General features: G+C 38.8%; 2 protein-coding genes, 1 long non-coding RNA gene and 1 pseudogene across 6 annotated transcripts; 2 read left to right on the top strand and 2 right to left on the bottom strand.

The window, feature by feature from the left end:
* Positions 1-18,413: 18,413 nt before the first annotated feature.
* LOC118992688 (uncharacterized) lies at positions 18,414-18,571 on the top strand (annotated as a pseudogene).
* A 6,275-nt stretch (positions 18,572-24,846) lies between these two features.
* Positions 24,847-45,787, bottom strand: LOC118992406 (uncharacterized). Of its 3 annotated transcripts, XR_005067628.1 has the most exons (5): positions 45,682-45,787; positions 45,319-45,380; positions 39,555-39,695; positions 29,351-29,452; positions 24,847-26,099 (listed from the first exon to the last, which is right to left on the bottom strand). It is a non-coding gene; the product is annotated as an uncharacterized LOC118992406 (long non-coding RNA). The 3 variants fall into 3 exon arrangements; XR_005067626.1 differs by having other exon boundaries at positions 45,319-45,787; XR_005067627.1 differs by lacking the exon at positions 45,319-45,380.
* Positions 45,788-45,929: 142 nt separating this feature from the next.
* GNPNAT1 (glucosamine-phosphate N-acetyltransferase 1) lies at positions 45,930-63,958 on the top strand. Its single transcript, XM_037054319.1, has 6 exons — positions 45,930-46,095; positions 52,006-52,173; positions 53,217-53,279; positions 60,261-60,388; positions 61,090-61,151; positions 62,773-63,958. The coding sequence occupies exons 2-6, from the start codon at positions 52,020-52,022 to the stop codon at positions 62,918-62,920; spliced, it is 555 nt and encodes a 184-aa protein (XP_036910214.1). The 5' UTR covers positions 45,930-46,095; positions 52,006-52,019; the 3' UTR covers positions 62,921-63,958.
* A 1,252-nt stretch (positions 63,959-65,210) lies between these two features.
* Positions 65,211-107,709, bottom strand: STYX (serine/threonine/tyrosine interacting protein). 2 transcript variants are annotated; one of them, XM_037054317.1, is made up of 11 exons: positions 107,316-107,709; positions 89,781-89,813; positions 88,256-88,309; positions 83,956-84,053; positions 80,386-80,446; positions 79,967-80,003; positions 79,511-79,550; positions 79,372-79,422; positions 77,127-77,199; positions 71,044-71,137; positions 65,211-68,637 (listed from the first exon to the last, which is right to left on the bottom strand). In XM_037054317.1, the coding sequence occupies exons 1-11, from the start codon at positions 107,370-107,372 to the stop codon at positions 68,564-68,566; spliced, it is 672 nt and encodes a 223-aa protein (XP_036910212.1). In that variant the 5' UTR covers positions 107,373-107,709; the 3' UTR covers positions 65,211-68,563. The 2 variants fall into 2 exon arrangements, with proteins under 2 accessions (XP_036910212.1, XP_036910213.1); XM_037054318.1 differs by lacking the exon at positions 79,372-79,422.
* Positions 107,710-107,920: the final 211 nt, after the last annotated feature.

The raw sequence follows: 107,920 nt of genomic DNA, 5'->3' as shown, positions 1-107,920 counted from the left end.
CTGTGCCCCGATCTCCTCTCTGCAGGACAATCAGACGCAGCAGACAGCACAAAGCACGTGTTATTAAACTTCAGTCGGACTCCTCTTCGCCCTCTTCGCGACGAGGCATTCCTCTTCGAGACTAGGCATTGACCTTGTCCCTCATCCTTGCTGGGATCAAGTTCTTTGCCCCCCAACTTTGATGTATATGTTTTTGACCTGCCTGTTGCATGAATCGTCCCCCACCCCTGATACCTCCTCCTGGAAATTTTCTTTCCATGGGACCCCTCATTCCACTTGTCAATTACTAACCCCCCGATGTCTCCACCATATTTGTGGTTGAGACCCGTCTCTCTCCTCCGCTGCAACGCTCTTGCTACAATAGTCCCAAAGTCTTCCTCACCATCGTAACCAGTCAGGACATCTTTTTCTTTAACATAGATTGGCAGGAACCTTAGAAGTTTAAAATGTTTAGCCTTTCAAAAAGCAATAATTCCTCAAGGGTTATAGTTACTGGCAAAGTGACCAACAATTTATCCAATCATCTAATTGTGCTCTGGTAAATAAAATCCAACAGTGATTGAACCCCAGGTTCATAACCTTTTAAAACCTACAAAATTTAATGATTACATCTGAACTCTCTTGGGAGAATGGAAAAAACTATTTATGGTGACTTAAAAAGCAATGCCTAATTCTAGAAATACTGTGGTGGGCAACCCAGACGCTAGACCCATTTGCTCTCTCCACCAGTCCACCCCACCTCAACCCAACACGCTTCTCCCCGCCCGCCCACCCTGCACGCTCTGCGCAATGGGCACCAGCTGCTTTTCCCTCCCACTCTATGGGGCACTTAGACACAAGCCCTGGCCGCTCAGGGACAGTCGCCCTGGGCAACCGTGGCAGCCCCCTCGGAGAAACTGGAGGCGGCTGCTGATGCTGCAGGCAACATGACGCCCTGTCTGTGCTGAGAAGGGAAACACCCTGGACCCTGGTGTGTATTCGTCTGTGTGACTCACTGGAGGAGCCGTCTCTCTGGGAGGAAGTGGGTGCAGCCTCTCCAGATTGCATTTAGGTACATTACGGGATGGAAAACCACTCCAAGAAGAAGGAACGCAAAGGCCAGAATCTATCCCCTGGCACATGACTGCTTTCTGCATTCAGCCTGTACCTACTCATTCAAGAGGAAACAGTCTGTTCCCTTTACACATGGAGAAAGAAGTGTGTCTCTGTCCTTTGTCACGAGAAGGCCTCTCACTGACAGAAAACAACTGCCTTTCATTCGCATCACATCTAACCTCCTGTGTGGTAAATAAAGGAAAATGTTTTAGAAATATGTCTGGAAATCTTTGTTTTATCAAAGATGCTTTACACGTAGTATTAGCAGAAGTTCCTTTGGCCCAAGGCCATTTAGGTTTCCAGAGCAAGAGATGTCGAATGCATTAGGTGAGTCCATTTTTCTTAGTAAGTGTTATTACTAGTTTCCTGATCTGGGTTATAGGCCCACAGTTACTTGATTTCTAAATGAGAATAGTAGTCAGTTTTAAGAAATAGTAATCATTTCATTCATCAAGTTTTCTAAGTTTAACATAGAAAAGGTTTTCTTTTTCACAAAAGCAGTATCTACCACTGGGGGATTTCTGATTGGTAATCAGCTAATCGTTAATCACGTATATATGAACTCAGACGACCCTCCCCATCCCGCTGCATCAAATTCTAATTTAATATTTTTCCCCCAAATGTTCACATTTATTCAATTTCTACATTACATGACTTATCTAATTATCACTGAAAAGTTAACCATGGTACAGGGCCTGATGAAAACTTTCCTCACGTATGAGTTCTCTGATGTCGTGTAAGGTTTGTACTCCGACTGAAAGCTCTAATTTAATATTTTTCCTGTTAAAAAAGAAAAACTAAGTCACCTTCATTAGTCATAAGAATATGGCCCTAAATAAGTTCGGTATTTGAAAAAAATCAAATAATTCAGACATCTCCTTAACTGTGTTCTTTTGCTTTATTATCGAAGACGTTTTTCTAAACTATGACATGAACCATTTCTATTCTCATCGAAGCCAAAACCAAGCCAAGAGAGTGAGTGTAGCAGTCAAAGTGAAAATGTTACATGACCAGATGGCTTCTGTTTTCGGACCAAACAGGCACCATGACAATAATTTTAAATAGACTATATGATATTGCATAAAAATGTATTTAAAAACAAATAACTTTTTCTTCGTTATCTGCATTACATGATTGAGCCTTTGTTCTCAATTAACCATTTAATGTTATCTGTCTTTATGCATCTAATGGTTTCCCCCCATCAAATAATATTTTCAGATGAATAATTTAATCGAATATTCCCTTATATTAAAAAAAAGCCAGGGCTTGTTATGCACCAAAACCAGCTAAATTATATTCATTTTTTATAAAATATATTCAATAAAGCTGAAGGGAACATATTTGGAAAAGCCTGTTCCCAATGACTTCAATGTCTTCTCATTAATTTTTTTTAACTCAAGCTCCTGCTTTTTTTTCTTATGTTATAAATTAATTAACTGAAAAACAGATCTGGTTCTCATTTGCAAGCCAGCCCTAATTCAGAATAAGCCCTTGGCCACAGAACTTCGGACGCAGGTCTGTCTGGGCATCGACTGTGCCCAGGGCAAGGAGGGAGCCCCGAGGGGGAAGCCTGTTAGAGGACGGCAGGCCCCTCGGGCGGTGACGTCAGGCACCATTAGGGTACGTGTTCCATGTCCGGGATCTGTGTGATCCTAATGAAGTCCTAGGAGGAAAATTACATCTTATATTGATTTATCTCTGACTCAAGGTTTTATTAAAACTAGCATTAGGCTGTGGAAATGTTCCAGATTAAGAGAGACATGGTAACTGACCCTACACTACAGAAAGAGTGCTTTAAAGTACCATATTAGATGGATGACTACAACTGGAATCCAGATTCTGGAATAGATGTGTTACAGCAATATTAAATTTTCTTTACTTGTTAACTGTACTGGATTAGTAAGACAATATCCCCATTCTTAGGAAATACACACTGAAGCATTTAGAAGTAAAGAGTTATAGTAAGTTACTCTCAATTGGTTCACAAAAAGAAACCGTGTGTGTGTGCATGTGTGTTCAGGGAGAGAGGCAGTGTGTGCACAATGATAAAGTAAATGGGTGAACTAGATGAAGCTGGACAGGGGGTATATGGGTTTTCTTTGTACTATTCTTTTTCTGGAAACACTTCTGTAGGTTTGAAATTATAGATGTCCCTTAGTTTATGATGGGGTCATGTCTGAATAAACCCATTACAAACTGAAAGTACTGCAATGCGAAAACACATTTAACACTACGCTGTAGAGTACGGGTGGTTCACCCTCATGATGGGGTGGTGGCCGGGAGCTGCGGAACACCGTGAGTGGCGTTTGACCAGAGTGGGCGCCAGAGCCCAGTGAGCTGACACATAAAATTAAACATCACAGCATGGAAACAGGGTGTTCAGCGATCAGCACTGTTTAAGCCACCGTGTGGGAATGGAGGTAAAGCTCCGAGTGTTCCCTGCACTGAAGAAAAGTAAACTCTAGACACAAACCTGCACTAAGTACCCACGAGAGAACTATAGAATCATTTAAAATGACAGAACGAAAGCCCCCTGCCAAGGTCCAGTGCACAGGGAGTGGAAGCAGGTGAGAAGGGCCCGGAAAGGGGCTGGACTCAGAGGCAAAGGAGCAGGTGGGACTTCCAGGCCAGGTTTCCCTGGGGAGCTACGGCCGAGGTTGTTTCCCCGTGAGCTCAGTTAACTCTCCTCTCTCCAGTCTTTTCACTTGTGGGGAGTTTTAAAGCAAACTAAGAAACAAAAGAAGCCCCGTAAGTACCATTACGTTACAGGGTTTTATGCCCCATTAAACAAGCATCCTCAGTTAATACGCCTAGATTTACAGATGAGCCTTTGTACCATAAAGGGCGACAGAATCGAAAGCTTGGTTTATAGTTTCTAATTGTCTTAATCATTTAAGTATGTGGCAGACTTCTGTTTGCTTTTACTATGAAAGCCACAGAATTCAGTATTTTAAATTCAGTATTTTTCAGTCTGTAAAAGTTTTCGGACTTTTGAAACTTTATTACGGACCTATTATTTTATGACTTTGCCATGGTTTTCTTAATTGAAAACCCAAACATAGTTTAAAAAGAGAGTCTAATCACTATATCTAATTACCAAAAAATGTTTAAGTACTGACATTACTGCATTTAACTTAAATACAACTTTTAAAAATAATGACTCCCAGACGGACAGGAAGTTGCTATGAGAACAGCTGGTGCTGAAAGAACCTTAGAAATTCAGCTTCATCCACGTTAACTGTCCAAATTGCATTTGTAAACTCAATCTTAAAATACCAGGAAAACTTGTGGAGTTCTAGGCCTTTGATTCATTTTGTTGTTGTTGTTTTTTAAAGATTTTATTTATTCATCTTTAGAGGAGAAGGGAAGGAGAGAGGGAGAGAAACATCAGTGTATGGTTGCCTCTCATGAGTCCCCTGCTGGGAACTGGCCTGCAACCCAGGCATGTGCCCTGACTGGGAATCGAACTGCAATCCTTTGGTTCGCAGGCCCGAGCTCAATCCACTGAGCTACACCAGCCAGGGCCTTTTGTTGTTGTTAATACTCACAGCTCTTCCACAAGAGAAACAGAATTTTGTGTCTCTGTGGGAGACATCGAACTCTCACTGAAATCTGCAGCTACTTAATAGGAGTTAGTGGGACTCACTGAGAAGTCCTCGTCTATTATTTTTGCACATGCCAATAAGGTAAAGCCTTGCACGTATTAGTTAATAAGTATTTATTCATCTGGCAATCATTTATCACCTGCCTATCAGGTATAAACTTTACTAAACGTTTGTGGAACTGAAATGAGTTGGTAAGCAGATTGCTGAGACCAGATGAACGCAGGCACCCTCTCGGGGAGCCTTTGGAGACCCCTGGGGGGGGGCGGGTCAGGACCTCACAGGCCGCTCTTCCCAGTGCCAGGCCTGGGGCTCACGGAGGCCACATTCCACTGACCGAGGGAGGGCAGCTGGCAGATATTCATCCTGCATTTGGCAACCTAGTAATACTCTTTCTCAAAACAATCTCCCCTCAGTTTTTCTGATGCCATTTCCCCCAGGTTCTCCTTTCTCTGGCTTCCTTGTTTCTTCCCACACTGTGTCAAGGTTAGACCAGGCCTCCTCGGAGAGACGGCCCCTTCCTCTCAGCCCACACACTGTCCCAGGACTCAGTTATCCACGCTGCCACCTCAGCACGGATGATGACCCCGGGTGCGTGGCGCTCAAGCCCTCACTTGGGCTGCGACCTCTCCCCTGCAAGCACCCCACCTTTCAGGCATCTCAAATGTCTCAGAGAAATCTCAACTGCACCACAGCCAAGGCAGGACTCATCCTGACCCTCCCCTACTCCCCCACGTCAAACCAATGTGATCTACCCAGTCCTTAACGTCCCTCCACTGACTCCTCCTGCCCAGCACCACAGACATCTAGTCAACCACTGGGGAGTCCTTCAGCCCCTCCCACTAAATAATTCTTGAACCTGTGTAGGCCTTTCTATCCCACACCTCAGTTTAGGACCTCACCATTCACTGTCTGGATTACTTCCATTATCTGACACTGTTCTTCCTAATTCCAGCTGTAGCCCGCATGTTCAGGCCTCTATGCCAAAGTATCTTTCTAAAATGCCGTTGTTGCAGGACTTCCCTATCGCTGTCAGGATTAAGGGGGGAGAGGGACAGGGAGAGAAAGTGTGTGGAATAGAAGTGCGGGATCTCCACAGACAGGCCCCCATCTACTGTTCAAGGCAGAAAAGTATATAATTTAGGCGCACAGACTCAGGAGTTAAATGCCACCAGTTATCATCCCAGAGGCTTTGGGGGTCAGGAATTTGGGAGCAGCTTAGCTAGGCAGTTTTGGCTGATGATGTCTCATGAGGTTACAGTCAAGGCCAAGGCTGCAGTCATAGAAAGCAGCTAGCCGATCTTTTCAGAATGGCTCCCTCACCTGGCCAATGGCAGGAGGCTTCAGGTCCTTGACGGCTTTTGGCAGGAGGGCTCAATTTCCTGCCACGTGGGCCACTCCACAGGGTGGCTTGAGTGTCCTCATCATATGGTAGCTGACTTCCTCCGGAGTGAATGATCAGAGAGAACAAGGAGGCCATAAGGCCTTTTATGACCTGGCCTCAGAAGTCACAAATCATCACTTCTGCCATAATTACTAGGTAGAAGCAAGTCATTAACCAGCCCACACTCACAGGGAGAGGCTAGAGGGTCTACTTCTTAAACGGAAGAGCATCAAAGAATCTGTGGATATATCTTAATGCCCCCACAATATCCTCTTCTGTGAAATGGAGATTAAGTGACAGTAACTACTTTATAGAGTTATATGAGGATTAAATGAACTGCTGCACGCTACGGGAGAATGGCGCACGGCACACGGTGAGAACTCAGTAAGCACTGGCTACCGCCATCCTTCAAGTCCATATCCCACCACTCCCTCCCTCAGCGACTCCCCTCACAAATCCAGTCTCCCTGCCTTTCTCAACTACTGGTAGTTCCCTGAATTAATTTTTCGAACGCTTTTGTGCCCTGGCCCTGTGGGCTGCCTTCCTGGAAGACCCTCCTGTCCCATATTTTCCTTCAGCCCTTATTGGGTCCTTCTCCAAGCACCTTCCCAGAACCACTCGGGCTGGGCCAGGTGCCCTGCAGCAAGAAGCCCAGGCTCCTTCAGCCGGGTGCTAACACACACTTCCGGTTTCTTCCTCAGCAGATCCAGGGCAGGTCTATCTTTCTCTGATAAGTGTTCCTTCCCTGAGCAGATCTTCCCTGACATTCCAAAAAGTTCCCATGAGATTTCTTGAAACCTGAAGCATACTCTGTTTGTGTATTATTATGCTATGACTGTCTCCCACCAACGCTGAGAGGGACTTTGTCTTATTCACCTCTGTGGCTTCAGGAACAAGTGCAGTGCCCAGAACACAGTGGATATCCAACAGCTAATTTGTTAATGGATAAGTATCTAAAACTTCAAAGAATACTTTTCTAACTCCTCACCCAAAGACATGTTTTTACAGATTTTAGAGAGGAAGCTAGTGGGAGGAGAAAGAAACATGGGTCAGTTACCTCCTGCATGACCAGGGATTGAACCCACAATTTAGGCATGTGCCCTGACCCAGAATCGAACCTGCAACCTTCTTGTGTACAGGAGGCTGCTCCAACCAACGGAGCCACCCGGCTCAGAGAATACTTTTAATGACAGGCGGGAGAGGAGTCACAGAAAAATCAGCAAACGAGCCAAGTGCATTGTAAGTCTCTCTAGGACGGCTCTGGCCAAAGTCACACTATACTATCTATTTGGCATGCTCAGAATTCTGTTATCTCAGAATTTACTTTTGTCTTCATCACTAATTAATATAAATGGAATGTTATAAATTTGTTATAAGCTTATCATATCACTATGTTTACAAATTACAAATGGTTTTAAGAACTTTGAGAGAAAATAAAGTGTTCACTGTGTATAGTTGACAATGCTAAAGCATAGATATTTCCCCCCTATTAAACAAATTTTCATAATCTGTTTAAAAATTCAATAATTTCATTATTAATGCCTGCAGTAGCTGTTAAAACAAAGCACCCAAGGATACATGTAAGAAGTTTGCCTATAAACACACTGATGGCCAAAAGTAAAATACGACTCATGTCAAAGAAATAATTTTAAAGACAAGCATAAGTCTTAACCTGAAATCTATGTTCCAAGAGCAATTCAAACACAAACGGGCAAACTGAGAGATGGCTTGGTGACCTGCCACTGAAGCACGGTGCCCTGGTAACGCAGGAATGAATAAGGGGAAGTGTGAAAGGTGAAGATGCTAATGTGGTTCCCCCGGTGTCACAGGGGAGGAAACATACGCTGCAGTCCTTCAAATCTCACTCCAGCCTCTCCAAAGCTTTTGTTTGATCTTGACTTACTGTCTTCTATGAGTGTTCCTGTTCCTCTAAGCACATTTCTTTCCACTTTTTGAAAGATGTGTTTTAAAGCCATTGTGATAGCTTTCAAGAGACAAAGTTAAGCTCAATAATGTTGGACTTAACAGCCAGCTGCGTGGGTATTTTTGGATGGAGCACGTCATCTGGTGTCTCCTCAATCACGCCCTGCAGGTAGCCAGCGATGTGTTCTATCTACTTGAACACATAGTAGAATCCTGCATGGGGATGATCAGGGAATCGTTACACATAGTTTCTGCTACCATTTCCTCATGCACAACAGAGGAACGTTCGCGCACACGGCTGTTGGGCCCTTCCAGATGTGTTCATGGCTCCAACTGACACGTTTTAGGAATTCAGTAGCAGCTTTTATGGCCCCAGCTCCAACACTTAAGCCCTGCCTACTCTGTGGAACTCAGAATATAGAAGCAAACAGTGGCTTCCAAACTATGAAAACTGGGAGCAAATTTGAGAGACAAGTTTCCTCCTGTAGACACTGTAATGAAGGGATTCTGTGAGCAGAAAAGCATTTCAAAATCAGAAGAGATCTTAAATGTCTGGGAGCCCTGTGACCCAGATTTTCCAATGCAAGCACAATTTCAGATATTCTACTCCTATAAGATCATGAGTCATGGGTCCTCTGGGCCACCACCTTAATTTTATAGGCAAAGAAACTGAGGATGAATAATTTGCCAAAGATCACACAGTAATTAATCCCAGATGGAAATGCTAAACTGTTCATTCCTCACTGTCCTTCTAACCAATATTGAGGACAAAAGTCAAGCTCTCTTGCAGTTTGATTCTGGACTTTTCTTCACTACATAACACTGACTATGCTTTTTACAAGTTGTACCATCACAAGACAATCTGCATTAAAAAAAGGAAGTTTCTGATGAGCCAACATTTCCTCCTACAACAAGAATGAATGAATGGTTTAAGGTTGGGAACTGCAAGCTACCAAGAGGCTATTTCAATGACACTGAGAACCTTTTAGTGACCAGTTCAAGAATGAACTAACAGCTAGCAAAACATCTAACCATGTGAACTTTATATCTGTTAGAAAACAATATGAATTATAAAGCACAAAAATAGACCTTAAAACCTGAGTCAATATGAACCATACAATAAAATGAAGAAAGTAGGGGAAAAAAATCTTAAAGAGGAAAAGTAGAGAACATACAGGGTGAGGCAAAATAGGTTTATCGTTTATTCTTGTATTATTATTTTTTTTAAAGATTTTATTTATTTATCTTTAGAGGGGAAGGGAAGGAAAGGAGAGAAGGAAAGAAATACCAATGTATGGTTGCCTCACGTGAGTCCCCTGCTGGGAACTGGCCCACAACCCAGGCATGTGCCCTGACTGGGAATCGAACCGCGATCGTGTGGTTCGCAGGCCTGCGCTCAATCCACCGAGCTACACCAGCCAGGGCTTCTTGTATTATTATTTATTCATTATTGTATTATTTCCCCATATGACAACTGTAAACCTACTTTTGCCCTCCCTTGTATATTGAGTGATGTTTGTTTAGATGGCATGATTATTCACTACTACCTAAAATGACCCTTAGACATCGGGGTTTAGGAATGTTCTCAGTCTCAAGCAAAGGGTTAAAAAGAAAAGCAAGTCAGACATGTGCAGTCTGCCTCTGGGAACTGGTGGGGCTGAGGGACCCCTCACTCCGACCACCACTGGACACGGGAGGGAGCTGGGAAGGCAGGAAGGCCCCGGGGTCTGAGATGATCGACAGAGTCACAGGTTCCAAAATTATTTAAAATGCTATTTGTTTCTTTAAAAAGATAACTGTTTCTGACTACAAATACACTTATACTTTTGTAGAAATCTTGAAATATTGGGGGAGAAAACAGATAGAAGAAAAGCACTCATTCTTTGTATATCCAGACAATCTCTTTCACTCTTTTTCTCCAAATACAGTGATATTTTTATAAAACTGAGATAATATCATGCTTATAGGTTTTAATTTCCTCTTTAATTAAAATACTATGAACATTTTTTATGTTACTTAAAATTACTTGCAAGTTCATAAATGGCTGCCTGGTACTGTAATCATACCCTAATGTACGTAGTGATCTTCTCACTTAGAAGTACTATGAATAATGCTGTGGTCAATATCTTCGTATATAAATCGTTGTCCACATCTCTGATTATTCCTGTAGAGAGGAGCCCAGAAGTTGGGCTACGAGGCAAGAGTCTGAACAACTTAAGGTTCTCAATAACATCTGTGAATGAACTCACAGAACAGTCGTGCCAGGTGCACAGTGGGGCGTGCCTGCGCAGGCGTGGTGCCTTGCCAGGTGCACAGTGGGGCGTGCCTGCGCAGGCGTGGTGCCTTGCCACGGCCTCAGTCTCTCTGAGGGCAGTCATGACAGACTCGGCCCTGTGCTGGAAGAAAAACAGAGCACCACACTGCTATTTGAGTTTGGGTTTGATTATTAGTGAGTTTTCACATGATTATTAGTAGTTTGTATTGCCTTTTCAGTGAATTACCCCTCGTGTGTTCTTTAACCATTGGAAGTTACTCTCTGACAAAGTGCTTTAGATATACAAAACATAAATGATATCCCTTTATCTTTCCTCAGCAAATTATTTTCTTCTAGAATTTTCTAAAGAAAACTTCATCAACTCAATAAAGTAAAATAAATTCTTAAATCTGTCACAATAGTATAACATTGAAATAATTATGAAATGACTAGTTTTTTAAAATAAATCATATGTTAAACATTTTACAAAGAAAGGCATTGGTCCTGGCTCTGTCTCAAACCAGAAATTTTATCTTAAGCAATACAAAATTTCAATGACTCTAAGTTTGTTTAGCTGTAAAATAACACACAGAATCTTTTACGAGCACAACTTCCAAACTAGGCAGTCTTGTGCTTACATAAAACAATACACAGCACCACCTAGAGTTAAAAGGAAGTAATTTTATACATTTTTCCTTTAGTTAAAAATAAATCTTTAGTCTTCAGCAAAGTATCAAATTGATATATTTTATATTAGCATGTGAGTAAATGTATAAGAATTTTAATAGCCTCTGTAAAACAGAATAAAACTTTTCTAATGAATATGTCATAGCACCTATTAGAATTCTTAGCTCCTATATAAATCTAGCCCATTTCCCCCCCACCATCACTTTTTGTCTTCGGCTTTGCTTGCAAAATCAAGAGCATTATCTTAAGTCTGACTCTAAAGACCATAAATGTCATGATTACATAATAATGTGATATACTGCAATACACAATATATATTGGGTACCATAGACGTGTTCTTTTTACACTTTGGGGCTTTGTGGACTTGATGAAAACCATGGTCAAAAACCAATTTCTCTATTATTAGACACACAGTGTCGCTTCCTAGCTTCAACTTCAGGGAAAAGAATGCCCAAGTTGGAAATGTGGGTAGCTTTAGAAAATTCCAGTGGTGTTCTGAATCCACTTGGACTTGAAGACAAATGTATGGGAATCTATGGAAAGGGTTTGAAGTCTGTGGCTGTCTTATCCTGTCAACACCTAGATTATTACACTGAGGCTTTGTTTCAATGCTGATGTTAGTTAGCAACGACATTCTCTTTGTAACCCACTTTGGAACAGAACTATTTTAATTTGTACTTTCTAAATTATTCTGGGTGTTTTCCAGCGTCATCACATTTAACTTTCTAATTAAACTCCAAGCTCACCAAGTGACACTGCACCTTGTCAGTGTCTTGGATTCACTCCCCTGCCCAGGTGTGCTGCACTGTGAGTGTTTGCGTGGACACAGTGACACTGCCTTCCTGGTGACGGGGCAGGCAATTCCTCTGGTAAAGGTGAGTGCACAAAGTAAAATGCAGTTCGGGCAAAGAAATGTTAAAAAAACACACTGGGACAAAGTTCAGGAAGAGTGTTGCCTAAAATCTGAGTTGACCCTTGACTGATGTAACTTAGATTTAGAAAAAAGAAAACAAAATCCTTTCAGAAACTGCCTTAAATCTGTATGGGATCCAATTTCTAACTCATATTTTGGGGAAGAGATTCCCTCTGGAGAATTGCATAATTGCAAATTGTTCTGATCAGGGAAGAGAAAAAAAACAAAACAAAACAAGAGACTTTCCCAACCATATATCTTGGAAGTTTTCAAACACCCAGACGAGCTGAAAGAACAGTACTATGTGCACCAATAAACCCACCTCTGTTAACATTCTTCAACTACATTTATTTCTGAAACATTGACACTAAATTGTAGATACCACTTCACCCTGAAATACTTCCTCCTCAAACCTCATTTAAGAACCAAGATATTGCCCCCACTGGTGTAGCTCAGTGGATTGAGTGTGGGCCTGGGTTGCTGGTTTGATTCCCATTCAGGGCACGTGCCTGGGTTGCGGGCCAGGTCCCCAGTTGGGGGCATGTGAGGGGCAATTGATGTTTCTCTCCCTCTTTCTCCTTCCCTTCTTCTCTCCCTAAAAATAAATAAATTTAAAAACCTCAAGATCTAATCAAGATTCCCAAATTGCATATAGTTTATTTCATCTTTGAAGTGCTCATTAATTGAGCACTTATTGTCTGCCAAGTTACACAAGCTTGTGTAGTTAATTTTCACAAGAAAATGTGAGATAATAGTTGTTATGTAAAATGGTAATACCTTAACATCTGAGCACTCGGATGTATCTTAGTTTTTCATCATTATATTCACAGAATCTAGCAAAGAGCCTTGAACATACATATGTAGCCGTGGAATAAATAAAACCTGGTGTGCTTGTCCCTCTGATGGAAACACTACAATAAGAATGTCATGATAACCCGTCCAAGTTGTTGTGCTAGTACACGGAGGCAGAGGCAGCCTCTCGCCCACACTCTCTGCTTTCCTGAGCACTTCGGTGGAACCCTTTCGAGGTCCCGCCCCTCCCCCCACCTTGGCTGCCTCAAGCAACCTGTTCCAGGATTACAATGGCAACTCATGCCAATTTTGCATCTACTCAGCATATTAATTTTTGCTTTAATATTAAAAATGGTTTTAAATTTAACAACAAGGAGGAAAAGAGTATTCATTTGCTTTGCCAGGCAACAGGGCACACTAAATTTGAACACAAATAAATGAAAGGGAGCCAAGAGCAAATATGGGGTTTAGCATCCAGGCAATTTCTTTTTTCCTTTTGTGGTTCCAATATTTTGAGGCCTCAGATTCATATAAAGATATGGATATTAATAGCATTAATATTTTAATGTCTGTGAGTCATGGCAGGCTAATCCCTGACAAAATATACACAGAATCTTGCTAAAGAGGTAATTAGAGTGTAATGATTCCAGCCTAATTTTGGTAAACATTTTGATAAATATTATCTGGCAGGAAGCTAAGTCATCCGTGTCATTTATCGGACTAAGATATTCATTCTCTGACGCTCTGTGAGTCTCTTTTAGAATCCAAGAGAAGCATTTGTCAAAGAACGGTTTTAGAAAAGGAAGATGACTGATGATTTTTACTATGAAAACTATAATTTCTATGACATGTATGCCAAGAATCTGAAATAACTCAGTTTCCATGATAAATATTAATTACAGCAATCTGGTACAGAAATGTCTAGTCCTGCCTTCCAGTTGTTAGTGGAATCTACTAAATCAGCCAATTTTGTAAGTCACCCACCAGCACTTAAGGTGAACAATGGAGTCCTTCATCTCATTTAGATTTTGACAGTCTGCTGTGATGTCTGTTTGGTTTGAAGGAGAATTATTCAAACCTGAATTCAAAGAGAGTCCTGCCAGTATACATCTTTCCTTCCCCTGAACCAGTATACGTCTTTCAAAAAGAACGATTTTCAGTCATTTCTTTTTGTGGTAAGTTTGTACAAAAAGGCTAGTATTAATATGACTGTTTCCCTGCCCTGGCTGGTGTAGCTCAGTGGATTGAGCATGGGACTGCGAACCACACGATCGATCGCGGTTCGATTCTCAGTCAGGGCACATGCCTGGTTGTAGGCTAGTTCCCAGCAGGGTACTCATGAGAGGCAACCATACATTGATATTTCCTTTTCTCCTTCCCTTCCTCTCTAAAGAAATAAAATCTTTAAGAAAATAAAGATTTAAGAAATATATTACTGTTTCCAAAATTTACTTTTTTTAATTACCATCCCACTTCACAAACTGAGAAAGTAAAGAGATGTCTTCTCTGGGGTATGGTGTCTTCAGGAAGGGTGCAGAGTGGCAGGTGTGCTCAGAGTGTATTCAGAGTGCGTCCAAGTTTTGGGGGCAGCCTGGTCCACTCCTGCAGGGTTTTTCCCCTGTCTGAAATTTGGCCTCAACTGTGCGGATATCAGCAAATTGTTTTCCAGTGAATGCTGTGCTCATAGAGACACTGACCTTTGTTGAAGATTGCATCACTAGGCAGCAAGCATTTTCAAATTAAAATGTCTTCAGAAACATTTGAAACGTAGAGCACAAAGTCCAAAAGAACGATTTCGATTAATAATCATGTAGAAAGCCCTTAGTATTTTTTTTAATATTTTATTTATTTATCTTTAGAGGGGAAAGGAAGGAGAGAGGGACAGAAATATCAATGTATGGTTGCCTCTGCCAAGGACACACAGTGTATCATGTGTCCCCTGCCGGGAACTGGCTTGCAACCCAGGCATGTGCCCTGACTGGGAATCGAACCGCAATCCTCTGGTTCGCAGGCCCGTGCTCAATCCACTGAGCTACACCAGCCAAGGCTCGAAAGCCCTTAGTATTTTTCAGGAAAGAACTACATACAACCAAAAAAATATAACTATTTCCTTTTAGTAAACTAGAATAAAAATGTTGTGAAGAGAAATTTTGTCTCTTTGGCTCATTACTGCATCACAATGCTAGCTTAGAGAAGGCATTCAGTACATGTTCGCTCAATGGATACACTGCATGCGTCAACTCCTGAGGCACCTGCTCGGCTCTGGGAAGACATTTCAGTGCCACAAAATGAATGCTTCTGCTCTACACGCTGTAACCTGGGGCAGCTCCGGAAACCAGGTGGAAACAACACATTTGAACTGAACCCAACAGGACCTGAAGGCACAAGCAAAGGGAAAAAGCAGGTGGCTTTCCTTCTCAGGTGTGGACTCTGCCACACCACTGCCCCCTTCACCTCCAACCCCTGGACGGGGGAGTGAGTGCCCTGGGACCAGGCTAAGGCCGGGGAAATCAACTGGGAGAAGAGATTTGGATGCCTGGCCAGGTATTAGGAACCATTTTCAAGACTTAATAACTAATACAGTTTTTTGGCATAATATAGATAAACAGGCCAACTGACAGCTTAGAAACAAGTTACATGTGGATTTTTGATATATGACAGCAGTAACATTATAAATCAATGTAAAAAGGATGGAATAACCAACAAATGGTATTGGGACAACAGGATGTCCATATTGGAATACATTTCAAGCTGCACTTCACACCTAAATGCAGAGTTAGGACCTAACTATGATTAAAAAAACACACACACAACACTTTAACTCTTAGAAGGACACGTGCCACAACAGGAATTACAATTCAAGGTACTATACTAAGCATAACAAGCCAGTCCCCGGGGACGGGCAGTGTGCCATTCCACTCAGGTGAGGGGCTGAGGGGACTTGAACTCCTAGAGGCAGGAAGCAGAATGGTAACTGTCAGGGTCTGGAAAGAGGGAATGGAGAATTACTTTTTAATGAGTCTCAGTTTTGCAAGATGGAAAACTTTTGGAAATGGACATTGGTGAGAGTTGCACAGCAACGTGAATGTATTTAAGGCCACTGAACTGTGCACTTAAAATGGTGAAAATGGTAAATTTTATATTATGTATATTTTACTGCAATCAAAAAAATCTAAGAAAAATATAGCCTTGGCTATGGTGTGGCTCAGTGGATTGAGCACCAGACTGTGAACCAAAGGGTTGTTGGTTCAATTCCCAACTGGGGCACATGCCTGGATTGCAGGCCAGGCCCAGTAGGGGGCACATGAGAGGCAACCACACATGGGTGTTTCCCTCTCTTTCTCCCTTCCTTCCCCTCTGTCTAAAAATAAATAAGTAAAATCTTTAAAAAATACATATATAGACAATATCTGCCACTTCAGTAATATGACAGAGTTATGCAGACAGCCCCTGCCATCAATAATTGAAAATGTGCAATAGACATTTAAAACAGTCTTTAAAACACCATCTGGCGATTCCCAACACCCCAAAATGCAGTTTTAAAGTGGTCCTAAACTGGGAGAATCTAAGTACGTGCAATATTCTTTGAAGGAATTCCCCGTCATCTAACGCCTCACAGGATTGCCACAAACAGTTCTGGGGGGAAATGAGCAGCTTACAGTAAAGAAATAACCAAGCACATGTGAAACAAAGCACCATGGGTAAGAACCAGTAGAGACATAGCAGAAAAGGACTCACAAAAATTATTAACCTCAGGAATAGTCTGTATGGTCTGAGATGCAAAAGAAAAATGTGGCAAATTTATTGGTATATATAGGTATAGAACATAAATAATGACGTATGCAGTAAAATTTGAAAAGACAAAATTAAAATTCAAACCAACTGTAACACAGATCAGGAGGAAGATAAATGGAGTTAAGACCTTCCATTACACCACAGGTAAAAGTACTGCTTAGATTATGAGGACTCTGATAAGTTAATATGCATGTTGAAACTTCTGGTAACCACCAAAGAACAGAAGCAGTGAATGACAACTTCCAAACAATGGGAAAACATGTAACGATTATTCAAAAGCCCTGAATCAATCAAAAAAACTTAATAGATGAGAGAAAAATTGCAGAAGTCAAAAAATAAAAGGATAGGTTTCAACCTAAATACTTGAGAAATGATATTAAATGATAATGAACTAAAGTAAAGGCTCCAGTTAAAAGATAATGACACTGGACTAGATAAAACTAAAAATCTAATGATAATCTCTGTAAAAGAAAAACACCCAAAGCACAAGGTAGACAGAAGAGTTTAAATAAAAAGGATGGTAAAAATACATGATTATTTTTCCCATGGAAAACTGTCTGGCTGTGAAGGTGGAAGCTTTTTTTGAATGGGTGGCAATCTTTTACTTGTATCGAGATTTCCACCTGCTAGAATAATGGGGTGTTCGAGGAAAGGCCCTTACACAGCACCTCTCTGAACAGCCTTGCTCTCAAGATGAAGAACCTGAGGCAGTAAAAGGTGAACTCACCAACGTACGAGCACACACAAAGCTGGAAGTTAAACTGCCCTACCGTGATAACACAATTGTTACTATCAAGATATTGTTACTTTATTATAGAAGATTTTGATATGCAGAAAGAATAAACTCTCCTTAATTGCTCCATTAAAAGATACATTTAAAAATGATTGTAAATTGCCCTGGCTGGTGTAGCTCAGTGGATTGAGCGCCAGCCTGTGAACCAGACAACCGTGGTTCGATTCCCAGTCAGGGCACATTCCTGGGTTGCAGGCCAGTTCCTGCCAGGGGCCAGTTCCCAGCAGGGGATGCACAAGAAGCAACCATACATTGATGTTTCTCTTCCTCTCTCCTTCCCTTCCCCTCTAAAGATAAATAAATAAAATATTTGCAAGTACTAACCAAACGATAGCTAGTATGGTATATTAATATGAGGCAAAATAAACTTGAAGGCAAAAGCACTACTATAAAGAGGTTCAAGTCCAGTCCTCAATGGCTTACTAGAAAAGTCCTATAAAATATTCAAGAAGTAAACAGTTCCAAAATGTTTCAGGTCTACTATGGTAACAGGTAAGTGAGAACCTTAACAGTCAGAGGGAGAGAAAGAATATAATTACAGGGCAATCTTATTCACAAATATAAATGCAAAAATACGTAGCAAAACAATAGCAAATAAAATCAAGCAGTGTACAAAAAGGAAAATATAACATGACCAAGCTGTTCACATTTTTAAAGTACAAAGTTGGTTTTCACCTACGAGAAAAAAAAATCAAACCATGTAATTTACTACATTAATAGTTTAAAGTAAGTGTACACATTTCTTAATAGATGCAAAAAAGCATTTGATAAAATTTAACATCTATTTATAACTAAAAATTGTTAGTTGACTAGAAATAGAAAGAAACATCTATTTAACATTGCATTAGAGCTCTTAAACAGTGAAGTAGAAGAAAAAAATGCATAAGAAATTAAAGAAACAAAACTGTAACTATTCATTATTTGAAAATGATAAATAATTCAAAGCAATTAACACTTTCATTACTGGGTAGAAAAATCTACATATAAAGTTACTAGATAGAAAAACTAATAAAATTCATTTTTTACTTTACACTAGCAATTGGTATGTAGAAAATAAAAAATTTTAAAGGATACCATTTGCAATGCATAACAACAAAAAAGGGTGGGATAAATCCAACACTAAATGCTAGAGTCTACAGAGAGAACTTCTCAAGTTTATTTGTAATCTGAAGGAGAGCTTTGCACAGTGGCAGTATTGTGGCCAATAAGGTTTATCCGAGGCATGATTATTGCTAATTGAAAATATCAAAGAAGACCTAAATAAAAGTACAGGGATTGGAAGATTCAACGTTGTATTGATAAATACTGGGCTCTACCCTTCATCACAAAGAAGCTAAATACACATTCTTTTCAAATGCACATGGAACATTTTCCAAGATAGACCACATGATAAGACACAAAATGAGACTCAACAAATTTAGGAAAATAGAAATCATACCAAGCATTTTCTCTGATCACAAGGGACTGAAATTGGAAACTAACCTCACAGGAAAAAAACCAAAACACCCAAAATCATGGAGACTGAATGGTATGCTATTAAACAACGAGTGGGTCAAGATTGAAATTAGGGAAGAAATCAAAAAGCTTCTAAAACAAATGAAAATGAACTCACAACAACCCAAAACTTATGGGACACAGTGAAGGCAGTCCTGAGAGGGAAGTTCACAGCAATACAGGGCTTACCTAAAGAAAACAGAAACATTTCAAACAAACAACCTAAGCCAACGCCTGCAAGAACTCGAGGAACAACAACAAGGACAGCCCAGAGCAAGTAGAATGACGGAAATGACCAAGATCAGAGCAGAATTAAATGACATTGAGACTAAAAGCACAATTCTAAGGATCAGTGAATCCAGGAGTTGGTTTTTTGAAAAGATAAACAAAATAGACAAGCCTTTAAGTAGGCTCATCAAGAAAAGAAGAGAGAGGACCCAAATAAACACAATCAGAAATGAAAGAGGCAAGATTATAACTGATACCACAGAAATAGGAGGGATTGTAAGAAATTACTATGCAGAACTGTATGCCAAGAAATTTGAAAACCTAGGTGAAATGGACAAATTTCTAGAAAAATATAATCTCCCAAACTCAATGAAAAAGAAGCAGAAAACCTGAACAAGTCAATAACAGCAGATGAAATTGAAGCAGTAATCAAAAAACTCCCATCACACAAAAGCCCTGGACCAGATGGTTTCACAGAAGAATTCTACAAAGCGTTTAAGGAAGAGCTAACCCCGATTCTTCACAGACTATTTCAAAAAATCCAAAAGGAGGGAAAACTCCCAACTCTTTTTATGAAGCCAGCATCATCCTAATTCCAAAGCCGAATAGAGACACAACAAAGAAAGAAAACTACTGGCCAATATCGCTGATGAACATAGATGCTAAAATCCTCAATAAAATATTGGCAAATCGCATCCAACAATATATCAAAAAAGATCATACAGCACGACCAAGTGGGATTCAGGGATGCCAGGGATGCAAGGACAGTTCAATATCCACAAATCGGTAAATGTAATACACCACAAAAACAAAAGCAAAGACAAAAACCACATGATCATATCAATAGATGCAGAAAAAGCTTTTGATAAGGTACAACACCCATTTATGATAAAGGTACTCAGAAAAATGGGAATAGAGGGAGCATTCCTCAATATAATAAAGGCCATATATGAAAGACCTACAGCCAACATCATACTCAACGGGCAAAAACTAAAAGCTTTTCCACTAAGATCAGGAACAAGACAAGGTTGCCCACTTTCACCACTTCTATACGATATAGTATTGGAAGTTCTAGCCACAGCGATCAGACAAGAAAAGGAAATAAAAGGCATCCAAATTGGAAAGGAGGAAACAAAATTGGCATTGTTTGCAGATGACATGATAGTGTACATGGAAAATCCTATAGCCTCTACCAAAAAACTGCTTGAACTAATAAATGAATTTGGCAAAACAGCGGGATACAAAGTCAATATCCAGAAATCAAAGGCATTTTTGTATACCAACAATGAAACAGCAGAAGCAGAAATCAAGAAAAATATCCCATTCGATATAGCAAAAACAAAAATAAAATATCTGGGAATAAACCTAACCAAGGAGGTAAAAGACCTGTAGCAGAAAACTATACAACATTGAAGAAAGAAATCAAGAAAGACACAAACAAATGGAAACATACACCATGTTTATGGATGGGAAGAATTAACATCATCAAAATGTCCACACTACCCAAAGCAATTTAAAGATTCAGGGCAATACCTATTAAAGTACCAATGGCATATTTCATAGACATAGAACAAATACTTCAAAAATTTATATGGAACCATAAAACACCCCGAATAGCAGCTGCAATTTTGAGAAAGAAGAACAAAGTAGGAGGGATCACAATACCTGATATCAAACTGTATTACAAGGCCACTGTAATCAAAACAGCCTGGTACTGGCATAAAAACAGGCACATAGACCAATGGAATAGAACAGAGAGCCCAGAAATAAACCCAAATCTCTACAGTCAATTAATATTCGACAAAGGGGGCAGTAACATAAAATGGAGTAAAGATAGTCTCTTCAACAAATGATGTTGGGAGAACTGGACAGCTACATGCAAAAAAATGAAACTCGAGCACCAACTTACACCATACACCAAAATAAATTCAAGGTGGATAAAAGACTTAAATATAAGCCGTGAAACCATTAAAGCCCTAGAGGAGAGCATTGGCAAGAAAATCTCAGATATTCCACGCAGCAATATTTTTACTGATACGTCCCCTAGAGCAAGGGATATAAAGGAAAGAATAAACAAATGGGATCTCATCAAAATTAAAAGCTTCTGCATGGCTAAGGAAAACAGTATCAAGATAAAAAGAGAAGCAACAGCTTGGGAAAACATATTTGCCAATGATACCTCAGATAAGGGTTTAATCTCCAAAATATACAAAGAACTCATTCGGCTCCACTCAAAGAAGACAAGCAACCCAATCAAAAAATGGGCAGAGGACTTGAACAGACATTTCTCCAAGGAGGACATACAGAGGATCCAGAGACACATGAAAAGATGCTCGATATCACTAGCTATCAGAGAGATGCAAATTAAAACCACAATGAGATACCACTTAACACCAGTCAGAATGGCTATCATAAACAAAGAAACAAACAACAAGTGCTGGAGAGGTTGTGGGGAAAAGGGGACCCTAGTTCACTGTTGGTGGGATTGCAGACTGGTACAACCACTATGGAAAACAGTATGGAATTTTCTAAGAAAACTAAAAATGAACGTACCTTTTGACCCAGCAATTCCACTCTTGGGAGTATATCCTAAGAACCCTGAAACACCAATCCAAAAGAACCTATGCACCCCGATGTTCATAGCAGCACAATTTACGATAGCCAAGAGTTGGAAGCAGCCTAGATGCCCATCGGTAAATGACTGGATCAAAAAACTATGGTACATTTACACAATGGAATTCTATGCTGCAGAAAGGAAGGAGGAGCTCCTACTTTTTGCAACATCATGGATGGAACTGGAAAGCATTATGCTGAGCAAAATAAGCCAGGCTATAAAAGACAAATACCATATGATATCACCGTTAACAGGAACCTAAGCAACAAAACAAACAAGCAAGCAAAACATGTCCAAAGACACTGAAATACAGAACAGGCTGACAGGGACCAGAGGTGAGAGGGGAGAGAATCACAGGGGAAAAGGGGAAGGACTCACATGAACAAGTATAAAGGACACATGGACAATAACTAAAGTGGGGGGCGGAAATGGGAGGGAGGTGAGGAGCATGGGGGAAGGCAGGGCTGGAAATACAAGACAGAAAACTGTACTTGAACAAGAATTAAATAAAAAAAAATACTGGGCTCTAATACTGATCACGAAGCAGTACAGAATTTACTCTCCTACCATTAACAAGTAGAAACCTGGATAAAAGGTACAAGACAACTGTTTTCAGACACTGTGGCAACAGACAGGAATAGACTCTGATGTCTGAGAGAAAGAAAAGAGCTTCCCATCTGGTGGCAATTTTGAGATTACAGCAAAGGGAAGGAAAACTCAAAGCACAGTGGTCTCACTAAATTGAGAAGACAGAGACTGGATTTTTAAGAGGGGAAGGAGCTGGAATTTGTAAAGCACAGTACCAGAGAGGAGGGAGTTATACAGCGAAAGAACTTTCAAAATCTGCACAGGGTCTGCTTGAATCTTTGGCTGAACACCAAGCTGCACGTGCATACAATGAAACTCTACAAGGCTGGGCAGAGAACTCCCACCAGAGCTGTAAGCTGAGCCATTCTCAGGTACACAGAGGGCTAGGAGATGTTCAAACCCTACCGGACTCCCTAAGCTGTTGAACAATGAACAGAAACCCCAGGGGGTCAAAGTTTAGTATTAAAGCTAAACTAGCAGTAGAACAAAGGCCATTCTAGGAACACTCTAATGAAGCTCAAAATAAACCTTGAAAATATCCAGTTAATCCACAACCAACCTAACTACTAACCTGTGTGCCAGAAGAAACTTCAGTATTCCTTGAAAAAAGACAACAAAGAGAAAACACTTGACAACAGAACATTTATTATACCTGACATCAAATTAAAAAATCATTAGGCACAGAAAAAAGCAACAATTTGTGAAACAGAAAATGACCTTAAAATATGTAAAAAATATATGAAATATTATAGTGTCCATATATACATAACACAGGCATATATTTCATATTCACATACATTTATTTTTGATCCGGTTGTTTTCACTTTGACTTAATTTCAGTGCTAATGCCAGCAGATTTCCTGATAATGCAAAATCAAACAAAAGCAACATAATTATTCATGAGTGTGGCAAAAGCCATTCTAGTAATTTTGCTTATTCATGTATATCCAACCTTTAAGAGTAAAAGAAAGAAGGAAAGCTAAACATTCCCCTCTCCCCCACCTATTCCCAGTGCATCATCCCATATTCCGGGGTTATATTCCGGGTGGTGTGCTGGAACTGGTTCTTACCAGCTTACCAGAGTCAATCATTAAATACTCGAGGATTTCCCAATCCAATTGCTAAACTAGCGGTAGCTTGAAACCAGCCATTTCATTGGAAGTGTTTGCTCTACAGAAACCCACACACCAGACAAATCAGGGCTTCGCTTCCGCCTGCGGACAGGCTGGCACAGCTGTGTGTTTGCTGGTGTCAGAAGCATCCCCTGCAGAGCCAGCCAACTGAGGCCTGCTGGCCCCACCACCTCTTCTTGTAAATAAAGTTTAAGGGCTAAAATATTTACTACCTGGCTTTTTAAAGGGAAAGTAATAATAAACAAAAGCTATAATGACCAGAGGTAGTAGTCAGACAAGCCAAATAAAAATAAGTGAAAGTCTGAACAGAATTGATCAGAAACTTCCATCTTGGAAAAGTTATTTTTACACATTTTTATACACTTAAAGTCTAAGATCTTATAGCCATTTATTTTTTTCTACAGTCTCAGACACCTAGCAACAGTGTAATTCGGTAGGTAATCCAGAGGGTACCATATCAAATATAGTCCCTTCATTTTTGGTTTATCTGAGGAGTTTTGTATAGACATTTATTATTCTCTAATAATGTATATTCAGACGAGATCGGGTGCGTTCAGGGTGGTATGGCCATAGACTAATAATGTATATTCAATGGTGGTGCCATACTCTGGTTTTCTTACCTCAACTGTCCTGCCAGCCATGGTCATACACGGTTTTTGTTTGTTTTTTAATTTGAGTCACTTGTGTTAAGAGAAGATTTGACATATGAATCTAAATTCCCAGCATCTTTTGAAAAACTGAAAGACCTGGCAACACCAGGTCTACACTCCTGAGACAAGATGCAGCTGACTCGCCCTTGGAGGGGCCACCTAAACCCCAAGGGGCCATCAATTCCTATGAATTTCTGACCCTTGAAACATCCCAACTCACTCCTTTATATTTCTTTTTTCAGTGCCACCCTCATCCACCCCAGAGGCAACTGTTCTTCCTCTAGACTTCAGTCTCCTTAGCAAGTTCTTTTCTTTCATCCATCTTTTAAACGTCAGTATTTCCTGTGGCCTCATTTTTGGCTCCCTTCTTATCTCCTTCTATAATTTTCACTGGACAACTTCACCTTTACCCATGACCTGATCTTGAACTATCTCAGTAATACACCCAGTGATGAGGGTTAATTAAGAGCATGGACCTTACACTGGTAGGGACGGCCAAGAATTTTCCAAATCTTTTTTCTGTGACCCTGACCTCTTATCTAAAACCTTGGTTCCACATTTCCATCTATGGGCATCTCCCAGCAAACAAGATGACATGCTCAACACTAATCTGTTATCTTTTCCCCAAATCTGTTCCTCATGGTTTCCTCATATTGTTTTTAATAGGCATTTATTTTATTTTTTAATAATTTTTTTAGAGGGAATGAGAGAGAAACACCAGTCAGTTGCTCCACCTATTCATGAATTCATTGGTTGTTTCTGTGCGTGCCCCTCCTGGGGATTGAACCTGCAACCCACGTGCATTGGGATGACGCTCCAACTAACTGAGATACCCGGCCAGGGCTCTTTTCCTACACTGTTTATGGCACTGAAACTACTCAGTGATGTAAGACAGACTCTTGGGATTCACCTTCGACTTTTCCCTCTCCTTCATATTTATATCCAATTTGCACTAAGTCCTATCAATTTTATTCCATTGAAATGTTGCAAAAATTCCCCCTCTTTTTCACTTCTATTTGAATTATTTAGTTTAGACACACCTCATCTTCATGTAGGACTATAATAATAACTTCTTGTCTTCAAGTTTCTTGTTTTGACTCCCTCCAATTCATTCACTCCCCACATTGGTGGCCGTGGACACTTGCTAAGAGTGCAAGTCTGATCGTGGCCCTCTCCTGCTTAAACTCCTCCAGTGACTCCCCATCCCTTACAGCATCAAGTTCAAGTCCCTGTGTATGAAATAATAGGACCCCCTGTGATCTGACTTCTGACCACCTTCACAGCATCATTACCCGGCCATGTGTGTCTTTTACTCAAATCCCCCACACAATTCGCAGGGACTGTGTCACGATCTTCTTTGCACTGCCCTTGTCACACTTAATGTTTTTTCTTCCTGGAGTGGATTTTTTCCTTCTCCCGTCTGCTTTTTAAAGCTCTGTAGAGACTCCAAACTCCGTTCAAATGTCACATCCTCCAGGGAGATTTCTGTCATCTTCAGTCACAGTTAAGTGTCTCCTTGTTCTCACCCGTCTTAGCGAATTCTCCACATTGTTCTAATGATTATTTAGTACAGTCAAGGGCGACAGACAAGTTTAAGGCACTGCTTTTGCACCAGTGGTGATGAGAAAGTGTGCCAGCTCTACACTTTCAACTGGTGTGTGGCTCGAGATTTTTTAAACTGGGGTCCTCAAATCCCCATTAGTTTTTAAAACAGTGGTTTTAAAATGACTCATTTCTCATCATAACTCATGACTAAAAGGCATTTTATTTTTTTATCTTCGCTGAAGAACATTTTTTCATTGCTTTTAGAAAGAGAGGAAGGGAGAGAAACATCGATATGACAGAAACACCAACTGGTTGCCTCCCATCCACACCCAGCCTGGGCTCATACACACCCAAACCGAGAATCAAACCATAACCTTTTGGTTGTGTGATGAGGCTCCAACAAACTGAGCCACACTGGCCAGGAAAAAAAGCTATGTTTAGGCACAAAGACCTTTTAGCTCATTAAGTCAACATCTCTCTGTTGACAGATTCTTAAAGATCTGTAAGAGGTGTCTACAGGAGGCCTGATCATTTCTGAAGGCTGAGAAACACAGCTCTGAACGGCCAGCTAAGATCTTCAGAGCCATGTTGGTTTTTCTCCATGAAATCCTAAGTGACCAAAGCAGAAGAAAACCCACACCACTAACCTCATCATCGCTACGCTAGTTTTGTATATGACTCCCAACCACCTTTCGGGTGTTTAAGAAGTTGACCTAAACAAAATCAACACCTTATAGATTAATGCTTCCTATTTCAGAACTTTGAGCTGAGGCACAGAATGAAGCAGAGATGTTTAGGAAAGTAATCCAATACCAGCATTCTAATCTAAACTAACCCTAACAACAACAACAATAGGGAAAGATGGGAGAGCTCCCTGGAGAGAGAGAAAAGCATCAGCTATAAATGTAAGTTTAACCATCTGCGTGTGAGTTCTACACAGGTGGGGCCCTGGGTATCTCTGTTATTTGCACCGAGGGCATCTTTGGTGACCGCTGCTGAAGTGGAAACACATTTCTCTCCACTCTAACCCCTGGAGCCAACGTTAGAATCCAAGCCATTCAGCTAACGAGAGGCTGGAAGCCACTGTTGGGCAAAGCACAGGTCAGATGTGGCACTAACCTTTCCCCACCCACTACATGTGACAACTGGGTCTGCCTATGCCTTTGGGGTAGCCCCACGTGGATAATGCTTCAACCAACAAAATCCCTTTTTCATCCCTCCACCTTTTTTTTTCTTGTTAAATTTTTTTTCTTGAAATCCTACTTCCTTTCTTTCCCCCCAAATTTAGAGGCCCTATGTCCTTTGAGGTCTTTAAAATCCAGGGCTATTTTCCACCTCTGTTCCAAATTTCCCTTGCTCAGTAAAGAACCTAGAGATGATTCCTTAAGTAGATATTTACTGAGGGCACACTGGGCGCCAGACAGTGTGACCAAGAGAGGCTTAGTTCCTTTGTCAGGGTGGTCCTTGAGCCAAGAAGTAAACGGACATATTAAATCATTATAAATTACAGTAAATACCTTAAAAGAAATTATTAAAAGTGGGAAGAGGGACACTAATTTAGATAGGATGGCCAAAGTATACAGGTTTCTCTGAGGAGGAGACATTTAGGCAGAGGGCTGAAAGATGAGAAGGAGCTAGAAATGCAATGAATGTTGGTGAATGTTCCTGGCAGAAGGAACAACATGTTTAAAGGCAAGAAAGATCCTGGCCTGTGAGAGAGGCTGAAAAGCAAGGTTTGGCTGGAGCGGAGTGAGAGAGGAGCACGATGCAAGGGGAGGATGTACTGCAGAGGATGGGTCCAGCTCACATCAGGCCTAAGGGGCCAAGACAAGGAGTTCGACTTTCAGAACCAGGAGATACCAAGGGAGTAGGGGGTTTTTTTGTTTGTTTCATTTTTTTTTGTTTTGCAGGGGAATGACAAGATCTAACTGAAGAGGATCACGCTTGCAGTTGCAGAGAATGGGTGGGAAGGAGACAGAAACGAAACGTAAAGGGGCAGTTAGGTACACTGCTTTTCAACATTCACGTGCAAATAAGTAACCTGGAGATCTTGTTAACATGCACTGGTCGTTCCTGGTGTGGAGGCTCAGATGCTGCTTTTCTAGTAAGTTCCCAGGTGCCACTGATGCTGGTGGACTATGGACCACACTCTGAGTAGCAAGCTGCTGGGAGACTGTACAGGATTCAGGTGAGAGACGGCAGCGATTCAGGACAGTGTCACGGCAATTCAGAGGCAAGAAGTGGGTGGATCCAAAATACCTTTCACGTTGGACTGGGCAAAGTTGTAACCTTCTCCTCTCACCTCTTGCCCCCTTTTTAAAATGAGAATTCTCACATAGGGAAGATGAATTTCAGGTCAAAAGCTCTCAGTAGGACTCATGCAAATGCTAGTCAAACTTCCGGACCTGACGGCACTACAAGAGTGTTTCTTCTCCTGTTACAGTCTGCCTCTATTAACGTTTATTGGCACTGCCATTCCCAATCACCTTTCCTAATTCCTAGGACTCTCTCCTACCCTATAGTGGGAAGCACGAAATTAATAATAATAATCAGAACAGTGGTTCTCAACGTGTGGTTCCCCAGACCACCACCAGCAGCCGCAGAAGCAGCATCCGAGGGGAATTTGTTAGAAATGAAGAGTCTTGGGCTGCACCTCAAACCTGCTGAATCAGAAAACCTGGGCGTGGGCTCCAGCAATGGCTCAACAAACCCTTCAGGTGATCCTGATGCTCATTCAAGGTTAAGAAGCACTGGATTAGAAGATTAGAAAATATTAGTATTAATGGACATGAACATCATGGATCCAAGATCTCTGAGAAAAGAATTTTTCAGGAAGATGAGAAAAAGAAGACAGAACAACTCTAACCAACTGTAACCAAACACAACTCTAACCAAACACATTAGAACACCTGAAATGCACAAGAAGAGGCCATCTGAGCCTCCTAGACCATGTCATGGGCAGCTTGGATATGACAGTCTGCCCTTCCTGTGTGCGGCTAATATACCCAGAGGCATAAAGAAAGTGGGGGTGGGGGGAAGGAAGTCCTACCTTCTTTGATTTGAAATTAGTTGTTTAATAATTTTCTGCTTGAGTGAATATTTGATATTTGCTCTGGTCTTTGTACTAGTGATATTTATGAATTAGGGTATGAGAATGGAGGAGTTTAAGAGTCACCCAAGGCACTTTGTCAAAATACACAGGGTGAACAAAAGTAGTTTTACACTTGCCAGGGAGGCTATAGTTTACAATGGCTTTAACTCAGCAAGAATAAACTCCGTGTTTCGCGCACTCACATCTGCAAACCTACGTTTGCCCACCCTGTACGTCGCCCGCCCCCTCCCCCAAATGGAATGTTGATGTGAGAGTGGACTAGTGTGAGTGTCTGAGAAACCTTCCTTGTGATTCTAATCTCCTTTCAGCCTCACCTCTCCCCACATGCCTGCCAACCACCCTAAGGTAGCGGCATGTTACTCCAGCCTCTTGTCAATGTAGGAGGAAGCACCAGGACCCACCCCCCCCCACCCCCCNCCCCCCCCCCCCCCCCCCCCCCCCCCCGCATCTACCTCTGTCCTCCAGTACTTCCTCCCAGGAACCCGTCACTCACACCATGATAGAGACCCTGATAGAGACCTCAGGGTCTCTATCCTAAGGGAAGTGACTTTCCACGTAAAAGAAACAACCAGTGAAAAGTATTAGATTAAATGCAGTCAAGTGCTATATCATGTGACAGAGACTCAGGATTATGAAATTTGGAGAAGGACCAGATCTAGTGTTTCCCACTCATTTTCACGTTATCATCTCATCTTGGAATATTGGGGCCAGATGGTCTAAGTTGGCAACAGGACCAATATGTACTCACCTTTCTCTCATGCGTATAAACAAAAAACAAGAAGGAAAGAGTAACAGCAGTTATGTTATGAAACACACCTGAAAATTATAGATGAGTTAAGGCCCAGGTGACCTAAGAGAGAGAACAAGAAAGGTCTTTGGATGGAGAGTTACTGTTGAGCTTGCGTTTCTCATGTTTCCCTATTCCTTCTCTGGTCCTGATTCTTTGACATTTTGCTTCTTGTTTATTCTTTTAGTAGTGGATAAATAGGACAAGAGGAATAGTGAATAAATTTTAGTATAACTTACATTGTACTCTTTAATAATGAAATATTAATGATGAGAACATTTCAATGTGTTGGCTAAGCTTCACAAAGACATATGGATGTGAAGAGATATTCAGTGAAAAAAAACCTAAGGTGAGTATAGTGTGTATATATATGTAATTTCTGTTAAAAAGGTGAAAAATAATATTTATACTTATGCATAACTGTTTCGGGAGAAATACGCGAGAAACTGGTAACACTGCCCCTGAAAAGAGGAATCGGGTGACTGGTGGGCAGGGTAACAATGGAGGGTTTTCACTGGATACTCTTGAATGTTTCTTTAACTTTTAAACCATGTGTCTGTATGATCTATTAAAAAATAAATAACATTTTAAAAAGTATTGGCTAAGAAGAGATGTAGGAATCTCAATCCTTCTTCTAAAAGAAAGCATTGTTTCTGAATTTTTTTTAGAAAAACAGACCCGGTTCCAAGATCCTGTCTGCTGCGGAGTAGTTTTGTGGCCCTCGCCAAGCTCCTTAAGTTAGCGGAGTCTCATTTTGAGCATTAATAAAATCGATATAACAAAAGCTACTTTGTGAGGATGAGACATTATATAAAACTGCCTCGCGCTCACTAAATGGTAGCTATTATTCTGTGGCTCAATTATCCCTGCTATCCATTACCACCAATTATGACTTGGATGTTAACTAAAGGAAACCTGAGGTATGAATAAAGTCTAAGAGTCTTAATTTACAGATATCAGCTAACTACCTGTGGGGGAAAACCCAAACATTTTTGAAAAAATTGTCTTCAGGTGCTTTTTGGGTCTTTGGGTACAAAAGTCCAAAGGTTTTTTCAGGCTTCTTAAACACTATCCCAAGAGATCAAGTAATTAATGGCATTTAATAATGGGCACCTCCACAATGCAATGTTATACTGGTTCTCTGTCCTTTGCTTCACCCACCTCCTTTCCCCACCCATGTTTCTTAGAAGTGCTCACCCTAATAAAGTAGCAGCACCTGAGCCTTTTGCCTCAGGGAATGTACACTTTCTGGGAAATCCAAGCTACGACTAAGGCCTGTCTCACCCTACTGAGGAGCCTGGGACCCTGTGGCAGATACTACTGGTGCCCTCCCCACATGCCTTCAGGCCTTTGCACACCTAGGACTTGCTTTCTGGACTGCGGGCATTTGTGCCTCTTGCTCTGCTAGTGGGCTTTCTTTGCCACCAAAACCAGTATTTCCTCCCATTCCGTGGGTTGTCTTTTAATTCTCTTGATGGTATAGTATGCAGCACAAAAGTCTCTAATTTTGATAAAGTCCAATTTATCTTCTTTATCACTTGTCCCTTTAGTGTTGTATCTAAGAAATCACTGCCTAACCCAAGCTCACTAAGATTTATTCCTATGTTTTCTTCTAATAGTCTTACAGGTTTATTTTACACTTAGGACTATGAACCATTTTTTTATATATGGTTGAGGCAGAGGTCCAATTGCATTCTATTACACACGAATATACCAAGCACCATTTGTTGAAAAGGTTATTTTTCTCTATTGAGTAGTCTTGACCTCCTTGGGGAAAATCAGCTGACCATAAAAGTAAGGGTTTATTACTGGATTCCCTGTTGGTCTATATGTCTGTCCTTACACCAGGACCACACTGTCCTAATTATTGCAGTTTTGTAGTAAGGTGCGATATTGGGAAGTGTGAGTGTTCTAACTTGGGTCTTCTTTTTCAAGATTGTTTTGGCTTCCATCTTTTGCTTTTTAATTTATGCTTTTTAGATGTTTAAAAAGAAATGATTGTGGACTCCAAAGCCATAGAATATTTTTCTAGATGGTTTTCTACAAGTTTTCTTGTTTGCTCTTCTCATTCAGATCCTTGCTCTGTTTGGCATTCACTTTAGTGCATGGTGGGAGGTAGGGGTGTAACACCACGCTTTCAAATGGTACTAACACTTTGAGTTCTTCCTTCCACGGATCCACAAAGCAAGGCTGCTATGAACCAGTTTCCACACAGTTGGGTTCTGTTGGCTTTTCTATTCTATTCCACTGGTCTTTTTTTCCCCGTCCCTGAACTAGCATCCCATTGCCTTAATTACCTTAACTTTTTAAAAGGATAATCTGTAAGGCAAGTCTCTGCATATTGTTCTTCTACAAGAGTATAATTTTGGTGCTTATATATAAATTATAGCTATAGGTTGACAAGTTACACACAACTGGATTTTTATTAGAATTGCATTGACTCTATAGGTCAATTTGAAAAGAACTACTTTTTAAAAAAATATTGGATCTTATTGATAAGCATGATACAGCTCGGCATTTACTCAGACTGAGCCACAGTATTGTGGAGTTTCAGGGGTGCCTTTCTCGCCCTGAATTCCATTCAGGTCTTCTCTCCTTTATACCTCCTGTCTTCTTCCTGAGCTTAAAGAGAATGCTTTCAACATGTCAAATTAAGAATAATGTTAGCTTCTGGATTTGGTTAGATAAGCTCTATTTTGGTTAGAAAGGACCTTTTTTATTGCTTGCCTAAGAAGCATTTTAAAAAAATCATGTGTGTTGAATTTTATCACTTTTTTTCTAATATTAATCTAATCCTGGGTTTGTGAGATACACCTATCCTGGTAATGATGTATAATCTCTTTTACACACTGTTTGATTCCATTTGTAACAGAGCTTATTCAGGATTTTCACTGTTCCGATATCACTATGGTCATGACAGATTCTTTATTATCTTAGTCTGGTTACACCGACATAGTGATATATTCGTATCATGATTATCCCAGTTTTATAAAAAGAGCTGGGGAGTTGATCCTCTTTTTCTATCCTCTGATAGAGCTTGTACAATATTGGATTGTATGTTCATTGGCTGACAGAACTCTGCATCTGAAGTATGCTTTGCAGGAAGATTTTAATTTACTGATAACTTATTTCATGGCTAAAGAACTACAATTCAGAGATTTAATTTGTTCTTGAGATAGCTTTCTATCAAATTTGATCTACTTTTGAAGTTCTTTTAGCATAAACATGTTTATAATATCTTATTGTCTTTTCAATGTTGAAAGCATTTCTGGCTAAACCCCCCTTTTCATTCCTATTACTGTTTTATGTGTGCACCCTCTCTTTCCCTGTGATCAACCTTGCTGGAAGTTTGCTGCTTTTGTTATTCCTTCACATCGGCCTGTACAATCCGCAGTAGCACCCACCTCCCTGCACCTCACATCAGAAGGTGCTCCCATTCAGAAAGTCAAGGCAAACATAAAGGGAACCGCCATTTGATTCTGTCTCAAATATTTGTTGATTCAGTCCACTATTTCCTCCTCTTCTCTGCCAAGCCCCAAATTCATTTCCTCCAACTGCCTCCTAACTGGTTTCCCCACATACATTACGTGTGTGCTACCCTTTCCTCCATGTTGCACGGGGCGCCTAGAATGAGCTTTTAGAAACGCAAGTGATCGTGTTACTTTCCTGCATAAACATACAAAACAAAAACCCAACAAACCTAAAACTTCAATGGCTTCCCATTACTCTCAGAATAAAGAGCAAACCCTTAAGGAGGCCTCTGTGACCTGGATCCTGTCTCTCTACACTATGGCCATGTTAGCTTTCCTTCCAGCACTTCAAAATGGATTCCGTGCTGTGCTCTGCCCAACCTCTTTCCCCAGTACTCTCTGCTTAGTCAGCTCCTCTTGGTTTCACCTTGTTTTAGCTTTGGTATCTCCAAAACCCACACGGGCTGAGTGATCCCCCGTTGAAAGCTCCCATAACATCCTGTCCTGCTTCTGCATAAGCTCCATGCACTGCTGGTCTCCCTGCTCACTTATAAGGAGTCCCACTACGGCTGAAACTGTCTTTACCTCATTCCTCTTTGTCTCTCTGGTTCCTACCACAGTGCTCGGCATATGCCAAGATCTTAATATTTGGTGCATGACCAACTCCCTAATAGAATGAATACATGAATTACTGAATAGGGAATTTGTCATATGATAGAGGACCGTTAAGCAAAGCTCAAATGCCCAGGAAGAAATCTAAAGAAATTCTCCCTGGGGAGGATGCTTAGCATCAACAAGGAGAACATTCTTTCTGAGGCACCATGTGTGGTTCTTTTACTATTTATTTTTTCATTTGTTAGGCTTCTGCCTGGAAGAACGAGGCTCAGAATTTTGGTATACTCAAAACAGACCAGTAAATGCAGATGAAAGATCATCTGTGTGTCCATTTTTCAGATGAAGAAATTGAAGTTCAGAGAACAAAATTACTGTTTGTGGTCTCAAAACCGTTTGGTGGCTTCTGAGTTACAAGGTGCCGTATGTCTTCTGTGTTTGACATCGAGGTATGGCCACTGTTCTAAAAGTGGTTTTATGACTTGGTAAGGCCTATGATTCAACAGTCTGATACTGACAATGAATCAGGCCACATCCTAGAAATGTTGCCGACTGAATGTCGGCTTAATGCGGTAATCCTTCCTTCCTAAAGTGATGACATTGTTCTCAAAAGAGAGATTTGTGCCTCACATCAAATAGATCAGAACGAAGGTGAACTAAATTATGGAAACGAAACTTTTGGTGCACCAGACTTCCAAGTTCTCTGTCATAGAAGCGCAAGCCTCCACCAATTTGTAATTTTTTCTTCAGCAGCAGTCTTGCAACATAGCTCTGCAGCGCCACCGCACATTGTCCCTCATTCTGCTCTAGATGTGTGACTAACACTGACAAATTTTTCTATGACAAGAATCTCCCCTAGCCTTGACCAGCCTGTCACCACTTCCGCTACATGCAGGGTGGTTCTAAGCCAACGGTCTTTTGGAGGCATTCCTCCCTGGTGTATGGGTGTGACTTCACAATCTAGCCAAATAACTTTTAAAGAGTCCAGTAAATACTTTGGGCCGGACAAGGATGACTTCAATTTTTTTTCTTCAATCACAATTACCTAACTTAAGACTCTTGGCTGTATTAAGGAAAGACTGACAGAATTTACTCAAAATGTTTGTGCAATGTAGCCTAGGTTCTATGGTAACAGAAAGTAAACCACTGAAACAAATTTGTTAGTGGAAAAATCATGATAAGTATGTAATAAGAAGGGTCTTTTTAAAAATTCTCATTTCATTTTGTTGTTCAAGTACAGTTTTCTGCCTTTTGCCCCCATCCCAGCACCCCCCCCAGCTCTCCCTCCCTCCCTCCCATTTCTACCACCCCTTGTTTTTGTCCATGTGTCCTTTATACTTGTTCCTGTAAATCTTGAAATTCCCTCCCTTGAAATTCCCTCCCCTCTCCTCTCTAGTCACTGTCAGCCTGCTCTCTATTTGAGTGTCTTTGGTTATATTTTGCTTGTTTGTTTGTTGATTAGATTCCTGTTAAAGGTGAGATCATATGGTATTTGTCTTTCATTGCCTGGCTTATTTCCCTTAGCATAATGCTTTCCAGTTCCATCCATGCTGTTGCAAAGGGTAGGAGCTCCTTCTTTCTTTCTGCTGCATAGAATTCCATTGTGTAAATGTACCATAGTTTTTGGATCTATTCATTTACTGATGGGCACCTAGGTTGCTTCCAACACTTGGCTATTGTAAATTGTGCTGCTATAAATATTGGGGTGCATAGGTTCTTTTGGATTGGTGTTTCACAGTTCTTAGGATATAATTCTAGCAGTGGAGTTGCTGGCTCAAAAGCCAGATCCATTTTTAGTTTTCTGAGAAAATTCCATACTGTTTTTTATAGTGGTTGTACCAGTCTGCAATCCCACCAACAATGGATTAGGGTCCCCTTTTCTCCACAACCTCTCCAACACTTGTTTGTTGCTTTGTTTGTGATGGCCATTCTGACTGGTCTAAAGTGGTATCTCATTGAGGTTTTAATTTGTATCTCTCTGATAGCTAGCGATACTGAGCATCTTTTCATGTGTCTCTGGACCAAGAAGGGTCTTTATTCAAATTGTACTTCACATCTGGCCAATTACTTGGGGAAAAAATAACCCTATTTTTTAACAAACTCTCTAATGCTCAAAACTTTTAAATTGCTTGTGGATATAATAGTTTGTGCAGCTTACTCCCCACCCCCATTCTCAACACAGTAAAATGCAATAAGAACTGAGGTTATATTCAGTAAAGTCACTGCTAAGTTTTACTTCTCAATCTAATTTTTATAGAGAACTTATTATACATCTAATCACTTTAAAAGGAATGATAGAGAGGGTATTTTAAAAGTTAGACATAATTAAGAGTTTAACAAATAATTGGAAAGCTAAGATTAACACACACAACACAATTATTCACAACAAATAGCACTCTGTCATCAAGGCCGTATTGTCTGGGAGCCAGAGTGAGTGGGGATATTAAAACACTGTTTCTGAGAAAGTAAATTAGTAAAATTGTTTTTATTTTATTTTTTTTAGGAAATAGAGATTGTGTCTTAAATTTTCTATCCCGATTCTCCCCCACCCTGAAATGCAGAAATAAAATCCTGACACAAGTTGTACAACCAAGGCTACATTTTGTTTTCAAATTTTTTCATGGGACATTTTAAACATATACAAAAACAGGAAAATGCATCTTCAAGTACACATCGCCAAGCCACACTAACAGTTTTATTTCCTTGGAATGTTCTTTCTCTAGTGGTATTCACAAGCATCACTTTCTCAGAATATAACTCAAACCACCTCACACAGGCCTTCCATGCACATTCTACTTAAAACTGTACCCCCAAAACTCCTTTTATCTTTTCTCTTTCTTATTTCTCACCATGGCATCTCTTACCTTCTATCACATTATACTTTTTTGAAAATTATTTCATTATCTGTTTGCAATCCAATAAATTATATGATGGGAAGGACTATCAAATGCTTTCTTCATTGGTAGATTTCACTACATAGCATGATGCAGAGAAGCACTTAATAAACAGTCAGTGAATGAATATGTATTGATATGGGAGCCATCCATGATGTATTACATTTGAGGAAACAGGAAAACTGCAACACGGCTTGAATAGTATCACACCACGCTGGGTAGAAAAAAGCAGACTGCGACCAAAGTAGAAGCACTCACTGAATATTTTGTACTCCACACTGTACATTCCCAGCTTACCTGCAAGTTGGGCAGGGCTGTGGTTACTAGTTATGGCCAATAAACTGTAACTGGAAGTGGAGTACATCTACTTGGGCGGGGGCAGCAAAAACTCACGTGTGTGTGATTTTGCAGTCTCCTTCCCTGCAGAGGTCAGTAAAGGAGGTCAGTAAAGGGGCCGTATACTGAGGATCACAGCCACAGCACGGTGGGATCTTCAGAACCGTGGGTCCCAGAGCGACCACAGGGAGAAACTGCTCTGCCAATCTGCGCAAGGCAGGCAGCAGTAGCAAGAAATAACTTTCGTTGTGTTAAGTCACTGAGATTTTGTCAAATTTGTTACTGCAACATAATCTAGCCTATCCTAAGAAATGTACAAGCACTAGCATTGATTAAGCATTTACTATATGCCAAAAACCATGCTAAACACTTTACATATACTTATCAAATCCTCACGAAACCCTGGAGGCCAGGACTGTTACAATGAGATGAGGAAACTGAGGCAGTATGAGGACAAATAACTTGTTCAAGGCTGCCAGCTAAATGGAAAAGCTGGAAACGGGACCCAGGTAGTCTGGGGTAACATCAACCAAGCTATTAACAGTAGTTATCCCTGAGGGCAGGATTATGTGAATCAATCACTCTTTGTTCTGTATTTCTGTAGTGTTACACATTTTTAAATAATAATCTATTACCACAATAAACAGATAAACTATATGTTAGATACTTAGACACTACAAAGAGGATTGGTATCACAGGGAATGTCTAAAAATCACTCTCTGCCAATCTGTACACATAACTAGTTTTATAGAATACTGTGAGTCACATTATCTTTGATGATAAAACTGGATTTGTTTCCTGGGGAAAACGCTCCTGTATGTTCTAACTTTTGGTGTTAATAAAATGGCCCTGACTGTAACAGGATGAATGTTGTAGTTCTGGGAATGCTTCCTGGGTTTCCAGTACTGAGGAACACTTCTTAAAAGAAGAGCGATAATAACAAAACAACTCCTTACAGGTAAAAATGGCTTTATTAAGTGTATATTTAAAATGCTCTGTTCAGTTCTATTTAAACAACATACATGTGGCATCATATGTAACAACCAAGTGTATCTGTAGTTCTTCTGGCTGCCCAGAATCTGAATCCCCATTTGGGGAATTCAACAATGTATGACTCTGAACAGGGTGCAGCTGAAAGGCCAAAGTACTGGCTGTCCCAGCCTGTGGGCAGCCGGGCAGCATGCACGTCACTCGAGCATCGTGCTGTGATGACGAGTATGGTGGTGGGTGGCAGTCTATGACGCTATTCCCACAGCATGACCGTGGCTGTGCTCCTGGCTACCTAGACACTCTTGGCCTGTCATTTCCTGAGTGTGCTTCTCCAGCTCCCCACTGACTGAAAACTAACAGTGCTTCCAGAGTTGGTTTCTTTTGCTTGGGAAGCAAGAACCTGAATATCAAGCAGTCACTGTTGGCAGCTATATAATTCGAAGGCATAGTATCCAGGAGAAAACCAGTCACTGCTGAAGGACTAAACAACAAGACCCCAAATTTATAATATGACAATAATACCAGAAAAGCACCTTGCCTAGATTTAAGACTTTTTTTCATACCACACATTTCTCCCAAGTTTGATCTTTTGCTTCCTTCTAGGAATTTCTGTCATACCTGAGTATTCCCTAACTTCACACATGTTTCCCTATGCTTAACTCCCATCTTTCATTTATAATATGAAACATTTTCAAAATGATGTCATTATATAACATGATCTATTCAACAGTAGAAACACTTTAAATTTGTGGCTTAATGTTATACAAGTCAAACTACTGAACTGTTTTATTAGCTTACGTTAAAAAGTTTATAAAACAAAATATAACTTCACCTATAAGAAACTTAAAATTGCCTGAGTTTTACCTGCCTTATGGAAATAATGATGCCTACCTTATGTTGCAGTATTCATATAAAGATCAAAGGAAATAATTTGTGAAGATGTTTAGAGAACAATTATTTTAAGGTCTGTTCTGGATTCACATCTTATGAAACATTGGACCTCACAGCTCTCACCACAAATCTTATGAAACATTGTTGTTAGAGACTGATTAGTTCACATACCACTAAGAAAGATACAATGTGGCCAGTGAAAAACTCTAACACATGCTTCCTCATCACTGGGAACTTTTACTTAATACCTAGTAAAAGAGCCCTTCATTTAGAGCTGGGTTGTTACATCTAATTCTTGTGCAAACATTGAGAGATAAATGTAAAAGAAATAAATTGGCTAAGGTACTCTTAAAACTTCTCATTGAGTCCAACATTCCTGAATCATTTCTTGACTCGATCACTGATACCCATGTTTTTCCACACAGTCTCATTATCTGTGCCTTCAAAAATGTTGGTGATATAGCATTTCTTACAAGAATCCATAAAATGTTTTTCTGATGTAAGATGTCGATGTAAGTTGTCAATGTAAGAGACTCCTGAACTCACCTACATAAAGAAGAATTCCCTCTCAGTGAAATTCAGGAACTAGCTGAGTGACTCCTACAGAGCAGCAAACAAGAAAATACCCACACTAAAATGGGCAGGAGAGGCTAAGACACAATCTCACCATAAACCTCACGCTGGGTACACTGACACACCACCGGAGGGGACTCGCAATTCCCAGGATGTCCCTGAGGAGCAAAAGGTACATATGGACCTCACAGCTCGCACCACAATTTTTACGGCTCCCTCCTGAGATGTGGGTGCCCAAAAGACCCAGCTTTGGAAGCCAACAGGTCTGGCACCTACAAGACCCACAAAGCTACGGTGAACTGAAAGACAGTTCCTAAATGGCTAACCAGGCAGAGCCCGATGCAGAGGTAGCAGAATGAAAGGCTCCCAGTCATTCCACCAAAGAAGCTATTTGCTTACCTTACAAGCTTCAGCTTGAAGAGCAAATGGCGTTCACCCACAGGACCGGCACGACGGTTTTTGCGTCTGCCACCCAGAGGATGCCCCTAGATTGCCTGGCTCTGGTGACCAACAAACGTTATATTTGCAGATCCCACGGGTCTGTAACAAATGGGAGAGAAACAGTTTATAACCATCTGTTCCTCCAGGTCATGGCACAGAGGCAGCAAGCCAAAATACCCAGTCTTTCTGTGAAAGGGGCTATGAGTTTACCTTAACAGCTGCAGCCTGGGGGGTACGCACTTAATTTAACACACCTATAGGGACATCCACAACCCTCTCCAGAGACTGGGTCAGGAGGCAGACATCATCTTTGTGCAATGCCCAGCTCTAGGTCCCTAGTGTCTCCAGGAGAGGAGCTTGTGGACAGCAGCAAAAGAAGAAACGATTAGCTAACCCCCACCCCTGAACCAGGACTCAGTACAGAAGGAGCAGGCAGAAATGCCCATCACAAAGTCTTCCCCTGAAAGAGGTATGTTGACATAATTTAAAAGATGCTGCTTCAGGAATTTGGCTCCCAATCGGCCTGTATCTAGGTGCTGCCCGAAATCTAATTCTTTGGGACACTGAGAGGCCTTGGTACACCCTCAGCTACTGGAAGCCACTGAGAACAAAGAAGGCTGCTTGGATAATCACAAAGGTTTGAGAGACAATGGAGCGCTTAGGGAGGGTGGAACAGTAAGTTTCGTCTCCAGCATGAGACTGTTCCTTTAAGACTAAGAGAGGCCACTGTTTTCTCTATCACATAGATACCAACAGATACCACAGGAAATGAAGAAACAAAGAAATACGTTCCTAATAAAATAACCAGATAAAAACCTCAAAAAAAAATCCAACAACCTAATAAGACAGAAGTAAGTGATTTACCCGAGTTTAAAATACTAGTCATAAAAATGTTCACTGAGATCAGAACAACACATGAACCAAGTGAGAATTTCAACAGAGACAGAACACATAAGAAAGTACCAAACAGAAATCACAAAGCTGAAGAATTCAACAACTGAACTAAAAAATTCTAAAGAAGGGATCAGCATCAGACTAAATAAAGCAGAAAAAAGGATCAACAAACCTGAAGACAGGGCAGTAAAATTCACCCATCAGAGAAGTCAAAGGAAGAAAAGAAAGAGAAGAGAAGAGAAGGAAAGGAAGGATGGATGGATGGATAGCTTAAGGGACTTATGAGACATTATCAAGTGGACCCACATTCATGTTATAGGGGTCTCATAAGAAGAAAAAAGGGGCAGGAGGGCAAAAAATTTATTTAAACAAATAATGGCTGAAAAATTTCCTCACCTAGGAAGGGAAAAGACATCCAGATCCAGGAATTTCAGAAAGTTCTTGATAAGAACCCAAAGAGACTGACACCAAGACACATTATAACTAAACTGTCAGATGTTAAAGACAAGGAGAGAATCTTAAAACCAGCAGGAGAAAAGCCACTTACTATATACAAGGCAACTCCCATATCTGCAGAACTCCCGTCTGCAGATTTTCCAGCAGAAACTTTGCAGGCCAGAGGAAGTGGCGTAATATATCCAAAATGCTGAAAGAAAAGAACTGCCAACTAAGAATACTCTACCCAGCACGGGCGCCCTTCAGAACCGAAAGACTTCCAGTCAAGCAAAAGCTGAAGAAATTGAGCATCACTAGACTGGCCTTATGAAAAATGGTGAGGGGACTTCTTTAAGCTGAAGTGAAAGGGTGCTAACTAGCTATAGAAAAATAAATAAAACATAAATCTCACTGGTAAAGAAAAATATAGCTTAAATTTAGAAATCACATATAAATCTAGTTATGAAGATTAAAAAACAAAAGTACTAAAAATAACTACAATAACATTTTATTGGATGCACAGATAAAAATATATAATTTGTGACATCAAAAACAGAAGATGTTTGAGGGGAGAGTAAAACTGTAGTTTTAAAATGCTTCTGAACTTAACTTATTAGCAACTTTAAATAGATTGTTAAATATGTTTTAGGTAAGCCTCATGTTAACCACACAGCAAAAACCTATCATAGACACACAAAAAAACACGAAAGAAATCTAAGCGAGCACACCAGTACATAAAATCATCCAGTCACAAAGGAAGAGATCAAAAGGAGGAGAAAGGAACAAAGGATCACAAACCAGCTGGATAACAATGAACAAAATATCCAAAAGTACATACCTGTTAATAATTACTTTAAATGTAAACAGACTACATTCTCTAACAAAAAGACGCAGAGTAGCTGAATAGATAATAAAACAAGACCCATTAATATGCTGCCTATAAGAGACTCACTTCAGATATAAGGACCCATACCCATACACACTGAAAACGAGGGGAAGGGAAAAGATAGTCAATGCCAATGAAAACCTAAAGAAAGCTGGTGTGTGTGTGTGTGTGTGTGCATGTATGTATGTATATGTGTGTATATATATATATATATATCAGACAAAATAGACTATAAGATGAAACTGTAATAAGAGACAAAGAAGGTCACTGTATAATAACAAAGGGGTCATGTGTGTGTGCATGTATGTGTATATATATGTGTGTACATATATATATCAGACAAAATAGACTATAAGATGAAACTGTAATAAGAGACAAAGAAGGTCACTGTATAATAACAAAGGGGTCAATCCAACAAGAGACTATAACATTTGTAAATATTTATGCATACAACACAGGAGCACCTAAACATATAAAGCAAATATTAACTGATGTAAAAGGGAGACAGACAGTAACACAATAATGGTGAGGGAATTTACTACTGCATTTTCATTAATGGATAGACAATCCAGTAAGAAAATCAATAAAGAAACACTGGGCTGAAACAATAAATTGAGCCAACTGACATAACAATTCCATCCTACAGCAGCAGAATACACCTTCTTCACAAGCGCACCTGCAATATCCTCAGAGATGGATCGTATATTGGGACAGAACATCAATCTTAGTAAATTTAAGATCAAAATCAAGAAAGTATTTTTTCAGACTACAATGGTATGAAACTAAAAATTCATTTCAAAAAGAAAACTAAAAAATTCACAAACATATGGAGATTAAACAACATGCTGCTGAAGCCAATGGAGCCAAAGAAGAAATCAAAAAGAAGTCAGAAACTACCTTAAGACAGATGAAAATGAAAATACAATATACCAAAACTTATAGGATGTAGCAAAAGCAGTTCTAAGAGGGAAGTTCATAGTGATAAATGCCAACATTGAGAAAGATCTCAAACAATACAAACTAGAATAGAAGAAGAGACTAAACCCAAAGTTAGTAGAGGGAAGAAAATAAAGATCAAAGTGGAAATAAATGAAATAAAGACCAAAAAGACAATAGATAAGATCAATAAAACTAAGAAGTGGTTTTTATTTATTTATTTTTTAATGATTTTATTTATTTATTTTTAGAGAGAAGGGAAGGGAGGAAGAAAAAGGAGAGACAGGTCAATGTGTGGTTGCCTCTCACACACCCCCAACTGGGGACCTGGCCTGCAACCCAGGCATCTGCCCTGACTGGAAATTGAACCAGCAACCCTTTGGTTTGCAGGCTGGCACTCAATCCACTGGGCCACACCAGCCAGGGTGGGTTTTTTAGAGAGATAAACAAAACTGACAAACCTTTAGTTAAGACTCACCAAGAAAAGACAGAGGACTCCAAATCAGAAATGAAAGAGGAAATATTACAACTGATAGTAGAGAAATACAAAGTGACTACTATGAAATTACATGCCAACAAATTGTACAACCTAGAAGAAATGGATAAATTCCTAGAAACAACCTACTAAGACTGAACCATGAAGAAACAGAAAATCTGAACATATTGAATTAGTAAGACCGTGTCAGTAAGAATGAATCAGTAATCAAAAAATACCCAATATCCAAAATATATAAAGAACTCATATAACTCAATAGCAAAAAACCCCCAATCTGATTTAAAAATGGGCAGAGGACCTAAACTGACATTTTTATAAAGAAGACATACAGATGGCCAATAGGTACATGAAAATGTGCTCAACATCACCATTCATCAGGGAAATGCAAAACAAAACCACAATGAGAGTATCACCTCACCACACCTGTTAGAATGGCTATTATTAAAGACACACACAAAAAATGCTCTTAAGGGTATGGAGAAAAGGGAATCCTTATGCACTGCTGGTGGGAATGTAAACTGGTGCAGCTACTCTGAAAAATAATATGGAGGCTCCTCAAAAAACTAAAAATAGAACTGCTCTATGTTCCAGCAATCCCACCTGTGGGCATGTTATCTCAAGGAAAACAAAATAAGTATCTAGAAAAGATATCTGCACCCTCACGTTCATTGCAGCATTATTCACAATAGTGAAGACATGCAAAACAACCTAGGTGTCAATCAACAGATGAATGGATAAAGAAGATGGGAACAACCCTGGCTGGTATAGTTCAGTGGATTGAGCCCGGCCTATGAACTAAGGGATCGCAGTTTGATTCCCAGCCAGGGCACATGCCTGGGTTGCAGGCCAGTTCCCAGGAGGGGACGCATGAGAGGCAACCATACATTGATACTTCTCTCCCTCTCTCCTTTCCTTCCCCTCTAAAGATAAATAAAATCTTAACCCTGGCTGGTGTAGCTCAGTGGATGGAGCGCACGCCTATGAACCACACAATCGCGGTTCAATTCCCAGTCAGGGCACATGCCTGGGTTGCAGGCCAGTTCCCGGCAGGGGACTCACAAGAGGCAACCATACATTGATAGTTCTCTCCTTCCCTTTCCCTCGAAAGAAAAATAAATAAAATCTTAAAAAAATATGGGAACAAATACATCTCAATTTAAAAATTCATAAAATAAATTTAAAAAATTAGAGAATGTACCAACTATTCCTTTAAAACACAGGTTGATATTTGTCTCCAGTCTACGTTGGGCTCCTCAATGCAAGTAAATCAACAGGCAAAGAAAGGGGCCACTTTACTGGCTGAAGTGACTGAATTTGACTATTGAGAGGAATTGGGTTTCTATGGCACAAAGTGTATGTATGTGTATATACATATATACACACACACACATACACACACACACACACCTGCATTCCACAGAATGTTTGGAATGCAGATCTTTGGGGGTACTTCTTAGAATTCCTGTGTTCTGTGAAATTTTAAAATTGTTTCACTCTTCAGTCAATTATAAAATGTATAGGCTTCTGGTGCTCAGTAGAAACTCATTAAAAACAGACCCAGAGTCTGATAAGAGGTTAAATATTTCTTAAGATTAGTGTTTATTTTTGTCTCATATTCTTTTGTACGTATGGGTAAAACAAGGATGGATACAGAAATGTTAATGTCATCAGCCTCACTGATGTTTTAAGTTGTGAAAATGCATGAATCAATAACCCGCCCCCCCACAATTTTGGCAGACTATAAATGATGTTAATTCTTTGAACACCATTGTTTAAGAATAAAATACTTTGCAAATTTATTCTACAAGGCAAGAAAGGGGAGTTACTAGTTATGTAATTTTGGTAAATTACCTAACATCTCTGGACCTGTTTACTAATCAGTAAAATGGGTACAGGTGCTACTTATGTTAAAACGCTGTGGAAATGGGGAGCTCAGAGGAAAATAATTTTTCTTCTCCTAGCCCAGGGTTTCTAGATCTCAGCAGTACTGACATTTCAGGCCAGGTAATTATGTGTTGTGAGGCGCTGTCCTGTGCACTGTAAAACGCTTAGCAGAATACCTGCTCTCTACCTACCTATATCCTCTATCCTCTGGAGAAATGTCAGTAACAGCTCTATCTCAAACATTGCCAATTGTCTTCTGGGAGGCGAAATCGCAGCAGGTGAGAACCAGTGTCATAACCCCATGTCCATACAAAATAAATTTGAGGGAGAAATAAAACAACGGCCTCGAAGCAGCAGAATGCAGCCTCATGGGGGCTGGATTTGTGACTCGGAAAACGGTAAGGAAGCTTCAGCTGCTAGTAAGCAGCCCAAGTCCCAATTAGCGGATGGACTATTAAGGAAAGGGCAGCAAGGGGCAGACGAAGAAGGCAAGAGGCCAGCGTTTGGTCTCTGGGAATCCGAGGCCCACACTGGTGACCATTTACAGCGCTTACCAGACTCCTAAGTAGAGTTAGTTCTACCAAATCAACACACGGACGTCATAGACAAGGCCGTAGGGAGCGAGGTCAGAACTTGGCCCACCCGCCGCTGCGGGGTGGAGTCCCTGGGCTGTCTCCGCTTAGAGCAGCCCGCCCCGCCCAGGTCCCCGCCTCCGCTGCGCTCCGCCCCCTCCCTCGGGCGCAGCCGTCCGACGACGCGGGGTCCTGCGTAGGCGGGCGGGGGCGGGGCGCGGGTGGAGGCCGTCGCGCTGCCACGTCCGGTGACTACCGCGGCGACTCTGCCGGGGCGCGGGACGTGGAGGGGGTGGGGCTGGCGCTGAAGCAGGATCCGGGTCCAGTGTTGTGTACCCGAGTGTGGGGAGAGCCCGCCGGTCCCGGAGAGGAGGGCCGACTGTGGGGCCTCTACAGGTGAGGAGGGGTGTGGGCCCGGGAGCGAGAGCGGGGCCCGGGCGGGGGTCCTGGGTGCTGTGGGGGGCCTGTCTGCAGGTTTATCAAACAGGTGTGAGTGCTGCCTCTGGGCGAGGCAAGGTAGGCCCTGGGTGGGGGGAGCGCGCGGTTCCATTTGGGGTGCCTGGCATTTATCCTCGCCGGCGGGGTGCGTGGACACTCGGTCGTGGAGCACGGTTCGGAGCAGGTTGAGCGGCTACGCGCACGGAGGAGAGGTTAGGGATGATGGCCAGTGGCCCTGCGATGCAAGTGTGTCCCTGGCAGGGCCTGAGCAGAGACCGGGATCGAAACTAACTTCGCTCACCGGCCTTTGGCATGCGAGTGGAGACAGCTGCTCGGTCTCTGCCGCCATCAGTTTTGAGTGGGCTTCAACGTCCCGGACCCCCTTCCCCAACCCTCCACCCCATTCCTTTCCAAGGCGCACCCCAGAGCTGTTGTGAGCCACTTGAGGACATGCTCCTGCTCCGAAGATCACCTGCACTGACCAAATCGGGGCTTTCACTGCGGGGAAAGAGGGACATCCTTTGTCTTTTCCCGGGGCTTCTACCCCTAGAAACACTGAGTACTGTGATTTCTGTTATGGGAGCTTATGTTTATGTAAACCGAATTCAACTTCCTACAAGATTGCACAGGCGATTATGGGATTAGTTTTGTTAAGATGTCCAAGAAATCATTTTGATCAGTCCTTTTCAGGCAGGATTCACTGACAGTTTTTAGCATAGGGGAGACAGAGCTACCTGTCTGGTATGATAATGTCAATTTAATATGGTAGTGCAGGGCTCAAGATGAGAAAACAAGCTAGGATTCTAGTCCAGTTCACTCACTTGTGTGCTACGCTGGGGTCAGTTCCTAGAAGCTCCACGTGGTTCAGTTTCCTGGTCCATAGATTTGGAATAACCTAAAATTATAAGGATCAAATGAACTACCAGAAAATACTTCTTAAAATTCTCAAGTGAAGTGTAATTGCACAATTTAGTTATAAAGCCAGGCCTATTGAAGTCATCAGCGAACCGAGTGGTGTTTAGATAAAAAAAAAAATCAGTCATATTACCTTGGTCGGGTGTCTCAGTAGGTTGGAGTGTCCTCCAGTACACCAAAAGGTTGCAGGCACGATTCCTGTTGAGGGCACACACCTAGATTGCGGTTCGATCCCTGGTTGGGGTGCATACGGAGGCAGCCCATTGATGTTTCCCCTTCCCCCTTTTTCTCTCTCTAAAAATCAGTGAATACAACCTTGGGTGAGGATTTAAAACATTTTTTTAGAAGTCCAGTCGAACCCTGGCTGGTGTGGCTCAGTGGACTGAGCGCCGGCCTGTGAAGCAAAGGGTCACTGGTTTGATTCCCCTTGTGGTGCGTGCCTGGGTTGCAGGCCAGGTCCCCCGATGGGGGTTGTGTGAGAGGCAACCGCACATTGATGTTTCTTTCCCTCTTTCTCACTCCCTTCCCCCTCTAAAAATAAATAAAAATAAAATATTGAAAAAGTCCTGTCGAATTATTATTGAAATTGTTATGTGTGTAGGCAAACTCTAGTCCCAAGCAGCACGAGTCACCCCCACCCACCCCCCTCCCCATTCACCATACTGAAGTGGTATAATGATGCCCCGGGAGCTCTTGAAATACGTAAGATAGTTTAGATTTGGCCTTAGATTGTTTTTAAAATTTTTATATCAACTTTTAAAGTCTTCATTCCTAGGGTCTTTGACTTGTCGCATTCATTGCTTGCTTCTAGCAGCAGCTCCTCAAGCTGCTGGAACTGTGTCCAAAGAATAAGTCAACTGAATGAAAACCTCAGGTGATCCTAGTAAAAATGAACTTGGTGTATAGTGCTTATTATTCACTTGTGGCAGTTTGCACATCTTTTTCCTTCTGGATTTTCTGAAATGTGACCTCCAGATAAATTTTACGCCGCTCATTATTCATTCAGCAGGCATTTATTGGGCTAAGGTTAGGCATATATGGGCCTTGAAAACTGCATGCTAATTTAGCAGTTAAACAGGAAAGCAGTTACACATTTTTGAGAAACGTGCAAGGAGGGTTAGGGCTTTTAAAATTAATCTAAAATATTTAAAATAAGACCCCAATTGTAATGATGAGATTGAGAGCTTCAGGCAACTATGCAATTGTTTGTGGAAATTTCCTAGTTTTGCAGTACTAGGGAGCACCTGAAGATGCTAAAATACTTCTTTTTTAAGCCAAACAAATTTACCTATCTTATTCTTTCCTAACATCTTTTCAAATGTATATCAAACCATATCTACTTTAGCTTGTCCCACATATTAATTGGATACCCGCAGAATTTTCCTATATGGGGCAGAGTAAGTTACAGGAAGGTAACCAACCTTAAGTATAGCTCTGTTTTTGTAAAAATGCTCATAAAACATTTTGATACTAATTTCTGACTGCCTAGTTATGGGACTTTTATTTATATCCAGAATGCTTTGTTAATGTCTTTTGACTAGCTTGAAATTTTTTCCCCAAATATAGGTTACAAGAGCTGCTTTTGACCATGTCTTTAACTCTTGTGCAGTAAAGCAGGAAATTCATTTTCACTGGTGCATCTTCAGTTCTAAGGTACCATCTGGAGTCATGCAGGATTGTGTACATAATCTGTGGGAACCTGTGCAAAATGAAAATGCAGGGCTCTTTGTTTAAAAAGTGAGATTTCAAGACAGTAGCAGCAGAGAATTAATCCAAGTGTGGGCCCTGTGCAGCCACACGGGTCCAGGCCCCATGACGCTGTCCCTGTTGGTTGATTTTAAATCCTAGGTCTTGCTTTTCGGCTCTGTTGTCTCAAGCCAGTTGTGCCTGCTTCCTGGTCTGCAAAATGGGAATAATAATGATACAGCTTTCATTGTGTTTTTAAAAGTTAATGGATAGAAAGTGCTCAATAAATGTTAGCCAACATCATTGATTTTTATGATCATTCTTGGAATAGGACCATCTGGTGGAAAAAATGCACAGGAAAATATTAGAATTTACTGTTTAAAATCCAGTAGTACAGGCTTCTCAATTCTAATTCTTCTGTGTATTTCTCCTCTTTCTCTCTTGGAAATTATTAACCCTATTTGCATGTTTTCCAGGCTATATTTTATTGTAAACTCAGGCAACTTTACAGGAAAAAGGACTCTAGTTTACCTTGAAATTATCTTATTGTTCATCTAAATTCTCAGAAGAGAATTTAGATGAACAATAAAGTTTAAAGTTTTCTTTAAACTTCATGGTTACAACTATGCTAAATAGCATGAACATCAGAAAATGGTTTAGTGTGTTGCCTTGAGGAACTAAGATTCTTAGTACTTCTGGTTTCTGCATTTAATGTATACATTTTACTTTACTGATAAATATTTAGCCAGTTTATCTGCATACCTGAAAGAAACAACAACATTGTTACCCATCATTCAGATCAGAGTCCATACAAAAGCCTCAGGTGCCCAATTATCAGGGACCAAGAGTAAAATGCATGCACTAAAATTAATCTGTAAAAATATCTGTTTCACCCTGGCTGGTGTGGCTCAGTGGATTGAGTGCTGGCCTGAGAACCTAAAGGTCCCTGGTTTGATTCCCTGTCAGGGCACGTGCATGGGTTGGGGGGCAAGGTCCCCAGGTGGGAGAGAGCAAGAGGCAGCCAATTGATGTTTCTCTCACACATCCATGTTTTTCTCCCTCTTTTTCTCCCTCCTCCCCTCTCTGAAAATAAATAAAATAAAAATAAAAAATAAAAAACCCCTGCAACCCCTTTCTCCCCCTTCTTCTAAATAAAAATCTGTTTCAAGTAGACTAAGCTTTTTAAATTTGACAGGAATGATTTTTTTCATCATCAAGCCCTGGCTGGTGTAGCTCAGTGGATTGAGCACGGGCCTGTGAAACAAAGGGTCGCTGGTTCGATTCCCAGTCAGGGCACATGCCTGGGTTGCAGGCCAGTTCCCCAGTAGGGGACATATGAGAGGCAACCACGCAATGATGTTTCTCTCCCACACTTTCTCCTTCCCTTCCCCTCTCTCTAAAAATAAATAAATAAAATATTTTTAAAAAGAAAAAAATTATTTCCTTCCCTTACTATTCTCAGACCCAGGCATAGTGTTGTTTAGACTATAACATTGTCTGCGCCCTTTTGGAGGGGAAAAATAAAAGAAAAAGTCCTCTCAGTATTCTATATCATAAACTATGACTTTAAAATATTTCTTCTTTCCTATCCAAGAATGCTAACTTTTAGTTTACCAAAAACATAATAAACAACCTGTCCTTCTTTTTTGTTGTCCCTGTACCCAGCACTTGTTAATTAATTTAAAAGTGAAAAAATCAGCAAGAATTTATAAACATGAATTTTACATTAACCAAAGGGCTAACTAAAGGGTATATTATTGGACCCTTGCAACGTGACAGGCACTGCCAGGTGCTTGTACACAGTAATTCAGTTCACCCTGGCAGTCATTTCCTCTTCACTGTGCAATACAGATGAACAAACAGGTTCTCAGGGTTCACCTGCCTTAGCCACAGTCACACACATGACATTCCAACCCCAAGTCAGATTCCAGAGCTCCTGCTCTTTCCTTGCCTAGGATTAAACCCTGGCTCCACTAATTTTGTGACCTTGGGCAAATTGCTTAACATTTCTGCCTGTATTTCCTCATCCGTGAAAGTGGAGATAATAATCATCTTTACCCTGTAGGACTCTTGGCGTAAATGAATTAGTAGGGTGTAAAGTGCTTTGAGCAATGTCTGGCACATAATGAGTGCTGAACAACATTAACTTCTATTATTGCACCGACCTACCTTCCCAAGCCTGTATTCTTCTGCAGCATTACCTATGTAGGTAACTATAGGCACACAGGCATAAGTTTAACCAACCTTTAAGGTAAAGTTAAGAAGAATTGCCCTGTAGGGAACATCCGGGAGTTGGGTTATGTGGGAAATTGTTCTGCCATTAAATGGAACTTAATTTTTCCTGTATTGCCTGTATTTTACAATAGTATACTATTGACATAGATCTTTAAATTCTTTGTTTCAAAGAGCCAAAGGCAGGTGTCAAATAGAATAGTTTAACTGGGTAGAGGAATAGAAATGAAATACTCTACAGTTGGCTAATAATTGTTAAGAAGACCCCGTTTCTTCCAGCAACTCTGCCACTGAAGTGCCCTCCTCCTGCTTTTATGTTTTACATGTTTTTCATCCTTTCTATTTTTATATCTATTTAGTCTCAGTTTTATTAGAACCTACCAATTTCTAAATGTTCCAAAAAAGAGGAAAGTTACATACTCGATCATTTTTCAAAAGCATGCAAAACACTGTTCTTAAGTCACTTAAATGCAGCTGAGAAACTTAAAAGTTTTAGAAAACATGCTGCGAAAACAAATCTAGCAGATACCCTTAGTGGGAATTTATCGTAGTTAAGATCAAATATTACATACAGTGAACACAGAATAATTATGTAATTTAAACTAGTCTATCAGTTACCTTCAGTTCACGGTTCATGTAAAAATCCAAGTTACATGCCCAGTAACTCTACCTTAGTGGCAAGTAAGACTGACAAATGGTTTCTTAGCCAAGTAGTGAAATCCGATAATGTAAAAAAGGTAAGAACCTATGAAAAGTCTGATATTCACAGAATTCCCATAAGAAAAAAATGCTTGAAAAGACACTGCCTAAAGTGGCTTTTTATAGTTTAATACTAGTCGCTTGTTTACTCTTTGATAGTATTCATGCATTTTCTATGTAGTTGTGCACTCAATGTTAGATTCAGGAGAGCTAAAATAAAGTATCTTAGCATATCTGTTATTTTTCTTATTGCATTAATTTTTATTAAGAAATTAACCTTCTCAGCAATCATAGTGACTTTCCTTCTATTAAATAACATTTAAAATTGTATTTTAGACCTTACTGCAAAGATGAAACTTGATGAAATTCCTATGTTTGACCCAACTCTGCTCCAGGAAGTGGACTGGAGCCAGAATACAGCTGCGTTTTCTCCAGCCATTTCCCCGGCACATCCTGGAGAAGGTTTGGTTTTGAGGCCTCTTTGTACCGCTGACTTCAATAAAGGTATGAACTCAGTGTACAAACCCTGGTTATTTGTAGTTAGCATTCTGTTTTCTCCACAAACATCATGTTGATGGTGATAATTTAAAAAATATAATACTTGACTTTGGGTTATTTTTTGTATTTTTTGTAATTTTTAAAGTGACTGAGAGCCTCAATTTCAATGTGTATGTGTCATGGCAAAGACCAGATATTACTGTGTAATATTTCAAATGACTTAATTACAGTACCGCTCCTTGCTTAAGAAGCCAAAAGACTTCTCCTGAAGGTGGAATTATTATTTATAATGACATGTAAGAATCTTCTCTAAGATGCTGGATGGGGAGTGAGGGCAGAGATATTGCCTTGTCATAAGAGATAAGTTGTGAAAGGTTTTGTCTACATGTTATTTTGTTTTTTAACATCTGAATTATTCGAAATGATTTTCTTAATTTTTAGTAATTAAAATCAACTTTTTACAGTTTTCCTTTTGGTTAAGAAATATGAAGAAACTAATTTTGGTCAAGTAAGTCATCGAGTGTGTACAAATTAAGGTTCTCAAAGTTCTGAAATGCACTGTCCACATAAATTTGAGATAACATTAATGAAATTAATCAGGAGTATTTAAAAAATGTAATCTCAAAAAATGTAGTCTCAACAATTGTATTATTTATATTACGTATAGTATCATATTTGGTCATTGACAGTCTTGTACTTTTAAGTAAACCAAAGCACATATTTGGGAAAATTAGGCATCCTTTGCATTGTATTTAATGCAGATTACATTCAGAAACATGCATGATGGTTCTATAAATATTGAATATTAACACTATTCCAAAAATCTTTCTAGGCAAAAACATTGGTAAAATTTATTACTCTTTGTTTTATGTAGTGATTATAGAAAGAATAAAGGGTTTCAACTTAATCTTTTGAAATAATTTTAAAATTCTAAGGTTCATTGAAATTTTGAAACAATAATTGCCCATAATCCTACCTGCTTATTTAGCACATTCATTTGATATCTATTTGTTCTTCTCATGACTTAAAATCTGTTTTTTCAAAACTAGGTTTTTTAAAGGTACTTGGTCAGCTGACAGAGACTGGAGTTGTCAGTCCTGAACAATTTATGAGTAAGTACTATAGCCTCTATTTTCTGAATGAAAAGAAATAGAGGGAAACAAGATTTTATTTTTGTTAGAGCTTTGTTCGGTCTATACTACCTGTGTTTTTATTCAAATAGATATAATTCAGGTAACTAATAGGCTAATTTTATCTTTTAAAAAAGTTTTCTTTTCAGTTACAGTTGACATTCAGTACTATCTTGTATTAGTTTCAGGTGCATAGTGGTTAGACAGTCATATTCTGTAGAAAGTATTCCCCCTCTCCTTCCAAGTACCCACCTAGCACCGTACAGTAATATTGACTGTATTCCCTTTGCTGAACTTCACATCCCTGTGACTATTTTGTCTCCCTTCCAAGTACTAACCAGGCCCGACCCTGCTTAGCTTCCGAGATCAGACGAGATGGGGCGCGTTCAGGGTAGTATGGCCGTAGACCCCTGTGACTATTTTGTAAGTGCCCATTTGTACTTCTTAATTCCTTCACCTTTCTCACCCAGCCCCTAGTCCCACTCCCATCTGGCAACCATCAGCTTGTTCTCTGTTATGTATGAGTTTTATTCTGTATCGCTTGTTTGTTTTTCAGATTCCACATGCAGTGTGGGGCTAAAGTAGTTTACAGTTCTGAGTATGCCAAAGAGTTTATTCTTGTATTATTACTTATTATTGTATTTTTCCATATAAACAACTGTAAACCTACTTTTGCCCCACCCTGCGTAAGAGAAATCATATGGTATTTGTCTTTTTCTGCCAACCTATTTAACTTAGCACAGTACCATCTAGGTCCATCCATATTGTCATAAATGGTAAGACTTCATTTATTTTTACGGCCAAGTAATATCCCATTGTGTGTGTGTGTGTGTGTGTGTATGTATGTATATATATATATATATATATATATATATATATATATACATACACACACACATACATACACCATACCTTCCTTATCCATTCAATTTTTTATTGCAGCATTTAATTCATTTACATTTACAGTAGTTATTATTTTTTTAAATTTTTTTATTTAACTTTTGTTCAAGTACAGTTTTCTTTCTTGTATTCCCAGCCCTGCTCCCCCCCAGTGCTCCCCACCCCCCACTTACAGTAGTTATTGATGGGTATTTAGTTATTGCCATTTTTTTGTTTCTGATTTTTTAAATATATTTTATTGATTATACCATTACAGTTGTTCTATTCCCCCCTTCATTCCCTTCCCCCCGCACACTCCCTCCCCCACCATTCTCCCCCCTTAGTTTATAACCATGTGTCTCAAGTTCTTTAGATTCTATATTTCCCCCACTCTTCTTGCCCTCCCCCCTATTTTTTTNCTTTGGATTTCATGACTTGGAATACTTCTTTCCAGCCCCTTCTTGCCTGTAAGGTCTCTTTTGAGAAATCCGCTGACAGTCTGATGGGTACTCCTTTGTAGGTGACTGTCCCCTTATCTCTTGCTGCTTCTAGGATTCTCTCCTTCATTTTGGTCTTGGCTAATGTAATTATGATGTGCCTTGGTGTGTTCCTTCTTGGGTCCAACTTCTTTGGCACTCTCTGAGCTTCCTGGATTTCCTGGAAGTCTATTTCCTTTGCCAAACTGGGGAAGTTCTCCTTTATTATTTGTTCAAATAAGTGTTCCACTCATGGCTGTTTCTTTCCCCCTTCTGGTACCTCTATAATCCGGATGTTGGAACGTTTAAAGATGTCTTGGAGGTTCCTAAGCCTCTCCTCATTGTTTTGAATTCTCATTTCTTCATTCCTTTCTGGTTGGATGTTTCTTTCTTCCTTCTGGTCCATTCCATTGATTTGAGTCCCAGTTTCCTTTCCATCGCTATTGGTTTCCTGGACATCTCCCTTCATTTCAATTAGTTTAGCCTTCATGTTCCTCTAATTTGTGACTATAATCTACCAATTCTGTGAGCATCCTGATAAATAGTGTCTTGAACTGTGCTTCTGAGAGGCTGGCAATTTCTCGGTCGCTTAGTTATTGGCTCTGGGACTTTGAGTTCTTCTTGCACCATCTTTTGGGCTGTTCTTGCCTATTCCGTAGCAGGATCAGAGCCCTAAAGTGTTCACTAGCGCAGGGCAACTAAGTCGCTGGGCTGTGACGCTGTATGTGGGGGCAGGGTCAAAGAGGGAATATGGCGTCCTGTCTGCCGCCTGCTGCCTCGGCCCTCACCGGTGCCGCAGCTGCTGCTGTCACCGGGCCCAGGCGTTTTGTCCCACTGCAGGCGAGTGTGCCACCGCCGTCAGCCCTTGCCCCCTGGGGCCTGCGTGGTCCGTCTCACTGTGCACGAATGTGCGAACGTGGTCAGTCTGCCCCGCACCCCAACTGGTTCCGGGCTGCCTGCGCGCCTGGGTCGGGGGATCTGTCCTGCCCGACCCTGCTCGCTGCTGGCTCCGCCCCTCTTACCGTCCCCGTTGAACGGTTAGATGTAGTCGGACTTCCGTATAATTCAATTTTCTGTTTTTTTGTTGTGTCTCTGTTTCTCCAAACCTTTGTTGTATTCAAACTTGGTTGTGGGAGAAGGCACAGTGTTTCCACCTATGCCTCCATCTTGGCAGAAGTCCTGTTTCTGATTGTTTTTATAGTTCTAATATCTTCTCTTCTTTTGTATGTTGATGACTTTTTTCAAAAGATTTTATTTATTTTCGAAGAGGGCAAGGGAAAGGGAGAGTAACATCAATGTGTGGTTGCCACTTGCATGCCTCCAACAGGGAACCCAGACCGCAACCCAGGCATGTGCCCTGACTGGGAATTGAACTGGCGACCCTTTGGCTCACAGGCCAGTGCTCAATCCACTGAGCTACGCCAGCCAGCGTGTATATTGATGACTTTCTATAGTGTTGTGTTTGGATTCCTTTATCTTTATTTCTTGTGTATCTCTTATAGATTTTTGGTTGTGGTTACCATGTGCTTTACATGTACCAAAGCTAGGTTTAGTGGTCTATTTTAAGTTGATTAATTTTGAACACATTCTATAATGACTACCATTTTTAATTACTCACCCCCTTCACATTTGTTTTTGTATTTATTTGCAACTGTGTTTATGCGTATCCCTTAATTTACTGTTGTAGTTACACATGGTCTTCCTACTTTTGCCTGTATCCTTTACACTAGCTTTAGTGTTGGTGATCCACTGTTTTTGTCTGTCAGTGAGAATTTTTTCTTTACATTATTTTCTTATTCATATTTCTTATTACTTTTTTCCTTCTTCAGTAAGAACCATTAACATTTTTTTGTAATGCTGGTTTGGTGGTGAGGAACTCCTTTAGCTTTTTCTTGTCTGGGAAGCTCTTCATCTGACCTTCTAATCTAAATGATGGCTTTGGTGAGTAATCTTGGTTCTAGGGCCTTGCTTTTCATCACTTGAATATTTCTTGCCCAGTCCCTTCTGGCCTGCAAAGTTTCTGTGAAATCAGCTGACAGTCTTACTTGAGCTCCCTTGTGAGTAAGTGCTTTTCTCTTGCTTTTAGGATTCTTTCTGTCTTTAACTTTTGGCATTTTAATTACGATGTATCTTCATGTGGGCCTCTGTGGGTTCATCACGTGTGGGACTCTGCGTTCCCTGGCCTTGCATGTCTATTCCCTTCACCGGATTAGGGAAGTTTTCAGTCAGTACTTCTTTGTTTGCGTTTTTAACACTCTTCTTATGGTACCCTACGATGCAAAGGCTGTCACACTTGATGCTACTCCAGAAGTCCCTTCAACTGTCCTCATTTCTAAAAATCCTTTTTCCTTTGGCTGTTCTGATTAGGTGTTTTCTGCTACCTTGTCTTCCAAATCACTGATTCAGTCCTGATTTATTTGACGTGCTATTGATTTTATCTAATGTATTTCCTTCATTTCATGTATTGAATTCTTCATTTGTGACTGATTCTGTTTTGTATCCTTTTTTTTTATTTGTTTCTCTTTGAAGTTCTCACTCAGATCATCTATTCTTCCCGTAAGTTCATTGGCACTCCTTCTAACCAGTGTTTTGAATTCTGCATCTGGCAGATTGGTGGCTTCCATTTTCGTTTAGTTCATTTTCTATCATTTTGTTGTTTCATTTGGGTCACATTTATTTCATTTTGGCAGCCTCCCTGTGTTTGTTTCTGTGTATCAGGTAGCTCTGCTGTCTCCCAATCTTGGCAGAGTGGCCTTATGTCATTTGTCCAGTGGGACCCAGTCTTCTCAGGTCACCTGAGCTGAGTGCTCATTGGATGTCCCTTGTGTGGACTTTGTGTGCCCTTCTGTTGTCGTTGAGCCTTTATTGCTGTTGGCGTGTCAGTGCTGAGACTGACCCTCAGGCTGACTGGCTGTGACTACTATAGACAGGCCATTGTGTGGGGACTAACCTCATGGACCAGTATTCACTTCAGTGGCGCTCTGCTTCCTCCTGAGCCCACCCTTTGGGTGTGTTGTTTGTGGTGTAATTTGGGTGGTGCTTTGGTGTGGTCTGAGGGTGGCCACCAGGTGTATTGGTGCTGGGGCCTCTTGATGCACACAGGCCAAGGTCAGCTGCTATCTGTGTCTAACCTGGAGCCACCTAGTAAGAGCTGTAAAGTGACCTGTGGTTGGTAGCTGCCTGTGCTAGGCGTTAAGGCACCTGGAGTGGTTATGCTGTGAACTATTACCCAGCTTGGGACTCCTAAACAAAATACAGGGCATGCTGAGGCCAGCCACTACTTGTGTGGGGACCTTTGAGAGACTTGAAGCATATCCACAGCACAGTCACAGGATGGCCACCTGTGTGGATTAGCCTCTGAAAGAGGTTGGGCCGACTGGGTGAATTGGGTGGGGCAGGGTCTCACACCAGATTCTCTGAGTGGGGAGAGAATGGTGTTAACCGGTAGATGGATGCCAAGATTTGGAGCCCATCTGCACCTGCTGGCTGTGAGGGAAAACTCACTAAAAGAAAAATGGTGCCTGCTGGCACTTTAATCCCAGAGGGCTAAGCATCCACCCTCGCTTAGAAGCCAGTTTCTCTCTGTGTGTTCCTGGTACTTTTTGAGCTCCTGTCTTTTTCTGGAGCTTAGCGTGAGTGTTTGTGAGTGAATGAGTCTGTGCTCAGGCCCTTTGAAACGATGCCTGTGCATCCAATAGCCCTTCATCTCACAGTATTGAATTGAATCCCTACTGATCTTCCCAGCCATTTATAGTGGGAATTCCTCTTCCCAGCACTGGTGCTTTGGGTTGGGGACCCTGAGGTGGGGCCAAGATAACCCTCCCAATTCTAACCACCACACAGGGATGTGAAACCAGCCCATTTTGTATCTCTGCCCCTGCTACTAGTTTTGATGTGGCTGCTTCTTCATATCCTTAGTTAACCAACTTCTGTTCAGCTAGTCTTCAGGTGATTCCTAAGGGTAGGTCTGTAATTTAGGTGTAATCTTGATGTGGTTTTGAAAGGAGGTGAGCATATAGCACTTACTCTACCATCTTGATCAGAAGCCAAATTAGCTATTTTCCTATTTAAATGTTTTATGTGGCTAAACTGTTCTAAGACACAAATGTGGTAATTACCATGTTTCACAAAATACCTAACTACTCTTAGGTAAGTACTATTGCACAGAACCTAAGTGACAACTCTAGAGATTCTTTTTTTAGTGCAGTTATTTTCTTTCATGGGGTTAATTCACAGAAATGTAACCAAATCAAACATGTAAAAGAATATGTTCTATATTTTCTTGGTTCTTTTCTGTTGAGTTTCAAGGTCAGCATGTCATTTAAAGTTATAATTGAGCTCTTTCCCACCCCTTGAAATGCATGTGAGAGAATGGAAATCAGAAGAGGCTGTGACTCACCCAGGGTCACAAGTAGTTATTGGTAAGGAAAGACTAGAACCTTCCTGACTCCATCTCCAGTGGTCCAATAGTAACAGTCTTTTTCCTGTTTTCTGTAATTTCTTCATATCCTTCCGTAGGTAATTTTGTTTTGTTTTGTACTCCACCTCGCCCTCCAGAGATGAAGATCTTCATTTTGATTCTATTTTCCTTCATCAAATTTCTTCTTCCTATCACGGATCCCTATCTAGAAAAAGACTGTGGAAATGTGTGAAACTATTAGGCTTATTTTTATTCCTGAATTCCTCTTTGCATATAGATCAGATTAGGTGAGAAACTATTATTTCAGCAATATAAGTACTAAAAGTCAAATTTGAGCATAATGTACTTATGCTGTCTTTGCTCCTGTATGCTGTGATTTTGGAAATGGAAGACATATTTTCACCAACTTCACAGGTATTTTCAAAGGAAACAAAACTAAATGATGATTCTAATTTCTAAAAAAACAAGTCATATATTCATGAAACACTTGAAATCACAAAGAAAGGACTGAGAGCTATTTTCATCAAAATATTTGGAAACCAAAGACTAAAAATTACAGGCTGGAACCATGTAAAAACCTTTTGTTAAAATTTACAAGGAGTTTTGTTCTACTCAAATATATGTTGAGTGTAATGGGCAAAGAAATTGATTTAAAGTAATTAGGTAATGACTCATTAGTCACAGAAGTGGCACCTCTTCAATCCACTTGTATTGAGTGCTGTTTGTCTAAAATGGCTGTATTAGTCCTACTTTTCTAGCATATTCTTTACATGTGTGGACTAGATTCTAATTGATTGACTGCTGATACTGCAACTACTTGGGTTATTTTAAGTGTTTTCTAAGAAACAGTATAAATTACTCTGGTGAACTAGCTTTGCACTTTCAGTAACGAAGCCGGCTTATCCTAGTCTTTTTTTTTTAAGATTTTATTTATTTATCTTTAGAAGGGAAGGGAAGGAAAAAGGGAGAGAAATATCAATGTATGGTTGCTTCTCATGTGTCCCCTGCTGGGAACTGGCCTGCAACCCAGGCATGTGCCCTGACTGGGAATCGAACCGTAGTCCTCTGCTTCGTAGGCCCGCCCGCACTCAATCCACTGAGCTTTACCAGCCAGGGCTATCCTAGTCTTTTTCTGGCACCTAATGAAGTTTAATGTCTGCCACATAACACTGTTTTCAATTTCCACAGAATCTTTTGAGCACATGAAGAAATGTGGAGATTATTATGTTACAGTTGTGGAAGATGTGACTTTAGGACAGATTGTTGCCACGGCAACTCTGATAGTAGAACATAAATTTACCCATTCCTGTGCTAAGGTACGTGTTCCCAATAATGCTTTTGAGCTAAAATGGACAGATGTTTTCTAGTAAAATCTATGTTGGGTTTCCACTAGACAAATGTTTTCTTACTGGTTTTCATTGTAAAATGAGAGGTATATATTGCCCCGAAAAAAGTTCTGCTTCTTAGAAATCCCTTAGAGGCAATTTCCCATTTTGTTCTAGTTATGAGGCAAAACATGTATTAACAATATGAATTTTATTTGCTAAAAATTGTTCTTTAAGGTATTATTATTTTATATGGTCATAGAGAAACCAGGAAAGCACCATGGAATTTGGCAGTAATCTTTAGAATACGTAGTGCTTTTTTGAAAACCAGTGGTTTGAGTATTACATTAACACAAATTTTCATCAATTTCCAAGTGGTAAAGGACTCAGAACACTGTAATATTTTCTGTGGCATTTCTAATACCTGCAGAGCTCCTTCTCATGACTCGCAGGAAGTAAAGACAGGAACAGTGGGATGGGGAGGTTCGGGATAGACAAAACAAGCTTAAGCCACAAGTTGATGGATTCATTATTTCGTCTACAAGTAAATGAAAAATTTTGCATTTTAGTTTACATTAAGTTCAAGATTACAAAACATTAATTTTTATCAGTGAATTTTTACCATCCATCACTTGTTTCACCTAAAAACAAAACTACACGCTTGGTTCTTTAAACACTGTAAATATTTTCAGAGAGGAAGAGTAGAAGATGTTGTTGTTAGTGATGAATGCAGAGGAAAGCAGCTTGGCAAACTGTAAGTAGGCAGAAACAAGGTAACTCTGGGTAACTTAAGATGCCTTTTGTGTTTCAGTTTAGTTTCTTGCCAAGATACTTGTTAAACATGTTTTCCTGTTTGAAGTTCTTCTTAGGCATAATTAATTATGAACCCATTCTCTCTACAGTTTAGACTGAATTTAATAAAGAAAAAGTATTTTTATATTAATTTTACCATAAAGGTTGGGAATTGGAAGTGTACTGTTTGACAAATAGTAATATCTATAAATTATTTTTATTTTATTTTTTAAAAATATTTTATTTATTTATCTTTAGAGGGGAAGGGAAAGAGAGAAGGAGAGAAATACCAATGTATGGTTGCCTCCCTTGAGTCCCCTGCTGGGAACTGGCCTGCAACCCAGGCACGTGCCCTGACTGGGAATCGAACCGCGATTGTGTGGTTCGCAGGCCCACGCTCAATCCACTAGCTACACCAGCCAGGGCTAAATTATTAATTCTAATAGTCATACTCTCATACAAGTAGGAAAGAAACTTTTGGCTGAGTCAGGTGATTTCCTCATTTCTGTGTTGTATTTTAAAGCCAGGGAAATGTTCTCAGTCTCCTAAGTTTTAGAATCATAATGAAACAGCCTTTACTGTATAATCTTTTATACATTTACCTAGCTCTTTTAAAAACAGGCCAGTTCCTAGTATAGTAGTCTTCACTTTGTCATACCCTTTATAATTTTATAGCTTCAATCAAGATGTTCTGTTTTCAAATTGACATGACTTTTCAGTTTATGCAAACATGAAAAAAAAACACTTCAGGTAAATTTTTGTAGATTTATGTATTTACTTACTTGTAAAGATGTATACTGTTTTACTTTATTTCTACTTCATATTAATTATTCCAATCCAGAGTTAATCTGGTATCTACTTTCACAAATATTAGCTTTAAAAATGATACAGAACAGGATGTGAGGGCGATCTGGCTGCGACATCTGTCACCCCATTGATCGCCAGGGTTGATTCGGCTGATCTGGCTGGCTAGGCGGGTGTCCCCTTCCTCCCTCACCGATCCATGTGCGTCCCTCCCGAAGCTGCACGCTGGGTCGAAGAGGACGGACGACCTTCCCAACTAGAGGAGAGGACCGGTCTTCGGTCAAGGGTATACGAGTAGCTGCGCTCCCCTGCTAGAACCTCCAAACAAGCTCTCAAAAATGATACAGAACAAAGCTATTCTTTACCCATTTTGTATGGGAATGTTAACTGCTCTTAAGTAGTTTGAATAGATTTAGAAAAAAAGACATTTTAGAAAATAACATTGGCCATATTTTTTAAAAAGATTGAGTCTTTAGTGTTAATCTTAAAACTTATTTTTGAAGAGGGTGAGGGTGGGCTTAGTATTTGTCCTATTTATTAAGAGGCTGATGATTATCAGATAATGTATATTTGAAACAAACTAAAATGCTTTTGGTGATTTAAATAGTTATCCACTTACAATTCGAATATTTAAATAATATAGTGGGAAAGGCCATGACCTAAACCTATTTCTAATATAAACTTGAAGTTTTATGTAATATTCATATTGTTACTGAAATCCATTTTCATTAACAAATGACCTGTGCTTTTCCCCCCTCCCATTTTTTTTTTAATTCCAGGTTGTTATCAACCCTTACTCTGCTAAGCAAGAAACTGAACTGTTATAAGATTACTCTTGAATGTCTACCACAAAATGTTGGTTTCTATAAAAAGTTTGGATATACAGTATCCGAAGAAAACTACATGTGTCGGAGGTTTCTGAAGTAAAAATTGATTAAAGAAAGACAGTTGTTAAAGGAGCTAATGCAGTAGCACTATATAGCCTTCCTAGAGTTAAAATAGTTTGTTGCAACCCAGCGACCTCCACAAGAACTGGGTTGAAAAAACACTGTAATACACAAATATAATGACATTTACAAGATTACTTTGGGCTGGTGGTTTATCTGTGAGTTTAGATTACAAATGAATATTATAAAGAAGATGATTTTTAGCCAAAGGAATATATTTTTAACTTGAATCTTTTCTTGTATTTTTCTAAAGTTTGGCTTCATTTCTTGGTAGTCACAGTATATGAGTTCTGTATTTGCTATTGGTAGTGCTCATTTTTAAAAAAAGCATACAATGAGTAAGACTGTTTCTTATCAACCTAAAATTAATACTCTTGGTTGAAAGAAATATCTAAATACAAATTAAGGGTGTGTCGTTTCCCATATATTACTTGAAATTGGGTATGTTAGATATATAACTAAATGTAGTACATTCCAACATTTGTTGATCCTAATACTGTTGGCAAATAATCTGGTCAGCTTTTTAAAACAGAAATGAAAATTAACTTAAAAATGTGACATGATTCAAAGTAAAACAGTTTAAATGTACATCTAATGGTTTGTATATTTCTAATGTAGGTAAAGTACCACCTGTCTTGTATGTGAAATACACTTATTCAAGGTACCTAAGAGCAAATATAAGGTACTTTTTAACAGTGAATTAGCAAATCATGGCATATTGCGGGTGAGAATTCTAACCTGAATTCTCATCTTTCAATGGGTGTCTGAAGCCTCTTGTGAGAAACATTTTTATGAAAAATAGATTATAAAATTGAGAATATTTAAAACATGTATATTTGTTACATTCTTAAAATGTTGATGGAACCTTTTCTATTTAATGTGATTATAAAGAGTACTATTGAATATTCCAGTCACTATCCTGTTTTGATTTTATTTATTTTAAAGTTGGAGTAGGTATGAAAAATGTTATTAATGGTTCTGATCTTTTGCATTCCATGTTACATTAAACCTGTTCATATGATGACTAGTCTTTTGTTAGAATCCCAACATCTGTGCTTTTCTTGAGTCTTCTATTGAACTAATAGGTCAAGTCATGGTTCATAAAATTAGTTTTCTGTACTTCTTATAAAACGAATTTGGAAAGTGAAGACCACCTGTTTCTCATCCCTTTCATTCACACCTACCTGAACTGGATTAAGGAAAGCAACAAAGTCAGTTTTGCCTTTACTAAAGTCTCACAACCTTACTATGACAGTAGCTTTATCAAGTACACCAACGTTAAAAATACGCCTAATAAAAGACAAAATTAAATGTTTTACTTTTCTTACCACCAAGCAATTTGATGTAAAACTGTTTACAAGGTTGGTATTTCAAAAAATTTCTTTAAATGGTGCTCTTAAGGTCTTACCTTAAATCCTCCCTAAAGGAAAGAGTTACAAGGAAGGTATAGTATATAAAAATTGTGTCACGAGGAAAATGATACTCTGTATTTAGCTTTAGTTATCCTGGGTATGTTTGTAATTTTCTAAGCCTTATTGTGAGTAAACTTGAGCACAAAAAAACCTACAAAAATATGTCATTTAAATATATTCACAAACGAGCATTGCTTGCTTTTGAAAAGGCTCTATATAATGAAATGGCAGTTGTTATTTTTACTGTGCCCCATATATTGTATATATTTCCATTTCATTAATTCTAAGATGTCCATTTTTTTACACTAACTGCCATTTAGTGGCAGTTAGTGTAAAATTTTGAACTGTGGGTGCATTTTATGATCAAGGGTTTGTCATGGTTTATTCAGTAATATTTTGCCTTTTAGTGGTATCTGAAATAATGGTGTAGTAATGGCACCTTTGATTTGATGAAGAATAGTATGTAGGTGGGCTAACAGGGGAGAACAGTTTCTAGCCTATTTAAAAAATACTTCTTGTATTTTGTAATGGGTTACCTCCCATTTCCATCAGGCATGAAATTCTTTACTTCCAACTCTAAACTTGATCAACTAATCCCAAAAATTATACTTGAGCTAATATTTTGGCCTTGCGGGAACTACTGACCAGAGTGAGTGAGTGAGTGAGTGAGTGAGTGTGTGTGTGACTGACCATAGTGTTTGGAAGATACTCTTTAAGTGCCTATCAATTTCCAATGTTCATTTACCCTTCTTAATGTGTGGGAATAAAACTAAATTCCTTCCACCTAGAAGCCAACAATCCAAGTAATGAAGTTCTGAGGCATAAGCAGTATAAACAATCTTCTCAATCATTTTGAGGTATAATGGCACAACAGCTTTAATACAACCACCAATCTTCACAAAATAATTTTAATACTTTGTGTCTGGGCTAGCAGCATCTCGCACTGTGACATTCCTATACATACATAATAAGCATTTTATCTAAGTACAAATGTTGAAAGCAGAGTAACACAATCAATTGCCTATACAAAGGTAAGTAGACACTGTAGATTATTTTTCTTGAATTTTTGCTGCATAGTAAATTGCAATTACATGTCAGTATGATGTTACTGATCTATAGAATACACTTCGAACTGTGAGGTATGGCGACTCCCTAAAAAGAGAGCTAACATGTAAACCTGAATATTTTGAGTGATTTTTTTTAGCTGCCATGGATGGGTAAGACAAAAAAAAGAAAAAGAAAGAAAGAAAAATCCAGCATTCAAAGACCTAGAAACATAGTTTTTAAACAAAAAATAAAATAAAATCTTTTAGTAATTCTCAGCTATTTCTTAACATTTCCTTTTTTGGAGCATTGTTGAATGGACAACAATAAAGTAAATACTAAAGTGAAGCTTTGTTGTGGAAGTGTGGGCTAAGCCAGTTATTAAAAAAAAAGTCTACCAGGTAACTGCTCATTTACTTTACATCAAGTTAAGATCCTGATATATGCATATATGCATATATACACATCCCAACTTTATAATTCAAGAATGCAGTTAAATACTTCTAATTTACTTGAATTACCATGGTAATAAGACAGTTAGAAACCCTGTATTTTCTAAAAAGGACATGCTTAACATTTTCTGAACATCTAAATTCAGGTGAAGCACAAAATCACCCCAAAACATATATTCTGCTCTAAAAGTTAAGTGGTTGAGCATTCATAGCAAGAACTATAACAATTTAACATTTCCACCATGAAGTAGATAAAAACAAAAGTAACTGCTATTAAACATCTACTAGGTAAAAAAAATATGAACCAGTTAACTGAAATTAAAAGGTAAGACTGCCATTCCAGTTTGAATGTTTTCAATATTTACGCTTCACACTTTCAAAATGGACAATAAAAGCTGTCCTATGTTTTAATGTATTTAGGGTCACTGAATTCTGTGCCCAGATTATATATTTAATGTTTAAAATTTGGTACTACATCACTTATACATTATTCAAATATTCTAGAAAATAAATCATGATTGGCTAAATGTAATTAACTATCATAACACATCAATGGAAATAAAGGAATTATAGAAATGGAACCAACTGGAAAAATAGGAAGAACTAGTTGAACATTAGGTGGAAGAATGGATCCAAGACAAAACATATTTGCAATGTTCTTATATGAGAATAAACAACATGTTTTGTCCACATGACAGTCCCTTTTCCTAGTATTTGTGAGAAATGGTCTTCAATGTACAGTGCTGGGCAGGCACTTTCGTGACTCCATAAAAATTACACTGGTCAGGAAAAGTGGAAAATTACCAACTATAAATTAAAACAACCAAATGTGTACTTTTTGGCCCAACTACTAGAGTCATGTGTACTCAAACTAATTTAAAAAATCTTCACCTAATTTTTAAAACTGAAATGTACTACTATGAAGATTCTTTTGAGCAGAGTTTCTGCTGAATGAAGCATCATATATTATAGATTACAAGAGAGATCTTTGCTGACTTATCCAATAATGCTCTATTTACAGGAAAGCTGTGTTACCTGGCACTTTACCAACTGGAATTTCTGAACACTCAGTGAAAATCTTGACTCTACCACACCAAATGACCTAATCACACAACAGAATACAAGACCACATGGAATTAACTATAGGTTGTTTTCAGGTAAAATAGAGAAAGGGAAGGGAAATGAGAAGAGAAATACCACCTGGGTCAACAGGAATTAACTCTTAATTAACAAAGCAATTTTAATTCATTTCTACTCTCCTGCTATGCTGGATAAAAGAAGCTTTTACTATATTATTACATTTTAGGGAGGAAAGCCAAGCAAGTAACTTGGTGTAATGTTACCTTGCATAGTACCTACTGGTACCAAGGGAACAGATGGAAATAAAGCACCTCGAGAGAGGACTGATAAAAGTCAGAAAGGCGTTTTGTTTGTGCTAACTTAAATTATCAACTATAAAGAGCTAAAACACTCCTCTCCTCCCTCACAACATACTTAAAATAGCAATGTTTTTCTTAGAATAATCTATAAATAAAAATAGGGAAAACCAGGATCTATAAAATGACTTTGGATTAACTCAATGTAAAGAACTGATTAAAACACTAATTTAAAATACACTAAAGTCTCCCACAAATCAATTTCCCCAAGAAATGAATCTTCAAAGAAAAGCTTCTGTCCGAGCCAGAACAACCTCAAAGAATCATTAGGACAATATAAAATAAGGAGTAAATATTTCCAAATTATTTACTGAGGTTTCTTCAAGCCTCAGATTTTCAGTTAAAATTATGGTGAAAAAAATTACAGAATAATGTTAAGATTTTTCATTGTTCTACATACTAATTTAGAGGTCATGAGGATTTATTTTTAGTTTTTTTTTTAAATGATGCAAGGCACTTTTCTTTTTTGGGCTTCATTTAGGAAAAAAATACTGCTACATTGGTTTATTATATCCTATTTAGAACCATTTCGGACAAAGAAAAACGAGCTAAGCAACTCTAAAAAGAACAAACATTTGGCTTTTGAGAAATGCAAAAATCTTTTGTTCATTAAACGTTTTCTATAGACTAAACAAATTAGGAAGGTAATAGGAAAGGAAGCAATACTTGGATCATTAAGTAGTTGGCTAATGTCATGATTTAAAGATTAGTAATAATCAAGAAGTTTTTTTAAAAAAAGAGTTATTTAATTATACTAAGACAGAAGTGTGCAAGATTCCTGCATTTGTTAATGTTTCTGTAAGAGGCTCCATCATAAAATTGAACTGTAAAATTATTTTTTAAATGTAATATATAGAACACAATGAATTTTTAGCAAACTTTAGGAAATTCTTTTGTTATAAATTACCCAGATTTTATAAACAAATCCCCTAACTTGCATTTTGTTTAAAGTAATAACTATATCATACAAATAAATTTCAAGTATGAAAAGTGCATTATTGCAATAATACCTCTTTGCAAGTCCAAAATTCTTTGTTTATAACAAAATTGTAAAATGTTAAAAAAAAAAAAGAGAAAAGGAGTGAAACCATCAGTGCCATCTATTGCAGAAATCCAACATCTTAAAATGTTGCTTAACCAATTGTAAAAAAACACATCTGGAAGCAACATACAATTGAAAAGAAACTACTTGTGTTTTTACCATTTTACATTATTATGGTCTCTAGTGTTTTTTCCTTCCCAAAAAGAAATTCACATCTTCTATAACATTGCTCTTGATTCAGCCATTCTGTGCAGTAGCAACTTGCATGCTTCCAAAATCATCTTCCTCTTCATGTGTTCTCTTCAAACTGCCTAAAATTTTTGCATGAACATAACACAATGGGAACTTAAATGAGTTCATTTATTAGAATGTTACACCTAATAAAAGTTGCATTTTTAATGAAGTGTTGCCATGCATATGTACTATGAAAATTCCATGACTACACTTTCAGCAAACTTTGGTAAATTCTCTTGTTATGAATTACCCAAGTAACTTTGTATCTTCCTAACAGAATACATTTTCCTCTTGAGAATTAAGATTGACTTAGGCATTATAAATGATAAAAACAAATTTTTTAAGTAGTTTGAAAATAGAAGTATTAGAGATAATGGTACACAAACAAGTGGTTATCAAATTTTTATTTTTTAGGCACCATAATCATGTGACTTATGACATAAAATTAAGAAATCAATTTTATGTCTATGACTTTATTTTGTAGATATAATTATCTTTGCTTTTGTAGATGCTGCTGAAAATATTTTTCCATTGAAGCTGTGATTTTTATGACCAACAAGACTAGAGTTGGGAAAAAGGATGGCACGCAACTGATAAAGAAGAGGTTTTCTTTAAGCTACTCTTCACATCAGAGTCTGCTAGTACACCAATTTCCCACATACAGTCAAAGCTGTCCCTGCATGCCCAAAAGGTATAACCAAAAAATCTGAATCTCAACGGAGGGACAGTAACTGGTAAAGCGGGATGCTATATTACATGGGTAACAATGGCATGGCCTTAAATATACATTCTAATGGTTGTGCTAAATCATAATAATGTTCACTCAGAGGGCAGATTCCAACTTGAAACTAATGTCTCACTATAATCAAACAAGGATAGAAATATAAATTAAGACAATGAGGTAAAGATTAAAATATGCTAGCCATAAAAGGCTAATACCACTGCTGTAACTGAGTTTCAGATGAGGTGCTGCACTTGGCTTCTATTTAGGGAGGTAAGACAGAACTAATTAATGCAAGACAGAAAGTGAGGGGTACAGATAAAGGAGTTTTGCATGACAGGATTGGAGGAAGAGTAAGTTAATCATTGTGTCTTCTGAAGGAGATGACACCTGAACTAAGTTAAAATAGACTGAATGTGATGCTTTCTTGGAAGTAAACAGACAGGAAACCATCATGGAGTGCGTATATAAAGAGGAACAGTGAGGGACACCAGAAAAGATCAGAAGAGCCTTTGATTAGTACCTATGACACTACCTGTGTTTTTCCTCTGCAAGAATGAACCCAACAAAGGCTTTTGTACAGGAAAAACATGACAATCAGAACTATCTCTAGTGAAAATAATTCTGGCCACAATGTTCAGAACAGACTAAATAAAAAGTCTGGACAGGAGGCCAAAATGGGACTGAACTAAACTGAGACTAGGGGTACTGTAAAAGAGGGAATGAACTTTAAAGGCACCGAGGAAACAGACCCTGGCCGATTTGGAAAGAACCAGATGGAGGCGGCAAGAGAAAGAAGAGTTAATGGCCTTGGCTGGCCAGGTAGCTCAGTTGGTTAGAGCGCTGTCCCCATTATGTCAAGACTGTGGGTTTGATTCTGGGTCAGGACACATACAAAATCAACCCATGAATGCGTAAGTAGGTGGAACACATAATGTTTGCTCTGTCTAAAAATCAATACAATTTAAGAAAAAAGTTAACGACAACTAGGAAGTTGTACCTGAGGGGTGAATATACAACATTATCACCACAGGCTGTGCAATATAGTGCTGGACTTGTTCAGGTCACAAGCGCTCAATTTCCAAGCCCAACACAATGTAGATATGTACACTTCCTTCCTATCGTGTAAGGTGGTTGGTTCCAATAAGAATAAAATGAACTTTGGGAGAGAAAAGCCACAAATGAATGCTGTGAGTGCTCTAGCAGAGTAAAACGAACAGAGCAAATAAAGGAAACAAGATCTTGGAGAAGGAAGGTTTTGTGACTGTGTTTCCATCATTAATTTTGAAAATGGGGGAGGGGGCTCTGAAATAGGGAAGGGAGAAAGATGGAAATATCTATGGCAAGAGAAAAACCAAGGTTAGCTGACATCAGTCACACTCACTTGAAACATACTTTCATTTATTAACCACCATTTATTCTTAAAAGATCACCCTTTTTCAGACTCTTGCTATTTTAGTCTAAGTAGCAACACATTTATACTACTTACAGACTTAAAACGAAACCAAGTAGAAATCTGATCTTCCAACCAGCATACATCCATTAAATTGGTAGTGGTGTGCACACAGCAGATAACACACATTTATTCATTATAAAATTGAAACGTGAAATTATCTTGTTTTAATTCAATAGTCTATTCAAAGTTTTCTAAACAATTTAAATTGTTCAGTGTAACTTGTAACAAGCAAAATAGGCTTCTTTTCTGCCTTTCATACTATTATCTTTCCCCCTACAACCTTCTCAAAAATGAAAAAATCCTTACCTGTGGTACCAGGATGAACGGATAACGACCTTTCTATGTGGAGTGGTGACATCATCTGTATTGTTAATTTTGCTAGGTAGATGGCTTCATATTCCTACAAAAATAATCTTAATTTCAATATACATTTAAAATCCTAGATACCCAAAACAGTGGTTGATGTGTACATTACTGGTATTCTTAGTTTATATTGAAAAATCTGGTACCATATTGTTCTAAGAGAAATGCAGGCTTAAAATTCTTACCTCATAATTTCACATTTACTGTTGAGACTGTAAGGCAGGCCAAAAGCGCCCACTAAGGCATCACACACTGAACTCTACGAGTCAGTATGGGTGGGGCACTACGACAAGGTTAAGTACGATATTTCACCATTCTTACTTATCGCTGTTCTGACAAAATGAAAATTCACTGAGACAGCAGTCAGAAAACAATGAGAAAAGTGGCAAAGTAAACATAATTTGAAGATGAGATGAAAGACAATCAACTAGAAAATTTTTTAGAATCAGTAAGAGTTTAATAATAAGGTTACCAACAGAAAACTTAATAAAAACCAGCAGCTTTCCTATATACAAATAACCAATTAGAAAATGTATTAGAAAAATAAAGTTTTATTTCTAATGGGAACAAAAAATACCTAGGAATAAATTTCATAAGAAATGCAAATACTTTGTACAGAAAACTATAAAACACTAGTGAATATGGAGGTGATTTGAATAACTCAAACATAAAGTGGAAGAATAAAAATTTAAAGAGGCCATTTCTTTCTGAACTGTTAATGTAGAGAGAGTATTATTAGAAACAACTATAGGACTTCTTCCGGTACAGGTAATACTAAGATATAAATGTAAGAACCTGCCAAGAAAATTCTAGAAAGAACAATGTGAGAATCTTGAGAAATGCCATACATATTTATATATTATAGTGTTTAAAATCAATACAGGTACAGCAAATAAGCAGGATCAAGGGAACAGAATACAAAGTCCAGAAATACACCAAGTACAGATCAGAATTTGCTATGAATAAAAAAAAAAAGACATTTCAAATCAGCTGGCTAAAGATAGAATTCCTTAATATGCAAAGACCTCTTATAAACCAATGAGTGAAAGCCCTACAACCTCTATGGAAAATGGGCAAACCATAAGGAGTTGCTACTTTTACAGACATTATCACAATAACCAAAGTTTGCTAAAATACTCTGACTAGCGGTATTGATCATGGTATGGCCAAACGGGTCCTCCTTGTTTCTTGGTGGTATTAGATTACATTATGTCAGTCATTTTAGAGTCAATTTGACACCATCACATTTCAAATGCCCTCTAACCCAGCAATTCTACTTTGATCAGTTATCTTGTAACAGGGTGCAGAGCGTATCCCCTACAATCCTTGATTGGGGGAAGGAAGGAGTGAATGATACCATGTTTAGGATATAGTGCATAACAATTGCTAGTTAATAGCCATGTCTTCCTGAATGGAACAAGGCTGCCACCAAGAACAAATTGTTTACCTGACTGTGAAAACACTCAGGGACTCATGATACAGCCAGGGGGAGCTGACACAGTGCCTGTGTGAGAAGGAGGGGACAGATGCCCACCCTGGATGTCCGTGTGGGTCACTGGGAATTCCTGCCCTGACTAAAGATGGCAGCCAAAAGAAGGTAAAAGATACGAGGCAACTGGCAAAAATGATGGACAGTAACACATCACAGGAGGGCCCGGATATGAGGTCACACAGGAAGTGCCGGGCACAGCATTCAAATGAGGGTGGGCTGAAAGAAGATAAGTCATACAGTTGAGGATAGGAGAGGAGGTCCACTGGGAGTCAGGGAGACGGCCAGGATGGCCTGCCTGGAGAAGATGGCAGCAGAGCTGAGGGAGCCACAGGGACTTGCCTACCCACCCCAGATTTGTGAAGGATGCTTGGAGCTGAAATGTGACCAGGAATGCTGATCTTCAGACTTCTGCTTTTCTGAAAGATAGTACCTCTGACTGATATATTCTGGAAACGGCCTGGCTTGGCAAAGGGAGAAAGGACTATGTGTTTTGGGGTGGATTTAAAGGGAGTGGGTCTTAACAGCAAAAATCTGCTATTCTAAATCTGTATAACCTTTAAACAACCCTTTCCTTTCCACCAGTCTTGTATTAGGAGTCATGCTTCTTGGCGGTGGGCAACTGAACCCCACAGCTGTTGCATAATAGCACTGGTGGGGTTTTGTAACAATCTTACAGATATAGTCACACATGTAAACAGAAATGTACCCACTTTTTTTTCCAAAATTGTTTGTAATGATGAAAGGCTAGAAACAATCTAAAGGCCCATGTATAAGGAACTGGTCATATAAAATTCTTATATATGTAACATACATAGAAAAATATTTTGCAAGGTTTCTGGCCAAAAGGGAGGAATAGGAGGATATAGTTCATTTCCTTGCACAACCAAAAGAAGGAAAACAACCAATTAAAAAAAAAACCCAGAACTGCCAGAAAATCAAATTGTATAAATGTCTGACAACCAAGGAGTTAAAGAAGAAACATTAATCCAGACTGGTAGGAGGCGTGGAGATGGGAAACTGGGGCAGAGAGGACGTGCAGCAAGGCAGAGGCTGCTAGACTGGACAGTCCCACATTTGTGTGTGGATAATCCAGGAGAAACAACTGGGGAGCAAGACAAACTGCACAACCCAGGGTTCCAGCATGGGAAACAGCCTCAAAACCTCTGGAGATCGTGGTGGCGGGAGAAACTCCCAGGCTCACAGAAGACTGCACTGGAGGGGCTCACAGGATCCTAAAACGTACAAACTCACCCACCTGGGGAATCAGCACCAACAGGGCCAATTCATTTGTGGGTAGTGGGGGAAGTGACTAAAAGCCTGCTGAGAGCCTAGTAAGTAGCACTGTTCCCTCTCAGGCCCCTCCCCTCACATACAGCACAACAATGTGGTAAAGCGGGTTGCCCCACCCTGGCAAATACCTAAGGCTCCCCCACTTAAAACAACAAGCGCGCCAAGAGAAAGAAATATGGCCCAAGTGAAAGAACAGATCAAAACTCCAGAAAAAGAAATAAACAATGAGGAGACAGCCAACCTATAAAATGCAGAATTCAAAACACAGGTCATCAAGATGCTCACAGAAATGATTAAGGCCACAAAATGAAGAAGTGAGACTATACAAAGTCAAAGAAGAATATACAGGGAGCCAACAGTGAAGGGAAGAAAACTGGGAATCAAACCAACGATTTGGGACAAAAGGAAAAAAAATAAACATTCAGCCCTAGCTGGTGTGGCTTAGTGGATTGTGTGCTGGCGCAAACAGAAAGGTTGCCAGTTTGATTCCCCGTCAGGGCACATGCCTGGGTTGTGGGCCAGGTCCCCAGTTGAGAGCATGTGAGAGGCAACCAAGTGATGTTTCTCTCACACATTGATGTTTTTCTCCCTCTCTTTCTCCTTCCCTTCCTCTCTTTAAAATTAAATAAAATCTTAAAAAAAAAAAACCCACTCAACCAGAACAGAATAAACACACAAGAGTTTTAAAAAATGAAGAAAGCCTTAGGAACCTCTGGGACAACTTTAAACGTTCCAACATCCAAATCACAGGGATACCAGAAGAAGAGGAAGAGCAAGAAATCAAAAACCTCTCTGAAAAAATAATGCAGGAAAGCTTCCCCAATCTGGCAAAAGAAATAGACTTGCAAGTCTAGGAAGCTGAGAGAGTCCCAAAGAAGTTGACCCCAAGGAAGCACACACCAAGACACATCATAATTACAAGATACATCAAGATTAAAGATAAGGAGAGAATCCTAGAAGCAGCAAGAGAAAAAGAGACAAGGCACCTACAAAGGAGTGCCCATCAGACTGTCAGCTGATTTTTCAAAAGAAACCTTGTAAGCAAGAAGGGGATGGAAAGAAGTATTTCAAGTCATGAAAGGCAAGGACCTACATCCAAGATTGTTCTATCCAGAAAAGCTTTCATACAGAATGGAAGGGAAGATAAAGTGCTTCTTAGATAAGTTCAAATTCAAGGAGTTCATCACCACCAAGCCCTTATTATATGAAATGTTAAAGGGACTTATCTAAGAAAAAGAAGAAAAAAACATGTATACTAAAATTACAGCAAACTCACAATTATTAACAAACAAAAACAAAATCAAACTAAGCAAACAACCAGAACAGAAACAGAACCACAGAAATGGAGATCAAATGGAAGGTTAGCAACAAGGGAGTGGGAGGAGGAGAGAGGGGGAGAAGGTACAGGGAATAAGTAGCATAGACGGTAGGTAGAAAATAGGGGGCAGGCAAGAGTAGCGTGGGAAATGTAGAAGCTAAAGAACTTACGACACATGGACATGAACTAAAGGGGGGGAACATGGGTGAGAGGGGGTGTGCAGGGTGGAAGAGAACAAAGGGGAGAGATGGGACAACTGTAAGAGCAACTCAATAAAATATATTTTTTAAAGAAGAAAACAAAATCATCAGGTTTTATGAAACCACAGAAGACCCCTAATAGTCAAAGTGATTCTGAGAAAAAAAAGAACAAAGCTGGAGGTATTACACTATCAGACTTTGAATTACACTACATAGTTAAGATAATCAAAACAACATGGTATTCTCAGAAAAACAGACACACAGACCAAAGGAACAGAATTGAAAATCCAGAAATAAAACTGCATGCATATGGGCAAATAATTTTTGATGAAGGAGCCAAAAACACACAATGGAGGAAAGAAAGCCTCTTTAATAAATGGTGCTGGGAAAACTGGAAAGCCGCATGCAAAAGGATGAAACTAGATTATAGTTTGTACCCATGTCCAAAAATGAATTCAAATCGGATCAAAGACCTAAATATGAGATCTGAAATAATAAATTACACAGAAGAAAACATAGCTACTAAACTTATGAACCTTGGTTACAGAGAACATTTTGTGAATTTGACCCCAAAGGCAAGGGAAGTAAAGGCAAAAATAAATGAATGAGACTATATCAAACTAAAATGTTTCTGTATAGCAAAAATAAAACAAAACAAAACAAAAAACAACAACAAAAAAACCCAACATGAAAACAAAAAGGCAACCAGCCAAACGGGAGATATTTGCAAACAACACAACACCAAACAAGCAATCCAATTAAAGAATGAGCAGAGGAGCTGAACAGACACCTCTCCCGAGAAAACATAAAATGGCTAACAGACATAGAAAAAGATGTTCAACTTCACTAGCTATGAGAGAAATGTAAATCAAAATGAGATACCACCTCACACTTGTTAAGAATGGCTATTCTCAACAAGACAAGTAATGAAAAGTGCTGGGGTGATTGTGGAGAAATGGGAACCCTCATTGACTGCTGGTGGGAATGCAGACTGGTACAGCTACTACGGAATAGTCTGGAGGTTCCTCAAAAAATTAACTATAGAGTTACGATGTAACACAGCAACCCTCTCCTGGGTACCTACCCAAAACATTTGAAAGTATCTATTTGTAAAGATATATGCATCCCTATGTTCACTGCAGCATTATTCATGGTGGCCAAGACATGGAGACAACCAAAGGGTGCTTTGATAGAAGACTGGATAAAGAAGATGTGGTACATGTGTACAACGGAACACGACTTAGCCCTAAGAGAAGATGAAATACTGCCATTTGTAACAACATGGATGAACCTTGGGAATGTTATGCTAAGTGAAAAAAAATCAATTAGAAAAAAATAAAAGCCACATGTGGGATATAAAACTGAAACTTATAGACACATAGACACAGACAATGGTATCAGTATGGGGGTTACCAGAGGTGGGTGACAAAGAGGGCCCCATATGTGGTGACAGAATATGGTTTGACTGTGGGTAGTGGGCACACAATGCAATATGCAGATCATGTACCATAGAAATATACACTTGAAACTTATATGGTCCTAAATATCACCCCAATAAATTTAATTTAAAAAATTATTTTAATAGAAATGTGAACTTAAAAATAGAATCAAAGCAGTTTATAGCAATTTTTAGGTGTTTATGAATTAAATTCTGTACCTAAATTCCACAAACATAAGATTTTAATTATCCTACTTTCTGGCTGCCTTACAAAGGAAGAAAAGTTACCTGGAGTTGATGGACAAATCCAGCATTAGGATTAATACAAAATCTTCTTTCTTGAACATAAGCAAATGCATCTCTGAAAACAGAAAAAAAATTGTTATTAGCTCATGAATTAATTTTTCCAGAATTCATCTAAAATAGAAACCTAAAAATTTACCTAAAGTAGGAAATCATACTCGTACAGCTTATACTCCAGAGTGGTAGTGAGTTGTAGTGGAAAAACTAACAGCATGATCAGACAAATTACAATAAAATGGGATTGTGATTCCTATCCTGGAGGGCTATTGTGAGGACGGGAGATAATGAGTGTAAAACACTTTGTAAAGCATCTGTCACATAGTATTGTACATGCTCAAAATATTACCATTGGTTGAATGAGAAAGGTATCTGCTTCTCTGTGTTGTTATGAGGCTTATGTGTCGGGCGTGTGGATCCAATGCTGAACGTAGCTCAAAAGAAGAGAGTAGCGGAGAACTTGGTGTAAGGCAGAGAGGTTGGTAAGTGTGTGCCATTGAAGTTTCATTGGTCATGTTAAGAATTACTAAGGATCAGAAACCTTTGAGAGCTTTTTAGGGTAAGATGATTATACAATCAGATCAGATTTATCTTGAAACGACCATTCTAACTGCAGTGTGGAGAAAGAACAGACTGGAGCAAAGAATGCAGGAGACTACTAAGAAGGTTCCTAATGGAAGAATCCAAGGAAGACATAACTGGAGCTTGGATTAGGGGGATTAAATGATGAAGAGGAAGATATAATGATACTCCAGGTATTGGGTTGGCCAAAAAGTCCATACAGGTTTTTTTTTTTCCTGTAAAATAAAAGACACATTTTTCATTTTCACCAATAACTTTACTGATTTGGATATTTTGAGCATGTCAGCTCTCTCCCACTACTGGCTTCTAGTGGACAGAGATCAAGCGTGCTGCTAAACATCTTCCAATGTGTAAGATGGCTCCACAGCAAAAAATTATTTTTCCAAAATGTCAATATTTAGCCAAAATGTCAATAATACCAAGAAACTTCACAAACCACTTTTGACATGTTCGATTGGTCGCAGCACCTTCTCCATACACTGCACAAATCTTTGTGTGTTTTACCTTTCTTGAAAAAATAACGCATAATATGCTGAAAATGTGTATTTTTCCATCTTTAATATTAAAATGGCAACACAAAAATTCACCAATTTTGATAAGTTTTTATTTTTTATTTTTTAAATTTATTTTTTTGTAAGATTTTATTTATTCATCTTTAGAGAGGGGAGGGAAGGAAAGGAGAGAGGGAGAGAAACATCAATGTACGGTTGCCTCTTGTGCATTCCCTGCTGGGAACTGGCCCACAACCTAGGTATGTACCCTGACTGGGAATTGAACCACGAACCCTTGGTTCGCAGGCCCACGCTCAATCCACTGAGCTACACCAGCCAGGCAATTTTGATAAGTTTTTTTAAAAAATTCATGCTGATATGACAGCTGTCACAATGCAACCTAATATAACTGTTTTGAATGAGGATAAAGACAAATAGATGCTAACAAAGCCATCTTATGGAAAAAGACAAATGTAATTTTTTGGTCAATCCAATATATTTTAGGACATAAAACAGACAGGATTGGGGTAATAGATCAGTTTGGGAGATGGGGAGTAAAAAAGGGAGGTGTCAATGATTACAAGACTTCTAACTTATACAACAAGATATACTAAGAAAAAAAATACACTACACTGGCCAGGGTTTTGTTTTATTTGGGGGTGAGAAGCTCATGACCCTTCCTCTCTCTTTCATATCTTTGTATATGCTTAGAAAAGATAATTTTGGGTAAGAAAGACTATACTAAATTATGAATAGAAACTAATTTATAAGTAATTTTTCATCCAACTACTATTAAAGGAAAATATAATATATTAGTCTCTTAAACAAGGAAAATATTAACATCTGTTTCTAGGAGTTTTTAAACTCAGATCAACCAATTCCCTAGCAGTAAGCAGTTTTCCATAGATTATTTAACTATAATTACTTTGGTTTCTTAAAATAATAGCACCAGCTCCATAAAATCAAAAATTTAGCCTAGGTAGATAAAGTATACAAGGTACAAAGGTTAAGAGACTAAGCATGAGGTATAATGGCCTATCTATTCAAACATAACTAGGTAACAAAAGCAAAAGAATATTAATTTCAAGCTCCCAATATCTCCATTAGCTCCATTTTAGTAAGAATTTAAATTGTGGCTAGGTTTCAGAATACTTTCTTACCTGTACTTCATTCCAAATGTTTCCATAATATATGCAATAACAAAGGCAGCACTGAAAAGTGGGAAAATAATTTAGAAAAAACCAGAAAACACAACTCATTAATTAAATGCTAGAAAAAAAATTATCTTAAACTTCATACCTCCTGGAGATCCCTGCATTTCCATGGACTAGAACTTTTCCTGAAAAATAAGAAATAGTTTTTCTGATAGAAAAAGACCTGATTCAACAGCTAAAATATATTGACACCGTGTACCATACTACATCAAAATATATATTTTCTTAAACACTTTATATATAACACTTGGATATTTATTAATATTCAAATCATTACAATTTATTTACACTAACTACGTAAAGAATACAATAGGCTTTTAGGCTAAAGGGATTTAAAGTTGAGCCAGCATTTGAAAATCGTTCCACAGGGTATTTGAGAAAGGCTAATCAAACAAAACAAGAAGTCAAGAAAACACAAACTTGGAATAGCCCATTATATATAATTACAACTTCTATATCCTGAATTTAAAATGAATATTAACTAATAAATTAAATAAAATATTCTCCTAAAAATAAATATTAGCTAAGTAATATTATTTACCTCCAGCTTGTAAGCTCCCATCAATAAATTCTTTAGTCTGAAGGCAGAGACAATGTGTTACAATAAAACACATGCATTAACAAACATAAAATACATATAGAGTGAAACAAAATATACTGAAAATGATTCCCTGTTAGAATATATGAATAAATATTATATTTAAGAATTTAAAAAATGCTACAAATACAACCATTTCAGGTTTTAAACATTATATAGGAACTAAAATTTAATTTGAATTCAATACATTCAAAGTGTGATTCCTCAAATTTTTGGAGATAAAAAGGTTTTTAAAATAATAAAATTATAAAAAGTACATTATCCCACAATTTTCACTCATAACAAAGTAAAAGTTTTAGAACCACAATTAAGCAGTCAAGCCATAAATAAATTTTAAATGACATTAAAATACTGATACCTACCGTGGGGAAAAAACGTATTATATTTTCAACTGGATTATCTGCAATATCCAAAACTAAATATCTGAAAATAGAACATTTTGTGATAAGCACACTTTCAGGTAAAACTCTTTATGTATTAAAATACTTTAAAAACTTAGACAACCATAAAAAAATGCAAAACAACTTTCAAAGTATTATATTACCAAGAATTGAACCACAGATTTTGTATTGCTCGAAATACAGGACTTAAAGCCTTAAATAACATTAACATTTCTCTGATATTTTAGTATAACAAATCTATCTGGTTAATATAGAAAAATCACAAGCAGGAAGAGACCTCTGTCCAAATCAGAGTGGACCTAGAAAATAAAGACAAAAAGTGCCTGTGTTCATTATTGTTATTCTTCTCTTTCTAGCACTTCCCTAGGACTAGAAGATTCTTCTCTGAATGGTCCTGTGATCCACCCTCCTTATAACCCTACAGAGGACAATTGAGAAGAAGCCTGAAGTCTGAAAGAGAAGGAGCTAATAAAAATAGAAAAGCAGTCTGATGGAGTCGTAAGTCAAACATGCACTGATTGAACTAACTTTCGGTAGGGTAAAAAAGTCAAGAGACCACCTATCCTAGAATTTTGCACTTTGGAAAACATTAAACATAAGATATTATTAATATGCTAGGCTTCTTTTGTGAAAAAGTTCCATATTCTAGCTTATTCATGACAACCTGTTTATTAACACAACTATGTATGTTATGAAATTAATTTTAAAGCCAGTATTGTTTTAAAAATTACAATTCTTTAATGATCATTCTGGCCTTATCAGACAGAAGCTGAAGCTCAGGATCCAAGGATAATCCAATGTTAAAAACCATAAGGATTCTAACAACAATAGTATGTGATTGGGTAGACCTGTTGTATAAAACATTGCTTTGGGGGTGGGGGAAAAGTTAATTCAGAGTCAAACTAAAATATTTTACTGCATGTCATTTTGAATGTCAGAAACTACTGGTAGACCTATCAAGCTATAAGTACTCTAAATCTAAGGATAAAGGGTTCTCCATTAGGGATAAAGAACCTGCTCAGGGTACTAAAATCAAATGTACAGTATGCCATTTTAAAATATAATATTTTCATTTTCAATAATATATATGTCTATATACATGTATACCTAATACACATATACAATAGAGAAGTGATTAGAAGGAAATACACCAAAATGTTAGCGAAAGCTTATCTTCTGGGTTGTGGAATTATGAATGACTTCTTAAATATTTTTCTTGGTATCATTCTGGTCTTTCCAAAGTATGTATAAAGGACAAGCATTTCTTTTACAATCAGGAAAAAAGCAATTTATTTTATTTTAAAATATAGACATTCAACTTTTAAAACTGGTTTTTATTAACTGAGAAATATGTACACATAGCCAAAAGTTCTAAACTATAAAACCGTATCTTCAATGAAAAATAGGTCCCTATACTATCCTAGACACTGAACTTTCCTTTTCAGAAGCAGTGACTGTCAAGTTTCTAGTCTGTTAATCCAGCAATTTTCTATACATATACAAGAATATATATGTCTAATGCTTTTTATATATTTTTAAATACAGTGAGAGTATACATGGTTCTGCACTTTGATTTTTCTTTCTTTCAATACTCACCTGAGGATATGCTTAATTGATTTTAGAAAGAATGTGTGACAGAGAAACATCAATGTGAAAGAAAACATTGATCACGTCCAGAGCAAGGATCGAACCAGCAACCTACGTATCAAACCTGACTAAAAATCAAACGTGCAGCCTTTTGGTATAGGGGACAACGCTCCCATCAACTAAGTCACCCAGCCAAGACTGATTTTACTTTTAATAAATCTTAGAAGTTATTTCATATCAATATAGACAAAAATATTTCATTCTTTTTCATGGTTACAATATTCTACTGTATGTTCACACAATATACAGGGTCAGGCACAAATAATACCCATTTTTTATTACAAAATCAATTGCAAAATCATAAACATTTAATTCTATAACATAACAATATCCTATTCAAGCACACCATGTGACATTTTAGGTGAAATGTTCAAATTAAAACTATAAATTATTACAACCATATTATTACCCTACCAACCACAATCAAGGAGGCATTATTTCTGCCGGACCCTGTATTTTACTGTGTCTTGAACTGATGGGCATTCAAGTTGCTTTCATTTTTAGACACAATAAAGCAGAGCATTAAAATATATATTTAAAATATTTTATTTATTTATTTTTACATAGAGTTGGAAAGGAGAGGGAGAGAAACATCAATGTGTGGTTGCCTCCTGCGTGCCATCCCTGCTCTCATGTGCCCTGACTGGGAATCAAACCTGCAACCCTCTGGTTCGCAGGCCCGCGCTCAATCCCCTGAACCACACCAGCCAAGGAGCATTAAAATATTTTTAACATACATGCTTTTATACAGACATAAAATATCTTACCCTGGCTGGCATAGCTCAGTGGATTGAGCGTGGGCCTGCGAACCAAAGTATCACGGTTCGATTCCCAGTCAGGGCACATGCCTGGGTTGCAGGCCAGTTCCCAGCAGGGGACACACAAGAGGCAACCATACATTGATATTTCTCTCCCTCTCTCCTTCCCTTCCTCTCTAAAGATAAATAAATAAATAATCTTTAAAAAAATATCTCTAGCATGACATTCAAGGAAGACTTTTAATAGTAGCTGCTTCTCAGGAGGGAAGCTGAGTATCCAAGTTAAGAGGAGGAAAGAGACTTATTTTTATTACGCAGCTTTTTGTACCATGTGTATCATACTCTTAATTTTAAATGTAAAGTTAAAATAGAGAACATTAAAAATCATTACATGTTCAACAGCATTCATTGCAAGATAAATGAGAAAGGCAAATTAAAATTACATTAAATATCATTTTTTAGTCCAGGAGATTTGGAAAAATCTTTAATGTTTTATAATTCTGCCTTGGAGAGATACCAAAAAAAGAGTCATTCTCATACACCTCACAGTGGAAATGTAGATTAATCTAACTCACTGGAGGACAATTTACAACATCTATTAAAATTTTAAATACCCTTATCTAGCAATTCCACTTCTACAAATTTATCCTGTTGATATTTTCACATATGAATTAAATGACGTGTACAGGGATGCTCACTATATGCTATATTAGCAAGTCCGGAAACAATCTAAATATCCAGTGATAGGAGAATGGTCCAATAAACTTTACTGTCGCCATACAATGGACTACTGTGCAACTTTAAAAGAATAACACATCTAAGCAACGACATAAAGCTATCTCCAAAAAAACAAAAGTGTAAAAAGCAAATGTTTATCTGTAGGAAATATGCTTATATATGTAACATTACTCTGGAAGGATACTCAAAAATAAGTAACGACTGAATGCCTTTATGAGGAGACTTGAGTACCTAGGGGATAGGAACAGGGAAACCTACTTTTTGGTATACATTCTTTAAACCTTTAGAATTCTGCATTATGTGCGTGAACTACTTATTTAAAATATTTCAAGAAAAATTTATTTTTGCTGTTCATAACATTTTAATAAATCATAGCAATAATTCTTACCTAAATAACTGTTCAAAGTTTGGTTTAATAAAGTTTGCTTCAATATTTTGTCTTATGCATATTATATGGGTTATTCCATGTTTCTGTAGTATAGGTAGCTATAAAAAAAAGAGGCAAGGGAGAGAAACAGTTTAAAATACAAAACATCATCTTACTATAACAGATATTTGAAAATATACAATTCAGCACTAGAATTAATACAGCCATATCTGAGCTTTAAATAAAGGAGATTAAAGCTAATTTAAAATAATATACCCGAAGTAATCAACAAGAAATTTCAATGATTCAAGATTAATATATTAAGTGTCCTCAAAAGGTGGCATCTATAATTTTAGAGACTGATGGGAGTTTAAAGATAATTTATTTGAAAAACAATAAATACTATATAGTGGTTAAAAGCATGGAGTTAGGAGAGCCCGAGCTTTATACCCCAGCTCTGCTAATGACCGGAGTTCTGTGGCTCAGTTTCCTCATGTGCAGTGGGGAAAACACTACCTATTCACTGAGTGATTGTCAAGAATTACATATGATAAATATATAAGGTGTTTGGCATAGTGCCTTTAGCACTTGTCAAGCATTTAGTAAGTATTAATTACATATATTGACTATCATTTTTTTCTTTTTTTAAAAAAACAATTTTTATTTATTTATCTTTTGAGGGGAAGGGAAGGAGAGAAGGAGAGAAACATCAATGTAAGGTTGCCTCTCGTGAGTCCCCTGCTGGGAACTGGCCTGCAACCCAGGCATGTGCACTGACTGGGAACTGAACTGCGATCGTGTGTTTCACAGGCCCGCACGCGATTGAGCTACACGAGCCAGGGTATTCATCTTTTTCTTTAAAGGGAGTAAGACAAACAGTTGTCCAACACCACTGACCTAGTTAATAATAGCCATATCAGAGCCCAAATCTCTAGGTTACTTCTGGCTTCTTCCAGTACACTTTTTCTATTATAAGGCAGAATTAATTTATACAATTCACAGAATCTAATTAAACCTTTCAGGGTTTCAAAATTCTACTGAAGTTAAAAAGGGCAACTCCAAATGATATCTTCTTATATACTGTGGCGCTTTTTTGGCTTGAATTATACAGCAATTTAACATGACAACTCTAGAAAATATCAAATCTTTATCTGCAAGTTATTATAGGTTTCAGTGATTTTATAGATGACATGTTATTTTAATATCAAAAGGTAGATTTCATGAGAACAAGGACTTTGTTCACTGACTCATATTAAGTACATGTAACAGTGCCTATAATATAGTAGTTGTTCAATAAATGAATGAACAATTCATGCTGGCATAATGAATCAGAATTAATAATCTTGAGTTTTCTATACTTTCTTTTTTTAAGATTTCATTTATTTATCTTTAGAGGGGAAGGGAAGGAGAGAGGGAGAGAAATATCAATGTACAGTTACCTCTCATGCCTCCCCTGCTGGGAACTGGCCCCAAATCCAGGCATGTGCCCTGACTGGGAATCGAAACTTGATTCTCTGGTTCGCAGGCCCGCACTCAATCCACTGAGCTATATACCAGCCAGGGTAACTTTTCTATACTTTCATCTTATAATCCTATATATTTAATTCCCACTTTCTACATTAAATAGTCCTGAACAGTAATACTAATAATTCATCAGAAAAGTCAAAGGATGATTTATATTTGTTATGGACTGAATGTTTGTTTCCCCTAAAATTCATATGTTGAAGCTCTACCTTCCATGGTGATGATTTTAGGAAGTGTGGGTCTTTTGGGAAGTACTTAGACACCTCTCAAAGTAAGTGACTTAGATGAGGTCACGAAGGTGAAGTCCTCATGATTGGAATTAGTGATCTTTTTTTTAAAAAAAAAATTTTATTTGTTTATCTTTAGAGGGGAAGGGAAGGAGAGAAGGAGAGAAATATCAACGTATGGTTGCCTCTCGTGAGTCCCCTGTTGGGAACTGGCCTGCAACCCAGGCATGTGCCCTGACTGGGAATCGAACCGTGATACTTTGGTTTGCAGGCCCTCGCTCAATCCACTGAGCCACACCAGGAAGAGGAAGAAACCGAGTTTCCTCTCTGTCACATGAACATACACAGCAAGAAGGCAGCCTTTGGCAAGCCAGTTAGAGGGAACTCACCAAAACCTAATCTTGTTGGCACCCTGATCTCAGGCTTCCCAGCCTCCAGGACTGTGAGAAATAAATGTCTGCTGTTGAAGCAATCCAGTCTTTTATTATGGGTATTATTATTTTGTTATAGCGGCATGAGATGATTAGGAAAATATGGTTTCAAAAGCTTTAAATATTACTTTTTGCAGCAAATTTCCAATTCTAGCAGAGATCAGGGTTAAATTACCTTTATATTTCCTAAGTACATCCTGAGTAGGGGAAGGGAGGTAAACATTTAATAAGATTAATAATTAATGTCCCATATTCACATTTATCCAACTCCAAAATGAATTCAACATTCATTCCTTTATTTATATTTGATCTATGATATATGAAGAAATTTTAATATCAATTAATATGAGGAACTACAAGACAACACACATAATTACGGTCAACAACAATTTGAAAGCCCCTGATAGCATTAATAAGTAAAAGCAAACTTTATCAAAGTAGAACCCACATGTAATATAGCAAAGAATATTTTTTACTACTCAAAAGATTCAATTATATAGAACAAATTATGATATTATCATACCTAAAGCAACAGAAAAGTTTTACAAAAGAAATAGTTTACTAGTTATCACAAAGAGCCTTAATTTGTCCTTTTTATCGACAGTATATTCGAATGTAATAGAGGATAGGCTGAAGTGAGTCTTAGAAAAGAAGTTCACTCCCTAACATTTCTTTTTCTCCACTATAATTTTATTTTTTAATCCTCATCCAAGGATATGTTTTGTGATTTTAGAGAGGAAGGAAGAGAAAGAGAGACAGACAGAGAGATAGGCATCCACTGGTTGCATCCCATACGGGGAATTAAATCCCACCAGATACTAAACCCTGAACCTAGGTATGTGCCCTGACCAGGGATCAAACCTGCAACCTTTTGGTGTACAGGATGGTGCTCCAACCAGCTGAGCCACCCAGCCAGGGTCCATTATAATTTTTGCTTTGTTGTTGTTACATATTTTTGGAATGATGGCATGAAAAGAAATATGGATGACTCAGGGTAGGAAATAATCAAATTTTGTCACATAAGCTTTTTCTTTGTGTAATAAGATCCTGGTGACATTTAGAGGAAAAGATTTTGAGATCTGTATACAAATACATATTACTTTTAATATGACAGATGGTATAATGGGAATACAAAAAGCAAGTAATATAATCTAAAACCATCTTGAAGGCCAGTATTTTGTGAATACTGTATTATTTGGGCAATAACTTTATGTTTGTCTTTTACAAAGTCAGTCACATGTAAGTCCTATGGTTACCTACCCTATCCTTTCCAAGCCATCAAAATGAGTTGGATGCCTCACCTGTCAAAAAGCCTTCCACTTTCAAAAGGAATGACTCCAAAAAGCTCCACGTCACCCCAACTCACAAACACATCACACTACATCAAGAAACTTTATAATTCTACCATTTTAACAAAACCCACCGTAGGTAGATACACATAATACTGACTTCTAAACAGGCAGAGTTAGGAGGACAGTACTTGTGATGCAATGTTTCACCTTCTGTTTCAAAGAGAATCAGTAGGATTGTTGTAATTCACAGGGCTGACCCCTCTAGGTAGTAGTAACAACATTGCTACATATAATAAAATGAGATCTGTCCTCTTAACCGTGTAACTGAAGAAATCAATTGCAGTTTGACTAAGTAAGATATTTTGACATGGTGCAATACTTTATAACTTGGAGCATCCAGACCTCTAAACTCTGGAAAAACAAAAATAAGATTGGAGTTGCTTCGATCCAAATGAGTGTGTGTGTGTGCATGCAAACACAGACAGCAACATACACACTCACCCTTGATAAGGGAAGTTTCCTTAATTAAAAATCCTTATTTGGGGCTTTATATTTTTAGAAGAAAAACAAATCATTAAATAAAGGTCCATTCTTTGGTAAATCTTTTGAATACATGGATTTCATGAGAAAAATAAAATGTAAAAACCCAGCTGTGATTTGTGGTGGAACACTTGAGAATCACTGGCCCAGTAATATTTAGAAAGAGATAGGTACTCCAGAGTGAAAGCTGTTAACATGAAATTATCTGTGAACACTCCCTGAAATAAAACTCTTATTAAAAAATAAATTACTCCAACAAAAGAGTTGGTAATAAAGTCTCTTGATAAACCTAACCTAAAGTTCATACCTTGCTTTTCATAGCAGAAGAATATGGACCTAAAAACAATCCAGGTAAAATTTCCTAGAAAAAAAAATTGAGATATTTACCATCAGCAATTTAAATCTATATAAAATATGTACCATAAAAGTGGATTTGTGGAGTGTTTACATAGTTGTTATAATAATTTTCTAAAAAGCTTGTTGTTTAGGGAACATTTCCTAACTACTTTGAGCAAAGAAATGATTGGGAAGAGAAATGCAGATATGCTTTATATATCAAATGAGACATTCAAAGTTCAAATGTGGTTCTGAATAATACATTCCAGATATCCAAACCTCTATAGGGCTCCCCCACCCCTCACCAAGTTTCAATGACAACAGTGCTTTTATAAGCAGTTTGGGAAGAATTAGTACATTGTATTTTTATCTTTTACATTAATAAAACATCTCTAATTTTACTTCTATTCTCTGCTACAATCTAGAAATAGGCATAAAGAAAATCTTCCCTTTGGAATGACACAAAGCCTAATTCAGCCAAGTCAAAAGCAGCAAAAGATACAACAAGATGAAACTGTTATCAATAGTTAATAATACAAGAAAAGTATAGCAAAATTAAAAATAAAGACCAATATCAAATGTTTGCTTACTGACAGTTTCAACAATTTAAATAAGTACCTTCTTTATGTTAAACTAAAATTTATTCTATGTGAATTCAACATAGTAAGCTTTCAGCTGGGCTCTATCATACCCAAGATGCTACTATAGGACAGAATATAGGATACCATATTTGGGTATAGGTCTGGTTTCTCCTACCAGCTTCTTATGGGCAGAAATAACATTTTACTCATCTTTGCATTCCCCACAGCACCAAGTAAAATGCCTCATAGGTACTTACACATTTTTTAAAAATGAATTTTCACAAAAAAATAAAAGAAACAGATTTTTAGAAGTCAAAGGATCCCCAGGAGCAGACACATTGCTTGACCCTAGGCCCAGCAGAGGTGACTATGGATACTGAGAAATGCAAAAGAAGGATTATGAGAATTAGCTATAACTTACTTCATTCCACACTGGGTGTATTCAACTCAGTCTTCTGGAGGAGTTACTTATGAAAGTTGATTGGAAATCAGTAATATACTACATTATACAGTATTTAAGTAAGGTATGACGCAGCCCAATTAACAGCTTTGTATACACAATCAACTCTCCTGAATTTATCTAAACTAGACAAATGCAGAACCAACTGCTTTCAAAAGAAATATAAATATTGAATCCAATTTTTCAGATGCGGAAAAACAAAGTGACTCACTAAACATATACACACATTACTATGTCCATGGAAAATAAAAAAAGGCAATAATTCATTTCCCATCTTTTAAGATCCACAATTAACTTTAAATATGTTATTTAAAAATAGTTAGTGATGAACCGACAGACAGATCATGAGTCAACAGATGAGCCACAAAGGGGTCCAATCCTTTGAGAAATTAGGTCAAGTTATTTAATGATAATAATAATGTGGGTTGCCTTAATAAACAAAAAAGTTGTCATACCTGCATCTCTCGTCTCATAGGGTAGGTCCACTCCTTAAAAAGAAAGAAAAATACAAAAGTAAGTAACACTATAAAAAATGTCACCCAATTAAAAAGTTAAAGATGTGACATTTAAGTGTATGAATATTTTAAAAAACAGATTATACTTTAAGAATATTCTAAGCCCTGGCTGGTGTAGCTCAGTGGACTGAGCGCGGGCCTGCGAACCAGATGATCGCGGTTCGATTCCCAGTCAGGGCACATGCTTGGGTTGCAGGCCAGTTTCCAGCAGGGGCCAGTTCCCTGCAGGGGATGCACAAGAAGCAACCATACATTGATGTTTCCTTCCTCTCTCCTTCCCTTCCCCTCTAAAGATAAATAAATAAAAATTTTTTTAAAAAAAAGAATATTCTATAAAAATAGGGACAATGGCTTCCCGTCTGCCGCTGCGGCCCCCACATACAACATCACAACCCAGCGACTTAGTTGCCCTGTTCTAGTGAACACTTTAGGGCTCCGATCCTGCTATGGAACAGGCACGAACAACCCGAAAGATGGCACAAGAAGAACTCAAAGTCCCAGAGCCAGTAACTCTAAGCGACCGAGAAATTGCCAGCCTCTCAGAAGCACAATTCAAGACACTATTTATCAGGATGCTCACAGAACTGGTTGATTATAGTCACAAATTAGAGGAACGTATGAAGGCTAAACTAATTGAAATGAAGGGAGATGTCCAGGAAACCAATAGTGATGGAAAGGAAACTGGGACGCAAATCAATGGAATGGACCAGAAGGCAGAACGAAACATCCAACCAGAAAGGAATGAAGAAATGAGAATTCAAAAAAATGAGGAGAGGTTTAGGAACCTCCAGGACATCTTTAAACGTTCCAACATCCAGATTATAGGGGTACCAGAAGGGGGAAAGAAACAGCCACGAGTGGAAAACGTATTTGAACAAATAATAAAGGAGAACTTCCCCAGTCTGGCAAAGGAAATAGACTTCCAGGAAATCCAGGAAGCTCAGAGAGTCCCAAAGAAGTTGGACCCAAAAAGGAACACACCAAGGCACATCATAATTACATTAGCCAAGACTAAGATGAAGGAGAGAATCCTAGAAGCAGCAAGGGATAAGGGGACAGTCACCTACAAAGGAGTACCCATCAGACTGTCAGCGGATTTCTCAAAAGAGACCTTACAGGAAAGAAGGGGCTAGAAAGAAGTATTCCAAGTCATGAAATCCAAAGACCTACAGCCAAGATTGCTTTATCCAGCAAAGCTTTCATTTAGAATGGAAGGACAGATAAAGTGCTTCTCAGATAAGGTCAAGTTCAAGGAGTTCATCATCACCAAGCCCTTATTATATGAAATGCTAAAGGGACTTATATAAGAAAAAGAAGATGAAAAATATTAACAGTGAAAGGACAGCAAACACACAGTTATTAACAACCACACCTAAAACAAAAGCAAACCAAGAGGACAGCTAGATCAGGAGTGGAACCATAGAAATGAAGAACACATGGAGGGTTAGAAACAGGGGGGTGGGAGGAGGAGAAGGGGGGAGAAGGCACAGAAAATAGCATAGATGGTAGGTAGAAAATAGATGGGGGAGGGCGAGAATAGTGGGGGAAATATAGAATCTAAAGAACTTGAGACACGTGGTTATAAACTAAGGGGGGGAGAATGGTGGGGGAGGGAGTGTGCAGGTGGAGGGGAATGAAGGGGGGAATAGAACAACTGTAATGGTATAATCAATAAAATATATTTTTAAAAAAGTTAAAAAAAGAATATTCTATAAAAATAGCAGATTCAATTAGCTTCACAAACCCCTGAAAATTTAAGTGCCAAAAAAACGATTAAGATATTCTTTAAATAATTGGGCTTCCAAAATTATGATATGTTACTTCATACAATGGATGGGGTAGTTCATTAATTATAAGGATATTCTAGAAGTTTCTCCACTAAATAATCCTCTAAATCAGAGATGTTAAATAAACTTCTGTCATTCATACCAATTCAAATCAACTGGCACTAGATAGCTAAAACAACGTGTGGAGAAACACTATGGAGGAAAAGAGGGCTGTGACCAATAAGCAGTATCTGCCACGGATGAAAGAAGAGTGGTATGTGACAGGTATTTGTCATCCCTGATATTAACTGCCAGATGCTTATCAAACAGCCTTTTCCATACCTTACTTTGGCTTAAGATTCTGTCTAGTTAATTCCCTTGAAAGATACATTTCAACAAAGCATATATTTCATTCTGTCTTTGGAGTGTAGACCAAGATAAAGAAGATTAAAATTAATACTAAATCCCAATGGCAAAAAATAAAATATTTTAAAAGTTAGAAAATTAAAACAGTTACAGCAAATTGAGTGAAAAAATCAAATACAATACAAATAGTCCTTGCCCTGGCTCATGTGGCTCAGTGGATTTAGTGCTGGCCTGTGAAGCAAAGGATCACTGGTTTGATTCCCAGTCAGGACACATGCCTGGGTTGTTGGCCAGGTCCCCAGTAGGGGGCATGTGAGAGGCAACCATACATTGATATTTCTCTTCCTCTTTCTCCTTCCCTCCCCCTCTAAAAAAAAATAAAAATAAAAAACAAATAAAAATCTTCAAAAAATACAAATAGTCCTAATTTGTAAATAGATTGCACTCCAAATTTCTAACTTGGCTGCATAAAATTCAGAATTATAAATAGTAATTAGGTTTCTAAAGTTAAAACTAGAAGTTTAAATACTTTCATTTTAAAAAAATTTTAGGCCCTGGCTGGTATAGCTCAGTGGATTGAGCGAGGGCCTGCGAACCACACAATCGCGGTTCAATTCCCAGTCAGGGCACATGCCTAGGATTACAGAAAAGTTGCAAAAGAACATACAAGAAATTCCTTTATCCAGATTCCCCAAATCAGAAATTTTTTTCTTTAATCCTCACCAGAGGATATGTTCATCGATTTTTTTCCAGGGGGCAGGGCAGAGAGAAAGACACACAGATTGCCTCCCATACAAACCCCCAACCAGGAATCAAACTCACAACCTTTTAGTAGATGCTCTCACCAACTGAGCCAGGCAGCCAGCGCATCAGAGTAGTACTTTTAACATATAATGTAGAACTGTTATACACCCATAATAGAAAGGAAGGATACTCCTGCAATGACTGTAGGCTTTAAAAACAAAAAATAAAACAAAACAAACAAACAAAAAAAACAGTCCTGGCTGGCATGGCTCAGTGGCCTGCGGACCAAAAGGCTGCCCCTTAGACTCCCAGTCAGGGCACGTGCCTGAGTTGTGGGCCAAGTCCCCAGCTGAGGGTGTAGGAGAGGCAACGGATCAATGCTTCTCCTGCACATGGATGTTTCTCTCCCTCTCTCCGTTTTCCTCTCTCTAAAAATAAAATATTTTTTTTAAAAAGCACTTTAAAAAAGAGAAAAGAAACAGAAAATACATTTTATTTGTAATCTTGAAAATTGGTCTCAGCAATGTAGTAGTAGACTATAAATCCTGAGAAATAGTCTAAGTGATGAGTTAAAATATACTTCTAAAAATTGTCTTTTAATGCACAGCTAAACTAACAAGCAAGTTCTACCACGACAGATTAGTTTTGTCTACTTTTGAACTTCAAATAAGTGGAATCATACAACAATATTATTTTTATGCCTGGCTTCTTTCATTCCACATAGTGCCTACAGGATTCATCCATGTTGTTGAATACGTCAGTAGTTTGTTCCTTTGTTATTGCTGTGCAGTATTCTACTATATGAATATTCTACAATTTACCTATTTTTCTGTGGAGATTTAAGTAGCTTCCAGGTTTAAGCAATTATGAATAAAGTTTCTATGAAAATCTTCTGTGTCCTTTGGTGGACACATGCATTTGTTTCTCTTGGACATGTACATAGCAATGGAATTGCTACATCACAAGGTAAGCATATATTTGGCATTACTAGAAACGGATTAAAGTTTTCCAAAACCAATTTACACTCCCTCCAGCAAGGTATGGAGGTTCTAGTTGTTCCACATCCTCATCACGGCCATATTTTAAACTGTACTATATATGTGAGACATAAGACAAAGCCTAGGACCTGCTCAAAATGAGAAGTCAGATCAAGAGCAAAAAGCTGGGACCCTAAAAGGCAACAACCTCAGTGAAAGATAAACTAGGGAGGGGGGAAAACCCCACACCTCAATCTCACAGAAATGAGTATTCTTGCCTTTCTCAGCTTTGGGTCTGAGCAGAATGTGGAGGTAATGGTGGGGTGGGGTGTTCCTAACCACAGAATCTGGCCTTCACTCAAGTCTGGCATTAGAATTCGATTACCTTTGTGAGGCCAAGTGAAAATTTAATGTCATGGGGACCTGGGTAAATAGTGTCCATGGGTTCCTGGGAGAAGCAAATGCATTTTTCTCCCTGGAGGTACGTACATAACCTAAATCTAGTCAGAAATAATTCACACAGTAAGTTCAATGAGCTCACAATAAAAAACTGACTTAAAAAAAGGGGTTGGGGGTTGGAAATGAGCTATCATGAAAAAAAGATATAACTGAATGACACAGATTACAGTTATGACAATGATGAAAAATACAAAACACTTAACATATTTAATGATATATAATTATAATATCAAAAATATGATATTATCATATTTTTAAGAGAAGCAAATAAATATGTAGAAATGAAAAACTGTAACTGAAACTGAAAATAAGAAACAGTGGATAGGCTAAACAGAAGAAAGGACACAAAGAATCTGTGAACTGGAAAACAGAAATGACCTTTCAAATGACCTAAATTCAGAGTTGGAAAGGTCATCCACAGATTCTAAGATCATAGAATCTAGGTTCCAGAAGGAGAAAAAAATAAAGGAAAGTAAATATTACACAAGATAGTGTTCTTTTTTAAAATTTTTTATTTTAATATTTTTTAAAATTTAATTCTTGTTCAAGTACAGCTTTCTGTCTTATATTCCCAGCCCTGCCCGCCCACAAGATAGTGTTCTTGATGTCAGAAGCATGGTGGCGTGAGAGGTTCTACTGGTCTGTCTCCTTCAAGTTACAGGTTGAACAGCTGTAATTCAACAAAGGACTCCCCATTGAACACATAAACACATCTGAGAGATGCACACATTGAAACATCTATCTGAAGGTGGGTGAATTGGGAGACAAACTGGTAAGAAACAGGAATATGGAGACAGGTGACACTAATGCAGCCAGGAGATCACTGTGGGTCTCGGGAGAGGGGAGGTATCAGATTACAGCGCACACTCTGCAGCACTTAGAAGAGAGAAATGGAAACATACCTGCCTGAGTCGTCAGGACATACTGTAGCTAAATCTAGTAATGGGGACAGAGATTTACGGCAGAGTTATGGCAGCAGTGGTCTGGCAGCCACCATTACCAGGCAGAAAACAAAGCCACTGGAGCCTGGCCACTTCCCCAGACCCTCCCTCACTCTTATTCACCCTCCTTCAATCTCCCAGAGCTCAGAGCTGGACTTCTCTCACCCTCCTAGAGCTAGCAGCAGGCCCCAGAAGCAGCTGTGGCAGTAAGTATAGAGTTGCAAGCACACTATCTGCAGCCTTGAGAACTGGAGAAGCAGAGGCATTCCTTCCTGAGTGATGGGCACAAGCTGGGGCTGGTCCCAATGCTGGGAGTGTGACAGCTGCAGCTGCTGGGAGGAGAACAAAGCCACAAACACAGAAGCCAGCTTCTCCCAGTCCACCTGCTCCCACCCACTGCAGCTGAGCCCAGTGGGAACACCTGGGATATCTACAGCAGTCCAACAACTGGTTGCAGGGGCAACACTGGGATTTCACAAGTTTTGAATCCCACTGCCCACCACTTTTCTCCATGGGGATGGTGCTCTGAGACAGAGAAGACCCAGTTACAGAGAAGACACCTACTTCTCCAGGGAGTACAGGGCATTTTTAACCATCCCACAGAGATCCAAGAAGATGAAGCAGTGTAAGAGTAAACAAAAACTTGCACTTGAATACAACTTACTAAATAGAGAAATATTACTCTTGGAGCAGATTTCATTCCCATAAGTGCATAAGCAGAGAAAAAAATCCATCAATACCACGAATAACCAAGGTAACAAGGCATCTTGGGAAAAAGTAAAAAATATCCAGAAAATAAACTTAAAGACATGGAAATATGTAATTTCAATGACAGAGCAGGGTAAATGGTGATGGAAAAAAGTAAAAAAACAAATTTTGAAATTTAAAAAATTTGAAAAATAAGTGACAGAGAATTCAAGACTGCAGTTTTGAAAAACTCAAGCAGTTTAACGAATTCAGAAGTAAAATCAACAACATGAACACTTCACCAAAGAGGTTTAAACTTGAAAAAAAAAGAACCAAACAGCCCTGGTGGGTGTAGCTCAGTGGACTGAGCCTAGGCCTTCAAACCAAAGGGTCGCAGTTCAATTCCCAGTCAGGGCACATGTCTGGGTTGTAAGCCAGGTCCCCAGCAGGGGGCACGTGGCAGACAACCACAGGTTGATGTTTCTCTCCCTCTCTCCTTCCCTTCCCCTCTAAAAACAAACAAACAAACAAACAAACAAAAGAACCAAACAGGCACTTTTTATTCCTCCAGCCAGGGCATGCCTGCTTTACTCCTCTTTTCAAATATACTTTCCTAAGTTCCAAAGGCCCCTCTTTTACCCCTCTAACTTGTTTCCTTAAAACCATTTCTCCTATCACTCACTTTACTAAAAAAAATAGTAGCCTCTGTAACTTTCTAAATAAGCTTCCTCTTAAAATTTGAATCCTTGGCTCTAATTTTTTTCTTTGCCTAAATCCAGAACTGAGATCCAACTCTGCAGTAAAAACTTGTGTCATTTTCCTGCCAACACTGCCTGTAACATATGGTGCCATGACTCAGATCACCTCATCACCCTCTGGGTTGGCTAGAGGTGCCTCCTTATGCTTCCAATCTCCTTTCTTGGGACCTCCCTGAGGTGGGGTGAAAGGTTAAGGCCTTGAGCCCTTTCTCTTATATTTGAAAAAAATAAAAATAATAACCAAATAGAAAATCTGGAGCTGAGGAACTCAATAAGAGATAAAGAATAAACTAGTGAGCTTTGAAACAGCACTGAGCAAATGGAGGAAAGAATTCCTGCTATTGAAGATAGAAATCTAGAAATGATGCAGGTGAAAGAAAAGAAAAATGAGAGGGAGGGAGGGAGGGAGGGCTCTATGAGAACTATCTGACTCCATCAGAAAAAGCAGAAAGAACAATATAAGAATAATGAGTATACCTGCTCTGACCTTGGGTGGCTCAGTTGGTTGGTCATCATACCACAAAACAAATGGTCGCCGGTTTGGTTCCGGGTAAGGGCACATGCCTGTGTTGTAGGTTCAGTCCCCTAGTTGGGGCACGTGTGACAGGCAGCTAGCTGATCAATGTTTCTCTCTCACATTAATGTTTCTTTCCCTTTCTTTCTCCCTTCCTTTTTCTCTCTAAAAATAAATAAAATCTTTTTTAAAAAAAAGAAAATAATAATGGGTATGTAAAGAGGAGAAAAGAGGGAAAGGGAACAGAGAGCCAATTGAAAGAAATAATCAAGGGACTTCTCAATGGAAAGAGCTGGATCCTATAAATCCTGGAAGCAAACAGAACACCTAATAATCTTAACCCCAAAAGGCCTTCTCTAAGGCACATTATTGTATTAAGAGTGTCAAAAATTAATTAAGAGTGACCAAAAAAAAATTCTCAAGGCAGCCAGGGAAAAGAAGACAGTAATAATCTATAAAGGAAATCCTATTAGATTATTGGATCTTTCAGCAGAAACCCCACAAGCCAGGAGAAAGTAGAATCAAAAATTTCAATTATTGAAAGAGTAAATTACAAGTCAAGAATAATATATCCAGCAAAGTTATCCTTCAGATATGAAGGAAAAATACTTTTCCAGACATACAGAAGCTGAAGGAATTTATCACCATAAGACATGCCTTACAGGAAATACTGAAGGGCTATTCTATCTAAAACAAAAAGACTAAAGGATACAAAACTATGAGTAAGATGACAGACAGAAGCAGGAAACTGCAACCCTTATTCAGAACAGAGTATTATGTACTTAAATATAACAAACATTAAAGGATAAAAAAAAACATTAAAAAAGAGATGACAATAGCTATTGCAATTCAGAAATGAAAACACAGCATAAAGAAAGAAAATGTGTGACAACAAAATCATAAAAGGGGAGGTGGTAAGGGTCTGCTTTTGCAAAGGGAGAAGATGCATTCAAAAGAAAAAGGACTGCTGTATACATGAAAAAATTCTTCCAAAACCTAATTGTAATTACAAACAAAAATTCAGAAACTGAGACACATAACATAAAAAAGAGGAAACAGTAAAACAAAATCATAGAATACCACCAAACTAAAGTGACAGAAACACAAGGAAAACATCAAACAAAGGTGATAGAGTTACCAGAAAACAAAATAAATTGGCTATAGGAAATCCTCATATATCAATAATTACCCTAAATGTAAGTGGACTCGATCCAGCAATGAAAAGGCACAGAGTTGCAAGCTGGAACAAAAAACAAAACCCAGCCAAATGCTGCCTTCAGGAGAAACATCTCAACTGCAAATACAAATATAAACTCAAAGTGAAAAGGCAGAAGATGATACTCTAAGCAATGGCATCCCGAGAAAAGTAGATGTACTTATACCCAACAAAATAGATTTCAAGATTAAAACAAGTAACAAGAGACAAAGATGGACACTTACTCACTTAATTATTTTTAGATTTCATTTATTATTTATTTTTAGAGAGGGGGAAGGGAGGGAAAAGACAGGGAGAGAAACATTAGTGTGTGAGAGATATATCAATTAGGGGCCCTTTCACATGCTCCCAACTGGGGACCTGGCCTGTGAACCAGTGAACTTTCTGTTTACACGCGGCACTCAGTGAACTGAGCTACACCAGCCAGGGCAAAGATGGACATTTATAATGATAAAGGGGACAATACAAGAAGACAAAACATTTATCAGTATATATGTGTATCCAATTATGGAGCACCAAAATAAATAAAGTAACTACTAACAGAACTAAAGGGAGAAACTACAAAAATGATAATAATAAGGGACCTAAATACCCTGCTGACAGCTATGGATAGATTGGACAAACAGAAAAATCAATCAATCAATATCTGTCTTAAGTGACATGTTAGACCAGATGGACATAAAGAACAAGTACAGAGCCTTTCACCCCAGAACATCAGATTTTACATTCCTCTCTAGCACACATGGAACATTCTCAAGGCTAGACCATATACTGGGACACAAATTTAAGACAGAAATCATACCAAGCATATTCTCTGACCACAGGGCTCTGAAATTGGAAATCAACTATAAAAAGCAGGAAAAAAACACAAATATGCGGAGATTAAAAAACATGCTACTAAAGAAAAAATTGGATCAAAGAAGAAATAAAAGGAGAGATCAAAAGATACATAAAGACAAATGAATATGACACATCAAAACTTTTGAGGTACAGCAAAAGCAGTAATAACAAGGAAGTTTATATCATTACAGGCCTATCTCCAGAAGCAACAAAATAAGTTAGACAGAAAAAGTCAAGAACCACATGATTTCACTCACATGTGGGGTATAAAACTGAAAAAAAAAAAAGAACTAACAAGACAAAACTCACACAAACAATAGAGGGAAAGGGGACTAGGTAGAAGTGCTAATAGAAAAGGGTTTTAAAGGAAGTTAAATATATGGTGACAAAGGGAGATATGACTTTGGGTGGTAAACACACAATGCAGTACATGATGTATTATTAATTACACACTTCAAATCTATATAATTTTACTAATAGTCACTCAAAAATTTTAATAAAAATTTAAAAAGATATTAATGAGATTTCCCCAAACTGGTTAACGATACCATGTCTCAGAAATTGGCAGCCCAAAGATTAAAATGAAGGAGAGAATCCTAGAAGCATCAAGAGATAAGTTACCTACAAAGGAGTTCCCATCAGACTGTCAGCGGATTTCTCAAAAGAGACCTTAGAGGCAAGAAGGAGCTGGAAAGAAGTATTCCAAGTCATGAAAGGCAAGGACCTACATCCAAGACTGCTCTATCCAGCAAAGCTTTCATTTAGAATGGAAGGGCAGATAAAGTGCTTCTCAGATAAGGTCAAGTTCAAGGAATTCATCATCACCAAGCCCTTATTATATGAAATGTTAAAAGGACTTATCTAAGAAAAGGAAGATAAAAAATATGAACAGTGAAAGGACAGCAAACTCACAGTTACTAACAACCACACCTAAAACAAAAGCAAACCAAGAGGACAGCTAGATTAGGAGCGGATCCATAGAAATGGAGATCACATGGAGGGTTAGCAACAGGGGAGTGGGAGGAGGAGAAGGGGGGAGAAGGTACAGAAAATTAGTAGCATAGATGGTAGGTAAAAAAAATAGATAGGGGGGAGGGCAAGAATAGTAGGGGAAATACAGAATCTAAACAACTTGAGACATGTGGTCATAAACTAAAGGGGGGGAGTGGTGGGGGAGGGGTGTGCAGGGTGGAGGGGAATGAAGGGGGAATAGAACAACTGTAATGGTATAATGAATAAAATATATTTTTAAAAAAAGAAGCTGGCAGCCCAATAAACCCCAAGCAAGATAAGGAAAAGAAGTGCACAGGTAAACAATGAAACAGCTACCAACAGCACACCAAAAAAAGAGAACTCTTTTTTCCAGATTAAATGCAAATAGAGAAATGGAAATAAATGTATTCCAAAAGACTTAACACATTTGCAGTCAGTTTTCCTGAAACATACCAAGGCAGTGCAGGGAAGAAGGAAAAGTCCTTTTTAAGCAAGTGGTACTGGAAAAACTGGTTAAATACCTGGAAAATTAAATGAAATTTGATCCTGCCCCCAGACACACATGCACACAAACATCTGTCTTGCTTCACTGCTGTATGTATTTCCAATGCTTGACAACAGTGCTTGGCACATAGTAGGCACTCAATAAATACTCATTGAACAAATAAAAGACTGTATATAAACATAAATGCAAAAATGGTAAAATTTCTAAGAAAACAGGACAATATATTTGCAACCTTGGAAAAAGGAAACATGTCTTAAGAGAGTGCAAAAGGGCCCTGGCTGGTGTAGCTCAGTGGATTAAGCGCGGGCCTGCGAATCAGAGGATCGAGGTTCGATTCCTAGTCAGGGCACATGCCTGGGTTGCAGACCAGTTCCTTGCAGGCCAACTCCCAGCAGGGGACGCACAAAAGGCAACCATACATTGATGTTTCTCTCCCTCTCTCCTTCCCTTCCCCTGTAAAGATAAATAAATAAAATCTTAAAAAAAAAAAAGAGAGAGTGCAAAAGGTATTGAGCATAAAGAAAGAAAATCTGGTAAATTACATTTCATGAAATTAAAAACGTTAGCTGAATGAAATGAAACTGCTAAGAAAATGAAAGAGCAAGCCAAAAACTGGAAAAAAATATTTAATACGTATATCCAACAAAAGACTTATATTCAAAATATATAAAAATACACCAACAATAGAGTGGTGACTCAATTTTTAAAATACGCAAAGACATCTCACCACTGAAAATATAAAAATGGCCAACAGCACAAAAAAAGGTGCTCAACATCATTAGTCATTAGGGAAATTCAAACTAAAAGCAAAAGATACCAGATACCACTCCATACCCCTAAGGCTAAAGTTAAAAAGATGGACACCACCAAATGCTAGTAATATTGTGGAGCAACTGAGACTCTCAAAAGTTGCTAATCGAAGTGTTAAACAAAATGTTAAAAATATACCCATCTTGTTATCTAGCAATTTCACTCCTCAGATTTTACCAAAGAGAAGTGAAACATATGTTCACAAAAAGATTTGTACAATAAGAATATTTAAAATAACTTTATTCACCATAATCCCAAATAACCCAAATGTCTAACCATGGTATTCACACAGTACTATAGTACTCAGCAACAGAAAAGAATCAACTATTCATAAACATAACAATATAGATGAATTTCATACATATTACACTCAGTGAAAGAAGCCATAAAGAAGAGTCCCTTCTGTATGATTTCACTTATATGAAGTTCAACACAGATAAAACTAAACTATAATTAAAGAAATCATAACATTTGTTGCCCATTATCGGATGAGGTAGGGATTGCCTGGAAATGGATATAACTTTCCAGGTTGGTAGAAACAGTCTATACCTTAAAAGGAGTAGTTCCACTGATGTACACAGGGGTGGGCAACCGCAGTTTACAGTTGTAAGTACACAAAACACGGTGTATTCTTCTATTATTATGTATTAATTATTGTACTATTTTCCGTAGGAACAACTGTAAACCTACTTTTGCCCACCCTGTACTGAAAGGACAAAGCCCGCACCACCCCTACTGTGGCACCATTTGCTGAGCAGCCCTATGACCTTGTTAAACAGGACTGCTGTTTTCACTCTTTTGAGGTTGTGTCCCCACTACTGAAAAGTTACTGGAAAAGCAAGAACAGAATGTGGCTAACTGTTGCCCACAGCCCCAAGCAAAAGATAACATTACAGAAAATGTTATCTTTTGTAAGATAGATATCTTTATTTGTAAGCCCCAAGCAGCTTACACAAACAGAAACGTCCTGTGGTGCAACCCCCCATCATCCACACAACAGCAACCACCACCCTTTGTAATCCAATAAAAGCTCACAGTCCCACCTTTCAGTGCCGGTGTATTTCTCCATGCATAGCCTCTTTCCGCCCTTGGAAAGTGAGTAAAACTTTGCTCTTTGCATTTTCCTCTTTTTGTGAATTCTTTCACAGCCTGTGTCAACAGCCTAATACATTTATTTACCAAACACTGAATTGCACATTTAATATCAGTGCATTACTCTCTACATAAATTTTGTTTCTAGTTGCTAGATGGGATGCTGCTCCTATTCATGAATCAATTAAAGCCAATTAGATCATCAATTTTTTTTGAATTTTGTTTTTTAACAAAACCAATCAGGATTCTTTAATTAATTCAACAAACATTAGTTAAGCTTATAATATATACCTGACACTGTGTTAAATGAAAGAAACATTGGCAAATAAGACAGAAACTTAATAGTGACTAAGCTTCCTTATGAAACTTTTAGCCTATCATGGAAAATAGAGAGGAAAATTTATTTTGCCTTTATTCTGGGTTCTTGGCTGAGACATCCTGGTAATAAAAAACAGATTAACAGAAGAAAAACAAAATTTTAACATGATTCATAACTCCTGTACACATGGAAGTGTTAAAAAACAAAATTCAACCTAGTAAATTTGAAGATCTAATGGGCTTAGCCAAGCAATTCACGATTGGGCAGCATCTGTCTAGCAACTAGAAGGGTACTCTAATGAGCTGTACAAAATGGAAAGCTTTTATAGGCAGAAAGAAGGTAAGACTAAGAAACTAAAAGAATGGATTATTTCAGGCAAGGACACTTTCCCTTAGAGCAAGGTCAGGGGTCTTATCAGGCAGATTATCTTACTAGTAACGATCAAAAAATCCCAAACTGATTGATTATGTTTCTGGTAGAGGCTGAACTGCAATTGGATCAGGTATTCAGGTTTATCATGGGCTTTTAGCTCAAGTGACACCATTTTGGGCCTGTAGTTTTCTGTTGAAAAAGGAGAGACCCAAAACTGAGTAACTTACCAAAATGGCTAGGGCCAGCATCTTAAATATCACCTTCAGCTGACGATAAAAGAAATTGGGAGTAGGGGAGTCAGTTACAGGAAGTTATCAGGAAAAGCACAGTAAGGAGAATAAGGCTGCCATGCACACTTAAGTCTTTGTCTTGTCTTCTATGCTGGTAAGAGTTTCTAGAGATACGGTCACCACCCTCTTCTTGGTTGGGACAGGAAAGGATTTTTACAAATGAAGATCTTCCTTTCAAAGGTAGATGTCTTTTACAAAGGGTAACTTCTATGTGTAATTGGTTTCCAAAGCTGACAATCTTACCATTTCTTAAAATTAACCAGCCTAAAATAATCCTTATGCCAGAGAGATATATTTGGTATTTATTTACATAATTTGTTGCACTATGATAATTACAATGTCACTATGCGAAAGAAATGTTTTCAGCTCCATCCATGGGTCCACTGTTTACATACATGGTGCTTCGTTGGTGGAAATGTTGTGCTATATATGCTTGTAGTTAGTTAGTTGAGGATAAATGGAGTGGTGGTAGCCATGGCAGAGGAAAACAGCAAAATTCACAAAGTAGGGAGAAAAAACAAAAGTATTCCAGAAACTGAGAGATGAATATAACTAGGGTATGCTGAGAAGAGAGCAAGGGGAACAGTAGCTCATGAGTTTAGAGGTAGGTAGATGCAATATCACAAGACCTTCTAAATGATGTTGCAGGTCTGAACTTCATCCTCAAAACAGGAAAATCATGATATAGTGTTAAACAAAGGAGTGTCAATCTTTTTGCAAACTGATCTAGTTTGAGAATGAAATGCTTGGTTTGACTCCATCTTGTTCAAGCCTGCATTGTTCCATGGCCTTTGGGTTAATAGCTCCTGCTTAGTCTTGCATAGACGAACTAATCATTTCAGAAATTCTGTATGGGGCTGAGTACTACAAAAACACTTCCTCCCAATTCTGAAGATGGATTTGAGTAACTACTAAGGCTCCCCACCTTTTTTGGCTGGTGCCTCTCAGTCAATAAACTTTTCTTATGCCAAACTCTGATGTGTTGGGTTTGGGCCTTTCCAAGCTTTGGGCACTTTGTACTGGTAATACTAGCACTGTCCTATAAAGAATGCCCTGACCAGTATTTCAAGAAACTTCGAAATAACATTCTTACAGAGATGATATAATCATAGGTTGATCACATCAATCATTAAGGGAATTCATTACTTGAATTCCATTTTTATTAAAACAAGATTTGAGTTGTAACTGAGCTTTTCATGTAGTGCTTCCTATGTAGAAGGCACTGTGCTGGCTGGTTCATGCTAACTAGGTTTAAGGCAATTTGATATTTCACGTATCTCATTGAAAAGTAGAAAATTAACCTTGTTTTATTAGTTCACCACGAATAATTACATGCCTTATTTAATGGATATTTATCATTCTGTCTGCCCAAAAAGCACTCTCCATCTTCTGTGGAAATGTCTACCAATGATAAACTTCACATACAACCTAGCCTGGGCCCTTCATTATATTTACCATTTCCTGGCTATAGTGACTGATCCAAAGTATAGGCACATGACCTAAGTTCGGTCAGTCCTCTAGATTTTAAACACTAAAGCTTGGAGAGAAGTGCTTTTATTTCTCAATGTGTAGCCTCCATCACGGTATGAGCCTGGAGCAGATGTTGGCCAAATTCCCTGGAAAAAGCCTAAGGAAAAGCACAGACCTGGAGAGAAAGTAGAGACAAGTGTGATGAGAGGTAGCAGCAGTCCTGATGCATTACAATAATGTCTAGTCAAGACTCTGACATTAGCTGTACCTCTAGCTTTCTAGATTTAGTTACTTCTTTTTCTTTAAGCCAGTCTCAGTTTTGCAACAAATAGAGAAGAAACGTCTAATGCCAAATAAAGAAATGGCTTTCTGCAGTAATATTTGCATCATTATCTACTAGGCTTTAAACATTACTTTTGTCCCACAGAAAAGAAGCTATATTCCCAGTAAAATTTTCTAATTTCTACACATTATATACCCAATAGAAGATTAAATGTAGCCCTGGCTGGTGTGGGTCAGTGGATTGAGTCCCAGACTGTGAAGCAGAGGGTGGCAGGTTCCATTACTTCTGGACACATGCCTGGGTTGGGGGGCCAGGCCCCTGGTGGGGAAGCATGAGAGGCAACCACACATTAGTGTTTCTCTCCTCTTTCCTCTCTGTTTAAAAGTAAGTAAGTAAAATCTTTTTTAAAAGGATTAAATGTAAAGTCTTTAGACCTTTCTTTTAAAAAATATTATATTTATTTCTAGAGAAAGGAGAAGGGAGGGACAATCCGTTGCCCCTCACACATGCTCCAGCTGGGGCCAGCTGGCAACCCAAGCATGTGCTCTGACCAGGAATCAAACCAGGGACCTGATCTTTTGCTTTGGGGGAAAACCAACTGAGCCTCACTAGTCAAGGGCAAGTCTTTAAACATTTTAAACTAGAAATTTAAAGATGAGCCCCGGCTGGTGTAGCTCAGTGGATTGAGCATGGGCCTGAGAACCTAAGGATCATGGTTCGATTCTCAGTCAGGGCACATGCCTGGGTTGCAGGCCAGTTCCCAGCAGGGGACTCATGAGAGGCAACCACACATTGATATTTCTCTCCCTCTCTCCTTTCCTTCCCTCTGAGGATAAATAAATAAAATCTTTAAAAAAAAAAGAAGTTTAAAGATGAAAGCAGAAAAGAATTGAGGTGTATTAAAAAGAACAATGAATTAATAAGATTCATGAGATCAAGGTTCTCACTGTCTTTGTGCTATGGTGTTACCATGGCAAATCACTTATTCTCAGTAAGCTACAATTTCTTCAACTGTCTCCTTTATTCCTACGATTGCTTCCTAAGAGTGCTAAAATGACCGAATAATTTTGAGGATATAGAAGCATACCTCTCATTCACATTATTCCATATTAAATGAAGTAAAGAGTTAAATTCATTTTAAACATAAATTCAACTTTTCCCCACCTATTCGAGTCTACTCTAAAAACATATGCATTTCTTAAGGATCACTATCAGAAGCAAAAGATCCCACTGAAAAACGTGAACTCCAAATGAACCTACTCAATAGAATGAATATCTGGTGTAAACTGAATGGTCTCTTAAAATTAGAGTTTTCTTCTTCCAATTAGTTTTAAGATCTTCAAAACCAGAAATTGTATTTTTTCTTGATTATCCTAAAGCATGCCTTGTCCTGTTACTAGTTTACATTTCAGAATATTCTAGCGACAGGTGGAAAAGAAACTCAACTCAATACAAATGTTAGACAGAGAAGTAAAGTGGGTTATAAAGAAAACCTCAAATTAGAAATCAGAAGACCAAGCTATGAAGAATTTTATTCTCATTATTAACTTTCCTCCGAAGGGAAAGAATTCTGATTTAGTTTTTCAGACTCAAATGAGCCAACTTTGTAGCTCTGATGCAAAAAAAAAGAAAAGAAAACTTTGGAAAACTTTTAGAAGGCCCATTTTGAAAGTCAGGCCCCAGGTCTATTCCACATGTGGGTGGGGAGCCGGGGCATGTGTCCTACAAGTGAACTCTGTGACACCAAAGACATCCCTCAAAATGAGATTAAAAACAACATTACTCTCGTGTTGCTTTGGCAATAAAAGGGGAACCTCACTCCAAGTCAGTCCTCGACGCTGACCTAAGCGGGGAAAGGGACTACTTTAGCTCATCTCATTAAACTACCCAGAACCAAGCGCACCGGCGGCGTCTCAGAAAGGAGATAAGAACTGAATCAGGGAAAGAGCCGACCTCCCCAGAGCCGGAGGCTCCACCCCGAGGTCCCGGGATGCCCTCAGGACTCCTGTACCGCTGGACAGTTCGACGGTTGGGGCCTGCGGTTGCCCCTCGGCCTGTGCGAGGCCAACTCACCTCGGCATCTTCTTTGCACTGTGGGAGAGAGGGGAACTCCAGCTTCAAGTCCTCCATGATCCCGGCCGGCTGATTGGTGGGTGAGATGGGAGTAGGAGTTATTCGCCAGCCCGACCCCCGGGCTGGCAGTAAGAGGGAGCGCCGGTAAACCGGAGGGCTGACGGGCGGGCAGCGGCCTTACAACTAACACGCGCAGACCAAAGGGTCCCGGCGACTCCGGCGGCGACGGCGACCACAGAGGGGAAGAGGAGGGTTGGGCGGCTCATACCGGGCCGCCATTATTCTGCGGTATCCCTAAACCCCGAGTCTCCGCGCCCCTCAGGCCACCCAGGTTTGGGCACAAGCTCGAGCCCTACAACCGTCTTTCCTCCTTGCCCCCCGCCCTCCCTGCGTCGCCCTAGCCAATCCCAGCCCACGCGCGCCTTCGGCCCGCCCCGCCGTTGCTGCCAGGTGTCAGCGCGCCGGCGCCCCGCCCCTTCGCTAGAGCGCAGACGCGTGGGGGCGGGGCCTCAGAGGCTCCCTGGCTTGAGCCCGCGCTCGACGTAGGGGAGGCGGGGTTGCAGGGCTGCGGGAAGAGGGCGAGACTGTTTGAAGGTCTTGGGGAA

The sequence above is a fragment of the Sturnira hondurensis genome, unplaced genomic scaffold (genome assembly GCF_014824575.4).
Source record: "Sturnira hondurensis isolate 20B ecotype Veracruz unplaced genomic scaffold, ASM1482457v3 Scaffold0008196, whole genome shotgun sequence".
NCBI classification, from domain to species: domain Eukaryota; kingdom Metazoa; phylum Chordata; class Mammalia; order Chiroptera; family Phyllostomidae; genus Sturnira; species Sturnira hondurensis.
The sequence above is the reverse complement of the archived record's forward strand: the minus strand, read 5'-3'. Positions and strand labels throughout refer to the sequence as shown.

Coding starts and splice junctions, on each gene's coding strand:
- STYX (XM_037054317.1), bottom strand. CDS start 107,372: ATGGAGGACTTGAAGCTGGAGTTCCCCTCTCTCCCACAGTGCAAAGAA. Junction 80,004..80,385: donor TAATACGTTTTTTCCCCACG/GTAGGTATCAGT, acceptor CTCTGCCTTCAG/ACTAAAGAATTTATTGATGG. Junction 68,638..71,043: donor CGTTCATCCTGGTACCACAG/GTAAGGATTTTT, acceptor CAAAAATTTTAG/GCAGTTTGAAGAGAACACAT.
- GNPNAT1 (XM_037054319.1), top strand. CDS start 52,020: ATGAAACTTGATGAAATTCCTATGTTTGACCCAACTCTGCTCCAGGAA. Junction 52,174..53,216: donor TACCGCTGACTTCAATAAAG/GTATGAACTCAG, acceptor TTTCAAAACTAG/GTTTTTTAAAGGTACTTGGT. Junction 60,389..61,089: donor TTACCCATTCCTGTGCTAAG/GTACGTGTTCCC, acceptor AAATATTTTCAG/AGAGGAAGAGTAGAAGATGT.